Genomic DNA, 138,510 nt, shown 5'->3' with positions numbered 1-138,510 from the left:
GTGCGGGGCCCTTCCCTCCGTCCGGGGCCCTGCTGCGGGAGACCCCGTCCTCAGTTTGTGTCTTCCGTGAGCGCCGGCTCCTGGAGCCCCTCCGGTCTCGGGCACTGGGGTATGTTTCCTGTTGATTCAAAGAGGGTCAGAACCCAGCAGTGTCCCCTCTTTTCTCTGTGCACTAGTAAGAACGAGCCCTTTCAGTACTTTTCCCCATTAACACCTCGAAATTGGAATTTGTTTCTGCCTCTCAAAGAGCTGACCTGCTGAATTCCTTTCTCCTTAAGCACGAGGCGGTAAAGCCTGCAGGCCCACAGGATGCATCAGGGGAGTTGCAGATTAATATAGCATTACACATTCCTTCTCCTGCCCCTGGAGTAAGCTGGCTCTAAAGCCAGGCTTTAGAAAATGGTCAGCAGGGAAAAAGCAAGCTGGAAGCAGGCTGAGGTTGCGCTTGGAGTAGAGCTGTCAGCTGCAGGAGATGGGCCCGGCCCAGGCCAAACGGCAGCAGGCGAGGAGGGGGGCGGCCGTGCCCCATACGGCGAGCTGCGGCGGGGTGCCGCGGGGTGCAGTGCGGCCGGGCGCGTGCCGGCGCGGCTGCCTCTGGGCCGCTGCGGGGGCCTGCCTGAGGAGGGGGGACCCGAATCGTGGCTGGGCTTCTTGTTGGCCCCTTCAGCCTGGGATTGTGCGGGGAGGGGGAAGGTGAGGTCCCGGGCAGCGCTGTGGGCTGGAAGATGTTGGCCGTGGTGCCTCGGGAGGGGTGTGACTGTAGGCAGTTTGGGGATAGCTGTGGCTCCACGAAACAGCAGTTCTCGTGGGGTGCAGAGCTGTGTGGGAGCTGGTCGGGCCCCTCGTGTTTGTGTTCCTCACCTTGTCGTGACGGGGTGTCCCGTGGGGAGAGCAGTGCTTCCCTTCCCCTTGGCACGGGACAGCGTCCTCTGGCAGCCCTGCAGGCACGTCCGAGCCGCAGCGGGGCTGCGGGAGGCAGGGCTGGAGGATGATCCCTGTCCGTGGAGCCCCCCTGCGCACGGCCGGGGTGAGCGCCGGCTGCCCGCTGCCACTCGCCAGGCCGCGGGGGTCCTCCTGGCACGGGGTGGCGTGTCGGGGCTTGGCCCTGGCGCAGGGCTGCGGCAGCCTGGCAGCGGGATGCGTGCACGGACGAGGCCGCTGCTCGCGCTGCGTTGGACGGCTGGCAGCGCTCGTCCTGCCCGGGGCGTCAGCAGAGCCGCAGGGAGGTTGGCAGGACGTGTCCGCGGCGTGGCTGGCAGACGGGCGCTGTGTCGCCGGTGGGAAGGGGGGTGGACGTGCTGTGCCACAGAGGGGCTGCCCAGCGCGGCTGCTGCAGCTCCAGCCCACGCGTGATGGCTGCTGGCTCCGAGCCCTCGCCATAGCGAGGTGGGAGTCCCTGCTGCACGGGGGTCCCTGCCATCCTGGCTGCGCCAGAACCTTCCCGGCGGCTGCCACAGCACAGCTAAAACAAAGCTTGTGTTTTCACCAGGGAATGATGAGACTTATTTTCCACTTTTTGGTTTTTTTTTTTTTCTTTGCTTGTTTGGAAAGCTCATAGGGTAGACGCAGAGGTGGCTTGTACGTTGTTTGCCTGGCCCGTGTGGGCTTGGGCAGTCTCCTGGCACGCACTTTGGCTGCTGAGGCACACCGAAGTGCTTTGTACACTGGAATGTGTGAAGATGAGCTCATGCGTGGCAGGTACCCCCTCTTGTTCCTGGGGTGGTCCCCAGCACAGTCACTGACTCCTGGCACCGCAGCAGAGAGACCGCTGGGGCTGTTACGCTCCTGCCAGCATCCCCTTTCCCTCATTGTGAGCTCATCAAATGTGCAGCCTGGATGGAAATATTCTGGCTGCTGATTTTAAAAATAAAGCACTGGGGACACCATCACAGGCTGGCTTCTGCCTGTGTCAAAGCTAAGATGGTAAAAGTGGCAATTGCACGTGAGGATTTTGAAAGAGGAAGTTACCCAGGTGGTGGGCAGCTCTCACAGGTACCGCGGTACCAGGGGTGGGACTGTAAAGCCAGCTGTTGGGCGCTGCAAAGGCTGCCTTGTGACTTGCACATCAGGGTGATTGGAGGGCCAGTTGATCTCCATGTGTAATTAATAAAGACATGGTGCATGACCCCAGGAATTAGCATTTGGTGCAGAACACATTTGGGGGGCCAAGAGGGGAAGAACAAGCCACAGAAAACAAATGTCTCGTCTGAAACCCCATGGGGCATCTGTGACTGAGGAGACTTGACTCTGGTCAGCGTGGGTCGTGGCCGTGCCTCCCTTGCCAGCCGTTCTGGCTCTACACCCTGCTTGCTGGGAGACCTCTTTTTTTCTGTCCAGCAACGCTGTGGGTTTTGCTGGCCTGGCTGAGGGCTGGAAGGGCACGAGTGCTCCATCTGCACGCAGGGACAGGCAGATGTTTTGCTGCAGCACCATTCCTGAGAATAACTCCCTTGTGTGGGAAAGAGCCCTCTGTTCTGCTGGACCAGGAACAGAAGCAGCATCTCCCAGCTCAATAAATTCATCCGCCAGTAGCACAAATCTGCGTCTGTGCTGCTGGGTGGTCTCCTGCTCTGGCTGGAGACAGGAACCTGGAAACAGATTTTTTTTCTCTGGGTGAAGTGAGCTTTCCTCCCAGGATGGATCCTGATGAAATGTCCTGGGCCAGCGTTTCCCAAGGGGAGGATGTTGGCCGCCGCCAGCAGCTGGCAAGCAGAGCCGGCTCTCCTCCGCTGGAGCCACGAGGCTGCCCCGCAGGTCTGCAGGGCAGAAAACAAAAAGGAGAAGACGTCTGCTCTTGGGGTCATGATGGAGGGTCTTCTGGAGGGGGGCGGCACGCGTGAGAGGTGTGCGGGTCCGTTACCAGCCAGTGCTGCTCTGGGGCAGGGAGGGAGGTGAGGGCCTTGCTGTACGATGCCTGGGCAGCTTGCGAGGTGGTCCCTAGCTCCGAGGGGGAACCTGGGCAGAGCTGGGCCATGCCAGTCCTGAACCCCCTGCCTGGCTCGGGGCAGCCCCTCGGTATGTGAGCTGTCCCTGGGCACCATCCTCCTGTCGTGCTGGAGTTTGGGCACTGCGCGCCCACCCTGGCATGCTGTGGGGAGGGAACGTCAGCGGGCCGTGGGCCGTGCCCCACGGCGAGCAGCTCCCCTCAGCTGAGTGCCTGGCCCTGAAAACCCCTCTCCCTGCCAGCACTGTCCTCCCGCTCTTGGCGGCTGCCTGCCCCTGCCCGTGCCTGGCCTTGGGGCTGCTGGCAGTGCTGGAGCAGGGCTGGCAGGAGGCTGCCTGCGGCCAGCACTGCCCTGTGGCTGGTGGGTGGCCCCTGAGCCCCGGCAGGGGGTTGTCCCACGGGGCTGGGAGCTGGGACCCTGGGCAGGGTGCCTGGGTGCGTGTCCCGCCTTGAGGGCAGTGATCTGACAGCACGGGCAGCCCAGCTCTGTGGTGCTTCTTGTGCTGGCTCCTCACCACCTCTTCTCTCCTCTTGCCAGGAACGACTGTGTGTCCCCCTTGTGACAACGAGATGAAGTCGGAGGCCATCGTGGAGCACCTGTGTGCCAGCGAGTTTGGTAAGGAGGAGCGCTGGGGACATGGGGGGGCTTTCCTGGGGGGCGCAGCACAGCATGGCTCCTGTGTGGGCCGGATCCTGGACCCCCGCATTTCCCTGCCTGCGCTGAGAGTGGTGTGGCCATGTCGCCGGTGGGCAGCCACGGTCCTTCCCCGAGGCTAGGCAAGCATGCCTCTAGATGTCAGTGTCGGCGCGCAGAGGCGGCGGCGGGACTGGACGGGTCCAGGAGGTGTCCGGCTCCCGCAGCCGAGCGCACCCGGGGACCAGGGCAGCAGGGTCCTGGCGGCAGCGCCCGCGCTCCTGCATCACCGTGGCTGCGGTGCCGAGCACCTCTCCTGCCCCGCCTGGCGAAGCGCCGTGCGGGACAAGGCCCCCAAGCACGGGATCACCTGCCGAAGCAGCAGTGCTGCGGGGCCCCGCGGCTGCCGTCAGCCCCAGCTGAGTGCAGAGAGCCAGATGGTGTTGGTCTGGAGTCTGGGGATGGGGCAGAAGTGGCAGTGCCTCTTCTTTGCTGAAGTCTCTGGGGTTTGTAATTTAACCCTGGTGTTCCCGTGTTCTTGTGCGCTTGCAGAAATAGTGCCTAGGATGGACCTTTATTCCTCTTGCAATCATGAAGGAATGAACCAGTTTCCTCCTTCCCCCAGACTGCTTGTACCACCGGGTTTCTTTTTAGCAAAGTTATGCTGCTCTTGTCAAGTCTAGGTATAAAAACCCAAAGCCAGTCCTTGTCTAGCTAGGGCCAAGCAGTAAGCTTAAAAAATGCAGAGCTACTTGAAAGCTGTGTCCTAAATATATTATGACTAAGTGAGTCAGACAATCATAGGTAAACAGAACTTCATTTAAAAATAAAGTATCACAGGGAAAAATATTAGCTTTCTCAGATCAAACCCAGAATTAACTGGTTTTGACATCCTTGCTGGTGTATGTAACTTTCCCGGAAGGTTATTAAAGGCATATTGAACAAGGTGTGCATTCCTTGGGGATTAGCACTTGAATGTACCCTGTGCCAGAGCGCACTATGCAAACTCAAACCTGCTCTGCGTGTTGGCGTATTACCCTTTCTGCTGGAAATGAATTCTCAACTCTCCTGCAGATTTGGTATGCCAAAAGTCCTAAGTTCAGCGCAGACTTTTTCTAATAGGGAAAAGCATCAACAAGAACACCCATGTAATAGCTTCCCAGGAATGCACGTGCTTCCAGCTGGGTTGGGTAACAGACGCGGCTGGGGAGCAGGATGTGCCCTTCACCCGACGGTTGGGCTGAGCGCTCCGAGGCGGGCGAGCCGGAGCGCTCCGAGCTCTGCCCTGGGCAGGCAGGAGATGAGAGATGAATAGGAGCTGCCCCTGCCCCACTGCATCTGTGGGGAGAGACTGGAGGCAGCTTCCCAGCAAGCGGCCTCTGGGAGCAGCACACCTGGTTTGGACAGGGCGGTGTGCCTGGGTTTGTGGTGATGCAGAGGCATCGCCCAGCGGCTCTGAGCTTGGGGACCTCTAGCCTGGAGGAGGAGCGAGGGGTGCTTCCCGGGCGGCAGCAGCAGCTCCGTTGTTGTTGAGTCGCTGCAATACCTGTCGCCTCCTGGGAGGCACGCGAGGAGCAAGCCAAGGTGGCGTCCCGCTGGTGGGCAAGCGCTGGGAAGGGAAATGCAAGTTTAGCCGCATGCTTGTCATCAGCCTCTGCTGCTAAATATCCTCCCCGTGCTCCGGGACAGTTACACAACAGGGAGCAGAGGCCAAACCAGAAGTATTCGTGGCCTCGGCGGAGCGGCTTGAGACCTTGACTTGCCCACAGAGTAAATTGGTTATTGGGAAACTCTGTGGTGACAGCGTCCAGAGGATGGAAATATTTCTTGGCAGGCGGCTCCCTGGGTAGGGCTGTGGCGAGTGGCCAGATATAGTGTTACCGCGCACCGCGAGCAGCGGCGGAGGCCTCAGCCCCCTGCCTACCCCCAATCAATGCAAAACGGCTGCGAAGGCTTTCGCAGAAACCTTCCTCCTGCTGTGGTTTGGGGTGGTGGGGAAGGGTCCCTGTTCCCAGGCCACGGAGAGAAATAGGAGCCAGCTCCGCAGGCTGGGCTCGCCGGGAAGAGCTCCACTCTCTGCCGCGTTGGGGAGCTTGGTGGTGTCACCCAGTGCCCTGTGCCCACGTCCAGGGACGGCAGCTTGTGCAGACAAACCAGCTAGATTTGAACTGGCTCATGTGAGCCCTGGGGATCGCTCTACTCGTAATGCCAGGTATCACGACTGCGTTGGCGCACGCACTGGGCTTGCCCAGATCGCCGTGTTTCTCCAGCTTTGTACGGGCATTTGTTTTCTCTGCCAAAGCAGAGTCTGATGGTTTTTCTGACCGTTGCAAGGAGTTTGGGATCATTGTTTGTTCTGTGGATCAGCACAACTCCATGTAACTTTATTTTTTAAACATGTCAGAGCTCTTGCTGATGCTGAGGTTGCTCCCATTCACATCCTCCTCCTTCCCACTCCTGCTTTCTCTTTTTGTCTCAGAAAGAGTTTGGGTTTTTTTATTTGAAGACAAGACGAGCTCCCTACTGTAGAGAAGTCCAAAGGTAGCTGAGCAGAGCACAGCTGGTGTTCGCTGCATGTGAACCATCACTCTGTCTTCACACTGGAAAGCTGGTCGCGTCTTGGCTATCCTTTTGTTCCCCTGCTCCGCCCTGTCACCAGACTCAATCACGGTGGGAAGCTCGCTTGCTCTTAGTGGTCTTTAGTGGTGTAGGTTCCATGCAGCTGCGTTTGGTGTTTTCTTCCTCCTGCCACTGTGTTTTTCCTCCCCATCCAGGAGGGTCCTGGGTGCACGCGGGGCACATCTGGAGGCAGCACTGTCTTTAGCCAGCTGGGGAGCCGGAGCAAGGGAACAGACGCGATGCGGGCCTTACCTGTGCCCTGCGAGGGAGGGCGGTGCAGGGTGCTCCTGGGGATGTCCCAGCTGTGGAGAGGAGCCAGCAGAGGAGGCACGGACTTCAGGAAGTTTTCTCAAAGCAGAGTGCGTGGCCCTTGAATCTTTGTTTAGTCTTGGAGGGGGTTACTGTCGTGGAGCAATTGCTCAAGGAGAGCTGTTTATCTGGCACTAAAATAAACTCCCAACCCTTCAGACTGAGATTTCTCATGTACATCCACCAAGGTAAACACTGGCAGCTGACAGGTTACAGATCCTCATTAAAGCCAGACATGTACAATAAATGTTTAAACTAACGTGTGCTGCATGGGGCAGCTGTTGGTGGGTCCTGCACGGGTTCCCGCAGCAGCGTTACCCTGGGTTTCGCTTACACCCCAGTGGCTCGTTACGGGCGAGAGGCGAGGTGCACTTTGCCCACCACTGCTGTGCGGCGGTGCCGGGGTGGGAGGTGGCTGCGTAGCAGCCCTGGAAGCAACGTCGGTCTCGAGGACAGTGAAGGAAGAGAGCTGCATCGAGCTGTGAGCACAGGAAGACTGTAAAGAAAAGAGACCTTTCTTCCCTGGGCCAGGAGAGGGCCTTGGACAAGATGCTGGGGCTCGGAGAGGTGCCAGGAGGCGGCCAGCCTCGTGGGCCAGCAGGGCTCTGGGTTTACATTCGGTGAGCAGCGGTGAATGTGGGCTCCTGGGTGCTGGTGTGAGGCAGCTCTGCTCCCTGCTGGGCTGCCAGAGCTTGGCAGCTCCTCCGAGAGCAGCATGGCTCTGGGGCAGCAGCGCGTCTTGCTGTCCACCCAGCTCTGGCTGGGGCTCGCCATGCGATAGCCACACCGTGGGAGCGATGTGCACGTTCCCATGTCCCCAGCAAAGTGTTCGGTGCTGTCTGCGTGCTGCTGTGGCTGTCCTGCCTGTAGGCAGAGGGGGCCTGGGTCGGCACTGCCGGAGGCGCTCGCGGATTAGCAGCTCCTTCGCTTCAGCAGCGTGCAGGAGCTGCCTCCTCTTCTCCCTAGCACTCTCCGTGGGAGCACCAGCCAAGGGCCTCCAGGAAAGGGGAGCGTCTTTGACCCAGCGTCTCCGTGTGCAGCTCCCAGCATTGCAGCTGGTTTGCTGCTCAGTTACTTGCCGTAGCAGCAGTCCCCTCTCCCTGTTGCACCTGTGTGTGAGTGCTGCTCCGTACCTCCCTGCCTGGGTGCCAGGGCTGGGAGCAGCAGCAGCAGCATAGCCCACGGCTTGGGGTACGGCGGGGGGAGCACAGAGCGGAGGGTGTCAGCGAGTGGTGCAGGGACCCTCGCCGGGGCACAGGCCAGCGCTGGGGGCTGGGCCAGGTATGCATGGGCTAGTTGTGGTTTAGATTTTGGTGCAGCTCTGGTGTGCTGGGGGCAGTGGTGGATGGATGCATGATGAGGTGTGAGATTGCCCTCCTGTGCCCCCGCAGCCACCTCCCCCAGCCTTCCTGGGCTGCAGCCAGGGTTTGTTTCTTACTCCTCGTGCAGGCTGGGCTGGCCCCGGAGTTCATTCCTCTCTCTGTTTCTCTTGGTGATTTTATTTATTGTTTCTGCCCTTTCTCTGGGGTCTGAGGGGATCCTGCTGAATGGGCTCTTGCTGCACTGGAGACTGCAGTACAATCAATACATGCTGTTTATTTTTTCCCGTGACTGACAGCTCCTTGCCTGCAGCCTTCTCCTGTTACAGCCCTAATGTGTCTTCTGGCAGGTTTCCTCCTTCTGAGTGATTTCTAAAGGAAGGAGCAATAGGGCTGAAGGAACAGCAGAGCTTTCCCTTCTCTCACGTTCCCTTCCTTGCCCCTGAGGTGCTGGAGTGGGGCCCCTGCCCGTGCAGGCAAGAGAACAGGAGAGACAGCGTCCCGGTCCCAGGTTCTGCTTGCTGAAAAAGAGGGGTGGGAGGTGCCTGTGGGGCAGAGTCATGGTGGGTGCGTGGTCCTGGACGGTGGGTGGGGAGCAGGGGCTCGTGCCTCTCAGCCTGTGGCCGCCCCTGGCGCAGCGCAGTCCTTGGAGACGTGGTGAGGGCATCCGAGCCCTGGTGCTGGTGTCGGGGAAGGAGGGTGAAGTGCTCTCTGGCAGCACTAATGCGGTGCTTCCAGTTTGCGTGGGAGATTGGGTTTCCTCTTTCCCCATGCTGGGGGTGGGACTGGAAAGCTGGAGCTGTAGGAACATGGGTAAGAATTGTTTCAGGTGATGAAATGCAAGTTGTGCTTTGTCAGGCTGGACCCCAACCAGCTCTGCAGGGCCTTTGCTGCTCTTGGAGCTGCTGTTGCCAAGAGTAATTTCATTCCGAGTGAGCAAACACTTTCATATACCCTGTTTCATATTAGTAGAAATAAAAAAAGACATTTTTATATCTCCAGCACTCCCTACTCTCTCTGCATTAGAGATAGCAGAGTTAGGCTACCATCTGATGTGGGCCGTTTGTAGTTGAGGCCAAATCCGTGGCTTGGCCTAATGGGGGTGCATCACCCCGGGGCCGGGGTCTGACCCTTTGCTAATGGGAGCTGTGGCTGGCGATGGGGCAGCTGCCGCCGTCCCTCTCGCATGCTCTCCCCAGGCGTCCCAGAGTCAGAGCCATCCAGAGCGCGGCACGGGGCGGCTCGGGCTGCGGGAGAGGAGAGCCTCGGAGGGGATGAGGCTGTCCATGCTGGCCTTCTGTTCCTGACTCCCATGGTTGCTGGTGGCAAGGTCCTGCTGGATGACACCTTGGGAGAAGGAAGGGCTGGTTGACGCTGCGGTGCGACATTGGGAGCACGGACACTGGGGGAAAGCTGGTGATAGCTGCCGGCTGGTGCAGGCAGGCTCTTTGCAGGAGTCTCCGCACTGTTCAAGTGTGGTGCAGCTATACCTAATTCTTGTGCCGGCAGCTCGCTGTGGCAGCGGACGGGGTCTGGTGAGAGGGTGCGTGCCTGTGCTGGGCTTTTGGCACTGGCTGTCCCGGCTGTGGCAAAATGCTGGTGGGCGGCTCGTGCCTGGGCAGACATCAGCTCCTCGATGCTGGGGCTGAGCAAGGGCAAGTGTGGCTTTAGCGCCCCGGCAGGATTTCTGCTGTTGTAAACACAACATGGCTGAGAGCTGTTGAGTCCCAAATTAAATCCTGAAATCTGCCTTTGTTGTGTTTTGTTTTTTCCCTCCCAGCTTGAGTAATGTTTTCACTTCTGTGTTTTCTGGGAAGAACCTTTGAAGTGGGCGACTGGACGCTGGCTTGCGCTAGAGGTCTCCTGCCATGACTTGCCCATGAGCAGACGTACCGGCAGCGCTCACAGGGAGGATGTTTTGGGACCATGTATGGCATTAAAGTAAAACCTCTCCCTGTGCTGTGCTGGGGTCCCCCCTCTGCCCTCAGCACCATCAGCTGCACGGCCCTGGGGGGCACTCGCTGCCGGAGGCGAGCGGAGCGGGGAGCGTTCCGCTTGGCCAGTCCCACGTGGCGGGCAGGGTTGTGCCTGTCCCTGTGGGCATGGATGTCCCGGAGGGGTGTGCAGCATCCCTGCGGATGCTGCTCACCTCCTGCCCCGGAACCCGGGGACCGCAGTCCTGGCACCATGCTGTGCCGGATCCAGCACTGCCTCTTGGCAGTGCTGGCAGTGTTGCAAGCAAAGCTGAGACAATGCCTGGCTGGAAAGGGCTTTCCTGGTTTTATGGGTGGTCCTGGCTGCAGCCAGCCACCAGCACTGCTGGGATGGCAGAGAACGGGGCTCCTCTTCGTGGTATGGCCGGGTGGCAGCCGCTGGTCCCATCAGTGCTCCCGTTCACAGACAGGTTCATGGCCTCTCCGCAGCCCCCGAGGCTGCTCTCTGTCTACGGGTGCTCACAGTGGAGAGCGAGGGCCTTTCCACGTGAGCGCGTCAGCCAACGTCTTCAGGAACATGGAGGACGCTTCAATTAACAGGAGCGTGGGTGAAGTGGAAGGTGCTGAGCATGTTAGGTGCGGAGATGTGAGTGAGGGAGCACGGGTTTGGTAAGAGGTTGTGCTGGAACATCGTGTAAGAGTGAGGGGGAATAGGGGCTTGTGGCTGGCGGCCGTCCTCTGCAGCGACACAGAGCCGCTGCAGCACGTGGGGTGGCGTGGGTTGATGCTGCAGCCAATGCCGTGGGCGATGCTGGGGCAGTCCCGTGGCCGTGCTGCAGGAAGGCTGCAGCTGCTGGCCTGGGAAGGCTGCACACACTCCTGTGCTACGAACAGCCCTCCAGGTCTCCTCCTGGGGTCGGCTTCCTCCTGGCAGCGACGGCTGAAGATTTAGGCTGTGCAAGCAAGCATGTCCTGGGGTCTCAGAGGCAATTTCAGCTCTTGTCGTGCTCGGCGCTGAGACGGATTTGGTGTGGCATGGTGGGAGCAGAAAGGCCAGGGCTCCCAGGGAGGAAGCTGTTTGCTTTAGCAGCTCAGTTGGATCCCAGAGCCAAGACTCAATCCGTCCCGCTGGAGCCGTTCCCGCGCTGCCTGCCTGCTGCTGGGGTGGAGGTGTTCCCGGGGCCAGGGGGATGCCGGGCGAGCTGCGGCAGCGGCGAGTCACACGATGGTCCCCCCCTGCCAAACCCTTTATGTTTTAGGAAAGCCACAAGCCAAGGGGCTGCCTCCCGCTGCGTGGTGCTGTGCTCCCAGAGCTGGGTGTGCAGCCGGGAACGAACGGGCCCTCAGGCACCGCTGTTCTGGTGTGCGTGGAAAATGCCAGAGCTGCACGTCCAGCCGCGCTGCTGTGAAACGTGCCTTTTGTGCCTGGGAGTCTCGGCTGGAAAGTGGGTCTGAGCCTAAGGAACGCAGCCCAGGTAGGGGAGCAAGGGGGGACTGGGGACCCAGGTCTCTGGCAGAGGGGTGAAAACTGAGCAGTGAGTATAAAGGCTTTTTAAATTATTTTTTCTTTGGCTTGTGTGACTGCTTAGTCCGCAGCAAGGCAGCTGAAACTTGGTAGTCCTTGAGCCAGGCTGCGTTTTACCTGCGTAGCACTGCAGACTCCCTCTGCTGATGACAAGGGGGGTGTCATTGCTGGGAAGAATGGAGCCCTGCACAAACTATTCGCATCCCAGTCAACCTCCTCGTTGGTCCTCCTTGGTGTTATCTGATCTTGGCTCCATGTGCTGCTTTGCACGAGTGGGGTTTGGATGAGTTTTTAGTCCACGTCTGGATTTATGGTTCACGTGAGCTCCCATGCTCCCTGAACCTGCATCGCTGGCTTGCCAACAGATAACTGCTGCTGTGCAGGGAAGGGAGCAGCTGTGAGCTCCCACGGCACAGGATTAGCAGACCCTCTTTGTCTTCCATAGACTATGATAGTTGGAGTAGAACAGCACCTCCAATAGCTGCCAGATTGTTTTCTTCCTCTAGCAACAAAGATCTAAACTTGCAGCGATCACAGCAAAGCAATTTGCAAACAAGCCATTTTGAAAAAGTCTCTTATTAGTGCTATTATACCATTCCTCCTGCACTGGCAACCACCGTGCTTAGTGCAAGAGTTCAAAGTCAGAACGGATAAAGAAATTGAGGTTCACATTGAGGGATGCTGCTGCTGCTGCCCAATTAATGTCACGGTGCTTAGAAGCTGCGTGAAAACTACTTGCTGCATTTTCCAGATTTATCACAAATTGATGTGGTTCGGCGTCTTTAGCTCTTTAAAGCTTGGGTCTCTTTAGCTCCTTAAACATCCTGAATTTGGAAAACAGATGGAATGAAAATTTCACTTAGGTTTCCCGTCCTGGATTACTTTCTTGTACAGTAACAGTATAACATGACAGGACTCTTGGCAAACACAGCAGGTGCTTTTGGCACACGAGCAGATAAATACCATTCCTCCTGTTGCCAGTGCAGCGGCTGGGAGCACGAGGGTAATACAGAGACTCTGCTGCCTTCTCAGGACTGTCATCACCCTGTCCTGCTGCCATTCGTGTCTGGAATGGTGAGCAGAGCTGCCGTCCAGAAAGCAACGTGCGTTCACTGCTACAAGTTCCAGCAGAGCAAGACTTCAAGGAACGATGCTGCGGGGACCCGTCTCCCTGCCAGAGCCAGCGGCTTCTGCATGCCGTCTGCTGCACATGCTCTGAGAGTCAAATGAGAAGGGACAGCAGACAATTAATCACCTATCCGAGCACTATTTATCTGCAGCTCTGAAGTAAACTCCCAAATGATGGAAATATGTTAGTAATTTTTGGCCATATGTGCTTTTCCCCAAAAAAGAGGCAGAGCCAAATGGCACAGAAGTGATACTTTAATGTACAACACATTTTAATCATTTTTCCCATGTATACTAAATTCTTTTTCATGGTCGTGACAAAGGAACATTAATTTTTTTTTTTTAATTCGGGTTGCGATTAACTTGGGAAAATGCTGAACCCAAAGAAGAAAATATTTTCCGTGGAAGTTGTATCGGATTAACTCCCCTTCTCTGGGGGAAGGTGCAGGTGTGTGGCAGCTCCGCAGGGCGCTGCCGCCTGTGTGCGGGTCCCCTGGACGCGGCTCTTTGCCAGGGCCTCGCTGCTCAAACGCAGAGATGTTCAGTGCTTGGAAACGTCTTCTGCAGGCACCCGAGGGCCGGGAGTGACTGCAAACAAATGCTTGAGAAGCTGAGTTGACCTTTTAAATGGCCCTTTCAAGAGTCTCTCCGTGTGTCTAGAGCAGGGGAATCACCGTGTTTACTCAGCTAATGTTTTGCTAGCAGAGAGCGTATCGCCGGCTGAACAAGTCTCCCTCTCAGATAGAGTGCCCGGTGTGCTTTGCTGGGGGGAAGGGGAACAGAGATGTCGGTATTTTACCTTGATGCTCCCCGGGCACGGGGATGGCTTCGCTTTCGGCGTGAGGGTTTTCGTGTCGCGGTCGGTGGGCCAAGTCACTGCTGGGGCGATGGCACAGAGAGGGGAGCAGGGGGAGGTGGGGGCAGTGCGGAGCGGGTCGCTGGGCGTCTGCAGCTGGGCAGAGCGCTGCCGCCGTCCTGGGGTGGGGGCACCGGTGCTGCCCTGCCCCCAGCCTCGCTTAGCAAAGGCTTTGTGCCAGCCAAGGCTGCTCAGGAGTCGTTTTGGTTTTCCCCTCTCTCTGGCTTGTTTTTCAGCTCTTAAGATGACCATAAAGGAAGTGAAGAAGGAGAACGGGGACAAGATGATCATCCCGCGGAAGAGGAAGGCGCTGAAGCTGGGGCCCATCCGGAAGAAGAACCTGAAGAAGCTGGTGCTGTTCCTGAAGAACGGGGCCGACTGTCCCTGCCATCAGCTGGACAACCTCGGCCACTACTTCCTCATCATGGGCCGCCAGGTGAAGACCCAGTACCTGCTGACGGCCATCTACAAGTGGGATAAGAAGAACAAAGAGTTTAAGAAGTTCATGAAGAGGATGAAGTCTCCCGACTGCCCGACGTTTCCGTCAGTCTTCAAGTGATGCGGTGGGCGGCGGGAGAGCCGCCGCCTGGACCCTGCGCAGCCCGGCACGGCAGCTCGGCCTCGCTCCTCTGCAGGGGGGACGCTGGAGCTGAGCCCTCCTGCTCCTCCCTCGTGCTCCTCGGAGCTTCCCTCGCCGACCCCAGCCCTCCCACCTCCCCACTGCCGGCATTTCCCTGATCGCCCGGGTGTGCAAGTGCGACGTGCACGCACCAAACGGTCGCTGAGGTCACACGCGATTTACATCTGCAATATCCAAAGACCTATTGCTGTACAGATATGTACGTTCATTTAAAGAGCAGCTATCCGGTAAAGAGGGCAAGCGGAGGGGTGTAAAGTTATGTCAAGAGATTACACATTTGCAGAAAGGACCCTTGTGACCGTGTTACTCCCATCTTCATGGCTGCAGGATCACCCTAAATTAATTACTGTTTGAACCAGAGCCGGCCAATTAGAAAAGCATCCCATTCTAATGATAAAAGCTAATAAACGAGTAGTGGAGAGGCCCGTTACAAACTCTGATAAGACCTCCTAATAGCTAATTGCCCTCACTGTAAAAAAAAATCCCACTGTAGTCTAAACCTGCTTAGTTTAAGCCTTAACCCTGGGGCCCTTGTGATTCCCCAATCGGCTGGATCGGCCCCCCCTTAGCAGCATCTCTTGCAACGTGTCACCGGGACGCCTGCCCTGGCCTCTGCCGAGCCGGCGGAGCCCCCCGAGCCCAGCGCCGTGCTGCTCCTTCCCCAGCCGTTGGGTCCCTCTTGGCCCTGCCCGGTTTGGTGGCGCGGCAGCCCCGCCACAGCTGTGGGGGCTGCTTCCACCCGTGCCTCCGGCAGAGCCCCGGCCGCAGCGGCGTTGGGCTGAGTGTCCCCCACCCTCACGCCTCCCGCGGCAGAGTCCCCGTGCACGCGTGGCCGGTGCTGCTTGTGCCCAGACGTGTAATTCAATTTTAGCCACATGCAAACGCGCCCCGTCTCCTGGCCGGCCCAGCAGCCTGGGACTCCCCGCTGGGGGAGAGCTCGTGGCCGGCTCCTCCAGCTCGTGTCACTCACTGACTTTACCAGTGATATTTTTATAGTTTCTTCAGGCTGCTGGCAAAATACCAGATTGCAGAAGGCTGAGAACCGGTCCCTGTGGAGTGCCAAGGGAAACGCATCGTCTCCGTCTTTCCCTCTTTGCAGTCGCTGTGGGGCCTATCGGTTTCTAGGTTTTTGTCTGTTTGATGTGTGACAGCTTGGCTTTGTATCATTCTGGGTTTTTTTTTCCTTAATCAAAATGTCATGTTAGTGTGAGGTCAAATAGTTTATGAAAGACAAAGAATATTGCATCCAAATGATTACATTTATCGACCAAGCCGAAATTCATTATTCTGTTATTCTGTTAATTGGACAAGTTCTCTTTTCCACAGACCCGTTTTGCTCCACATTAGTTATACTATCCTGCTTCCATTCGGTGTTCTCATCAATCACAGTTACTCTGAGAGAATTAATGTCTTGCGATCTGAGATAATCCTGTTGCATTGTAGTTAAGTGAAGTAACAAATCCTCATTTTTGAGGTCTAAACCAACCCCACTCAAAGCTGGTAAATTAATTATTCTTTAGCTCGGGAGTGCTGTTTATTCCCCACATGGGGACAGAGCCGTGGACTTGATTGTAGAAGAATTCCATGAAGAAGCCAAGCGCGCTGAGGAACGATGTTTCACAGCTAAGAGAGAGATGGATTTAGGACGTGAACTCTGTAGAAAGTCCCACTAGGTTGTCTTAGACCACCATTTGTAGTAGCGTTGTTTCCTTGATGCAAAATTAATCATTGTAGATAATGTGCTTTATCAGTGAATTAAAGAAATAAATAAACCATAGGTTTTAACATCACAGATGGATGAGGTGAAACGGTGGGGAAAGCTGACAAATTCAGCCTTGTCAGAAACAGGTCGTGGCCCAGAGTCGGGGCACGTTGAGCTGAAAAGGCTGGTCATCCCGGAGCACCCAGCGAGGCCCCGCGGGGACCAGGGCAGGGACCCTCCAGCCCCACCAGCTTTCCTCCCACAGCCGGGTGGCAGTGCGGAAGGGGAGTTGGTGTTGCATGAGGCAGAGATGCTTAACCATTTAACTGGGGTGCTGTTTTCATGCCGTCGCCCAGGTGTCCTGTCGGCCACCTCCAGAAACCAGCTGTTGAGTTATAATTTTGAAAACACGTGTTTTAGCAGGAGGCATCAAATCAAAGAGCAAACCAGTTCACATGTGTTTCGCCACATGAGCCACTTTCAGCCCTTGGCAGCCTTTGCTGCGCGGAAGGCCTGCTTTCCCACCAGCAGGTCCTGAGCCTGCGAGCCTGGAGCCAGGGCAGGCGAAGCGAAGAGGGCAGTGGCCTCTTCTCCTCTGCTCCAGTACAGGGCATGAAGCGCTGTGTGTGAGTGTGATACCGCTGGTGCTTTTTTCTGCACAAGGAGTTAAACAAAACTAGTGGCAAGAGAGTGTCCGGGAGCGATGCGTTTTGCTTCTGTAAGTGCTGTAAGTGCCTCAGCCCTGCCCGCCGGAGAGCCCCTGCCCGCAGAGAGCCCCTGCCCGCAGAGAGCCCCTGCCTGCTGGAGAGCCCCTGCCCGCAGAGAGCCCCTGCCCGCAGAGAGCCCCTGCCCGCCGGAGAGCCCCTGCCCGCAGAGAGCCCCTGCCCGCAGAGAGCCCCTGCCTGCTGGAGAGCCCCTGCCTGCTGGAGAGCCCCTGCCTGCCGGAGAGCCCCTGCCCGCAGAGAGCCCCTGCCCACAGAGAGCCCCTGCCCGCCGGAGAGCCCCTGCCCACGGGCATCATGCCAGTGCCGGGACATGAGCAGCGACGGCCCTGGACCGGGACGCGTGGCAACCCTTCAGATGGCGTCCGGGGCTGAAGAGACCCCACACCTCGGAGCTACCCGTGGGAAGAACAAATTATCACTGTAATTACCGACTTAAAGCAGACTATAACTATGTGCTCCATCAGTTACTTCAAACACCCCTCTGACCCCGTGTGTTTGTCCTTGGCGAGCCGATCAGAGCTGCTGAGCACTCTGGCACGTTGTATTTCAGGCAGGGAATTTTGGACATTTCCAGGTACCTGGAGTTAACTTTACCATTCTCTTGCCAAACTGCTCTGTGATCTGGCAGCCGTTCCGGCGTGGATCCAGCGGGTAGGTTGAGCGGTCGTCACTCCGCTTCCCTTGGGCTCTCTCGCTATGTGGAGGCTTTTGGTAAAAGTAACAGCAGTAAAAGAAATGCGTTTGGTCTAACATCATGTTGTAAGCAGTTAAGGTACCTTTAAATTTTGTTTTAATGTTATTTTAGATAGTTAATTTAGAAAAGTGTGGCAGGTGAGAGGGGACTGTGTTTCTGTTTGGAAGTTTTGAGAAAGAGAACACGTAAAAGACCTGTAGGGAGCGGCCTTCTCTGGGCAGCAAACAAAAGCACGAGGCTTTTCATTACTGTAGCTGGCATGATTTTTTTTTTATTTCTATGAATATTCTTTCACCTTTTAAAAGCTGACAGATATAGCGGTGTAAAGGCTAATGCAGCTCTTAACTCTAGAAAAGAAATCCAGTGTGGAAGCACGTGCTGGAAATAGGAGCCTCTTCCCTGTCCTGTCACTCCAGCGGGAGCTTGGTTGCAGTGCGAGGTTTGGTGGGTGATACCGTGGAACTGCCGCCTCGTGGAAAGGGGAATGCGGAGTCAGCAGGAGAGGGGTCCCGGCACACCGGCGCCGGCACGAGGAGACCCTGCGCGTGCTGGTGAGTTTGGAGGAAAATAAGGTCTGGCGTTCGCAGCGTGCATCACCCGGCCCTGGTGAGCGCTCCCTCTGCAGAGGCACGGATGTGCACTGCGTGCTTGGGCGGCTGCTGCGCTGGCAAAGCAGAAGCAGATCCGTTTCCAAGAGAAGAGGCTTTAAGAGAAAATGTCAGCAAGTTTCACGCTCCCCAGAATACATCCGTCTCCTTTAGGAAACATTGATTAGTTAATAGCCGTTGGTATGTGGAGAGCAACAGATAACGTGGATGCCTGCCCGCTGATGCACACTGGCATGCCTCGATGCCTCAGCTCGGGGCTTCGGCTGCCGCCCGGGACCCCTTGAGCCCCTTCCGTGGCCACACGTGCCCTGGTGCGCACCCCCGAGGGCACCGGACACCCCCAACACCAGTGGGTTTAATTCAGGCCTGCAGTGACAACTTTGACTCTGTGTAATAGGTGTCAGCTTCCACTTCTCTGGTGTGTATAAATGTTCAGACACTGTGAAAATGTCCAGTGCTCTTGTTTTTTAACCAACAAATTTCAGCAGTGTGTTCACGTCACATTATTTTAGCAGCTGTTGATGTTACGACTTACATTTATTTTCAAGTCTAATATCGGTTCTGTTTTTTTAATGCTTTTTCATGTATCAATATTCACTTAACTAAAATTGCTGAATTAATCAATTACAGTGTGATTCCCCCGCTCCCCCTTTTTATAAAGAGATGTTGTTTTCTAGCCTGCATTGGTGCTTTCGAGGGTTGCTGCGGCGTGACTGGGTTGGGGGCGTGCTGGGTGAGGCCCGGGGGGCTGTCGGGGCTCCCACAGGCGCGTGCTGCCCGCTCACAGCAGCGATGCTCTGGGCACGACTCCGGCGTTACTCGTCGCACAGGTGGTAAGGTCGACACCTTCGGACCCGTTCAGGGAAATCCCCACGCGAGCTTTTCGGCACGTTCTGCTCTTGCGTGCAGCTCGGTTGCCTTTCCAGTATAATACGATTTACGCAACCCTTTGGCCATTCAGCCTTCCCTGTCATCGCCCTGTGCTCTTCGACGCCATGCCAGTGAAGGATCCTGGGCTTTCACTCTGCCCAGCACTGAAGCTTCCGTTTATTGAAGGAAGGCTGCTGTAGCTTTTCAATAATAAGATGCTGGGGCAAAGTCTGGTGGTTACTGAATTCACCGAATCACAGAGTCGCAGACTGGTGGGGGCTGGAAGGGACCTCTGGAGATCATCTCGCCCAGCCCCCCTGCGTGAGCAGGCACACCCAGAGCAGGGGGCACAGGACCCCGTCCTGGCGGGGCTTGAAGAGATTCACAAGAGTCCGTAGACCCAGTGGTGATGGAGAGTGCCTGTGGGTACCCTCCCTGCCTGCAGGCGACAGGGGATGCTGCCAGAGCCTCCCGCAGTCCTGAGCCCAAAACAGCATCCTGCTGTACGCTGGTGTGTTCACACGGCTGTAACTTTCAGGACATGGGGAGGATGCTTTTCACGGGCCAAGCCTCAGACTCCCCAGTGATCCATCCTTGCTGCGGGAGCCAGGACTGGCAGGCTTTGCCTTGCGGTGCAGCCTGATGCTCATCAGGTCTCGGAAGAGGTCTGGGGGGTGCGAGAGCCGCATGGGACAGGTTGTGCAGGGCTGGGAATGAGGGAAGCCCCACAAGAACCCCCTTAGGAACTCTGTTAGCGTGCAGAGACTTGGCCCCTGCCAGCTTTCATCACGTTGCTGTGGCTGCTGCGTGGCTGCGCAGGGTGCGGGACCGTGGTGCGGTGGGGTTGCAGTGGCTTCGCTTCTCCGGCTGCACCCGGCGCGCTGGGTCACTTCAGTGGAGCAGCCAAGAAGGGGGGAAGGCGCTTGGGTGAGCAGGTGGGGAAGGGCTGGGGCGGCTGAGCAGCTCTGCGGGACGCAGGCTGCCGCGAGCGGGTCGAGGGGAGGCAGGTTCCCACTCCCGCCTAGGGTCCGTGCCGTGCACAGCTGAGGTGAGAGGGAGCCGCGCACCCTCGCCCGAAGGCTGTCTTCCTGCAGCAACCTGGGCAGCCTGGGTGGGAGTAAAGGACGGCCGTGTTCCCAAACGCTTTGGGGCTTCCCATTTTGCTTTACTTTTGGGGGGAGAACTGGGGTCCCAGGCTCTGCACCAGAAGGGGAGGCGCTGCCAAGCAGGACCAACATGTAGGAGGAGCTCGACAGAGGCAGGCAGAGGCAGGAGGGCAGCAAGGACGCGGGTTCCCGTGGGCCTGGGGAACAGCCCTGCCTCCCCGAACGCGTCCAGTTTATACAAATGCACTGGTGGGTATCGGGAATAAAAGGGGCAGAGGGGCTGTGATGTGCTTGGCAGAGCTCTGCTCTGATTTAAGGGCTTTTCTCACCTCATTTGTCTCAGAGATGTGAGGAGAACAGCTCAAGCTACATGCAGACTATTTCTTGAAGGACAAATACTCTAAATATAGTCGTGAGGCAGCGCGTAGAAGTGCACAGGCCCTGGTAAGGAGCGCTGATGTGTAGCCCCCCAGCGCAGGCACAAGCACATAGGCAGATCAAGAAGACCTGTCTGTGGGAACCTCGTGCGTGAGCACCACGCCTGTTGTAGCAGAGCACTGCTTGCTTTTCTCACAGTGTATTTTGATGAAGAAATCTGTGCTTGATTGTTTTACTTTGTTTTAAACTTGTGGTTGATATAAACATATTATGGCTTCTGTTTTCTCTCTTCTGTGATTGGAACAAGAAACCCCTCAATAAAATGCCTTTTTTCTTTGGAAGCTGTTTTTATTATTGCCTTTTCCGTATCAATCGCATTACTCGTTCCATGTGGTGCTGACAGTCCAGGGCCCCAACGCATTGTCTCCTTGTGAGACACAGCATCTCGCCGCTGCTGCGCAGCAAGAGATGACGTAAAACTTTAAATCTTAGTTTCACAATGTTGGAGACAGAGAAGTCTACTGTCAAATTACTAGTGCTGGATTACCATATTTTATCTGTATAGTTGTTCCCTGCTGGATATCCCTGTTGTACACCAGGGATGCAAAGAAAGGGAAGCAGCGAGTCCCTTGCAGCAAACAGCATTGTCTGAGGAACTGACGCTCTGTTACCTCCAGGAGAAGGCCTGCCGTCGCTGTGGCTGCTTGCGAGGAGTGCATGCACACTCCCTGCAGAACTCAGCTCTCAGGTTATTTTGATCGAAGTAATTTGCCACCCACCAGGTGAGGAATGGCCAAATGGATTGCATCCCCAGCCAGGTCCCAGCTGTGTGTGGGAGGTTTGAAAGCTCAGGGGAAGCAGCAGGCTCGATTCCTACAGCACGTTTGGCCAGAGACGGGGGCTGCAGCAGCGTTATCGCCGTGAGAGCAGGTACGGTCAGTGCCGTGGGTCTGTAGCTTGGGGTATCCTTCTTGTCCCAGTTTGGAGCTGGTGTCTGGGGTAGTTCAGAAACTGGGGTGAAGGCTTGTTCTTTGCTTTGTGCTTTCCTGGTGGTGGCGTTTTGCTGCTGAGTCTTCTGTAGTTGCTAAGCAAAACATGAGCATTGGGTAGGTTTGAAGGGTTGCAAGAAGCTCGTCAATGTGTTTACTGAAAAGTTACAAACTCAGTTCCTTTACTAGCTTCTAGTAACACCTGCCTGGAAAGGGAACTGGCAGTTCTTGGTCATGTAAAAAGTGAGACTCATAGTCGGCTCTTGCACGTGGGTGTATTTGCTGTCCTTATATTTGTTACTTTGCTCTCTGATGATAAAAGTGTACTGAAACCTGAGTGTAAACTCTGGGGAAAGCACCTGAGAGATGGGAGTCCTGCTTGTGCAGGGCTGGGTGGAGGAACAAGAAGACGTTTACTGAAATGTGATGGTATGAGGGGCTGCTTAATTCAGAAATAGGGTGTCTGCTGACTTAGCATTCACCAGGAGCAGAAAGACTGGTGTTTGTGCGGTTCACGGGTATATTTCCTGTTATAAAGAGTTCAAATACTGATTGTTATAATGAGTTCTAGCTTAAGTTACAAGCATTTGCGTAAATCCTCAGTCTAAACTAAGACGCGCCTCATTTTGCTGGAAGACACCCCCCATTTTGCCTCTCTGGGAGCTGTAGGGCATTCTGCGAAACGGGAACGTGCTGCCTGTGGCACGTGGTACTCGATTGCGTTGTCTTGCATATACCTGCTGCTTTTGAAGCTCTGCTGCATAATAAATGGGGGCTGAATTTAATGCATATATTACGTACCCCCGCCTGTGTGAACACTTTCAGGGATGTTAAGGCCATGCAAAGTACAGGGCGTGCTTGGATCCTGTTGAATTCTTGGGGGTGCAAAGAAACGCCTGAAGTTAGGGAAGAGCTTCAGCTCTTTGCTGATCTGCAGCTGAACCCGGAATACATTTCAGTTTAGGCTTCCGTGCTCGGCAGGAGCAAGGCCTGAGTCTGAAACAAGTTTCAGCATTCAAGGAGGCTGAGGGTGAGAGCTGGGCCTTGCTGGGCTGCTTTGCAGCTTCCTGGGACTCCCAGCAGTGCAGCTATTGTGTCTCTGGGTTGTCCCCCATGGAAAACTGCTTCTGACTTGTGTGAGGGTTGCAGCAGCTAATGTGGGAGGTCAAGGATGCTCAGGCTTGCTAGCAGCCTGGGCTTGTCTGAAGTACGAATCTTGCATAAAATAAAATATCACCCTTTTGTGATTCAATTTATCCTCCCAACAATGTTTAGCTTCTTTGCTCCAGCATTCCTTCTGTTGAGCACTGCCTGTTAATTGAGTTTCTGGCCTCCAGTTTGTAGTTAAGTTATAAACAAATACAGTTTTCTTTCATGTTACACAAAAGTCATCTTCCATCCATCAATTAATTTTTTTATGTTGCTGGCAGTCTTTGTTCTGCTTTGACCCCTGCTGGGAAATGCAAGGCTAGAAAGAACAGTTGAGCAATTAGGGAGGATTTCTTCTCCTGGAGAAGAGCGGATACCAGCCTGGTGCGTCTGATGTGGAGCTCTGTTAATATTGTGTAGGACGAGAGGGTGACGCACCCCGGCTGCTCCAGGCAGCCTGGTGACAGTGTCTGGAAGGGAAAATGACTCCCGTGTTTACCTGCTCCTCTGTGAGCAGCAGGCTGGTCCCAGAGCGGAGCTGCTGCCCCTCGGCAGGGCCGAGCAGCAATTCACATCAAAGCCCTCTTCCCCTTTGGAGATGCTCAGCCTCCGCTAGGACACGCGCTGGTGTTGCAGCCCGGTGCTGCAAAGCGCCGACCCTCCCTTGCGACAGGCAGCGAGGATCTAATGACCTCCAGGAGTGGCAGAGAGCCCTGCCGATCGCTTCCACAAACAGAAAAGATGTTTATACTCTAACACGGAGATAAACCCCTGCGAAGCAGGGGGTGTCTTTCTGCGTGTGGCCGTGCAAAGCATAGACCGGGGGAGACGTACAGAGCACAAGCGGGGAGCTTGTAATGTCCCAAGATGTTGAACAGAGCAGGAGGTGGCAGGGAAACAGTTCCTTTCCTTTCAGAGACTTTTGTGGAAAAAAGGTCCATCAAGAAGAGATGGATGCGAAGGCCCGACCTCGGGCTCCGCGAGCCCCCGGGCGCGGGAGGGCGTGTGGCTGTGGGACGTGCTGCTCTGTGCTCGCTCCCGCCCGCTGTGCCCTGCGGCAGGGCTGGGGACAGCGGGGGGACAAGGGGCCTCTGTCCCAACCCGAGCAGCCGTCCTTACCTGTGTCTTAGCCATCACTCATCCCTCTGAGAAGCCAGGAGGAAGGCGCTGCCTTGGGGGTAGCGGCTGTGCTGCAGCTACGTTACACTTGGGTAGTGGAGGATTTGCAGGTTGTGAGCGAAACCGCTGGTAACTCTGCGGGCAGCGTCAGCTGAGCCGTGACCGGGGCTGGGAGCAAGGGCACCCTGAGGTTCCAGGTGAGCCTGGGACTGGAGCTGGCTTGTCTTCGGCTCATCGGCCAGATACCCGCCGTTCTGTGCAGGGTCCCTATTTAAACGGTTTTTCTGCAAACAGATAACCTGGACCCTGCAGTAATAATAGCAGAAATAACAGAAAAATAACAGAAATAACAAGCTCCTGCCTTTTGCTGGCAGGCGGAGCTGCGTTTACAGTGACTGCTGCTCTGTGCGGGGTGCAGTGCCTGGGAGGGCAGCCGGAGGGGGGCTCCTGAGCCCCCCTCAGCTAAAGAGATGGGCCAGGCAGCAAGCGGCTGCCAGGTAAACAGGGGAGATCTCTTCTGAGGGGAGCTTTGGGTCTCTTCTGAGATGTTCTCCAAAGCCACAGTGAAACACTCCTTTCCTTCCCCCCCCCCCCCCCCCCCAACCCCAGTAGCATCGCAGGGAAAATGCTCCGCTGTGTTTCAGTGGCTGCTCCTGGTTTCTCACTGAACCATGTTGGATGGCCCCTAAAAAGGACATGCACACACATGTAATCAAAGTCAACCTCCACCCCAAGGCCAGAGCTGTGTTTGGAAACTGTTGTTCCCTGACACGGAGGCTCTTTTTTTCCATTCCAGCCAAGCCATGCGTACGCTGCGGCAGCACCGCCGCAGAGAAAGGCCTCCGTTAGATCAAGTGGGAGAAAAAAAGTCTTCCAGCATTTTTAGCAAGTGCTTTTAGAATCTCTGTTTTGCAAAGGAACAGACCTTTATTATTTCTTCTCCAGCTAATCCCATCTGAGCCTCTGAGCATGCTACCCGTTGGCTAAGCTGCTCCATTTTGATAGTCCATAGGTGTCCAAGTCATGCTCGAATGCCCTTCTTGGAAGGGGAGCAGGGCGAGCTGGCTGGCTGGCTCCTCTGCTCTTGGGAGGCTGCTTGCCCGTGCTGCAGCCAGACCCGTGCGCAGGGTCCAGGGGCTCTGCGGTGCGTGTCTTCCCTAAGCAAAGCCACATCCCGGAGAGCCGCGAGGGAGGGAGTGCAGATCAACCTGTCAGGGTGGCCGGCTGCTCCGCGGAAGCCTCCCAGCCTTTGGAAAATGAGGGCTTTGTTTCAAGACCTTCCCAGCGGAGCCTGGAATCTCCTCTGGACCGGCAGCTGGCCACAAGAATGCTGTCTGCGTGGCGGGAGCGGGGTCTGCTGCACCCCTGCCACCGGGCGCAGGACGTGCCAGGGACCGCGAGCGCCGGGGGAGGCCCGGCCCCGTCTCCTCTCGGCACATCGCCGTGATGGATCTGTCTCCGCTCACCAGCGCGGGGGCATCAGCGCTCTGCCGCACAGCGGGCTTCGCTCGCAGCCTGCCAAGATCCCGAGAGCCGCAAGCAGTCAGCAAACAGTCCCGCTTTTCTGCAGAAATGTGCTCAGCCTGGAAATTCGCTGCAGTCTGTAACATTTAGAGACAAACAGGAGGTGTTTGCCAAGCCATTGCTCTAGAAGGGAGGAGGAGGAGGAAAGCCAGGACATGGCTGGAAGGATCCAGACCTGATAGCAGCCAGTGCGAGCTGCGGCTGCTTGCAGTCTTTGGGATCCAGCTCCCCGCTCCCATCCTTGAGGTGCAGGGAATGGCTCTATCTGAGACCTTATGTGGCTGCTTTGTGCACGTTAGACCCAATTTACAGACTAAAAGTCTGTTGCAGGGCAATAGAAAGTAGCATTTGGTGATATGCTGGGTGGTGCATCGGACAGCGGTTTGTGGGTGCGCTTTGCCCTGACCCAGTGTGTACCTGGAAAAGATGTTCTGACTTGCCTGTCCCAACTGCGTTTGTGAGATCTTGTGATTGTTCAAGGATATCGCTCCCTGCAACAAGGGCAAAAAGTGAAGTGGCCGTATCATGACCTGCTTCCTAAATGATAACCTGTACCCTGAATCAGTGCTGTGGCTGAGGCAGGGAATGCAGCTCTGATTGCAGGCAGGCATCGCGTACCGAGATAATATTCCTCCCTCCGCTGTTCTCAGTGCCAGGCCTGACTTGTGCTTTGGAGGACCGAACTGCTGACCTTGGTCCGTACAAACCCAGTTCATGGATTTTTAAGGCCAGGGTGGGCTGCTCGGGGACTACAGCCCACGTTCTGGGGAGGGGTGTGTGCCGCACAGCAGATACCGAAAGGGCGCTTTGTGCTACAGCCTGGGGTGTTTCACAAGCAGTAACAGGAAGGAGATAAAACCAGAGGTGATTCCCTGGGTGCTTGTATGCATGTCTGAGTCCAGTGCTGCTGGCAAGCAGGTGCTCCCCGTGCTGCTCCGAAGCCATCGTCCCGAACCCTAAATGCAAAGGTACCTTGGTACAGTTACTAAAACTGTTTTGCTTAGTTCAGCTTGGGGCACGCCACGCTAATAGCAACGTCTGCTTTTGCAGCTCACTAGCACAATCTGACTTTCTCCAAACTCTTGAGTTATTAATATGGCTGGGAGATTAATTTGCTAGGAGGTGTAGTGTTGTGTATAAATAAATTATAGCCCCAGAAGGATGGTGGAGAATGAGTATCTCTGCTGTTACTTGAAAAGAAATTAACAGAGCAGGGCATTTGTCTGGCAGGCTAGCAAGCATGTGCACAGTCTGTCATGTACTGTACTCAGAACTACATTAAACCCCACAAATAATGAACTGCAACCCCTTTAGGCAAATGCAAACGTGATGCCTTTAAACTGGTCATCCTCAAGGGTGGGTGATCGCACCCAGCCCGGACAGTCTCCCTACTTATTGCACAGCAAGGGTAAGTAACAGATTTGGAGAAGGCTGAGCTCATCTGTAGAAGCTCCAAGGTAATTCAACATGTGGCTGTGTGCGGCCACCTGCCTTGCAAGGCTTGCGCGATGGTGATGGCCCTGCTGTCCTTGCCAAGCCGGTGGTGCTGGCTGGCAGGGGATCCTGGCCGCCTGTCAGGCTGTGAGCTGAGCACCCCGCTTCTTCCCCTCAAAGGACAGGATTTCCTCGGCCCCCCGGAGATCCCTGTGCCCTCCCGCGGCTGGGACAGGAACCGCTGACCCCGCGCGCGTGGGCTGCCGGTGCCGAGAGGGGGTTTAGGGACCGCGCTCCCAGCCCAGGACGGTGGGGAGAGGCCGGGGCCTGCGAGGGGCTGCTGGTGACCCCGCTCCGCCAAGCTGGCACGCTGCGGGAGGGCTGGGATGCCGTGTTTAAAGCTGCACGTTAAAAAGTCTTAAAATGTTAGTAGTATCAGGCTAAATGTCTATAAAATTCCCTCCCCTTGAATTAATACTTGCCAAAGAGCTGAGGCATAATTATGGGTGATACTACCTTAATTATTAAACATTGTGCTGCCCAGATGAATTAGCGTAGTCCCTAACCACTGGCTCCAGAGTGTTTACAATTTCTTCACCATTTCATATTCCTTCCTCTCAGTCACCCTAAATGTTTATTTAATAAACGTGGAAGACCTTTTAAGCTTCCTGGGTTTAATGTTTGCTAAACACCCTGTCGCTCCCACTTCTATTGGTAATTCCCAGGCTGCTGCCGAATAGCTGGGCTCTGCCCGAAGGCCTGATGCAGGATGGGGCAGCCTCCAGCCGCACACCTCCACCCCCTGGGGCCCGGGCGCCCCATCGCTCCCCGGGAACAGAACTATCGGGGAGGCTTGGAGCAGCCAGACCCAGCCGGGATTAGCGGTGGGGGCTGCGCTGCCGGCGCCCGGCAGGCTGGGCTCGGCGGGGAGCAAAGGGTCCCCAGGGCGCGCGTTGGGGCGCTGCACCCCGCGCCTGTGCTGGGCAGCGCGGGGACCCGGCGAGCGCCCCGGGGCAGGAGCAGCCTCGGCCGCGCCGTCCTCGGGGCCGTGTTGCTTTCCCCGCCCGGTTCTACACGTGCTCACGCAGCCGTCCGAAGGCCAACGCTGCCCCGGCGGCGCTGTACGTGGAGAGCTGACGTGAGGACTTGTCAGCTGGATGATCTCGCCTTCGCAGCACATTACCTCAGTCTCTGAGCTCTCCTTGGGCTCCAGCAGTATTAGTTTCAGCAAATTCATTTTCCTTCACAAAAGCTTTTGGTTACTTTGGGATTACGGACTGTTTAGAGTTCATTGTTTTCCCGAGCTGCCTTGTTTTGCTGTAATGCTTAGACGCCTGGTCTGCAGGAACTTAATCTCCCTTCGCCTCCAGCAGTCCTGTTCTGTGAAAATCTGTTCTCTGCTTTAGTGCAAATTGTTGATGGGAGATAGCAGCGGGTCTTTTCTGCTTCTATTTAATGTGTCAGCAGAGAAAGACATCTGCTTGCAATTATGGGCACGGCCTCGCTGAAGGATTGGTGTGGTAGATTTTATAAGATAATAGGAAACCTTTATCAATTCATAATTCCTTGTGTCATACAAAGGAATATATTTCATCTGAAATGTTCATCTTTTTTTATTTTACAAAATTGAAGGATAAACCATGAGATTGATATCGAGGGAAAATGCCTTGTGTGCTCTGCACAGAGCGAGTCCTGGGTTTCCCATGCAAAGAGCCTCTCTGCGGGTGAGGGCCGGTCTGGGGAGCAGGAGGGCTCTGAAGCTGTCTGCTCGCTGCCTTCCGCAGCGTGCCCGCAGATGCAAATCCTTTGGGAAATTATTTGTTGCTGGCTTTACAGCGTGCTCTAAAACATGCAAATTGTCCCCAGCACCAACATCTCTTGGATGGGGCAAGGGGCTGCGGACAAGCCACTGTGGACCGGCACCTCCCGAGCTGGTGGGGCAGATCCTGTGGCACCCCGGCATGTCCCCAGCGGCCACGGTAACAGCCGTGGGACCAAAATGCTCTATTCTCGCTTTCCCCAACCCCAGAGTAATCTGTGCTGGTGAAAGTGATGGATGCCTGCCTGGGGCAGCTGCGGGCAGTGGTGCGAGGGTCTCCCACCCTGCCCGCGCAGTGTGTGAGCTCGGGGGACTTGAGACACGCTGGGACAGGCTTGCGGTCACAGCACGGGCTACCCAGCAGGCTGGAGGGGCTCCCCCCACGCCTGTCTCCTTCCATCCTTTCCCTGGCACAGAGGGAGCCGAGTGGGAGCCTCCCGCCTGGGGCACGGGGAAGGGGCTGCTCCCCTCCCCGATCCCTCCGTCTCCCCTCGAAGGCTGCTCCTGGCGGGGCGTGCTGTCAGCGCAGCTATTCTTGGCCTTCCTCAGCCCATTCGTCAGCCCTCCGGGAGTCTGCTGTAATCTCCTCTGTGATTAAGGGTCTCAGAGCATGTTCAACATCATTAAAGAAACAAGAAAATAATAATAATAATGATCTGTGCTCAGGAATGCTCCCAAGTGGAGTCAGAATTGCATTCAGTGCCTTTCGGCTAAGAAAGCTATTCATGCTTCAGCCTTAGCAGATTAACAGGGACTGCATCCCCTGGCTCTGAGAGCTTTCTGTGCTCTCTCCTCCTGGCAGCACCAACTCCTGTTCCCCACCGTACACCCTCTGCTTGGACGTGGATCATCTCTGGGGAGAGGTGGAGGGGTGCGTCTGACCGCAGAGGGGGTGGGTCTTTTCTGTGAGTGGGAGAGAGATTTTAAGTTTGTTGGTTGTTAAGAGAGGTCGTAAGGTCCAGGTCCTGGCAGCTGGTCTCCTTGCTGATACGGAGATGCTCTCCGTGTTCACAGCGAGATAACTAACACGGTGGTGAGACCCTCCCCAGGACAACTTTTGTGCCCAAAGGATGAGACTCTTCAGTGGGAAACTTTGGGGCAAGTGCAAGAGGCAAAAGTGCACAGCAGATCTAGAGCACAGGGGATGCAGCCGTGCCATAGCGTGGGCGTGAAGTGTGCTGTGCATGGCTGCTTTTGCTCTGTGTCTAGTTGCTGGATACTTCTCCTTTCCTACCTCCTGGCTGGTACCGAAGCCTGGCTCCGCAACGCCTGGGCTGGGGTAACAAAAGGTGTGCTGCAGCGTGCAAGGATTATAGGACTGCTCTTAGCTAGAAGCAGTGGGCACTCTGTGCTGCTGTCAGGTTGTATTTTCCTATGTCCAAAACAAAAGGTCCAGTGGGAGCCTGACTGCGGAAACCTTTGAGTGCCCTGTGCAGAGAAACGCACTGCAGCTCCGCGGCACTGGGCAAAGCGTGGTACAGCTGGGTTTTAAAAGCTTGGAAAGGCTGTCTGCTCTTCTGCAGGCGGCTGTTTCTCTGAGTGTGCTGCAGAGATGTGTTGTGCCCGTCCCCTGCAGTGGGCAAGGGTGTCCCTCCTGCCGTGCTGTGCTTCTGGTCCTCTGCTTTCCTGGTCGTGGCTGCATTTGCAGCACATTCCCATGGATGGGAAGGACACCAGATGCTGCGTCTGCGGGTGTGGGCTGGAGGGAGACAACCGTCAGGCTTGGAGCCTGAGAGAGAAGGGACCACGAGGAACCGCTCGATGGCAGCGGAGGCCGCTCAGCACAGCGGCGTGTGCCTCCTGCGCGGTGTCGAGAAATGCCCTCAGAAAGCCCTCGGGGATGGGCGCAGGTTGGGGTTTCAGGGAGCTGGGTCTGGCTGAGCTAGTGGGGGTTTGGGATTGTTCTGCCAGAGCATCTGGTCTGCTCCGGGGATGTGAAACACATCCTGGACTATTCAGCTACTGGCACTAGCAGTGCACGTATGTGTGAAAGCAGGCACACGCTGCCGCTAGCTCCTGACTATTGCCCAGCTCAGGAAAAACCTGCGAAGCAGCAAATCATTCAGACTTGAGAATAAGAGAAAGAAATGAGAAGGGTGGAAAATATTGGGCCAATTTCTAAAACGCTATGAATTTCTGGGAGCTGCTGAAATGGTCAAACCTTCACTAAGGCAGGGAGAAAACGTATGGCAGGGGATGCAGCCTGAGTCGGCTGCAGGCAGAGTCCAGGGCCTTGTCCCAGCACAGAGGACAGCAGCCGGCGGCTCCCGTCTCTGGTGCACCCACTGGGCCCAGCTGAGTGTGACGGGGGCTGCCGGGCTCCCCGGGCTGAGGACGTTTGCTCCTCGCACAGGAGGAACAGTCTGGTTTCATTTTAAGCTCGCAGATGTTGGTCATGTTACCAACATTTCTTTTTACTGAATCAAATTCAAAACATCTATTTTTCTTTAAGTCCCTCAGACATGAGACACGGGGAAGTTCATTTCTGTACAGCTCCCAACCCAAAACGCAGACCGGCCCTGGCCTGGCAGGGTTGTGCCGTGGCATCCCGCTCCGGGACAGAGGGTCGCCCCCCGCTCGCGCGCAGGGTCTGCAGGTCCGGGTGCCTCCGGGCAGCCTGGGACGCACTCAGACATCTCTGCTGGGACGGGAGGCTCTGGCAGACTGGCTGGCTGTCACCTCTGCAGCCCGTTTGTGGAGGACAGGCAGACGTGTCCCCAGCAGTCCTCTCTGGCTCAGCTCTCCCGCCCCAGGCAGCTGTGAGCCAGGTTGTAAGCCTGGCCCCGCAGCGTGGAGCTTGGCTTGCAGGCGGGGGCCTGGCTGTACCTGGGGGTGTTCCTGTCCTGCGGGGTCTCCCCATTGTCCCTGCCCTCCAGCCACCCTCTCGGCAGCACCAGGAGCAGGGTGAGACGCTCTGTGTGGGGGCACTGGTGCACCGTTGATGTAGCCCGCTGCAGCCCTGCTCCGGTGGGGATTCGCCCTGGTCTCAGTTATGCAGAGAGGGAAGATGTGCCAAGAGCTCTGGGCTTTGCATCTTTTTGCAGTGCTGCGGGTGTTGCTGGCCGTACAGGCGCGGGAGAGCCCTGCCAGCGCAGCTTTTGGAGCACCCCCGCAGCGGGGCCGGGCGCCCTGGGGCTGGCAGTGGCCGCTGGGGCTGGCAGTGGCCGCTGGGGCTGGCAGTGGCCGCTGGGGCCGGCTGCCGCAGAGGACCAACGTCCTCTTAATCACTTTGGATCTGGGGGCACGAGAAGCAGCTGATACGTTATAGTGTGAGGTGTGATTTTTTCGCTAAACTAAGACTTCCTGAGCTGTTTGATCTTGATACCACCAACACAGCTCTCGATCACATTAGTTTCTTGCTGCTAAGCTGAAAAGTGCCTGAAAAGTGGAGCAGGTTTAATGTTCAAAGGGACTGTGATTCTCTCCTGCCTGCTTTACACCCAAGCGCACAGCTGGCAGGGCCTCCTTCAGGGCACAGAGTAGCCCGCTTTGGGCAGATTTTCATTTTTTATCGTTTAAAAGGCAGGAAGACTGGAAGCAGAAGCAGACAATTCCTCACATACACCAGCCCTGGTGGCTCAGCCCCCTGCCTGCTCCGCGGTGGCTTGCCGGGGCCGTGCCCCATGCCGGAGTCGGTCAGCAGCTCCCGCGGGACATGGCTGTCGGACTCGGCCCGTTTGCCCTGAAAAGGCAGCCAAGGGGGGCTGTAGGGGTGCACGGCCCCCACAGCCCTCCCGTCAGAGCGGGGCCGGGGCGCCCGCGTCTCTGGTGGGGACGAGCGCGAGGTCTGGAGGCGATGCGCCCAGGGAAGGCGCGGGCTGGCAGGCTTGCTGGCCGTCTCTTGCTGATTTGGAGCATTAGATTATGCAGGATTGAGTTTGATTTGTTCTCCCCTCCTCGGATTTTTAGTAGCTGACAGTTGTTACCAGCGTGAGGTACTAACTTTTTATTTTGAACGCATGAGTTCAGGCTCGTTAATCACTTCCAAATGCCCTCGACTAAAGGCTATATTGTTTCAGCATTCAGCCACTAATTTTTTGAAATCTCTGAAATAAGACTCTGCTCTTGAACATGTGCTGCAGAGTTGTTCCTTTCCGCTGTATTTTAAAAATATACATGTGGTTTAATTCAATGGGAGGGCTGGAGGGGACATTTTTCCACTGTTCCCCCCCCCGCTTTTTTCTTTAGAGCTGCATCTGCCAAACCGCCCGGCTGTGTGCCAGCAGCAGCCCCTTGGATGATCCAAATGCATTTGGGGGTTAAAAAGTGTGTTTCTGGGGAAGCCCAGTATCGCTGCCTTGCGACACAGACCTTGAGGTGCCCTGGGGGCTGTTCGCGCTCACCCGATGGCTGAGGACAACTGCTCTGGGGTGCAGGTACCACGGAGAAACGAGGAGGGTCTTCAGACGGGAGTAAAGCAGCTGGAGAACACGTGCCACCTTGCAGGCTGGCTGGAACAGGGACAGCTGGAGCAGACCAAGCCGTGCTCCCCTCGCACCCCCCGGTGAGGAGGGCTGTCTCTTCCCTCTGTTGCTCTGCCAGTGCCGTCGTGCAGAGACAAAGCCGATGCAAGAGAAGACTGAACTCAAGGGCTTCGTGGTGCGGGTGCACGCTGCTTGTTTGGAAAGGCAGCAGCTGCTGCTAACCTAGAGGAGAAATGGCAGTGCTGTTCTGTGAATGCTCCTGGCTCCAGCAGGCACTGGAAATCCACTGATATGTCAAAGCAATGGGTTATTATGATTCAAAAATGTGAAATGGAGGGAGGAGTCCTGCCAGACCTAAAACCCTCAAGGAACTTGGTTGTGTCTGGGCTCAGGGATCCCAAGGAAACGTTTATTTCTGTGACCAAAGTCACTCTTCCGGGCCCTAGCTTTGGAAGGACTCTTGAAAAGATCTGGCTGCTCCGTAGGGTCTGGCAGATAGAGGAGTTGCTTTAAACCCAGCCATCAGTCAGAGACCTCCGGCTCCAAGCAGAAAGACATTTTAAAATTATTACTACTTGATTTGTAAAGAAGAAAGGGGAGCAGGGAGGGAGGGGAAAGCTGTCAGTGCAGGATCCAGTGGAAACAGAGCAGGGGAGGGAGGTGGGAGTGGGGCAGCGGCTGGGCAGTGCCCCGGCGATGCAGCCCGGCTCCCTCGCTGTGGCCACTGCCCGCGGACACCTGAACTGCATCCCCGCGACGGGGCGGTGGCCTGCGCAGCACAGCGGCGGCCACCGTGGCATCGGGGCTGAGCCAGGTCTCCTGCGCCTCCGTCCGCGGCCCAAACCACAAAGCCCTCTTGCCTGTGTGTGGGAACTGCTGCTGGTGGAAACCCTCTTCTGTCTGAAGTTCTTGGAAGCTCTGGAGCGTGTCTGAGGCTGTTGTGTCCTGTGGTTTTGTTGATATTATAAATAGATGTTGTAAGTGAACATGAAAGAATTTGTGCTGACCAAGGGTTGTTCTTATTAGAGGCAATGAATGAGGAGGAGCTAATTCCTGCCAGGCCCCGTCCCTTACGTCATGTTGTCCTCCGATGGCCCTTACGCCCCGCAGCATCCCGAGCTCCCTGCAGATGTTGGGATGCTCCCTGCAGATGCGCTGCAGCAGCTGCGGTGGGACCCTCTTCCTGCCCACCCTGAGGCCCCCGAGCTTCCCCCAGCACCGCTGGCGCCGCCTGAGGTTCGGGTCCCACGGGGGGAATGTGCTCCCTGCAGAGCGAGGTGCTGCAGAAGAGGGGGGTGGGCAGAGGGCTGTCACCCTGCCAGGCACCGTGGGTGGCTCTGGAGCACAGTGAGGTCTGGGGGTGCGCGCAGCCTTTGAGCTTGTCTTGGCTGCCTGAGCCCCAACGAGCGCTGCCCTGCTGCCTTTGCTGGGCCTTGTTGGGCAGGAATGGTGATGGGAGCTGTCAGTGGAGAGCACCTGCGCTCAGATGAGCGGGAGGAAGGGGTGGGATGCAGCCGTGTGGCAGGTCTTCCCCTCGAGAGGAGGGGGCGGCTCGGCAGCACGTACGTGGCACTGCTGTATTAAGACAAAGATGGTTTGCTAAGGAAGATACTTGTGGTGGAGCCTTTCTATAAAAGCTTCTGAAGGCAAATGTTGCTCAGGGTCTGTGTGGTCTCCCTGCCTTTCCCTTATCCAGGGAAACACAACCTGTGGCCAAAACCCCTCCTTGCAGCCAGCGGGGCTGCGTGAGGCAGCCTGCTCCTGGCGTGGGCACGGCCGCCGCTGCCTGCGAGCGGGGATCAGCGTTGCCCGACCGCGCTGGCGGGTGCTCGCGAGCCTGGGGAGGGCTCTGCAGGCGGCGTCCCGCTGGCACGAGACCGACTCTGTGTATGGGAAGGGAGTTTATGCGGGCTCTGCTCTTCGCCGCCTGTCTTTGACCTTTTCAGATTGTCCAAGTCACAGACAATGTGGTAATAAGCCAGTGAGGAGACTTTCCAGCAGCAGCACTGACTGCTTGGGTCTGAGCTCCCGAAGGAATATGTTATTTTTGTTGTCAGAGTCATAAATCCCCCGGGACTCGGATGAGAGCAGAAGCATTAGGATTCTGGGCTGTCTTGTGTATAATAACTGTACTACATTGATTTGTGATTCACTGGCCATAATTATTTCTGTTCAACATCACTGACCTGTTTACAAAAAAAAAAATACTTTAATGCTTTTAAAAAAAGCAAGATACAAAGGGAGAAGATGGAGAGCATGTGTGAGTTTCAGCCAGCCAGCTTCCTACGGTGCCCAAAAGCAACAAATCTAGCTGGTTCATATTGACCTTTTGGTAATTCCACACAAAATTTTCTGCAGTAATTAGCTGGTCACTGGAAGTTCTCCTCCTGTTGCTGACTCTGAGCAACGTGTGTTCAATGTTTTCTTTCTCTATGGTTTGATCGTGCCCAATTTGGGGCCCTTAATTCAAGGATCAGTGACATAAACTGCTTTTACTCCTAGCAGGTTACAGTTAGAAACAGCTACTCTAGTGACGACATTTCCTACTGCACATGGAGCAAACAATCCTTTAGTCATTTCTAAAATGCAATAATCCTGTGCTTCAATGTTGATTTTTTTCGTATAAAATATCATCTGCAGTACTTTCTGCTCACGTGTTGAGTGTTTCTGATGACTGCCAGTTTTTGGGGAGGGAGGGTGGTGCTCCCTGTGGTCCTTGCAGTAATATCCTGGTGTTTTGGATGCCCCTGGGGAGCAGCAGAAGGACGAAGGAGCTGCACAGTCCCTGGCAGCGTCTGGGCATTGACAGAGGGGCAACTATTCTGGGGGAGCTGCAAGCTGGAGAAGGAAATGGTGCAGGACCGAGGAGCTGGAAATATGGCCAACAAGGCCTGTCTGGTCCAGGCACAGATGGGAAGATTAGGCTGAGGAGTGTCGATGAGATGGTGACAAGTCAGATGCAGAGGGGACGGGCTGAAAGCCCTGACAAACCCAAATGAGTCGCTGCAGAGCCCAGCTGGGCAGAGGGATGGGACCAGGGATGTGCTGAGTGCAGCCAGATCGGGGGCAGCACGTGCCTGCCTTCTCTCAATGAGGCTGTTCATGCCCATTAGAAATATTTCCCAGTTTTTAAGTCCCTCATTCCTCATCTGCTTGGAAACTGCCTGGCATGGGGCATCCTGCCGAACACTGGGCTCCCTGGGGGCCTCAGTGCTGGTGATGGGGCTACTGCAGAGACGTGGGGCCATGAGGGCTGTGGTGGGGAGCTTGGCAGGGTGTCTGGGGCAAAGAAAGCTGTCCTACCAGCTGCAGAAATAAGCACATCTAAGCTGAAAGCTGTCCTGACTTGTTAAATGGGGACAGCGCTGTGCTGGGACTGAAAGTGCCGATCAGCAGCAAACGTCTGCGGTAACTGAGAGGGCAGCGTACAGCACCCAGTCGCAGGCTTGCAGGGCTGGTCCTGTGGGACAGGGGCTCTGTGCCCCACGTCATGTGTAGCTGTGGACCAGGGCTCAGAGGATGGCACTGACCGAGGGATGAGATGCCAGCCTGCTCAGCCAGCACTCATTTCTGCACGGCCTCTGGCTGCCTCTCAGCTCTCGGACTGGTGTGTTTAGTACCGGGTGCCCAGGTACACGCACAAGGAAAGACCTTATTCCTCCTGAACTACAAGAGTTTTCAGTTGCATGGGGCAAAATCTGCTGAGGAGGATGGAGTGCTTCCTCTGTCTCCCTGCAGCTGTGTGGGAACATTAGGAGGAATGGGGAGGTGTTAAATGGGCAGTTGGGCCCCTAGATGCTGCTGTGAGTCTCAGGACTAGCTGAAGCTCCAGCTCTGAGCTGGGCGTGCAGCTCAGCATGGCCTTGTGTAGTACAGCAACCTGAAGACCTGTTACATGCCATTGCTGAGCCTGACATGCTGTTTGCACAGACCGTTAAACAGCCTAAGGGCTGGGACCTAGACCATGTTATCACGCTGGTGGAAATGCACGGTATCTTTCCAAAATGCCCAGCTTATGTTTCCCTGTAAATTGCCTTCTGGGCTTAAGCATCTCAGTCCCTCTGTACCGGCAAGTTTCATGCAGATTCCTACAAGCTCTCTGCCACTAGCAGAGTCAGAAAGGCTCCCCTTCTGGCACCATGCATCAAGCATGTGCTCATGAGCAGCCCTTTCCCAGTCCCTCAGGAACACACACAGGTTTGTCCAGGCTGGAAGGAAAATCAGGAGGGATTCAGGTCTAACCCAAAATACAGCCCAGCTCTTCCAATTTTTTTTGCTTTCCCAGCAGACTCTCTGGCTTTGCTTGGCTTGTAGTGGATGCAAATGTCATTGTTTATCTCGACGGGAGGTTAAGCACAAAAGAATTGGTTTAATGTATTTCCCTGTGGCTGCCTGGGCTGGCGTGTTGTGCAGACAACATGTCGTTCCCAAGTCAGCACCTCGGCCTGCAGAGCACACCTGGCTCCCCGGGCTGCTGTCCTGGCGCCTCGGCTCAGAGGCTTACTGCGGCTGGCCCGGGGAAGAGACTTCTCAAGCCCTAGGTTTTCCTTGGTAAAGGTCTGAGCTATGCTTGCTTTTCTAATGCACTGGGGATGTTAAACGGATGGGCTTGCTGCTGGTGCCAGGGCTACCAGCCGAGGTGCCTGCGTGCCCTCTGCCGACGCGCCCTCCCGCAGCCAGCCCTTGCGGGAGGCTCCGTTGCCAGCGGCTGTGCTCGGGGCAGAGATGGGCTGCAGGGGAAGATGCAGAGAGAGGTGCCGGAGGGTTGGACGTACCCTCGGCTGGGCAGCTGGTGGCACTCTGGCAGCCTTTCCCTGAGAATGTATGTGCCTGTCCTGTTGCCACCCTCCCGGTTTGGTCAGGGAACTCCCAGTGCCTCAGCTGTTGCAGGCATCTGGTGCAGAAACTCCTAATTCTCTCCAGCAGGAGGGCTAGGAAAGTCACTCAAAGGTTAAAAGGCAAAAGGATGAATTTAAAATATAGAGGATCCAGGATTTTAAGTCAGTTCTTTGAGTCTGGGTGTCCTAGTTTGTGTTCTCCAAGCCACCTGTATGCAAGATATGTGACTAAACGGGAGCAGAGATGCCTGCCAAAGACCCTGAGGTGTTTCTCGGCTCCTAGAAATGCAGTTTAATGGCGTGGGTGCCTGCGGCCAGCGGACTATGCCTGCGATATGCCTTTGTTTTTTGTTCTTTTAGTTACAGGAGATTTACATGAGGTAACTTGAGCAGAGGAGAGAGAAGCTTTTGAGCAGAGTTTTGCGCAGTTGCTCCAGTTCTGATCAGACTCAGGAGCCCGACTATGCAAATTCCCACTAGCTTTAACCAGAGGAACAATAAACAAGGGGATTAAGCGGTCCTGTGCGGGGGCAGCGTGTCGGGCCCCGCGTGTCCTGGGGTGCCGTGTAACAGGCGGCACTTGGGGCGGCTTCAGCTCTGGCAGCCACGGGGACCCGCGGAAAAGCAGCTTGTGCGGTGCCGCGGGGGGGGCGGCGGCGGTGCCGCGGGGGGGGGGCGGCGGTGGTGCCGCGGGAGGCGGCTGCCATCTCACGGCGGCGGAGGGGAAGGGGCCGGGGAGCCCGACGGACGGACAGCCCCTCCGGGGGGAGCACCTCCCATCTGCCCCCCCCCCCCCCCCGGGGGGTTGAGCACCTCCCATCTGCCCCCCCCCGCCCCACCCGGGGGGTTGAGCACCTCCCATCTGCCCCCCCCCCCCCCCCCGGGGGGTTGAGCACCTCCCGTCTGCCCCCCCCCCCCCCCCCCACCCGGGGGGTTGAGGACCTCCCGTCTGCCCCCCCCCCCCCCCCCACCCGGGGGGTTGAGCACCTCCCGTCTGCCCCCCCCCCCCCCCCACCCGGGGGGTTGAGCACCTCCCGTCTGCCCCCCCCCCCCCCCCACCCGGGGGGTTGAGCACCTCCCGTCTGCCCCGCGGGCGCATCTCCATCTGCCCGCAGGACCTTGAGCCGAGCTGCGGCTGGGCTCTGCTGCAGCTGCCCTTCTGTTTTCTCTCCCGAGCCCATCTCCCCGTTGCTTCTCGGCACAAGCCGAAGGTCCCGCCCGCCGCAGGGCCGGGGCTGCCGCCGTCGCTGTCCCCGTCCGTGTGACCCCCCCCCTCGACCCCCCCCCGACCCCCAGTCGTGACCGTGCGGGTCGAAGGGCGCTTTCTGCAGCAGAGAGAGGTGGGACGGCTGCTCCGAGCACGAGCACAGAAAGTGCCGCCCTGGGCCCGGGCGGTTGCTCTGTCCCTCGAGGATGGAGATGCACCCGGCCGAGTGCCTGGGGATGAGCAGCCGCAGCCCCCGGTGGGTCTCAGTGAGGAGAGGGCTGGGGTGGGCGGCATTGCTTGGCAGCTGAACTTCTACATGGTTCAGCAGCAACGATCTGGATTTTAACTATGCCATTTCAAGTCAACCGAAGGGTTAATATGAAAATCTCTTCCATAGCCATTCCTGCGAAATGACCTTTGCAGGGCCCTCCCAGAGATGTAGCTATCTTGTCTCCATGCTCTAGGAGACAGTACTTATCCTGAGCCTGACAGTTAGCCGCTGTCTCCAGACACTTCCTCGGCAGCTGGTTTTCATTATCATCACTATGTGGTACCTCACCTGCTCTTGTAAACTTGGCACCATCAGCTACTGAGAGATTGAAGGAGTATCACATGGTGTCCCCACCAGGCTGGACAGGAGGTATTGCACTGGGTGTCAGCCTGGGAGGTTCTTTCTCATACAGCTCCTCTGTGCATTCCTCTGGCTTATGCCAGGTCTAGATTTGGCCCAGTGAATGGGAAACATCTGCAGGAAACACACTCTTTCCCTTCCTGCAGCACTAGAAGTGCACAGGGTTGCACAGTTCATTTCTGTGGATTTCAGAGCTGGCTTGTGCAGCTCAGCTGGCAGGACTCAGCTTGCTGAAAGCAAGGAGACCGGCTGATGGACGTGCACAGCTCCTTCCCTCTGTCCTGCTCTGCTGTGTGGCTTTCAGGAGCTGGGCTCAAAATAAGCTCCAGTCTGGAGGAGGGAGCCCTTACCCAAGCAGTGCCAGGCATACCAGGTCCCCTGCTCGTGGGCCTTCCCCACGACCTGCAGACCAGCCTTTTCCAAGGTGCCAGAAGCCATTGCAATGACGGTGCGGTGCTGCAGCCGCTGCCGAGGTCGGAGCTGGCCAGGGAGGTGGGGACCACAGGGCAGTGGTCGGAAGGCAAAGCTGCCCACAGCTCATTTTGCAGACCCAGAAGCCGCTTGTTTCCCAGGCGAGGCCATGGGAGAGGCACAGTCCAGAGCCCTGCGCGTCCGCCCCGCCTGGATGCTGGAGCCGTGAGCTGCTGCCCAGGGCACGCGTCGAACGATCACCGAGATGTCTGCTGCAGAGATGAACGAGCGCTGCACGTGCAGTGCAGAGAGGCACTGCTGCCTGCTAGCGCCTTTCAAAATGTGTGGTTATACTGTCAGTTAATAACAGCCTTGAAATAAAGCAAAAGTATCCCAAGGAGGGGAAGGACCAATTCAGTGAAGTTCACATTGGTTCCACTCCCTGGAAAAGAGACAAAGCCCCAAGCCACAACAAGCACGCTTGGAGCCTCTCGGTGACAGGATCCAGACCACATTTGTTTGGGAGCAGAAAACACACTGACAGGTTAAAACAAATATTACAAGAAGGAAACTACTCATCACAGGCTCTCGGACTGCTGAAGGTTCCTTCCCACTGCAGAGAGCATCTTTCTTTCCTGGAGTCCTAGGCTGGACCAAGCACCTCTTTCCTGGAGAGCTTTTCTGTGCACTGCAGGGTCCACATGGGCCGAGTGTTTCCAAGCGGCGTGGGATCTGCCCTGCTGCGAGGATCCAGCTGAGCAGCCCCAACTGCATCCTCTGAGCTCCGTCCCAGGGCTACTCCTCTGGTCTTCCTCACTAGCAAGTCCTGCCAGTCTCGCCTCTGTCTGCAAAAGAAGGGTCACTGGTGTGTGTCTGCAGTCAAATTTGGTGTTTTAGCTGCAGAGGGCAGCAAGTGTGAAGTGGCTTTCCCTCCCCTATGCCCCAGGGCAGTAGCTGGAAAGGGCTCTGGTGTCCAAGTGAAAGCTGGATGCAAGCTGAGGGAAAAGCAGATGGTTTCAAGATCAAGCCCATCATATGAATGAGAAGCCAAACTGCTGATGGATGGGGCAGTGTTTAGCTCAGGCATGGAGCCAAAGGTAATGTTGTCCTTCCCAAACTGTAGGGCTGCTGATGACCGAGAACACAAACCTTTGTTCAGCCCAGAAGACCCTGGCTATAAGCAGAGCATGGCCTAGCTGGGGCGCGTGCTGTGTCTCTGCGTTTCAGCCCTGCCGCAGCATCGTTTCACAGTGTAGACACTTAATGTGTATTTACATTGCAGCGAAGTGGCAGCCACTGGTGCTGGCTTATTTGAGGGTGGTTTTAGCTGCACAGTTATGGCACCATGCTCTGTAGGCTGCTACACTCTGTCGTCACACCCCACCCCCACCCCCCAAAAAAAAAAAAAAGAAAAGCTGGGTTATTGGCCCCTAGTGAGCTCTCAGTAGCAGCACTGGGCAGTCTGGTGGCGGGGGAGACAGGCCCTCACTTTGTCTTCCTTTAGCCTGAGTCCTGTTGTGGCCCCAGCCACCGGCAAAGCATCCTCCTTGGCAGTCGAGCCCAGAGGTGGATGAAGGACGGTACCGCAGTTTCCCTGAGTCTCGGGATGTGCCTCCAGCACTAGAGTTACTGACTTGGCTCCTGTGGTCAGGACGAACGTGTGTCTAGAAGGAGGCCATCGACTCCTGGGCTGGGATGCATTCCTGCTGTTTAGTTTTGGAGGGCCAGCAAAACCTGAGGCAGGAGCTGAGCTGTGGCTTTCCTGAGGCAGCCCCCACCTTGGTGTCCAGATGCAGCCTCCTGTATTTACAGGTGGCAGTTCAAAGCCTCTTGTGGGCTCTGCAAAGTGAAGGGAGCAGAAGGGGTGGGGTGGTTTCAGCAGCCTGCCAAGGGGCACTGCAGGCTCTTGCCAGCCAAGAAAAAGGCTGACTGCCTCAGGTCTGTTAAAAGGGCTGAGAAAGGTGCTCAAAGGTGCAAACAGGCACTGAGACCAACCAGACCCTTTTGGCCCCAGGCTGCTGATCGCAGCTGTATTGGCCTTGGCCCTAGCTTATACTGTGGCCTTTAGGAACAGGGAAACTGGCTCTGGTTTGATAAACGCCAGACGTTGCACTTGGGATACACAGTGCAGTGATGAATCCTTTGTGCGTTGCTGCAGAAAGGCTGCTGTGAAGGCACAGAGACAGGAGAGTGATTCCAAGGAGAGAAGAGTAATGGTTTAATTCAACACAGAGCCTGGCTGTTTTCCCACTGCCCACATGCCAAAGCAATTAGTGGGCACAAGGCTGTCTTCAGCATGTCCCTGACTGTGGCAGAGCATGTGGGAGACACGTGCCATTGATTGGGAGGCAGGTGCCTGAAGGGCCAGTGTATCTCCTTTGCAAGAGCAAAGAGAATTGCAGCAGGTTGTAACGGGTCTGGCAGTTACGTTGGTGGAAGCCTTGGGCTGAAACGGAGCTGCAGGGAAGCAGAGGACAGCATGCCCCATCTGCCACACCGCTGCCCCCGGAGCACCCCTGGTCCTGTTTGCGGGCCACCGGCACCGCCAGTCCCTGGTGCGTCGCCCTGCCTCTGCCGCGCTGCAGAGGAGCAGGGTGGCTGTGTGGGTGCAGGGCTCTTGCCTTTCCCTCTGCATCGGCCAGCAGCAGAGGCTGTACCTTCCCCTGTGCCGAAAGCCTGGTGGTGGCGGCTGTCCCTGCTCTTTGCTAAAGCGCCTGACGCCAGAAAGTTCTGAGCCTGTGGGCTGTGGGAAAACAAGACCTTCCCAAGGCCCTGGGTTGGCAATGGGGTTGGGATTTTAAATGAGGGCAGAAATGCACCCCACTGCTGTGCATGACCATCCGATGTGGTGACAGACGCTTGGATTAAGTGGCGAGGCTGCAGCGTGGAGCCAAGACTTGTGCTTGCTCAGCAGTGCTCTTCACCCCCAGTCTTAGAAAAACTGTAAGAGGAAATTGGATTCAAAATTGTTCTGCCTGACTCCCAGGGGAAGGCCCAGGAGTGAGGGAGGGTCGAGGGAGGGGTCACTCATCACCAGCTCATTAAAGGCAGAAACCCAAAACGCCTGGGAGTGCCGTGCTTGGAGACAGCCCTGTGCGACTGGTCATCTGCACAAGCTCCTCTGCAGTTGTGGATGCACGTTGTGCTGTGCCCTGAAGCCGTGTCCAAAGCAGGATGTTTTTATTATTTTTAGCATAACTTACAAAGTATCTCCTCTCTTCATCCTGTAGGACCAAATCCGGGGTGGTATTTACTTTTGGAGATGTAAATGCTTTGTTTCTGTAAGGTCTCCTGATAGAGTTGTGTTGCATTTTCATTTGCATTTTTCATGTATAACTCGGTACATGAGTCATATAGACAACATGAGCTTTGTGTTTGAGAGAGTGCATGGCCTGGGGGGAGGAATGTCCCCCACCGCTATTACTGTGGCCTGGCTGGGATCAGAGCGGGACCGGCATCCCCTGGCAGAGGGCACTGACAGGGTGGCTGGGATCAGAGCGGGACCGGCAGCCCCTGGCAGAGGGCACTGACAGGGTGGCTGGGATCAGAGCGGGACCGGCAGCCCCTGGCAGAGGGCACTGACAGGGTGGCTGGGATCAGAGCGGGACCGGCAGCCCCTGGCAGAGGGCACTGACAGGGTGGCTGGGATCAGAGCGGGACCGGCAGCCCCTGGCAGAGGGCACTGACAGGGTGGCTGGGATCAGAGCGGGACCGGCAGCCCCTGGCAGAGGGCACTGACAGGGTGGCTGGGTGCAGCCCAAGCCGGCGGGGGCTGCTCAGGGCGGCAGGGATGCACAAGGGAAGAGGCAGAGCCGCACCGGCCGCTTTGCCCTAAGCATCCCCTCCCAGCAGTGCCAGCACCCTGCACCTGCCCGCACGCCGCCCTGGGGAGTCGCTCAGCTGAGGAGTTGCCTTTGGTAAAGGATTTCCCCTTTTCACCATCGGGCACCGTCCCCTTGCTCTGCCCCGTGGTGCAGCTGCTTGTTTTCCAAAAGGAAGAGGGAAGGAGCCGTTTGCACCCTCCGAGCCCCCCTGCATCCCTTCTCCCCACTGTCCCGATTTGCACATCAATGTGCTCTCCCTTGTGGGGTGAATTCAGAAGAGCCACATTTGCACTTGAATATCCGAATAACATATGGGCAAGCAGTTGATGTCTCAATCCATTTCCAAGGCTCGCTACTATAAGCACTTAACTTTACCCTTGCCCAGATGTGCGTGCATTTTATGTGCTGTGCATAAAAAGGCAGCAATTGGACGGGTTGGAATGTGTTGGAATTGGCACTTTGGAAAATGCACACTCTGCTGGAATGTGCTAACATCCAGCTCGCACAGAAGGGCAATTAACTCTATTTATGTTCATGAGACTGAATCTAAAACTGGCTTCAGAAAGCAGCTCACTCACATTAAAGGGCTTTATAATCGTTATGCTAAAGTATTTCTTTTGAAAACATTTTCAGTTTCTTAAACAGTTAGGGTATTTATAAAATATGGCATCAATTACTACATATTTCTTTATTCATACTGATTATACAACCTATAATTATACTTAAGCCTCTTATTTGTATATCATGGCAGCATTAAGAAAAGCTCTGTGATTTGTCTGCATGTTATTCTTTCCAAATAGCAGAGGGCTGCAGTCTCTCCCCTCCTTTAGAGAATTAATGTGGATGTGTTGCCCAAACAACAGCACGCCAGGTGTCTGCTCCCCACAGCCAGTTCCTCGCAGAACATGCAGGCTGAGGCTGGCAATTTATCATGACAGGTAACGTTCGGCTGCGTGTTGTTTGGACTCCAAGCGCTGTGTTTACAGCCAGCTTCTCACAATCATTTACTCACAGGAAAACATTTCCCTGGCTCCCTTTTGCTTGCTGTAAAACAGTCAGCGTTGGAATAATTAAACTCTCTCTCGTGGTCAGTCGTCACTGAAGGCGGCGCGGGCTCCCGCTGCTTTAGCCGCGCTGCTGGTGCAGTGCCAGGACCCCGCGCGCTCCCCCGGGGCTCTGCTCCCTTAGCGCCCGCCGCAGGGCTGTGGGCGCAGCTGCGAGGCAGGGATGGCGAGAGCGTGGCTGGCCATCGCTTTGCACCGCCTTGTTGTAAGTGCCTGAACGGACAGGCCCTGCTTGGAGTAGGAAAGCTGACTGTGCCCTTTGGAAAGCAGCGCTGGCCTGGTTTGAAATGCCTCGGCTGTTGTGGAGGCTCTTGTTAACTTCTGTGAGGGTTTCGATCGATGTTGAGGTCTTACCGCTTGTACATAATTCCATCCTTGAAAACTGCTTATTACAGACGAGGCAGATCCCCCGGGCTCCTCTGAGCCAGAGCAGCCGACTGCCCAAGTTCATCTCTGGCATGGCGGTGACTTGCAGGGGCCTGGGGACGCGGCGGTTAAACCCCCGGCTGAGCCTGAGGCTGACCGGAGGGAGCTCTCTGCAGTGGGAAACTGTCAAAAACCTGCTCTCCTGCACTCTGCTCTCTGAACACCAGGTGATGTTTCCTGGCAAGCATTTTCCTGGGTCTCCTGCAGACTAGGGTCCTGGCAGACTTTTCTTTTTGAGCCACCAAAGGTCCCCACGCTTTTGGGCAGCACAGGCAGGGCATGGAGCTGGACTCTGGAAGAGGAGGGTGCTCTGAATGCACAACATAAACAAGGGAGCCAAAATGACTGAGCTCGTGGTTTCTTTTTGATGAGGTAAATGGGAGAAGAAAAGGAACATTTTGAAAAGCAGAAGCAATTGGTTTTGGAGCATCTTTTGTGACAAGGTGAATGCTCTGGACAAATTTCAGATGGATTCTGTGCAAAGATAGGAGACAAATCACTCTCTGAAGGACGGTCACCTTCCGTGCACTAACAGCACCAGCTACGTTACAGCCAGTATGTTTCCACAGGAGAAAGTACTCGCTAAGCCTATTTTCAACTACTAGAAATATGGTATCTTCAGAAAGGCCTGGAAATACATTTTTGGGTTGTGGAGCTGCAATGTTTGTCATATCCTTCCATAGCCCAGTAAATGCTTTGGGCTAAGTCTAGCATCACCTCTCTGCAGACAGGTAGCCAAATCCCATCTTTTGGGTGTGGGATCCTTGCAACGAGATCTGGGTTTGGTGGGAGCCTCACTGGCTGCAGGCGAGGTCTGGGAACCCACTGTGTGTTGGAGAGGAGGTGGCTCCTAATTCTCATGGTGCAGGTGGGAGAAAAGTCAGCAGCGCTGAAATAATATTTGGAAGTTGTCAAAAAACAGAGGTACTGGGTCAGAATGTCCTGAAGCGCTGTCGGGAAATGGTGCAGTTACCAGCCTGCCATATAAAATCTTGTATGGACAAAGTGATGGAGGCATGAACTAGCCAAGGGGGAAGGATGGTCCTGTGGGACTGGGCCTTGGTTATTCTATCTTAATTTCTGATTTGTTACACGACCATGGCAAAGCACTGCACGCTGAAGGAGGGGAATGCCAAGGCTCTTTCTCTACGGCACTTTCCCCATACCACAGTGGAACGAGCCTGGTTTGCCTGCATTGACTACAAGCCCCCTGTAGATCTCAACAGGGCCCCAACACCCCTGAAAGAGAAGCATTTCTGAAGCAAACCCAGGGGCAGAGGGTCCCAAAGATACAGCACCGTCACGGAGCCCTCTTCCCAGGGAGGCTGGTCTGTGAAAGCCTTGCTGAAGCCAGGCGCTGTTGAAGCCTAAGGCTTGACAGCTCGTGCCATGTGGCCCTTCCCGGGCAGGACAGAAGGTGCAGGGCAGTGGGGAAAATACTCAGCCAGGGCTGACAGTATGTATGTTAAAGGGAAGTGCCTAGAAATAGTGACAAGCTTTTTCTGAGAGGTACAAAGGAACGATCATGTGAGAAGTCTGCCATAATGATTACATGAACAATGCCTGTAAATTATACTAATACATCTGCTGAGGTACCTACCTTGTTTCTAAAACTGTGGGAGTGAGCTTGTGTTTAATCAAATGTCAAACAAAGCTCTGGCCAGGATTAGTAAAAGGTGTGGCAAGACGCAGCAGGCGCTGTGTTCGGTGAGCTCAGACCAGAGGTCTCTGCCCGGAGGGACACCGGCGGGAGTCTGTCCCTGTAGATGCGCCGCGCTGTCACGTTGGTCTGGTTAAGCTAGCACCGTGGTGTAGGAGAACATTAATGCCTTTTAAGGGATTTTACCTTTTGAAGACTGAAAAGGAGACAAAAAAATGTCTGCTTGCTCTGCTCCAGTTCTCACCACGATTTTCCTACGCGTGGCACTGTAGGGGTTAAGGGAGCAGAGCACTGACATTTCAGTGCATAAAGAAACTTCCTTGCAGTGGATGAGGCATGTACACAGCTTTCCTTGTTACGCTTGACAGATGTGCAACAATAGACAATGAGTCAAAGTGGGGAGCCAGAAAAGAGCTCAGGAAAAAGCTGCTGAGAATTACTGGCGTGGCCGGGAGAGCAAAGCCCTCCTATAGCAGAGCATTGTTCTCCTGGATATAAATCTCAACTGAAATATGAACACCGGGCTTCCAAGGACTCCCCAAAGCTGGAATGTGCATCATCGATAACCAAACCCAGCGTGCCCTGTGCAGAATCCTATTTATCACCTTGTGCTGAGGCATGAATCCCCACCCTGCAGGGCTGGATGACCGACTGACTTCCAGCTGGTGGTAAAATCAGGGTCAAGCAACAGGAAGGGCTGGAGGAGGAGGTGGCGTGCTTTTCTTGGTAGCAGCAATGGCCGGGGTGTGTGCCTGCAGCTTTCCTGCAGCTCACAAAGGCCCTGACAAGCACATCCTACACAAAGCTGGTGCAGCAATGCTGTGAGTCAGGGCTCACAGTTCACCAGATCCTGAGCGTTTTGGGGCAGGATTGTCTCGTGCCTGGAAGCACAAGGCAGCATCACCTCTAAACCTTCAATGGTGGCTCTGCCCTTTACCTTGGATGTAAGCAGGAGCTGTGCTGAACTCCATTTCTGCTAAGTGCTTCCTTCCTGTCCAGCCAGGCCTAACCTTGCTGTGAAGGCACCCTTCTCACACCCTGAATGCATCTGTGTAACATGCAGGGTCCCCAGGACAGGGGTATTTCTGTACTTAGCCAGGATGATGAAACCGTGCCTTGTTTACTTGGATAGCAGTGCCCTGTGAGATGAGGATGGCAGAGACGAGCACACAAGGTGCCACCCCAACGCCAAGCACGCCCTCCTCGCTTCAGCTGAGGGGGGATTCCCATTTTGTCCCAGTACAGTTCCTGCAACCCGGGACATATGGCTGGAGATGACCGAATAACAAACCAAATGAAAACGGGTGCTATCTTTGCTCCTTCCCTCTCGCAGTAAGAAGCTATGCATTGTGCTTGTTCTCCCAGCCGGCTGGTGAAAGTTTTCAGCAGATAAGCCTCGCTCCGTAGCTGTTTACAGTCGGCAGCGCAGTGACCGTTCCCAGGTGGCAGTCTGGAATTTGTACTGTGGCTGGCAAGTTGTAAGCTATTGTTTCTCTCCTTGACAGAATGGCTGTGCAAGTCCCAGCACAGCATGGGCTACGGATTTTCTTGTTCTGTTTATGACTGTGAAGTTTTGCATTGTTTCTGATGACCTCTGTGCTCGAAATACTTTTCCACTCTTGTGAAACTGGTGCTCGCCTTCTCAGAAAATTTGCAGGATTGAGAAGGCTGTACGACGGGAGAACTGAAACCCAGTTTCATTTTTCCACTGTTTTTCTTCAGTGGTCCTTCTGTTCCACTGAGGGATGAAGGCAAGTCTGATAACAGATATATAGCAGGGGCAGACAGGTCGGTCTGAGAAGTTGAGTTGCTTCCAAAATCCCTGTAGTGTGTTTCCCAAGCCGCATCTGATCCTTGAAGCTCCGCATTCGCTGTGATTACGCCTTCTCCATTGCCTATAGTCATCCTGGCTTAGCCGGGGCTTCTCCTAAGCGGTCTTGTACGGCTCTTTTGGCTCCTGCTGCGCATGCTTGGTACAGGCTGAGATACTTCTGGAAAGGAGAAGGGCATCCTCTGCTTATCCAGGCAGGCACACAAGTGGCCTTCCCCATCTGAACAAGGTCGTGCAGGCAGAGCAGCTTAGCTCTAGCTGGGAACCCACAGGTCCTGCTCGTTGATAAGCATCTCTTAATACCTGAACTGTTTCCTCAAAGTAAAAGGGACTTAATGGCAGGATACTTGTATCACTTTTGTGCAAAATATCGGATTACAGTCTAGAAACCAAATTGTCTGCAATTACACGACTGAATTAAAGGGAAGACAGACAGCAGCATCTAAAATATGAACAAGGTTCATTGTGTGCCTGCAGATATTAAATTTTCTTCAGTTCAGTCTCAGAAAAGCACTGTTGTGTCTTCCAGAGCAGTGCAAAATTTGATCTGCTCCTGCTTTCAGCTTTGGGATGGAGCCCAAAATTAATTCCCTGCGGATCACCTTACTTTATGAATAAGAGGAGCCTCTGCTGCAGTACCTGTGCTGAGAAAAAACAGGTGGGAATGCAGCTGGAGCTGCGCGCTGGGACTGAGAGCCGCCCTGGGGCTCGGGGCCGCTTCTCCCCGCCTGGCAGCGGGCTGGCTGGCTGGGAGCTGGTGCTGGGTGGGGGGTGCTGGGTGCTGGGTGGGCTGCTCGGGGAACGGCAGCACGCAGCTGGTGAACTGCACCGCAGCAGAATGCCCCGCACTCCGCTTTACGCTTGACCCTCCCAAAATGCAATTTTCCCTGTTTAAGGCATGTAGGAGGAGGAATTCTTCAACAGCAGGCAAGCCCCGGCAAGCCGCAGCCCCAAGGAGGAGCGGGCGTTTGTCCGTCTGTGCATCTTCCTTTAGGCTTTGGTGCCTCCTGCTGACGGGGCTGCGCCGGGACGCCCCCTCCTCCCCCGAGGCACCGGGCTGCGCCGCGGCCGCTGCTCCGGGGGACCCGCTCCGGGGGGTGCCGCAGGAGACCCCCCCCCCCCCGCCCGGCCCCGCCGCCCGCGGCTGCTGGAAACCGGCTTTTGGCCCCAAAGCGGGCGGCGCGCGCCGCGGGGGGGCGCGTTTGCCTCGGAAACGCGCGTCGTGCTGGGGGGGGGGCGGCCCCACTCGGGTCCCCGCCAGGGTCCCGCCGGTTTTAGGGTGCTGCTGGTGCAGCTCTGCCCCCGCGCCGGGCAAAGCCCCCCGGGGCGGCGAGGGATGCTCCCCGGGGAATGGGGTGGGGGGCGCCCGCACCTCGGCCCCGCTCCCGCGTCCGTCTGTCCTCGGCCTGGGGCCTCTTTATGTGTTGTGGGGTTTTTTTGGTTTTTTTTTTTTTAATTATTTTTCGTTACAGATCTTGAGAGAATCTCGGCAGGATTAATTTGCCCTAAATATGGCATTTTAAAAAAGAGTAAGTCAAAATGCTAGAAGCAGCTCTTCGCGTGCCCTCCGCCCAGATAACAATGTGTAAAATTATTTATGCTGAGAGCATCGTGATGCTGGTGAGAAATTGCTTCTGAATTTTGCACATCTCCTGTTTTGCAGTATCAGGTGCAGCAGTCAAAAGCTTCCATTCCGGTCCAATTAGGATGGTGCCTCTTCGTGGCATAACCAATCTGGACATACAAGCTGCTGCTTTATTCGTTTCACTAATTGCTTGCGGCTGTTCAAGCTTTTCATACTTAAAAAAAAAAAAGGTAAAAGTCAATCCTCAGAAAATTCAGAAATTGATAACAGTCTCTATGCTGGGAGGAATGGAGATGAGAAGACTTTTGATTTGTAATTTGTGGTCTAATAAACTAATTAGGGAAGAACAACAACAACAAAAGCTTTGCTGGTTTTATTTAGCATCTAACAGAAAATCCAAGTTGGTTAATTTTTGCTACGTGGCTTCAGATGCTAATTGCCTGGTGAGCATTGCACCCTGGCAGAGCGGCGCTGGGCTCGGGAGAAAGGAGCGCGATGAGGAGCATCTGCCTGGCGTCGGGGGCGGCCCCACGGAGCGGGGTGCTCCGCAGGGACACCCGGTCCTTCGGGAAAAGGGGGCTACACGCGTCGCCCGGGGGTGGCTCAGGGCGGTGGCTCGGGCTGTGCCGGGACCCACGCGAAGCAGCTGCGAGCTGGTTTCTGTTTCCTTTTCCAAGGCCCGGTGCCGTCCGTTCGAGTCTGGGGTTCTGCTCCCTGCCGGTACGAAATGAGCCGCGATGGGAGCCCTGAGCTGGGAACGGGGCTGGCGTCGCTGCCGGTCGTGTCGGCGGGCGCCCGGCATGGGCAGGGGACGGACCGTGGTCCCGAGGGGTGAACAACCTCTGCTGAGCTCGCCCGCTGCCGGCGAGATGAGCAACCGGCTCCCCTGGAGTCTATTGCCTTTTTTCTGTGGCATAAGGGGAAATCACAGCCTGTGCCTGAGGCCACTGCACCACCGTGACCGTTGTCCCGCCGCGGAGTGGCCTCCAGCACCTCCCCAAAGCCAGGCAGGATCAGGCCTGCCGTCCCGTGAAGCTTGACGTGTGGCTGGGGCAACGTGCCTGAGCTTCCGTGCTCTTCCCACATCCCTGCGCAGGCCGTGAGTGCGGGCAAGAAAAAAGCTTGTCGTGGGGGTATAGTGCATCGAATGAAGACCCTGTGAAAAAGGGAGGGCAGCCCCTCAGACGTGTTGTGATCTGATCCTTATTTAGCTCTGTGTGTTGCTTCTCCTCACCCCGTCTCCGTACAAATGTGCTCTTCATCTCCTTGGTGGAGAACAGGCTATCAAACCAAAAGTCATTAAGTTATGGGGCCTGCAGCAAGTCTTAATGACAATTTAAATTAGGAACCCGAGTTGTGGCATGGTAACACTAGAGTGAGTGCTATAATTAGGAAGGCAGCAATTTCCCTGTGACCTGTTATTTTTAAAGTGTTTTAAATGGCCCAGTCTTGTCTGCAAAGCTCCCTGCCTCCCTTGGAAGTTTCTCTCTAATGTGGGCCATGCCTCTGCTGTTTGCAGGTGGTACAGAATCTGCATTTTGTTTTTTCAAAGTTAAAGTGTCTTTGAAATATGGTTTTGCATCTAACGCAGAATGTAATAAAAAGACTTTAAAGAGCTGCTGATGCCTCGTGGAAAACTGAAAAACATTCTGTTGAGAAACAATTCTGCCGGGCTGTCTTATCTGCTGTTCCCCTTGCCAATTTTTGATAGCAAGGGGCACTATAAATATACATAGTTATACATAAAAATGAGAAACCTTGGCAACCAAATAGAAGGTTAGTTGTTTTCTCGTGTTCATTCACTATGGGCAGGTGGGTGAGGGGAGACGGAGTTCATGAGCTGGCGCTTCATCTTTGCAGCTACCGGACTGATGCTGTGGCCGTTTGTCGAGTGTTGGACTGAAAGGGAGTCGTGTACCCGTGGATTATTTTTTCCTAGAGGTATTTTTTAACCCTCTAAAAATAGCGGCAGTGGTTTCTGGGGCACTCTGACAAGGTTGGCTGTGGAGCAGAAACAAAGCGACGCTGCGGAGCCGGAGGACAGGAGCTGCCATATGGTGATGGGGGCCGAGCCCCTCTCGGCGGCGGCGGGGCCGGCGGCCGCACGTTGCAGCTTCCCAGGGAAGCCACGAGAAGCGTGGTGGTGCCGGGCTGTGGGACGGCTGGCCCTCGCGCTTGCTCGCCGTGAAGCCCGGGCAGTGTCACCCGCAGGGTGCTGGCGGGGCGATGCCCCGCGGGAACCAGGCACGTGGACCGCAGGGACCGCTTCCTTGTGACAACATCCGAAACGCACCGCGGTTCCTTTACCCTGAGCTGCAGGACCCAAGGTACTGCCTTGTGGAACTGATAGGATTGTTATCGCCTTAAATTAGACCCGACAACGGGCAAGGTCTCTGCTGCAAGGAGTGACTTGTATTGTTTCCAAATGGCTGGGCAAAAGAACTTGCCTGATCCCTTCCCTCCTGGTAGCTCTTGCAAAGAAAAGCTTATTTGGCAGCCCAGCAGAGTCTGCTGAGCAGTGCTTAACCTCTAGTACAGTGGGTAGAAACTCTCGCTTTTTGGAGCCCAGGCAGCAGAGGGAAGCTGGGCTTGTCTGCCCCTGCCACATGGCTGGGGACCCGCAGACTGAACCTTCCGGTGCTGCAGTTGCTGAACGAAGCGCTCCTTGGCTGTTGAGCTTTCCAGTAATTTTCCCAGGCAAATGATGCACCTGCCACGGCCCCAGGAGAAAACATTTTTTGCCATAGCCATCAACCGTTCAGAAAACTGAGGGGTATTTTGGCACCAAAATACTACGCTCCCCTCTGAAACTGCATCTTGTTCGTGCTGTCATAAAATGGGAAAACTTAAAACGGAGAAGGTGGACTGAAACTACCATCAGGTGTTGCAAGATGTCCTTTCCTATTATCAGTGTGTTTTGAAGTAAGAGCCCTTCTGCAGAAATTCTTGTGTGCACTATTAGCAAGTCATGTGGAAAAGGAACGTTTGGGCAAAGAACAACTGGTTTTACAGCTCGGCTCTGCACGGGCTGCCACAAAGTGGTGAAACGTGAGCAGCTGTGTGGTGGTGCAGGGATCAGCCTTGCTGTGGCCTGGGTAGCGCAGGCATGTGAAAAATGCTCCTTTTCAGTAGGACAAAGTAAGCGGTTGCCTAGTAAATAAGGGAAGCCAATTTAAAATCAAGGGTTGATTGGGAAGCTGATATGAAACAGGTCTTCTGTTACTCAGAAGGGGTGCTTTGAGGCGCTACAAATCACAGATCATGTTTACATGGAAATGCAGCTCTGTGGATGCGACCCAAAACCGGCAGGCTTCCTTTTAGTAACCTGGAGGAGTTAGAGTTTCCAGATGTGTCTTATTTAATATTTAGAAATACTATTTTTTTTTGCTTTGCTGCACTCGTGACTTGATATTCCATGGAATTATGAAACGACGTACGGGTATGTTCCGCACAGAGCAATCCAGCCATGCGCTGGGTGAGTGGGCTCAGACATCTGCACAGTATCATTCCCCTGTCACCAACTGATGGCGGTAAAATTAGAAAAGTCATTAATCCTTGCTCAGCAGTGCTAGAAACTATTTATAGCAAGACAGACAAACAGTACCCTGCATATTGGGCTAGGGTGGGTATGGAAATTACTCCTGGTGCTGTATGCGTTGTGGGGCCCAAATCGGAGAAAGTAATTTGCTTCTGGGAGGGAAATTCCCTTTCTGGCCGTATGCAGACAGATGCAAACTGCCTACCTGGACCAAGGTATCACCTTCTGGACTCGCCAGAGGGGATCACTGTGGACATCCCCTGTCGGCTGTCACCATCCTAGGTGGTGAGGTCCTGGTGGGAGTCCTGTCCGGCCTGTGTCCTGGGCCCCTCTGCTCCTGGGACCCGCCAGCAGCCAGTGCAGAGCGCAGGGCTGGAGCAGGTCTCACTCAAGGAACAACAACAAATCACTCAGCTCTCCTTTTCCTCAGTGTCGCTGGGGAAAGGCATTGAAACCAATCAAAACGGCTCTTCTGACAAATTAGTAGTGACAAACAGCATCTGACAGCCTGTTAATACTTACGCCCTGGGACTGGGCTGGCTGTTTGCTGATATGTGTTCATCTCTTGTCCGTGGAGCTGGAGAGCCCTGGTCCGCTGGTTTAAATAGTGTTCGACAGCAGCAAGCACCCTTGGCAACTGATACACAGAAGGCAAACTTCGTACGTGCTTGAGCCTGCCTGGGGGAGATCACGGAGCAAGTGTTGGTGTGGCTTCTTGTGAGGCAAACTGAATGTGCCGCACCACAGCGACGGAGGTCCCGGCAAGCCTTGCTGGGTGTTGGGAAAGCACCAGTACTGGCAGTCTGGTGTCAGAAGGGGCCTTTGCAGCAGTACAGTGCAGGCAGGGCTGGTGTCAGGGTTTGCACAGAAGGAACTGTGGGCAGACGTGCTCCCCTCCTAACCAGGTCACCCCATCTCCCTGCTGAGCCAGCTCTGCCGGTCCGTTGTGGGGTGATCCTCCAGCAGCGCTGCAGCCTGTGTGGGGTAACCAGTTCCAGGGTAACTGGGATCCATTTAAGCAATTAGCGCCCAGGCTTCCCTCTCCTGTGCAGTCCTGAGCACCCAGGTGCAACCAGGATGCGCTGTCTGCTGGGCTTCGTTGGGAGGAAGGCTCATGCGGGTGCCTGCCCAGCTGTTCGGCATTGCCAATCACGGTGGCCTGTCCTGGCAGACCACCGGTAGCCGCTCGTCTGGTCTCCCCCAGCCCCAGCTGCTCCTTGTGCTGGCGGTGCTGCAGCAGCGGAGGGCAGGGGAAGGCAGGGCAGGGAGCGCGAGCTGGGAGCGCGCCTCCGCATCTGTGCCCATGCTCAGGGCTTGTAGCTTGCGCCCAGCTTCCACCCACCATCTCCTCATGCCCGCTCTCAGCCATCAGGGAGCTTTCAGGATGCTTTGGCAGGTAAGAGTTTGTTACTCACTCTCTTCCCACTCAGGGACTCCTGCGACAGCCGTATCTGTTCCACTCTGTGCGTTATCACTCTCTAACTCCAGATTAATGCTAGTGGTGTGGGCAGAGAAATTGGTCCCCGTGTCTCTAAGCCAGAGGAAAAACTGGGGCGTTAGCAACGCTTAGTGAACTACAGGCCAAGCTAGGCTGTTATTTACAAGCTTCCAAGACGCAGCTCAGCCTGGGCAAAGGTCCACGTTTTCCCTGTGCAAGAGCCGATCTTTCTGCCAGGCTTTCCGCTCGAGGGGGGTCCATCTCCGCGTGGTCTCCCAGCGCCAGACCTCGGCTGCCCACTCGATGGCTCCCTGCACCAGGGGGTGGGAGAAACGCCAAACTTCCTGAAGCAGCAAAAAGAGGGTGCAGTGAAAAGGGCTGCTGGATGTTCAATAGGGCACGAGGAGCCTGCAGAACTGGCGTGGAGGAAACGGTCGCTGGGATGCGGAGGGCCACGGGCAGCTGCGGGAGTGGGTGCTGGCGAGGGGCAGGGGGAGCCGGCGAAGTTGTGCCGGGGTCAGCCGAGGTGGCAGCGTGCGGAGGAACGCTCCCGTTGTCAAGTTAAACACTTCAGTGGGTTTTGCCTAGTGAGGCACAAATTGCATGTCTGTGTGTTGGCAGTCAGGCATCAGGGTAACCACAGGGGAAATATGTTTCTGTCTGGGCTCGCTGCATCTTCCAGGCTCTGCTGTGATTTCTCAGAAGAAAGCGTAACGCTATTTTAGCCTCTGAGATTAGTGGACCAAGCCTGGGACGGGGCTGAAATCCCTCGCAGAGTCCTGGTGGGCAGCTGGCTCCCCTCTGCCTCACGGGGTTCAGCTGCTGGGGCTCGCACCGGGGAGGTGGGAGAGACCCGCTGAAAATGCGGCGACCGCTGGTTTGTAACTGTGGGAAGTCCCCGGTGCGGGCTTTGGCTGACAAAAGCTGCGCTCGGGCTCTGTGCTGTGCCTGTGGTTTGCCTGGGTGATAAAAGGTGACCTCGGAAATTGCATTTCCAAACATCTTCCCCTATCTGTGAACGATGGCATTGTTCCCAGTGTTTCAGGCCGGGACTGCCTGGGGCTCTTTGTTTAAGCTCCCTAGGTGCTGCAGGTCTTACACACAGAGCTAAAGATGCTCTGCCAGAGTCAGAGATCCTGGAAGGCGGCTACAGTTCAGTCTTTTGTTATCCTGAGGATTAAAAACTGCAGTTGAGGATGAGCTAACGAAATCAAAGTAACCTGTCTAGGGACACCCTGCAGACACGTTTAAGAGTGAGATGGAGCCAGGGTCAGCCACTAGTTCAGGTTGTTTCAAACAGCATGAGCTGGCAGAAGGGTCCACAAACCTCAGTGAAGAAGCAAGTAGTGCTTTAAACGCGCTTAGCAAACTTTGTTTTGCAAAAAAACCCGCTGCTGCCTGCTCTAATTTCACTGCTGAATGTCAGGAAAGGAGAAGTCTAAAGGGCATCGTGCCTCAGAAGGGAATCTGAGCTGTTACCGTCCCAAAGGAGCAGGGGCTGCCCAGGTCCGAGGAGGGCCGCTTGCCGCGGCTCTCGGTGCGCGGAGGGTGGGCTCCTCGCCGTGCCGGCGGCAGCGGGGTCGGACCGCCGGCTGCAGCAGCGCTGCTCTGCCAGGCAAGAGCCAGGCAGCGGCTGCAGGCGGCTCTGGAGCGGCAGGGCAGAGCAGAAAGAGCCTTGGGGGGGACGAGTGTAAAGCATCTGGTCAAGGCACAGCCCTTTCCGATGGGAACTGCAGAGGCGTGTCTGGAGAGCCTGAGTGTGCCGGTCTGAGCCTCTCGCTGTCGTGCCAGATCGCGTTTTCCCCCAGGGCAGACCCTCTCCTGCTGAAGGAGATGGACAATAGGGGCAGCACCACGAGGGTAACATTTTGCCCCGGTTTAGCTGTGCACGCTGGCCTCGCTAAGCCTGCACGCGGCCACGGGCCTGAGAGCTGCGGTACGAAGCTTGGCTCAAGGCCGCCTCCTTTCTCCAGATACGCTGAGCAGCTGCTGCTCCCCGAGGCAGTGCTGCTTCGTGCTCTGCGCCAACCTGCGATCCCTGCTTTCGTCGGAAACGGGAATTAGATTTGGGAGAGGAGCGGCAGCCGAGCTGAGGGCTGCTCTGGCGAGCGCAGCAGCTTTCACCTGCCTGCAGCCCCCTGCGCGGGTGGCACACCAGGGAGCGCCGGCAGCTTTGTCTGGCCCGTGTCTCAGTGGAAACGAGGTCCCAGTTCAGGCAGAGTTCCTGCAAGGATGTCTCATAAACAACGCGCAGGTGACTGTGCCTTTGCTTACAGTTTCCTCTCCTCCTCGCTCCCCCATGCCTGCCAGCTCAGAAAATGGAATGTGGATAGCACAGTATGGCCCGAGGGAAGGGAAATAGCCAACGCCGAGAGGAACGCCAGATGTTGCTGCATTGCACAGTAGAGCATCATCTATCCTCTCTCCAGAGTTCACTCTGAATCCACAGGCTGACCTCTGATTAGTGGCATTTCAGGGGAAGGCCTGGAACGATGCCCTTTGCTGTCCTCTGGAAAGCGTAGCATTCACCGCGTTTTAATTGTTTTACTGGAATGAGATAGAAAGTAGATTTTTGCAGTGCAAAATGCAGCTACTTCCAGCAATCCCCCCTCTGATAAAGTGACCCATGCCCAGCTAGTGGTTATGATGTGCTTGGGCAGTGTTCGCAGTGCCCTTTGGCATGCTCCAATGTGCAGGCACTGAGCTGTGAATGCACCCAGGAGCTGGGCCTGCCTCTGCGTTCTGAGAAATCCAAGTATTCATTTAACTTTCCTTTTTTCCCACCGACCCAGTGCCTTTGCCATGCCCCTTGACCTGCGCAGTGACTGCCAGTTCAGAAAATGTCTTTGAAGACAGCGGCTTTCTTTTTTACCTCCCTTGGGGGAAGGGGGGTGAACCGAGCTTTACACCAAGGGCAGATCAATAGTCCCGCAGGGCCTGGTTCTCGTTTATCCTCTGGGCACATCATGCCACAAGTTACGCCGCCACGTTTGCCATAGTGCTGACGTGTGGTCTTAGCACCAAGGAGAACCAAAGCAACAGTATGTTCTCCCGGGCAGCAAAGCAAGATGGAGCTGTGCTTACAGCTCTGACAAAAATCTTGTTTGTTTCTGGATATTTTAATAATTATTCACTGGGCTATGTAATGCCTCAGGAACGGGATGTTGCAGCAAAGCAGTAGGTTAGCAGCAGACAGTCAGACCTGGGGTTTCACTGGGAAAATCTGGTTTCTGTTTTTGGCAGGTGACAAGTCCAGCAGCAGCGCTGGGAGCAGAGCACCCCAAGTGCCCAGCCTGCCAGCTACGCGTGCTCGGGCCGGTGTAGAAGGCGCCGTGCCTGGCAGCACTGGGCGTTGGGGTCACCCTCGCGTGACAGGGACTGTCCCGTGTCCCCGGCTCTGTGAGCGAGATCTGCCTGGAGGCCTTTGAAAGAGCAAGGGGCTCGTCTTCTCAGGCGCGGGGTTTATTCAGACACCTCGAGGCCGTTCCTCTCCCTTCTCTGGGGCTTCTGCGTGTCTGGCGTCCGCCTCTTTAGCCTGCTTCAGCACCGCAGCGATTGCTGCAGGACTCCGGGTAATTACACCAGTCTGGAAGCTTGAAATACCAGGTAAATGCCAAGTGTTCATTAAGTATGCTTTAGGCTAGACCAGCATGACCATGTTTGGCATGCCTAAAAGTGAGAACATACAAGAACCAGTTACTCAACTCTTGACTCTTGGGTGCACTGATGTGGAGGGGAACCCCCTCGGAAAGAGGCGTTCCTGTTGCCAGCGCAGAGGCGAGCGCAAGGATGCAAGCTCAAAGCCTCTGGGTGCCAGGGCAGGTGTGTTTAATTGCCCTTGCTGCTGTCCGTGCACAGCAGGGCCCTGATTCAGCGGGTGCATGGGACTGTTTGCGGCCCCGGGGCTGGAGGCTCGCCGTGCAGCTGGACCCGCGCGGTGCTGCAGCTGCCCGCTGCACAAGGGCTCTTCCTCCAGCGCCGCTGCGGGGGCTCGGCTCCCTGCACGCCCTGATGTTTATGCCAGTTAATTGCTGGCCAGACAACAGTTCTGTATTTAATTGGTGGTTGAAAAATATTTTGCTGTGGGGTGATGGTTACTGTACCATGTGCTTGCTATGGGCAGCGCTTAGCTCAGCCTTTGGGAGGAAGCAGGGCTGGTGGAAGAGGCAAATTAATCAATGTGACTGCCCACCAGAGCCAAAAGGATTTTTTTCTTTCTGGAAAGGAAAAATGTAGTGTTCCCATAAAAAAAAAACAAGGTATCTGAGATATTTCAAAGCCGTAATGTGTGTGAGAGGAAGGGTAGGCTTCCTCTGGGCGAGGAGGTTGGATGGGAAATACAATTATTCACTCAGCTGCAGGGCTGTCAGCGTCTACCTGCAAGCGAAGCAAGGTTTGTGCCTCCCTCTTGAGGCAGAGAGTAACTGATGCCCTTTGCGGGTTGGGATTTTAGCAGGAGCTGTGCCTGCTCTGGTCCCAGGCAGCGCTCAGGCAGCGAGGACGTGCGGTGATGAGGTACGAGAATAAAGAAGTCCCCCAGACAGTGCCCACCCATGGAAACGGGCTGGACCTGGCCTGACCAGGCTAATCCGGGGGAAAAATGCCCTTGCTGGCCCATGCGATGCTGTGTCCATCGGCTTAGGGTATGCAAAGAGCCGCCGAGGGCTTGCAGCCTGTGCAGGATCAGGCTGCTGGTGCCCGTGAGCCATCTCCCCGCGCAGGTGGCACCTCTGCATCTTGAGAACCCGCCCCAAGATGTCAGTCAGGCTGTTTCCTTCGCAGCCGGCGGCAGCGTGACAACTTCACTCACCTGTCTTGATCTCCTGCTTCCCAGAGCACTGGATGAGGCAGCACAACCTGTCCAGAGCCTCTCCTGGGGGGAAACGGCCCCGGTTTGTGCTCTGCTTTGTTCTGTGGCTGCAGTAACCTCTCCTTCTTTGGAGAATAAGATGTTAAGGAGCTTTTGAAAATGATCAATCCCTTCAGCTTCACTACTGTGATTAATCAATCACAGCTGCTGCTTTACAGCTCCATGTTTTGAAGTGTTTCAGGTTGTTCCAAAGTTAGCCCAGCTCAGGGCCAGTAAACACATTCCTGAGCCCTGGCAGGGTGCTGGGATGAAGCAAAAGCTGAATTTTCCAGTGCTGCACTTTGTACAAAGCCAAGGCTGCCCAGGTCTATTGGAGAGAGCCATGGGGCAGCCTGTTTCTTGGCACAAAGGAGGCCAGTAATGAATTACTCATTCTTGCCATTATTTTCTGCAGAAGAGAGTTCTGCTTGGAAGTGCTTTTGTCCAGGGAGCCTCGCGTGGGCCCTCCGGAGCTGTGCCGTGCCGGCATGCCGAGCTGGCGCTGCGGGGATGATGCCGAGCTCTCGGGGAGCGTCTGGGGCTCTGCAGCCCCAGGGAGAGGAAAGGCTCCTGCTCCCCACGTAGTAAGAGCAGCCTCTGCACGGTAGGCGTGCTTTCTCCCGGCCGGCGGGGAGCCGTAGCGCCTGCTTCTTCAGGGTTTGGTTATCTCCGTTCGTTTCTCTGCCGAGAGCGCAGAGCTCCATCTCTGCGCTGGCCTGGGGTTTCTCCGGCCGCCTGTGTTTGGGGTGACGGCGCGGTTTGGTCCCACAGCTGTATCAGCAGCACAGCTGAGTGCCCCCAAAGCTGCCGCTGGTCGCTGGCACGGGGCTGCTTCAGCAACAGTGCGCGAACACCCTTTCCAGTGGCTGGGGAGCAGGCAGCGTCCCGAAACGCTCGCCGGGTCAAGGAGCCGCAGGCAAACGTGAAGAAAGGCGCTCTGCGGCAGAGAGGGTGCTGCCAGGCGGTGAGAGCGTGCAGCTTGAAAACTTTTGAAGGACTGATTAATTTCTAAGTTACTCCCAACGTTCCTTGTGCTGATGCCGCCATTACAAGGGAGCATGGGATGCTCCTGGGAATTATGTAATCCTAAAAAAGAAACCTGAGGAAGAGATTTAAGAAATATCTCTTCCCTGGATGGCAGCTGCATCATGGCAAACATTGTCTGATCTACCCTTCTTAGCACTGAAGTATCTGAGGCTCCAGGTGGCAGCTCTAAGGAGTTTGTGTCAAATTTGGAAGCTTAGGTGCCTGGCTTAAATCCTCCTTAGCAGTTATTTTTTTTACTGCTAAAGAGCCAAGCAGGATCATGAAGCATCACAGCTCAGATAGTTTGTAAAACTGCTGTCAAGCAGATTAAGTTGGAAATGGAAAAAAATCACTGAAGTCTTTTCTTTCTAATGTTTTCGTGATAGAGGGTGGTTTAATAGACCATTTCACCACCTAGGTGAGGCTCCAAATACCCGGTAGCAAAAGTGCAGCAGCGCGGCTCAGGCAGCTACTTCGCACAAACAAAATCCCTGAGGCCGTCTGCAAAGTATATTTAATAGAAACAGATCAAACTGAACAGACTCACTTGTTAAAGGTTGTCCAGATACACCCCCTTAGTGACCCAGGGTACCAGCCAGATTTTGCTATTGCTCTGTTATATATTCAGCATACGCGTTCCAATAAGGCACACGGCTTAAGATACAGCGTTTTTACCAGGCTCTGGCAACGTGACGCCTAGACAGCAGCGTGCTTTTGTGAGAAAAGGGGGAGGCCTGTAATCACTTTGATTACCCGAACATTCAGAAGGGGAGTGAAGGATGCTCGGCTCTACCTGGCTGTGGAAGTGAAGGAGTAAAGGAGCCTCTCCACACCTTGGCATGCAGGACGAGTATCCCCCAGTTCCTCCAGGGTGCAACCCCCTGTTGCCTTGAGCTGCAAAGGCCTTTGAGGCATCTCCCCTCCCCTGCAGAGACCCGGCGCCCTTATCCCTGCTGAGAGACCTTATGGGAACAGAGGGAGGCAGGGCAGAGCCAGATAAACTGCCTTTCTTGTTTGTAAATGCATCACAGGCTGGAAATGTCACCTCGCAATGCACAACCTCTTTTTGCTCCATCGCGGCCCCATTTCTTACCTAACCTGCAAGTAGTAAGGCTCGTGTGCTCGCAAACGAGGTGCCTGCCAATTCAGCGAAGCTGGGACAGAAACCCTCTGCGGGACCAAGCCGGTCCTCGCCCTCCTTACTTATAAGCAGAAAGGAGGGCAGTGAGATGACATTGCCTCTGAAGTTTTGCGTTGGCAGAAGGCAGAGGTATGGGATTGTGCTTGACTACACTATGGTTTTCAGGACTTTCAGTGTGAAGTGGCTTTGCCTGCAGGATATCATGCACAAAAATAAGGAAAGGCCACTGCCTTTCTAGATTCAGCTGTTACTGGCTTTCAGAGCAGGGATGTCGGATTGGTTTAAGCCTGGCTGTGCATTACGGTCGCCTGGGCGTGTGTGCATGGTGTTGTATTAGGGGTTGTCTTCTCATCACGTATGGTTTGCAGGGGTCTGCATCCCCCTGATTTCTCCTTTCCGTTTATTGCCTTGCCCTCCTCGGCTCTCCCCCGGCCTTGGGTACTTGTTCATCAGCTTCTGTGTCCCGTCAGCCCTTCCTAAGGGGGACTGCGACTACCCTTTGGCTGACCATGAGCCTGTCCCATTCCCTTTGGTGTCTGCTCTCCTCTGGCCACTGCTTTGAGAAGGCCGTTCCTGCCCTTCATCCCCGCGCGGGGGCCTGCCTCCTCGGTGCTGTGCGCGGCAGGTGCCTGCAGCGCAAGGTGTGCTCGCCCGGTAAATCCAGGGTACTAAAATAGGTGCGTCATACACAAAAGTGTGAATCTGGAAGTAAATACGTTCCCCCTGGAGCCTGTGATATCCTTCCCAGCCTCTGCCCTGCAAATCAGATTTGCACATCCTTGTATTTTCACAGTGAGAAAAATCCCGCTTCGGTGCTCTGATTTAGGCTGTGTCGGGCAGCTCTGCCTTTCCCTGACCTGCCAAGCCTGCCCGAGACCGGGGCCTGTCTCCGGCCGTGGGAATCCATCCTGGGGAAGCTTTTGCTGGTAGTAGGAGCTGGATGCGGAGGGAGGCTGCTGGGACCAGTGCAGCCTTGCGGAGCGCGGCGGAGCCAATCGCTGCTGCTAGGGGTGGAGCTGGAGCGCCGGCGGAGAATCGCCCAGCGCCTTCCCAGCACAGTTGGCCTGGGCTGCTGGAAGAGCTGGTCGGGGGAGAGGAGAACCGTGCTGGCAGCTCCAGTGGGCGCCTTCCCTGGCAGCATCGCTGGAGCAGCATCGCTGTCCTCGGCGCGCCAGCCCAGCCAGCAGCACAAAGGTACCGACCCACCCCTGCGGGCGTGCGCGTTGCTTGTTGCTTGAATCTGTTGATTAGAGTTGGAGGAAAGTTTACTGTGAAATCAGAGCTGTTTGATAACAGTGTTTGTGGGAGAGCGGTGGGAGGCGATCTGTTACGCTCGCTGGGATCAGCTGCGGCGAGGCTGCCGGCGCAAGCACGGCTGCGGAGGGGCAGCCCATGCTCGGGGGTCTGACCCAGCGCCCGCTGCGGGGGAGCCGGTGCCTGCGCCAGCTGGGTCCTCCCCTGCCCCCGGCGGGAGGTCAGAGGTGACCAGTGTACGCTGTGCAGGTCGTCCAGCACCGTGCCAGGCGTTAGAATATTTTCCCAGTGGAGTTTTTGCTGAACGCTGCATCCACCTGTGAGCTGCTGGCACCAGCCAGGCCTTTCGGTGCCTGCATCCCCCGAGAGGCAGCCCCCGTGCCAGACGGTCAGTGGGAACCCGGGTGCTTTTACTGAATGGACTGTGTGCAGGTGTCCCCAGCGTGGGAGCGGGAGCCCCTAGGGCTGCGGGGTGCGAGTGTGGATGTCCGCAGACACAGGAAAACAAGCCTATTCTCTCTGTTGTTTGGGAAGTTTGGAGAACTTCCCAAGTCAGCACTGCTTAGAGAGCAAAAGCATGTTTCCAGGGAGGCAGCTGAGCGCAGGGGGCTGGGGGTGCCATCCCTGGGGGCAGCCCTGACCCGACTCACTGCAGCACCGTGGGGAAAGCAGCTGCCAGCCTGTATGGCCGCTCGTCGCCAGCGAAGTGGGGTCGGTCTGTGCATGTCTGTGGGGCTGGCTGGCCCTGTGTGTTGCACTGGAGTCATCCGCAGGTCTGAAAGCCTAAGCAAAAGCTGTCCCTTCTGCAGCAGAAGTGAGGTGACTGTGTTTTGGGCTGCATGAAAGACATCTAGTAACTGACCCTTGAGCCATCTGAATTGCTGGAGATCTGTATCCCTTGATTAGTGATGCCAGACCTGGGCAGTGCCCCCTCAGTTCCTGATGTTAAACACACTCTGATTGCTGCCCCTTGAGCAGCCGCACACTCCTTTTGCTCTCCTTTCATGTTGGAGTGACCTTAGCGTGCAGTATTGGGTGAAGAACACGGCTTGCAGAGCATTGAAGAGACAGTTAAAATCACCAGTTTGCATTTTCAGCATGAGATTGTGCTGTTGGCGCTCGCATGAGCACGTGCAATCCATCTGCAAAGCACAACCAACCGGCTCTGGAAAGCTGGAGGTGAGCGCAGGGGAGCAGGGGGGTGCTGCTGGGCAGAGGAGCTGCAGCTCTGGGGCTCTCGTCATCCCACAGGAAAGGGGCAGTGACCTGGAGTATCTCCTGCCGTTCCTCCTTGCACTGTGCTCTGGGGCAGGGAATGGCAGGGACTTGACAGACAATTTTGTAAGAGGTATTTTGATAAAGGTTGCTAGACAGTGACTCATCTACTGTAGGAAGGGACAGGAGGGAGGGGCAACACAGGAGCTTTCTAGAGTAAAAATGGGACTTTCCCCACAATTTTATCAGAAACAGGAGGGCAGGAATCCTTTATTACTCCCAGAGCAGTGTAGACCTGTCGATTATAAACCTCCTAATCCCGTGCCCCACTTATGTGCTCCAGCACCTCCTGCATCCCGTTCCCTGGGGAGGATCCTGCCTTCTGGCCACATCCTGGGATGGGACTGCTCCAAAATTTGTGTTGGTTTCCACCCCCCACCCTCCCCAAACTGATTTTATCTGATCATTCTTAGTCACTTCTGAGCCACTCCAAACAATTAATCCTTGTCCCTGCGTAGCGGTCTGTGCCGCTGTGCGTGTACCTGGCTGAGCGGGTGGGCGCCTTTCAGAGGTCACTTGGCTCTGAGTTGCGCTGTCTTAACTTTCCTCCTGCATCCAGCCTCCCTCCCTCAGGCTTTTCTGCCCTGCTCTGCCCTCTCCTGTGCTGAAAAGCCCAGAGCAGGTGGGGAGCTGCTGCGTTTCCACTCTCCCAGGTGTGCTACAGAGCGCATGCTACACCCCGACAGGCCTCCCCAGCTCTGCACAGCATTGCTGACTAACCCTTCCTGGAAAGGTGCTGTCTACGTATGGAGATGTTTTGCTGATGTTTGCTGGGATCTGGTTTATTTGCTGCTTCCAGTTTGCAAAGGAATTGGTGCAGCCGGTTGATCTTTGCTCACTTTAGTACCTTACTCCCAGTCAGCTGCCCAGATTTCTCTCCCTGGTGGCTTTATGGCTCGTGTATGGCACTGCACCACCCCGCTCCCCCCTTCGTGCCTGGAGATTCACCTGGGAACGGTGATGGTCTGTCCAGCCCAGCTATGGATTTATCACCCTGCAGGCGTGTTGCTGTTGAGGGGAGGAAAAATCCCCCAACCCACCAACAAACAGCCCTCCTCCCCCACGTCAGTGATCAAAGGTAGCCAACAATAGTAGGGATTTTTTAAGAATTATTCCTTTGCAAGAAACAACTTTTGAGCAGGAGTCGGCATCTTTTTCAGACCCGTGAGTCTCTAATCAGACCCTTTTTCTTTGCATGGTGCTCTTCAGAGTGAGGAGGGCTCCCAGAAGCCCTTCAGAAATCGCTGCAGGGTCTGAGACAGCCAGGCAGGGCTGGGGCTCCTGGGGCCGGTCCTTGCATCGGGGGGCCCGGGCTCCATCAGATCTGGGTGTCCCACTCTATCTGGGTTAAGCTCCCAAGGAAAGATGTGTGACTTGAGATCCAGAACTGGTTTGAGAGATCAGAACTGGGCCAATTTCTAGGCCAAAATGGGGCCACTGCTGTTCCCAAGGGTGGATTTGGGTATGGAAACAGATGAAGGTCAAGGCTCCCGCCTCCCTCCATTGCACAGGTGCCTTCCACACCGAACGCTGAGGGGGTGGTTTCCCTGGTGGCTGCTGGGCAGGTAGCAGGACATATGGAAGCTTTATTATTCCTTACAAAGTGTGAAAAAACCCACCCTTGCTGAAGGGTACCGGCGTTGCGTAGTGCAGACGGGGCTGCCCCCGGGAATAGCAGCAGCTTAAGGAAGCGAGGGGGAAGGCTTTCCTCCACACCATGCCGTCTTCTCCTCTGCAGAGAGCATTTTCTGTGTTTGCATCCACCGAAGGAAGGTTTAACAGAGCCAGGCTTTGCTGTATCGGTTTTGCAGCTGTGACCTTCAGGCAGCTTGTGCGTAAGACTGGAGAGGCGCTGCCTTAATGGGACGGTGCAGCTTTGCCCCTTCGTTTCAGTTCTTCTGTAATTTCTCGGGCGCTTTGCTGGCACCGTGCCCAATGTCCCGGCCCTCCAGGGAAGGACGTGCCAAATGCTCCTTCGCAGCCTTGCTGGGGTGGCGGCGAGGCGAGCCCAGGCAGCGCACGGCTCGTGGGGCACGCGTGGCACCACGGGCTGCTGGCGGCTCCTCGGGCCCTGGGCAGGGCGCAGCAGAGGCCGGTGCCCAGAGGGCATCCAGCTGCTTTCTGCAGCCTGCTTGAGCCGTTCGGTTAAGTGGGTGCTTATCTGTAGGCATACGCGTGGGTAAGTTTAAAAAGTCAAGAGGAATTAAATACATATTTTTCTGGGCCGCGGCTTTTACGGGCGCCGAGTGCAGGAAAACCAAAGGGTTTCCAGGGTCGCTCACGCTCCGCTCTCCGCCCGTGCCTGCTCAGCCTGGCTCTTGCACAAGAGCATTTGGGTCTTTGTGCTGCTGGTCACCTTGCAGCAGACACAGGCGGTGGTTTCTGTCCTCCCTGCCTTTGCGCCTCGTTCTGCTGACAGCTGCATTTCTCCTCAGCTCGGAGGTGTGAACGCTTCTACCTGCCACCACCTCCTGCTCCTGCGGAGCGGGGAGATGGCATTTTGCAGGGGCTGGGGGGAAGCTCTGCCATTCGCTGCTTCGTTTATTAATTAGAAAGAAAGTTGCAGAGAGATCAGATTTTGAGAAAGACCCAGAGTTCCAAAATGCTCCCAGAGGACAGATCCCTAATTGCTCTCTAATTGCATTAGAGTTTAATTTGTTGTTGTTTTTACTGTAATGTTCCCATTTTTCTCGACAGTTTGCTTTGTTCCATTAACTAGAAATGGCCGTGGATGAATATTCTCAATATTAAAACTTGCCTGTTGTGCAATGCTTGACAGCTTTTAGGCCTTTAATGTGCTGGCAGGGGACGCCGGCAGCTTCGCCCGCGTTGGCTGTCAGGCTCCCCGCGAAGGGGAATTCACGTGCGCGGTGCGGCCTTGGTCCTGTAACAGCACTTCGCCCGTACGTGCGAGGCTTGGCCCTGGGAGTTTTTGCAAGACTCGGCAGATCTGGTGACACCAAGTCAAGGGTCTGTTGGCGGGTCCCCCCAGGCGGCGTTAGCGCAGGCACCTGTGCGGGGGGTCACCGGCTGCGCACCCTGCGGCGCCCCGGGCAGGCGGGATGGCTCCGCAGGGCGCTGCCCTCGTGCCGAGCAGAGGGTGGCGGGCGCGGCAGGAGGGAGGAGGCTCGTGCCGGTTGCGAGAGGCTTGCTCTTGAGCTGGGCATCGCTTCCAGAGGGAGGTGCTGGCTGCAGGTGGGCGCGCGGTGGGCGGCGAGGGCGGTGGGGCAGCGCCGCGTCCCACCTGCGGGTGTGCATTAGCTGCAGCCCCGCTGCCCCTCGGCAGCCGCAGGATGAGAGGGAAGCTGGGAGGCGGGTGGTGGTTGCTCTCTCCAGGACACGACAAAAAGCGGAGCTGAGCTCAGCCCAGGGCGGCTCACGAGCAGCAGCACTTCAAAGGGCTCATTTAATCCGTTTCTCCAGAGCACGGAGGGGGAGCAGGTCTGGAAATGCAACCGGGAAGCTTCAAAAAAGGGCTTTCAGGAGCTTCATTTGGAAAGCGATAGGGGAGAAAATATCGCTCCTCTTAATTCCAAAGCAGAAATATATTTATTTTCCCTTGTTAAAGGGGAAATGGGGTAGAAGATGTAGTTAAGCTTGGACCTGCTTCTTGCCAATACACGTTTGTTGGTGAAACACATCCTCAAAGTGGGAGAATATAAATAAACCTTTTTAGTATATCAGCCTCTGCACTGGAGGCCCTAAAGGTGTCACCCGCCTCTCCCTTTGATCTGTGTGCTTATATATCACGTACATGTTGCTTGTGTGTGTCACGCAGGGTATGTGAACGAGGCCCTGGGTGCCCCTGAGCGGGGTGTGATGGAGCTGCACGTGTGGCTCTCAAAAAGCGGTATCAACGCTAGGAGATGCGGGGAACTGCACGGTGAACTTAACACTGCTCCTAAATCTGAGCCAGCCACTTAAAAACAGTGGGTGGACTTGGTGGCAAAGTGAGACATTGGTATTTAAAGCTGCCTTGAAGGGTACAGCCACAAACATGACACCCAGCAGCTAGCTGTGAGTATGAGGCATGCGCTGGTTTCAGAATTATGTAAAAATGGAAAAGCTCTGAGCGCTGGGTCTGCAGCGCCCAGAGTCGCTTGTCAGAAGCCCCAGGAACAGGATGGAATTGAGCACCCGCTGCTTTTGAAGCCGTAAATTAATCACTTAAACCCCCCGTTGTATGGGATGCTGTGCAAGCTCCTCTGCTCTTTGAAACGTAGGCAGCACATGTGAGCTGATGGTATTAGTAAGAGGCAGAACCCGGAGCTGCCGCTGTGCACGGCGTTCGCTCCGGGTCGCAGCGCGGAGGTGCTGCCCATCGCCGCCGTGCCTTGGAACGCTCTGGCGTCTGTGGTGGTGCCCGCGTGCTCTCGGCGGGGCAGCGGAGCGATTAGCGGGGTGCTGGTGTGCACGTGCGCGCCCCGGCGTGTCGGGCGGCCGAGCTGGCTCCGAGGTCGGGTCTCGCGGCAGCGGGGTGGCCGCAGAGCCGCCACGGGTCTTCGCAGCCCAGGCTCCTCCCGTGGCCGCGGCGGGTGCGTGGGTGGGGGTGGCTGGAGCCGCGCTGGGATCGCGCCAGGCTGCGCGCGGTGGTCGCGAGAGCCAGAGTTTAGCCTGGCCTAAAATGGGAACTTAACCAATTTTGTGTTTGCCGCCCTGCAACGTCACTGGAGAAAGCGCCAAGATAACTGTAGCTCCGACTGCTTGTTTGAAAATATTGAGAGATTATACAAGTTTATGACAATATTATTTCCTGCCACCAGAGATGCTTCAAGATACTACTAATTGTAGCAGTAATTAATCCATCTAATTTTCAATCACACGGCTGTAGTTCACAGGAGCCTGGCAGGAGCGGGAGCCACACAGAGTGCGGGACCTGCTACTTTCTCTCCGTCAGACGTTTTTACGGTGATTTCCGCGTGCCGCGCTGGCGTGACGAGGCGCCGGCCGCGGCCCCCGGGTCCTCGCGGCGCAGGCTGGGGTTCACGGGGGATGCCCCCGCGCGGGGATGGGGCACTGCTTGGACGGGGCGTGAAGGCAGAGGGACGTGAGGAGCTGCTTTGCAGTGCACGGCTGCAAAACCAGGCAAGAAATGTCATTGTAAAGCAGGAAGGAGCCGAGTTCCCGGTGCTGTCTCTAGTTACCTTCACAAACTCAGTTATGAAACTCTTCAGGAGTTTCACAGTCTCTTTCTGCAGCGCGGGCTGTTTCAGGCGCTTTCAAGTCACCAAGCTGTGATACGGCTTCAGCGCGAGCTCTTGCTGTTTGCGCGGAGGGCGTCGCGGGGCTGTTTCCTATCATCTCTGCCAGCTGACGCAGGTCATGGCGAACCCCATTACATTCAGGCCTCTCAGGAGCAAGTCATGCCGTAATGAGTGTTTCTTCCTCATCTGGCTCTGATTGTGCCAGGTGATGCTTTACTTTGGGATTTCGGTGTTACCTGATGGATGCTTTCCTGTTTCTGGAAACCCCATACCGCCAGGTCTTGACCTCTTTGCTTCTGGTGGGTGGTATAACTGAGACGTCTCTCCAGTCTGCTTTTTTGGAGAAGTCTGCACCTTTTTAGAAGGTTTAGATCTGTGTGCACATGATGCAAAGGTGTTTTCCTGCCCCTACCAAAGCACAGAGGTTGTTTTTCATTTGCAGAATATACGAAAAGCATTTCTCAGCCTTTTTTCCCCTCTCTGCACAGAAGGGAAGGTTGATGACCACGACCGAAGGATAACTTACAAGCCCCACTTTGGAAACTGATGTTGGATGAAACACATTAACTTGTTTTAATACTTTCCTGTTGCTTCTCAGTACCACAGGGGATGCCTAATAAATACTGTACAAATAGGACTCCACAGACCAGGCAGAGAGGGAGACCTTTGCAAATCCTGGAGTCAGAGCTGATCTCCAACAGGAGCACTGACACCAGCCTGGAGCGTGCCCGACCCCGGCCATTCTGCTACGGCAGTTTAATTTCTCACTGATGAAAATAGAATAGTTTGTGTTTCTGGAGACCCTTCCGCGTGCAGAGCTGGAGTTCTACAGTGGGCATCGATGAACCACTTCTCATAGCTCCTCTGTTGTTAAGGGAGAGAACAGTGCTGTGCTTTTCTTCCAGAGGGGAAAATGAAGCATGAATTGTCCGAGTGGCTTGCTGAAATGCTCCCGAATCCAAGGCAGGTCTGACATAAGTCCGGCATGCCTCTGCTCCATGTGGACGAGCATGGGAGATACTCCTGCTTCTCAGAGGAACACAAATGCGAACAAAAGAAGGGCTGTGTTTTTTCTTTTTTAAATCATGGGTGGGCAAAGGAAAAGAAAAGGCTGTAGGAGAGTTGTAAATATTTTATGCTCTACTTAAGATAAATCTCCTTGTTTTTTGCCGTTGCATACAAAGCTAACTGATAGATTACATGGTAATGTGAAGAAATTAAATGAAATCTGCTGATACCCTTTAGAGGATGTGGAATTTGGATGTGCAATTAAATGAGGCCGGGGGTTTAGCTGTGCCATGCTAACCAGGGGACTTAAATACCAACCATTTGCATTCCTGGTGTCTTGTTTATAAATCATTTCATTGATTACAAAAAGCTCTGCTCTAGCAGGGGAGCTGTGGCTGAAGGGAACAGAGTCCATCAGTCATTACAAGTAGGGAGGGTTCCTGGCCAGCGCTGCTTGGCCGCCTCGGGGAGACCTGGACTCCTATAAATCCTCACTGCATGCGCTCGGTGAGGCAGCTCCGGCTGGCAGATATTGGATGTGTCAGGAGGGGAGAGGAGCTCGGATGACAGCGAGGATAACCAGGAGCATTTCTGCTTCTGCTGTCGCTAACTTCGTTAACCTTCGATGGGCAGGGAGCTTTTAGTGCTGTCGGCAAGCAAGCGGTGACGTTAAACTGATTTGGGGTTAGTGTTGTTGGGGCTGAAGCTGGCTCTGGTAAGAGGCGCTTCAGCCTGGCCAGTGAGCCCAGTGCGCAGACTTTTATCAAGAAATCCAGTATTAAAATAATCCCCCATCAGCGGTGGACAGATTTGTTTTCCAAAGGCTTCTTCTAAGCTTGTTGCCACCTTACATGGCTTTGCCTCCTGGCTTTCTGAGCTGAAACTGATGGGGAATGACAAGTCCTGATTATGCAAAGTGCCAGAGGCTCCGAGCTGCAGGCACGGGATTCAGCTTGACTCGCTTCCCCCTGTTTTGTACCTTATTAGGGAGCCACGGGAAAAAGTAGGTCCTGCTTATCCAAAAATAAATGTGGCGTCCTGATTGTAATTGCAGAGAAAGGCTGCGCGGGAGCTTCTCCCCCCGCTCGGCTCCTGCTGCGGCGCAGCCCTGGCACCGACCCGCCGCGCAGGGCTGGGGCAGGGCAGCGGCAGCCCCCGACTCTTGGGGTGCCTACGCCTTGGTGGCGCGGACCACGCTCCTGGGAGGCTCGGAGACTATTTATGCCTCTTTTTGTGAGAAACCACCGTTTCCATAGCAACCACGAGCATCACATGGTAACCCTGGCTCTGCAGCATGTGAGCCTGCAAGGGCGCCTCGCTGCACCCAGCGCTCCTGGCCCCGCGACGCCCCGTGGGTCCCCAGAGGGGTGCGGGGTCCCCAGAGGGGTGCGGGGTCCCCGGGAGTGCGGGTCCTGGAGAGGCCGGGGCAGCATGGTGCTTGTGGCTGGGAGCACCACAAGAGCTGCCAAAAATGCAGCCCCGGGTTGGCGGGGGGGGAAGAAGCGCGGAGAGGGCAGCAGTGGAAGGGTTTAAAAGGGGAGGCGAGCAGGAGGGAAAGGAGTGGGCGCCAGGGCTGCGTGCCAGGCTGTGTTGGACCAGGCTTTCTTCCCAGGGTGGGGCTTGGCCAGGGCTTAGTCGAGGGGAATCTGTTCCTTCGGGGAGGTGCCAGCAGCAGAGATGTCCCAGGCCAGGGTACCTGGTTTCTTGCCCACACCAGCTCTCTGCTCATCCCAGTGCAAGCGGGTCCCTCCCCTCTGCCATCTGACTACATCCAAGCCCTCCATCTCAGAGTGAAGCCTCTGCCAAAGCCTGCGCGGGTCTGTTTTAACCCCTTCTTTCAGGAGCATTTCTGGGCTGTCCTGCTGCCAAGGGGCTGAGCTGGGGCGAGTGCCAGAGCCCTGTCCTTGAAGTGTGCGGATGCCCTGAGGCACAAAGCGTGATTGCTCTTCGTCCATTTCCCACAAACTTTATTAAAGGAGTCAAATATATCCATCTTCCTTTTAAAATACCTTTTTATTCAAGTCAGCATGTGTTTGCAGTTAAATCCTGACACATGATGCAGTGTGAATAATTAGAACAATTCATGTGTATAAGCGGATACACGTATTTGTAGGGAAGGGACGGTGCCACACTCAAAATTGCAGTGTAGCTGCCTTTAAACTTGGCAGCATCCTTCCTCTGTCACCCCCTGAGGCAATCTGCAGCACCCGGGGCTTGCTCTCTGCTTCGCTCACAGGTCTTTCCTTTGCTCTCTAAATCTCCCACCTGTAATTTCCTCGGCTCGCCCTTTGTTCCCACCTCAGACAGGCTGCAGGTCAGAAAGGCACGGCCTGGATTTTACTGCCACACGTAAGCTTGTGTCTCCGCCGTTTGCTCCGGTGCCAAGCGCGTGGCGTGGTGCTGGTTAGGGGGTGCAGAGCACTGTGCACACCCTGCGCCTTGGCTTTGCTGCCTTTCTGCCTGGAAGGTATCATCCACACCTCGTGGCTTCCCTCTGGCCAGAGGGCACTGGTTTTACTGACACGGTCATCAGTTTTTTCTTGCTTGGTTCTGCTATTTATAAACGGTACGTCGGCAGCCCCCCCGCCCGAGTCTCAGGGGAATTCAGCGAGACATCCCTGGCGAGAGCCTGCTCCAGGGCTGAGTCCCGTGCCGAGGAGCATGCAGCCGGCCCCTCTTTCCGTGGGCCTGCTCTCGTGGTCCCATGGGGTGTTTCTCACCCTCTGCAGGGAGCAGGGCAAGCAGCGCTGATGGAGGTGCTCTCCCCCGCCATGGCACGGGAGCTGCAAGGCTCCTTTCAAAGACATCACCTCCATTCGTTGAGAAGACACTGTTGGTGTCTTAGGTGTCCCTTCCCTAGTCCTGGCAAACACCACGAAGGGGCGACTGGCAGCTTACTCTGGGGGAAGCTGTGAGGGCTGGGCATTTGGGGTGCTCAGGTTGAGACTCTCGTCTGCACTGAGGCTCCGTCTCCTCCGTGTTGCTCTCTGCAGCCTCTCCTCCCTGTTTTGACACATGCAGCAGACATGTGCAGGATTTCTCCTGCTCCCCAGCTCCTGCCACACACAATCTTGTTCTGATTTTCAAGGCTCCAATAAAGCGTGTCAAAATGCATCAAAGGCTGAATGCAGAAGTGAAGCAAATTGACTGCGGAGGGGATTTCAGGAATGGAAGGGGTAGGGAGATGGCAGATAAACCCCAAACCAAAGAACTGCAGGGAAGGTGAAGCGTGGCAGAGATGGCAGATGTGCAGCACGACTGGAGGGACACGGAGCATCTCTGCTTTGGCAGTAGAACAGGAAAAACTGAAAATAGCGCGCGCGCCCTATGAGGATGTGGCTCATAGCGATCTCCTCGCAGGTAGGGACCTCGCCAGCACCACCTCTGGGACGCAGGATTATCCGGGCTCCGTCGCGTCGCTCGCTGGCGAGGGCTTTGCCTCCGCCGCGGCTGTGGAGGAGAGCCAGTGAGTTCAGCTGCAGGTACAGGCGGAGGCCACGGCTCCCTCGGCTGCGAAATCGGCCGCTTGCAGCAGGCTCGGGGTGGGCTGCACAGGGTCCCGTCGTCGCTGTGGGCTGGGGCATCCCGTCCAGTCCGCTGCTTGATGGTCTCGCCTGGGGACAGCTGGCAGTGCAGTGCTGCTCTGGGGAGCTGCCCGTCCCCTGCCCTCTTCTCTTGGTAGCTGGTGGTGCTCTCTGTGCTGGGAGCCTCCTGGGGTCTCCAGCGCCCAGAGCACTCCTTTCTCAAGATGATAAAAGCAGGAGAATTGAACTCGTGCAACAGGCTCAACCATCCATCATGCTGATGGTGCTGGGAAATAAGGCACTTCAAAAGGCAGAATTTTGCATTTCTTCAGATGCCTTGTTGTAAGTGCAGTGACAGAGTTGCTGAAAGCACATTAATTATTAGCAAAGACTTTTTCTTTTTATTGCAAGACAAATTAAACAACAGAAGAAAACAGGAAGTGTTACACGAGACGTTAATCCGTGGGAGACTGACAGCAGCAAAAGCCACAAATAATTCATAACGTGAAAATCAGGACATTTAATTTTTGGCTTGTTGTTTGCATTTGACATTCACGCACATGCTCAGTTGCCACTTCTCTAGTGCTCCAATACAGAGGTTTCGGAAGCTGTTAATTCTGGGAAAGGTGATTAAGGCTCTTGAGAGTAAATTGGATAAGGGACCACAATTTTTTTTTCTTTCCTCTTGACTGGAAGAAACCGAGTTGCTGAATTCAGCGCTTCATCGTGTAGCGCTCCTTGTCCTTGATGGTACAATGGGAAGGATGAACCTGTGCAGAAATGCCTGGTGCGTCGCCACAAGCAGGTGACCGAACGAGCACCTCGGCGGCGAGGCTCAGGACGAGGCGCTGGAACCCCCGCTCGGGGCAGCCCTGGCGCGGGGCGAAGCGCGCCGGCATCTGCCCGACACCGCGGGTGGGCCAGACCGAGGGGCCGACGCGCCCCAGGGTCTCGGATCCCTCTGGGTGAAACGGTGGGGCAAAGGCAGTTTTCTTGTATCAGCTGGTGATCTCGGTGTGGCTGCTCTGGGTCCGTGCTCGTGTGGGAGTGAATTTGCCCCGGCGCCGATGCAGGCAGGGAAGCGGGTCAGAGCTGGCTCTGGGGGAGCAGCCTTGCGCAGAGGGTAGCTCAGGGGGTGCTCCCCTAAACCTGGTAGCAGGGTTTGGGGGTGTGCTGGGGGGGGAACTTGGCACTGAGAAGCAGTGATTTTCAGAAAAGTTCAATCGGAAAGGCAGAAATGTAGCTGGAAGCGAGCAATGGGAGGCATGGCCAGCGGGGATGGGGGGAAGCAGTTTCCCTCCTGCAGGTGCCGGTGCTTTTGGCGGAGCCCGGCGAGGCAGCGCCCGGAGCGGGGCAAGCGGGGCTCCCGTCCTGCTCGCGGCTGGGCGTGTTGCACAGGTCATTGCCACCTTCTGCTCCGAGTCCTCTGGGTCCCAGGGGCCCCAGCTGGGTGAGGAAGAGGCTGGGTGTGCAGGTTAGCACCTGGGTGAGGAAGAGGCTGGGTGTGCGGGTTAGCACCTGGGTGAGGAAGAGGCTGGGTGTGCGGGTTAGCGCCTGGGTGAGGAAGAGGCTGGGTGTGCGGGTTAGCGCCTGGGTGAGGAAGAGGCTGGGTGTGCGGGTTAGCGCCTGGGTGAGGAAGAGGCTGGGTGTGCAGGTTAGCACCTGGGTGAGGAAGAGGCTGGGTGTGCGGGTTAGCACCTGGGTGAGGAAGAGGCTGGGTGTGCGGGTTAGCGCCTGGGTGAGGAAGAGGCTGGGTGTGCGGGTTAGCGCCTGGGTGAGGAAGAGGCTGGGTGTGCGGGTTAGCACCTGGGTGAGGAAGAGGCTGGGTGTGCGGGTCTGCGGTCACGAGTGAGCCACTTCTGGGCTTTAACTTTTATCCCTGTATCTGAGGCATGTGTTGTAAAGTTTAGACAACGGTTACCCAGGGACTTGGCTCTGATCTCAGATTTAGATCCTTCGTTTGCTGTCTCTATCTAACACGTCCCCCCCCGAGCCGTTGCTCTACGTGCCGTGGGCTCTGCCGGCGCAGGCGCTTGCGAGCAGCGCAGGAGGAGCGTTTGGAAAAGCTGTAAGCTGTCTGCTTCTGACAACAGGCTGCTTAGGCGAGGGATCGTGCTGCATTTTCAAACTCGCTACCCTGAAATGACGTGAAGTCATCTGCAGCTTCGCAGGGTTTTCATGGTTTTCTGCTTATTGTTTTCAAAACACAGAAATAGTTGCCGGTGAAGAATACCAAGGGTAGACTGAAGTGATATAAAAGGCAAAACTCGGAACTGGAAAACCTCTGTCATGTTGATGTTTGTCATGTGCTCTGGAACTTTTGCTACCAGTTGTGAATTTCCCATTATTAAAAGAACTTATTTTCCTATTCACTGAGCCCATTGCTCAATGAAGGGGGACGATGAACTTGATAACAAGGGGCATACAACTATAAAAATAGAAGTGGCTTGCTGAGGGAAGATTGCCGGAAAGGAGATTACAACGGTATTTATCAGAAACGTGATGGGAGGTATTTGCTAGCAGCAACTGCAGATTGTGCTTCTGCTCCTGCCTCGTGAGGGAGGAGTGCGAGGGCTGTCGCAAGAGCAAAGGGCTGCCGCAGCTCCCACCCATCCAGCTGGTGCTCTAGACCCAAACGAGGTCCTGTAGCTGCTTTACTGTCCTGGCTGGGTCTGGGCTGCAAAGGCATGTATCGCAGGGTCACTTAGACAGGTAGACATGCAGCACGTGTCCGTGGCTGGTGGGATTCAGCTGGTACAAAGCATATCCTTAAAAAGGAATTTGGCTTTGACTATGTCTCTGATGTCAATACATGGATTGGTGTCCTCTAAAATTTAATGCGACTTAGTTCGCATCTTTCTACCAGTTGCCAAAAACCGGAGGCAGCCCCATCAAACGGATTTTCATTAAGCCGTTATAGTCACTGAAACTGCTGAGAAGAATCGTAGCCATATGGCAAAAGGCATTTAAAATGAAGTCTCTTACGACACCGTTTGCCATTCCTGGAGATGCTGAGCTGACATGTGCAGGGGTTACTGATCTGAAGCGGGGAGGGGGGACGCCAACACTTGAGTGCCGGCACAGGAGGCGATAATAAACCCCACCGAAAGGAGGCGAAGTGGTCGGTGTTTGTGTTGGAGGCCCTACTGCTCACGTCCCCACCTCAGGAGGACACCAAGAGTTTGAGGTATTTAGACCTTAGTGTGCAGACTGAGGGCTTCTGCTCGGCTGAATAGTTCGAGTCCAGCTGGCAAGGCTACAGATCGCACATTAATTCTTCAACTCTCAGCAGGAAAAGCCTCTGAGAGCACGGAGGAAGCATGTCCCTCCTTGGTCAGCACCTGCATTTCTCCTCGAGCGTCTCGGAGGCGTGCGGTGCTTTGCAGCCATGACACGCTGCTGCCGCTGGTGGTGGAGAAAAGCCCCCCCTTCCACTCTGCTTTTTGACAAAGACGGGCTGCGCAGTGAGCATCAGCCAAAGGCTAGTCAGTTCTGGGGGCTGCGAGGCACTTGTAGGCAGGGAGAGGCAGAGTGGAATGAAGTGATTAGAAATAGATAAATACTAATTGCTTATGAACTCCCTTTATGACACTTGCAGGCAGGCAGAAGTTAATAAATCACTGCTAGGATTGACCCACCAAACAATAATGGAGAGTGTATCTGAGACAAGACAAAAGTGGAAGATAAAAAGGGAGCTTTTCTGGAGCAGGCGGAAGCACCATTTTTAGGTCAGGTACCCACACAACAAAGCTGTTTTCTTTTTCCCAGGGCTTCATGTCTAGAGTCTGCCTCTTGCTGCAGAGGGGAGCCCTTGCAGTTATGCACAGATGCCATCAGCCGGCCACCTGCGGTTGCCTCGCTGCGGTTACAGCATCTCTGTACCAACCCCTTTGTAGGAAGCAGGCAGGACCCTCGTTTGGTTTGTGCGTTGTAGCAGGGTCTCTGCGCAGGCCCCCAGGGAAATATTAGCCCTGGCCCTTTGCCCTGGTCTGCACGTAAGACCAGCTGGTGGCACCCTCGGGACCGTGGCAGTGAGAGACCCTGCCTGGAAACACGTGGCGTGGAGAGAAGCCCGTTCATGCATTCATCTCGCTGCATATTACTGACATGCTTTGGTGTACTGCTCTAGCATGTTATCTTAGAAAGGAAAATAGAAGAGTACGGAAAAAAATATATTTTAAGAAAGCAAAGGAACCAGCTAACAGCCAGCAAACACAAAAGCTTTATTCAGAGCCAGCAGGTTTTACCAGCTGAGTTTAAAGTGTCAGTTCTCAGGAAGGCTGTACGGGGGCTCCCCTGCAGCAGAGACCATCAGGGCGCGACTGAGAAGGGGAAGAGACTTTTGCTCTTCCATTGCATTCATGCGGGATGGGTAAAAGTCTGTTTTCTCAAGTCAATAGCTGGTACTCGAGTTTAAACTTGTTCTCAGGCTGTTCAGGTTTTAGTGGCAGCTTTGCAAGTGTGATCTGTATAAATGGGTGCTGGTAGTGGATTGCTCGTGTGCAAATCTTCCATGCTAAGGTGAATCTATTATTTTTGCCAAACTCTTCATAACAAATTTTGCCTAAAGCAGTTATTGTTACCAGAGCTTTCTAATTATTTTAAGTAGCCAAGCTTACATATGCTTGAATCCTCTCTACAGTGTAGCCTAATATATTCATGCAAAAGCATGAAGGAGGCTTTGCTTCCATTTATTCTCCTGTTCCCCCTAATCTCCATCCCTCCCTCCTCTGCCTTGCTGCCTTTTTCATCGCTATTAAAAAGCAATGCATGCAAAAACAAGCAGTGAAACGCTCTGCCAGGATTCTAAGTATGGGGAAGACACTCGGTTACATTTCAGCTCCCTGACAAGGGGACTCTGCCATCCTGCAGGCTTTAGTGGTCCTGGCCTTGCTGTGCTTCCCAGGGGCATGGAGAGCTTTCGGGGAACTATGACTTCCTCTGGCATTGCTGCTCCCTTCTGCATCCAGTGCTTGAAGCCAAGCAGAGAGACCTGGTCCCTGAACAGCACTGGGGGGGGAAGGGTCGCCCCGTCCTTCCGCCGGTGGTTCAATGAGAGCGCGGCAGCTCAGGGACAGCAGCGGGACCCGACGAGCTGCTTGAGGAGGTCAAAACCACCCGGTGCCCGCCAGAGAGCGGGGCGAAGGCGGCCGAGAGCGGCTCCTTGGGGAGATGCTCAGGGGATGGCCGGGCAGAGCGGGGGGGTCCCAGCAGCGGGGAGGATGCGCGCGGTGCTGGGAGAGGGGCAGGAGGATGGGCGTGAAGCAGCTGCCGCCCCAAGGCACAGCTGGGGGCTCGCTGCGTGGTGAGGGAAGGGACGCGGCGAGGGTCAGCTCTTCCTTCGGGAGACGTGCTGCGGGTACCGGGCACGCGCGGCCGAACGCTGGTCCCGTGTGAAAGGCGTGGATCGGGTCAGGCTCTGCGGGAAAGACAGCTGTGGTAAAAGAGCCTGAGCTGAAGCGAGCGAGGGAGCGAGTCAGCCCTTGGAGGGACCCTGCGGGCGCTGCCGTTCTGGCGAGCGGAGCCGTTGCCAGCGCTGGCCGAGAGCTGCCAAGGGCCCGGGGCAGCGGCAGGGCTCGGGTGCTGCGGCTGAAGGGCACGAGCTGTTTGCGGTGAGGATTTACCGTTCGTTAGACCTCTGCTTTCCGTGGCCTTGTAGAGCAGGGAGGGACCCGGCGGTGCTCGAGTCACCTGCAGGATGGCACGCTGGGGATGCTCCTGCCTCGTGTCGTCTGTAACTGCTGTTGATGCATTGCTTGAGGGTCTGCCATTCCAGAGAGACTTTATTAGGTAACTTGAATAGTTATACATGAATCATGCTGTGTAACACTCACGTTGTCAGCACAACAGCTGTATTCACCTGTTGCAATGCATTACCTCCTCGTGTAACAACAATGGCACATAAAACCTAACAGGCAATATTGAGGCTAACAAATCCTATACCTGTATCAGAAGTTGCTGCTTAGAAAAAACCCCTTAAATCCTGTTCCTGGATAAGCCTGTTTAGCCCCTGCTGCCATAACGGGGGGGCAGACAGCTCCATTCGTGTGCGCGTGTTAGAGGAAGGATAGACGTGGGATCTGTTACCAGAACATGAAGGGCTAAGATAATACTGAGCAGCTTTTGATTTACTCTGAGTTTTGCAAGGAGAGTTTACACTGTGAGCACTGCAGAGTGCATGCAAATGAGGGCAGTATTACCTGCCTCTGTCTGCGTTGCCGGATTGAGGTTTAATGAGATTCTTTGGTTTGTCTTGTGTCAATCTGTTGTATTTAAGGGAGATTTCTTCCCTCTGCTTTATTTTGCCTTTGACGCAATTTTGCAACACTTCTTGTATTCCTGAAAAGGTCTTTTGGTGTCTTCGAAAGTTTCTCAATGCAGCTTTTCTGTAGACAGCATAAATGATGGTTAAACCTAGGCAGATAGCAAGAGAAAACAAGCAAGTGTCGTTGCGGAGTCAGAGAGCAAGGGCAGCAGCAGAGGAGCTCTGAGAGTTGTCTTCTGTACGGTAGACCACAAACACCCAAATAAACCTTTTCCTGGAGCTGGGGGCAAGCCGGTGGCTCCGGGCTGGGAGCCTCTGGTGCGGGCTCGGCTGCTTGTCTTCATAGGATGTGGAGAGATCTTAATATTTGTGAGTCGGCCTTACGTTTGGGGGTTCGGTGCAGCCCTTGCTGCGGGCTGGCAGGCAGACGTGCACGGAAAGCCTCGTTTCCTGAGCCCAAGGGAACAGGGTTAGGCCAGGGTGGCACCCGGGGGGCCTGGGACGTCCCCAGCCCAGAGGCAGAGCTGGCGCTGCCTCAGCTCCGCTGCACAGCCCTGCAAGGACAGGCCTTTCTCAACCTGGTTGTTTTTCTGCTAATGAGATCTCATAACTTTTTCCCTTCCTTGTTGTTTTTCTTCCCAATCAGTGGAATAAACTCTATAAAAACGGTATCATCAGTCTTAATTATACCCAAGTTTGTTATGATTGTGAATTAATAGACTTTATCTTGGCATTAGTCAGAAAGCATCGGCTTCTATTTCCCTCTTGAATTGCACTGGGGTGTTTTGTTTTTAAATATCCTGCCTGTGAAGCTACTGCTGGAGTTTCTGGCTCTGCCTGGGTTCATCTTTTATAAGCCTCAACCTTCCCAATATGCACCTTGGTTACCAGTTCAGAGCTGGGTACCTGCAGTTGCTTGCATAGCGAGGCAGGTGTGAACAGAGAACTGAAGCGTTCCCGTGAGCCGGCTCACTCAGAGAGCTGGCTTTGTAAGTGCAAGCGTCCTCGCTGGACGTTGCGGGGAACGCACAAATATTTAAACAGCTGCTTGAGAGCAGCACAGCCCGGTAAATCACCCCAACAATTCTCTTCCGTTTCTAAATTGAGAAGTATAGCAGAGCACCCTTCCGGCTTAAAAACACCTTCCTCCAGGTTGCAATGATGTTTGCGTTTTATAGAAAACTCTTTATCAGCTCTTTTGTGTTTTATAACAAACGGTTAAGCATGTTTCGAGCCACGAGCGATAGATGCTACAGCTGGTTACGTACATGGTATTTCTGGATATGAAAGGTCATAGAGGAGAACAGCCATTTACAGCTGCAGCTCATACACGAAGCGTAATTGCAGAGCAGGAACCTGTGCCGTGCCTGTGGCCGAGGGCGTCCAGCGGGTCGGGTGCCCCTTGGGCGCAGGCGGGGACGTGGGGCCCGGGGAAACGCCCGGGAGCTGCTGCAGGCGAGGACCGAACGCTCGGCGCAGGCTGGTTGTGCATAAACCCGAGCTGTAGGTGCTGGGGACGTGATGGGGACCGTGTGTTTCACATCTGCAGGTTTGTAAAGTTGGTTTCGTTCCCTCACGGTGACACGAACCGCTCAGCTCGAGCGTCGCTTTGCCCGCGTCTCTGTAGGGACCCTCATCAAACACGCCCTGTTCTGTCTGCCTTTTGTAACTGATTCTGTTTGTCTCTTCTCTCTGCCGTGAACAGATGAAATCGTCCGACATCGACCAGGAATTATTCACTGAAAGTTACTGCAAAGTGTGCAGCGCTCAGCTAATATCCGAGTCCCAGCGCGTGGCCCATTACGAGGTAGGATGCTCTTCGGTAGCTCTGCTCTGTCCATCTGTATCCCCGCTGTCGCTGCCTCTCCCAGCTGCGCGTTTTACAGGGTGCCATCAGCGACTGCACTCCCAGCAAGTACCTACGCCAGCATTTCGAAGTTCCTCTCTGAAAACTTAAGATTCAAAAGACACTTTTTACTGGTGGCACCTTATTCTGTAAATGGTGTCGCTGCAACATCACCTGCTGCGTGTCTGGTTGTTTCTTCTGTCTAAAGTCGCAGAGTCAGGCTGCGATTTGAACGTGACTGAAAGCTAGTTTTCAAAGAAGCATAGTTAGCAAGGAGCTCAATTAAGAGTTCAGCAAAACGAACGTAAGTTTTTATATTAAATGTGCTGCACTGTGCTTTGCTGAGTTGGAATCACTGATTGTGCAGAGAATAGATTAATATTTGTGAATGCGCTTAAGCACTTAAGGGGTAGGCAAGCAATAAACAATTAGAAAGGATATATTATTAGAGACATGTTAGAAACGCAATTAACAGCACTGCGTATCTTCAGAACAAAATTAAATAAATTCCTATTAAACAAGGGAGGAAATTACTGAGGGATATGCTGCTGCGGAATCCTTCAAGAAAGGAAACCCGCTGCCTGTCCATGCCTTGGCACCCGCTCCCTGTGGCACGGGAAACGTGCACCGAGCGGCTCTGCGGCAGCGTGGCGTAGATCCTCGTCGCGGCGAGGGGCTGTCTCAGCGTTAACCCGACAGGAGGACAGGAACTTTCCCATTCGTGTTTAGATGAAGAGGGTGCAGGATCGCTTCATGCGAGGGTTGTGCACGGGGGATTAGAGCACAGTCGGTCACCCTTTGCAAGGTATTAATGGCGCGGGGAGCAGGGGACCGTCGTCCCCTGGTGACGCCCGGCCGGGCGGTCAGCGCCGTGCGGGGGGAGGACGTGTGACACTGTCCAGTGTCTCCTGGAGGACCCCATTCATGGGGGCTGCGTGGCTTAGTGGCGTTTTGCCCCTGCTTTTGAATACACTAAGGCTATCGGTGTCTGCAGTATTTCCACAAAATCAGAATCTGTGCTGAGAGGCGTGGAAGATGAAGTTTCCCCAAACTTTTGCTCTGGTTTGAGTGTTCGAACAATGGATATGCCGGGGAGACATTTCTGTCGGTGCGGCCAGTGGGAGACATACAAGGAGCTTAATCAATGTACAGTATCCAAGGATGCTGTGCCGCATTAACAAACAGAGCAAACAATAACGCACAGTTACTGGTAAGGCACTTTACATGTTTGTTTTGGTGAATTTCTCAAGACATCCCCTGTAAACGCTCCTCTGGCTGCCCTTGGTGTGCAGCAGAGATCCCTGGCAGCCGCTGTGGAGTCTAAGGCTGCAGTTTTAGGGACGCCTTCCAGATCTTGATAATGGTCGATGCGGATGCCAAAGCTTGACTACAGGAGGCAGAAGCAGCGCCGCAGAAACGGGAGTAGCGCCTGGCGAGCAGTGGGGTGCTCAGCCAATCTCTCCTCTTCTGTGCCTGTAATTGTAGGTATGAGCTGAATCATTAATTCATAGCAGATGTTTTTGAAATGTGGAAAACAACACGGTTTTCTGTTGTATATTTCCAGCGCGAGGTGTTGTGCTCATTTGTCATCCCCCGTGAAATCCCAGCAGACGCTGTAGACGTTCGGCACCATAATGTCATTCCGTAGCCTTGCCTGCCGGGTTGCATAATGCCATCAGAGGGACGGGGAGAGCGAGCCGGGCGGGGGGACTGGCCCAGCCCCGCCGGGGGTCTCCTCTGATGGCCCCGGAGATGGAAGGTGCCCCAGTGCCGCGGCGGCACCGTGCTTTGCCGTGTCCCCGCAGCCGCCCCTGCTCTCGACAGGGAGGCTCGGCGCTTTGGAGCGTCTGCTCTGGGTGTAACACAAGTTCTCCTCCTACCCCGCTCCCAAGAAACGCGCGGACACAGTGAGGGGGCTGAAGATCTGCCCGAGGTTTGGCGGGGAAGGCGGTGCTGGGTGACCGGCGTGCCGCCAGGAGCCCTCGCGTGGCGCAGCAGAGCCGTACCCTGGATGTTTCCCTCCGTGAGGCCAACGCACGGAGCCTTTGGGCTGCCGGCGGCTCGGTGCGGCATCGAGCCTTGCGGGGGAGGTTCCCGGGTCCATGTGCTTTGACTGCAAATGTGAGCGGAAAACCGCTCTGCAGCGCTCCCAGCTCCTTCCCGGCGCGAGCTGGACTGGGTTTTGAGAGACCCGGGCAGGTAATTTGTAGCGAGTCCCTTGTTAGGTGAACTTGGCCCCTTTTTCTAGTCAGACACCCGTCAAGCAAAGTGCGATTTCCCTGGGTGCATTAATCATGGAAAATCATTGGAGAATAATTTCTGCAAATAATTCTTGCTCTGATGCTGTTCCATAGGGAGTTTGGTCTGAGCATCTGCCCCGTGAACGGAGAGGGCTGTTCCTTCTGCCAGGCACGGGCTCGGAAGGGGTTTCTGTTCCCTGGCCAGAGGAGCAGATCAAGCCTGTGGTCAGAATATTCACTTTTATAACACCAGGATTCACAACATGACTGTTCTCGTACAGAATCGTGGTGTTGAATGTATCTGAGCTCCATCCTGCCTGAGACGGCCAGCCCTTGCTGCAAGCCGATTAGTTAATAGCAGGAATGTAAATTCACTGTTTCTTCCTAATTAAGAAGTAGCTGGTCACAATTTTCACACCTCCCCCCACCCCTTCCTTTTGAAAAGCACGGTATGGTCAAAACTGATTCTTTTCATAGGGAAAATATCAACTTCAGAAGACTAAATCTTCTGCAAATGCCTTTTCATTTAATCTTCTAAAGTTACTTTGTTTCAGCTGTTTGATTAAATAAAAAAATACTGTCAATATCAAAGCACCCAATAAAAACACAACATAAATGAATGTTTTGCACAGAGCAAAACTTTTCATTTTGAGTTGACTAGAACTTTATGGGGAGAAGTGAAACACTGCAAAATACAAGCTCCACACTGGCGTGGTGCCTGCAGCTTAATCAAAGCAGTTCAGCGTCTCTCCGCCGCTCAGCGCGCTGGCTGGCGTCGGGCGAGCCGCTCTCGGGCAGCCTGGATCCCCCCGTGCTCCTCAGCTTTGGCTTCCTTTCGTTTCCTGAAGGAGGGACCGGCTGACGGGGAGCGCCCGGGGCCAGCCCGGCTGCCCGCGGCGCTGGTGGACGCCGGCGTCGGCGCGGCCCGGGTGGCTGCGGGGCTTCGGGGGCTCTGCCTGCGCCACGGAGCCGCGCAAAGGGGCGTGCGGCGCTCGCTGAGCCTCACGCTCGGGGCTGGCGAAGGTACCTGCAGAAGGCCGGGCTGGAAACCAGCAGTCTCAAGCTCCCGGACCGTGCCGGTGATGCCTCTTCCTCCGTGGCTTGGCTGGTTTTGGTCAGCGGTGCAAGGGCACCCTTACTGAGCCAGAGCTTAGAGAGAAAGGGAATTTATCTGCTGCCTCTCTAGCGCAGCTGAATAAGATCTGCAGCCTTTGTGCCAGGCACTGGAATCTTGGCTTCTTTGTGCATGCAAAATAAGACATTTCTCTGTAAGAAAATAGAGGGAAACAGCGTATGAAAGGGGGATGTTTTTATCTTGCCAAACAGGAATCAGTCAGTTCCAATCACTGTCTCATCTCCTTCTCCAAATCGTCAACCAAGAACTCTTTTCTTCTACACTACTTTGCCAGGAATAAAATATAATTTGATATCAGTCATGCAATATTAAGCGGTATTATTTCCAAGGGCAAGTGTAGTGGAAAAATGACAGAAGAATCAGAGTATTTGCAGCATATATTTGCTTCCGGCTTGACATACAGCAAAATACTGCCCTTATTTTATGTGCTTTGTGCAATTGTGTCTATGGCTTTGTCTGATATTCTGCTGTGCCTTTGCTCTCCTTTCCATCGCTGTGAAACTGCCCGGTACTGCTCTCCTGTCCAGGGTTCTCCCTAGGGCAGAGCCGATCTGAGTAGCTGCCCTTGGGGTATCGACTCGTAATGAAGTCGCAGGTGCCCAAATGAGAAAATGCCTTATCGAGCTCTCTGCGTGCTGCGATGCTGAGAGTCGCGGGAAGCTGCTTTGAAGATACCGGTTAGCTTCCACGCAGCAGTTAACAGGTGAGACGGATCTTACTGGTTGTTGTCAATGCCCCAAAGACTGTGCATTTGAATATTTCAATTCTTAAAGCAAATTAATATCTTAATTTGTCCCCTGAAGTATCAGAAAACTCCCTTCCCATGTCTGCTACTGGAATAAAGCATCCAAATATGGATGCCTGATAAAATCCCTGCTAGGTAGCAGCTCGCTGTGCTGCTGCGATGTGCCAAGCATTCCTGATGCGCGCTGGCTCTCCCTTTCCCCCGCAGGAGGAACAAAGATGAAGCGGGATGAAGGATTAGACAACGAATCACAAAAAAGGGCAGAGGGATGCAATACGCTCCAGGCGGTTGCTGGCTGCGTCAGGCAGGTGGTGGCCAAATGCGCGGTGCTGTCTGGTGGAGGGAGGGTATTTCGAGCCTCTGCTCTCGCTCGCCCGCCTGCCGTCAGGCGTGGGGATGACTGGCAGACCCCTTCCAGACCGGACGCTTGGTCTGCACGAGGTTGGGGCCAGCCTCATCCTGATGCTCTTTACCTGTTGCCGGCGTGGGCTGGCTCCTGCGGCGCACGTGGAGCAGAGGATGCCCGGCTGTGCCGTGGCAGCTCCTTCCTTGGCTGCCACCTCCCGGGGCCGTGGGTGGCGGGGAAGGCGGGGAGGGTTGGGTGCGTCGCGAGGGTCGCGTCTGCCGGCGCCCTCCTCCTGGGGCACCTTCTGCGCCGGCCACGGAGGCGGGGAGCCTCTCGCAGACATCGACCTTTTTGCTCTGCTTTGATGGCACAGACTGTGTGTGTCTTTCGAGCACAACTTTGAAATGAAGGGTTTGATTTGTTTTTAAGTGACATTTGTGGGTGGGAAAACCAGAAGGCAACTACTGAGCGTCTGCACCTTCGCACAGAGCCCATTTTGGGGAGACGGGAGAGCCTGTCAAACGGCTGGGGTTCAGAGCACGTGGCTCGTGCTACAGCAGCTCTATCTGCCATCAGGCTCCTGTGACTTCTATCAACAAAGCACCACTATTCAAATGCCGTTGACCCCTCAAAAGTATTGCAGAGAAATAACGGAGGCTGCTGCCCGGCAGTCAGAAGCCCTTGCGGTTGTGTGGCCGCTTTACCAGCTGCTTAATACGCTCAGCAACAGCTGCTGCCCTCTGCAAGGGGAAGAGTGTAGGAGGAACCGGAGAGGGTCAGAGGGCACCAGTGATCTGGGAGGAGGCTGGTGCCACAGAGTTTGCCAAACAGGAGGAGGCGAGGAATCAGACGTACTGTACTTGCTGCAATGCAACTGAAAGTCTGCGCCCCAGAGGAGGGTTCTTCCTTTTCTCCATTTCTGCATCTCGCCTTCCTCTAGAGCGGAAAGCCTCTCTGCTGCTGGATGCTCTCTAGATCATCTGTGATTGAACACTTCTTTCCAGCTCTGTCTTTGAGAGAGGCTGTATCAGTCCCTTTGGTGAGCTGCGCCATAAATTTTAAAAGCTAAGCTTTCTTAGTTAGCTACAAGTCCTCATCTCTATATAGAAGTGTACACAGCCATTAGGAAGATGTTACCATTTATTTTCAAGTTTGTCCTTGAAAATCCTGCAGGAAAATCACCAAATATGCAAAGTTGCTCTCGGATTCCACCCTGAGCTGCATATTCATCACTGCATTTGCTCCTTAAGCTGCTGTAACACTTTTCACCATCGTAATCTTTATTGCTTTAGGTGTTCAGATGGTACTTTGCTTTTTCATTTAAAATGGAGAAATACACTGGGTCTGTAGGAAGAGAAGCCCAGGAAGGTGTCGTGTGAATGTTGGCTCACCTTGTGAGATGAAGGGTGATGCTTAAATGCTTGTGGTGGAGCCTGAGAGGCAGGGAGAGGGCAGAGGCAAAGTGTATTAAAATTAAAATGCGGAGGAAACTGGGGAGAACAAATAAAGTGCCGTGCCCTTTGGCTCGTCTCTGGAGCCGAGTGCTCTCTGGAATTTCTCACCCTGTCTCTGGAGCGAAGCGGGTGAGCAGGATCGACAGCCTCGTCAATACTCCGTGTCTGCACGGGGCTGGAGTGGTGCTCGGGTTAATCTGCTTCCAGTTGGGCCGTCCTCTGGGAAGCTGCATAAAATGATGGCTTGTCTGAAGGAATAATAAACATTGTTTACTATTGGCACATTAGTGCCTTAAGGATCAAGATGTGTGTGCTCGGAAAGGCAATCCTGTGTCTGAAATTTTAATGCAGTGGAAGAGCATATACTCTATTTAACAAACTAAATGCTGCACTGGAACACAAGGAGCTGGAATATTCTGTCTGGTGCCAGCTCCCCGGACGAGATGCTGCAGGCATTTCCAGGATGGAGGGGCGGAAAGGATGTGCTTCAGCTGGAAATAAAGACTGCACAGGGCTCTCGTGTGTCGGGGAGTCTGCTGGTGTTAGCTGTGTATTATCGAAGGGAATGCTAACGTTTGCTAGCAGTGCCCTCTCGTATCGCGGCTCCTTACCCGCCGGGTTTTGGCTTGCTTTATTGAGAGTAGCCCGTAAATACTTCAGAGGATGGCGGAGGTGGGGACGCCCTACCTGTTATTCCTCTGTCCTTCCCCAGAAATGATGAGCAATCCGCTCTGTGGTGGAGTACTCATGCTATATAGTTTTTAGTGGCTGCTCAAACATTACTGTTATTCTGGAGGTTATGCTGGTGTTTGGTAGGAGAACCTTGGCTTGGGGAGAAAAGGAAAATCAGGCTAAAGAAAGCTTTTTTTGTGGTTCAGTTGCAAAGGTGATGAAGGCACTGTTCTGTTTTTTGTACGTGCACATATAGACCTTCTGCAGATTGCCTCGGCACCCAGTTCGCGTGGTGCTGTCTAACTGCAGTAATTAAAATATGTTGAGGTAAAACATGGCCACACATGGTACATGAGAGAGATACGTGGATGTCGGTGTTTTATGGTGAGGTGCCCGTGCTGCCTCTTCCCTTCTCTGCATACAGTAAGTATTCACCCACCAGGGCAGCATTAGCTGCTGGATCACAGAGTGCTTCAGGTAACCGGCGTAGATTAAATGGTGTTTTACAAGGCTCCGCGTTACTATGCTGCTGTCAGCGCTAATGGCTAAACATTATTTTTAATGCACTCCGAGTGTCAACATCTATCGCTAAATAGCAGCAACAGCAGAGCGGGTAAAGCCCTCTCGTACAGCTCCCTTGCAAGGTACCTCTGTGCAGAGTCTCGTTCCTGGCTAAAAATAGCTGGAGTTCAAAGGTACCTTCAGAGCCGTGGTAAAATCCACCAGGGATGAGACCCCGAGGTCAGCAGTAATGGAGAGGCACAAGGGATGTCACGTTAAGCCTGCGTGGAAGAGAAGCGATGAAGGTTGCCCTGTCACCCCAGACAGGCCCACGCTGGCCTCGTCCCCAGGAGAAGTCCCTGCAGCTCTCGCTTTCCCGCGGCAGCCCCTTTCTGCTCCCGGTGCATCGGAGGGCACCTGTTTGTTCCAGGTATTCGCTCTTGCTTTTCTTTAATATTTTAAACTCGCGACCCGTGTTTGGATTTGGGTTCCAGGGGTTTGAAAGCAGAGTCTTTAATCGTTGTGCGTTGTGTCAAAACCCGCCCCCGCGCTGTGCCGGGCTCTCAGAAGTGACTGGCACCGACGCACTTTAAAAGTGATTTGCTTCAGACACGTGAAGATGGGACGGGAACCCGGCAGCGGCGCCGGTGCGTGCCGCCCTGCGGATCGCGGTGCCGGGCGCCTTGTGCGGGGGGGGCCTTACGCTTGTGTTATCTCTTCTACTGCCCACCGGAGAGCGGGATGTCAGCCCTGTACCAGCAGCCAAGTTTGTCCGCGCCTCGAGCGTCGGCACCCAGCGGCGGGGCGGCCTGAGCCGAGAAACCCGCCGCTTGGCTGCAGGCGAACAGAAGGGTTTGGCTTGCTGAGCGAGGCACGCTCCAGGGGTTGCCGTCCCACTCGCCCCGTCCCCGCATCCCCTTTCCCTTGGCACGCTCCCAGGGAGTTGCACTGCCCGGAAAAATTCCCTGAGCGCCAACGCACGAGTAAATCCACGGTTGCATTAGCTTCGGTGTCAGATCCACCTGCAGAAGTTTGAGGACGTGAAGTGAGAAGGGGCTTTCGGTGCGCTTGGGGAGGAGCAGAAGCCGCTGGGCAATCCCAGGGGGTCCTGGGCGCTGGGAGGCAGGTCCGTAGGGCACCAGCAGCCTGCGAGCCAAGTGCTGAGCCCTGCTGCTGGTGCCACGCTGCTCCAGCAACAGGCTGTAAAGAGAGTTATTTTCCTCTCCACAGGATACGCTGTGGTGTGTAGGGTAAGAGGTACTTTGACTACAGTAAAAATCAATATAGGAAGTGGTAAAATTAAAGATCACATAGCTGAAACGGTGATTCCCGAGACAGAAGATTGATGCCTTGCTGTGCCGGGGGTCTGCAGGTATCTATCAGGCGGAGAGAGCTGCAGAGCCAAGCCTGGATCCATCTGGATCAGCAGCTGTGAGAGGGCAGGGCTGGGTGCCGGGGGTGGGACTCGAGCCGTGGCAGATACCCTGTAGGCACCCGCGGTACCCACCCAGCCCGGGTACCAGTGCCGCCCGCCTGCTCTGCCTGTGTGATGGGGCTGTGCCAAGGGCAAAAACCGAACGCTGTGTTTTCGTCTCCGTTCAACAAGCGCGGTTCAGAAATCCTTTTCTCGAGGGGCCTCTCGGCTGGTGGTGTGAGACCCTCTGGCCTTCGCACCTTCGAGCGCAGCAGGAGGGAGGAGGATGGGAAAGGGTGCCTCTGGGCTCCCCTGGCGGAAACGCGTTTCGTGTGCCCACGGGAACTCTGAGCTCACGCTGGAAAGGAGGATCTAGCTGGTGAGCCTTTGCTCTTACAAAGGTGAATGAAGCAACAGCAATGTTGATTATGATTAAAGTTGTCAGGCTTGGGCTGGACGCCTCGACCCCGTGCGACTGCAGAGCGGCAGACAGGGCAGCCCCCCTTACCCCCTGCAAGTCGCCGCCTTTGGGCGCAGCTTCTTGTTTTCCTTGGAGCTTCTGAAGTCTTGTTTTTTGCATTTTTAAAATTGCAGCGATCAAGATCTGGGGGAAGCTGCTGGGGCCTGTGAACTGCTCCCAGCCGCGCGCACCCACGTCGGTGTCCCTGGTGAGGGGGTCCACGAGCAGGGTCAGCTGGGTGAGCAGGGAGAAATGATCACGGATTTAGAGAAAACGAAATGAGCTAATGGTTGCTTGGCTGAATAGATCGTCAGTAATTGCCCTTATGCGTAAGCAAATCAATGTCCAAACTGGTAACATGCCTAATTGTTGCTTTGAAGAAGGCAGCGTCACGGGGGTGAAAATTTAGCTGTGTGCAATTGGGCACGACGGGCACGTATCTGTGTGCTGAGAAAGTCACAAGCATGAGTAGATGCTTTTTAAAAAATTAACTCACAGAGGAAAAAGGGGAAGTGGCTAGAAATGACCGTAAATTATAAATGAGGCTTTGCAAAAATTACAAAGGGAGAAAAAGGACATTGGCACCCAGCAGCGTCTGGAATAACAGACGGGAGTTTGTCTCTGCAGCAAACAACGGGGATCTTGACAATAGTGTTTGCTGGTCGTGTGGGTAGAAGAGGCAAAAAAGGGAAGGCGTTTGCTGAAAATATTTCTGTCCTCTATTTAAAAAAAAGCAGAGGATGTTGTTATATCACAGAACGAGGAATAAATTGGTTCTGTTCCAGTAGAAATTTGGAAGTTTGTTAGGCAGCGATTACTAAGGCTAGCTTGTTGGTTTTTTGGGTCGGCAGGTCCAGTAATTTGCAAGCAAGTGCTTGAAAAGAGCTGGCCACGGTCTCTGCAGCGCCACTGCTGAGCCTTCACGGGACTTGGAGAGCGGAGGAAGCTCCCAGGAGGAAGGCGAGCGCGGAGCGGGGCACGGCAGCACCGGGGGACGGCTGCGGGGAGCAGAGCCCTCCCAGCTTGGCGTGGCTCCCGAGCAAACGGGCCCTGCAGGGGGGCTGGGGGACCTACCTTCAGGAGGACAGTGTGACTGGTATAGTGCGTGAGGTTTAGAGAACTGGGTGTGGCCCAAAAGGCTTCGTCTCTTCTGATGGCCCTACAAGTAGGGCCAATAAAGATGATAAAGTTGGTGTGATCATGTGACTGCATGTTTCATGGCAATTTAATTAAGAAACTGCCAGCGTACCAAAAAATCAACACAGTACACACTAAAAGGATTAAAATCCAACCACCAGGCTTCTGAAAAAGCATTTACTGCAAACTAAGAGAAGCCACAGCCATGACCGTTCCCTCCGTCTCCCACCGGTGAGTCCAGCGGGCGCTCGGCACGGCCGCGTGTCCCCCGGGGCGGGGGGTCTCTGGGCTCCGGCTGGAGAGGAGGGCACAGAGGAGGGGCAGCGAGAGAGGAAGGGCAGGCAGACTGAAGACATGATGCTGCCAGCAGAGGAGTGAACAAGCAGATGATAAAGGGAGCGATGGGGAATAGCGAAATTAGATCAGATGCAAGCGCAGCGTGAGGAGAGCCGCAGAAACGGTTGATTTGAACCTGGCGAGGTGCTTGGGGGTACGGGAAGAAGTCCCTCACAAGATGGTGACATGTTTTAGACTGTCAGGTCAGCTTAAATCAGTGGCGCAAAGTGGGAGCAGAGCCCGGGGCCACTGCAGGCTGCCAAGCTCCTGCTGACGGGGGGGCTCCCCACATCGCAGGCAGACGTGGGAAGGAGGGGTCTCTGAGTGTCTGTGCAGCCCAGCGAACCCTGGGCTAAAGCCTCCGCCACGGACTTCTGGCCTTGTAAGGGGAGACGTGCCTCAGTCCCCCCCGGGACGGTGCTGCTGTTGGTGAATCTACAGAGATGCTGTTAAGTTGTGATGGCGGCGAGCAAACCCTCCGTGAGCCGGGGCGAGCAGGGCGGCAGCGTCTGAGACCAGCTCGGCCGTGGCTCCCGGGGTCCCGCCAGCTGCCGCGGCTCCCACAGAGACGTAATTGTCTCCTCTCGCCACGCCGCCGCTCGCTCTGGGCAGAAGTGTGCTGCAAAACTTGATTTATGCAAAATCAAATTGCATTTCAGGGAACAGTTTAGCTCTGCTTTGCCCCTTTATGTTTTAGGGTTGAATTGCCAGAACTCTGCTGCCTCTGCCACAGTCCCCTGTATTAAAGTAGATTTGATATCAGTAGAAATGATCCGTTTATTTACTTTTATTGATGAGCCTTCTTGCAATAGCACATGAGCTTGCAATGCAGAAGTCTGCAGTTGCTATATGAAAACAGGCAGTTTCTAAGCTTCCCTCCCCTCCTTGAATAGAAAGGGTTGTTTTTAAAGCACATAGTGTTAAGCTTTTTCACTTACATTTTCCAGATACTAGAGACAGAGAATTTAAGTGAAAATGTCTTCGGTGTTACACTTTGTAAAGCTACAAAAGGAACATTCACAGGCACAGAACTACCCTCTTAGTGCACCCTAAGATAAAGCTGTGGTGGCTCTTGGTAAACAGGCAGGTACCTCCAGAGGCAGTGCTCTTGTTCCAGACCAGGGGCTTACAGACGTGTCAGGGTTCTGTCCTTTCTAAGGCTCGTACACGTGGTGAGACGGATCAAAATGGGAGCTGGGCGTGCCCTGGTCCCACTTTATCCCGGTTTCCTGACTCCTGTAGGTGGGTCTTCCTTTGGCCCCTTTTCCCTGTGTACCTGTACTAACTCGGATGGCGGTTGGTAGCGATGCTCAGCTGGCCGGGCCAGCCCCCGCTGCGAGCTGTCCTGCCGGGACCTGCGGCGGGTCTCGGGCCGGGGAGCCGCGGTGCTCTGGCAGTGCTGGCTGCCGTGCCTCCGCTGGTCTCGGACACCCTCCTGGTGCCGTGTCCTCCAGAGCTCCTTCAGCCCCGCGGGAGCTGCGGACGGGGTGGCGGAGCCCGGCCGGAGCTCGGCAGCACGGCGGGTCCCGCCTGCGCGGCCGCGGTGCTGCCCATGGGGCCGCGCCACCCCCTCCCTGGCACTTGCCCTTGTCGCGCCTCCGAGCTGCAGGTTTCAAGTTGGGTCGTGGAGGGGAAAAGATAACCCGCAGGGCTGTTTGCAAGTAGCACGCCAAGAATAATCACCGTGCTCTTGCCTTGGTGTTAGGATGATAAATACACATGTAAACGTAGAAAATACCAGAGATAAAGCGGGTGACGAATGGGCTGTGCTACCTGCGCTTCCCGAGAGGGAATGAGATGCTCACCGCATACTTGCAAAGGCCAGGGATGATTTTAAGCTCTGCTTTTATAACTGTAGGATAATAAGGCTGCATAAGGAGCCATGTAGTTTTAAATTATGCCAAACATAAGTTATTTCTTTATCTTAGCTTTCATAAATCCAAACAAGTGCATAAATAAGGGTGAGAGGAGTTTTACAGAAGGTTGAAGCTTCGCTGCCTTTTAATGCTGACATTTGGACATCATTTATGGCGCAGCCGACTGCCACACAAAAGAACACTAAAAATGATTACTGTTAAAATCTTGCCTTTTTATCTTACAAAAAACCAATAAAAATCCCACAAACTTTTTAACCTCTAAATTCAGCAGGCGATGCTGCTGTGCGAGCAAGCGTCACGGTGTGCTGGATTAACTCACCCGAGGGAAGAGCCTCGTGACGGTGGGAAGGATGACTTGAGGCTGGCCGGCTGCTCCGAGGGGTGTAAATGTTCAGGAACGGAATCCAGCTGAAAAGCTCCGGCCGCGTAGCCTCTCTGGTGCGTTTGACTCTCCTCCATCCAAAGCATGCGGTGCGAGGGACCGCGGCGGCTTGTCCTGGCCCCTGCCCTGTGCGAAGGGGCCGGCCGTCGCCCGCCTCCCCCGCCCTGCCCGGGGCAGGGGCTTCCCGCGTACGAACCTGCACGAGGTGAACCCAGCCGAGCGTCCCTTCGGGCCGCCAAACTCCCGAGCCTGGCTTTGCACATCCATCCTTTGCATTTCAGGCGTTTCTTTTGCCGTTTCTTAATTACGCCGTCACTGTCTGGACTGTTAATCACTGAGAGCTGAAGCTTTTGGGGTTTCCTGCGCTTAGCTCTGACTACAGCAGGTCACATTTTCTAAATGCGTGCAGGAAGGCACGTTAGGGAAAGATACTTGACATTCTTTATCTTGACTGATTTGCTCCATTAAAATGAAATTATTGCATAGTCACGTTTCTGCATACAAATACGGCTCTCCCCGAATTTAGCTCCAAGTTCACACCACAGGAAAAAAGAATGTTCCAGAACATGCTAATGATAATTTAATATTTTAAAATTGCAAATCTGTGATCTGAAATTATAATATTACGGTGCCGTTGTTCTGCGCGGCAATCAGAAATGGAGATTCAGAGGAAACATTTGCATAATAATAGCTGCCGTGCATGTCTGGGCTCGGGATGCAGGTAGCTGGTAGTTGCAGTCTTCCCCCCGCCCTCACATCTGCTGAAAGTCAAGAGCTGACTGTAAGTTAGTGTTTTGAAGGTTTGTGTCCGTGCGCCTGCTGTAGAAGCTTTAAAATCTTCCTTTATGTTTTGCAAGTCACACGGGCTGCTTCGCCCGTCGATGGTGGCATGACCGCCCCTCCTTACCCTCACCTGCCGGTAAGCTCTAGTCATGCCCGACGGCAGCGTGGAACCCGTGCTGCCCGGCGTGTCCCGCGTGGGAAGAGTCTCCTCCGGGCATCCCTCAGCTCCTCCTGATCCCTCTGCAAAAATACAGGTCCCCTGAACGCTGCCCTGCGCCATAAAGAGCGTCCCAGAAGCAGGTGCCCGCTCAGCGCCTTTGCTGGGGGAAGGACACGAAGCCCGCGGCGTGCCTTGCCGCGGGAAGCAGCCCTCTGCCTGACCGGGGTTTTGGGGCCGGGGGCACGGCCGATGCCGGGAAGCGCGGTCTGCAGCCGTCCCCCGCGGCGGCGGGGGGAGCTGCTGGGATCGGGGAAGCAGCACGACCTCGCAGCGGTGCCCAGGCTCCTGGGGCTGGCTTCTGCAGCAGCAAACATCAGGTTGGGCCTGGCTTTCCCCCGCTGGCACTGCTTAACGCAGAGCACACCCTCTCCTGTTTTCATGGCCGTCTGGAAGGTTTTACTGTTCAACTCCCCTTAGAAACGCTTGGGAGAGCAGAAGGGGCTCAGGATCCGCATAGTCCTTATCCCCTCTCTGCAGGGCCGGCGCCAGCCATGTACAAGGAAAGCATTAGATTTCCTAACACACAATTATCTGATAATTTACCTGTGGGAGAAATTTCTTTCGAACCTTTGGCAGGTATCGGTTGGCTCATTTCCTAGAGATTGAGGTTTTATATCCTTATACGTTTTATTCTTCTGTAAGTGTAGGAACTGCGGGTTTCTGTTTGTGCGCGTGCATCTGACCGCTCGTGATGCCATCCCGTCTCCGCCTGAAGCTAAATAACCCTGATCTTCTCAGTCTCTCCTGCTACAGAAATGGTCTGATAACAAACGTTGCTCTTCTCTCGCTGCCTTTCTTCCCGCCGCGTTGTCCAGGGGCTGCAGGACAGAGCGGCGAGGGTGGGCCGTTCCTCCTGCTAATGGCAGGTGTCATAATCACTCCTCAGTTCGTTTCAGCTTGGTGGAGAGCTCTGTGAAACCTCGGTGAGACGCAAGTGGTCCTCACCTGGGTCTTTCCCCCTTTCCTCCTCCCCCGTTGGACACGTGTATTAAGGGGATGTGGAGTCTGGTTGCAGACTGGTGCTGCATGCGCAGCAGTAGAGCCTCTTGCTTTTTGTAACTTCATTTCTTGCATTTTCTTTTTTTGTTGTTTTTTGTTTTTTTTCAGAGTCGGAAACACGCCAGCAAAGTTCGCCTCTATTATATGCTTCATCCCATAGACGGAGGCTGTCCAGCTAAAAAGCTCCGGTCAGAAAACGTGGGTATCATTTAAGTCCCTGTTTACTCAGCTGCTTTGTGAACCATTGACTCTGTGCTACAACATTTATTCTGTTACAGCCACAGATGATCAGGTACCCAGAGGTAACGTTTAGATTAGCTGAAATGCGAGGTAATTGGAAATAATTTTCAATAAGCTATACAAGAAATATGATGTGCACCAGCAGCAGTAATTGCATTTTTAGTTATTCGAATGTTCCTTTATGGGGAAAAAATGCATGCTGGTAGCAAACGTCCAGCACTTACTCAGTTTAGGCGCAAGGGCTGGCTGTTTGCTGGCGAGCTGCTGCGCGCAGGCGAGGCAGGGCGACGGCTGCAGGAGGGATAAGCGCGAAGGCAGCTCCGGCAGAGGCTCTGGGCTGCCCTGCTCGAGGCCGCGCCCGCGTCGCTTCGCACACATTCACCCAGCTTTCAGCAGGCGACTCCCATCCCACGGGCGAGGGTCACCGGGCAGAGGGCAGGAGGTGCGCGGGGCCAGCGTTCGGGGAGCAGCGCGGGGCGGTGGTGCGGCGTACGGAGCTGTCGGGTACCGCCGGCGCGGCGATGCCGAGTGTGGGGCCGTCGGGTACAGCCGGGGCGGCGGTGCCGAGTGTGGGGCCATCGGGTACAGCTGGGGCGGCGGTGCCATGTGTGGGGCCGTCGGGTACAGCCGGCGCGGCGGTGCCGAGTGTGGGGCTGGCAGGTACAGCTGGGGCGGCGGTGCCGTGTGTGGGGCCGTCGGGTACAGCCGGCCTGGCGGTGCCGAGTGTGGGGCTGTTGGGTACAGCCGGGGCGGCGGTGCCGAGTGTGGGGCCAGCAGGTACAGCTGGGGCGGCGGTGCCGTGTGTGGGGCCGTCGGGTACAGCTGGGGCGGCGGTGCTGTGTGTGGGGCTGTTGGGTACAGCCGGCGCGGCGGTGCCGTGTGTGGGGCCGTCGGGTACAGCTGGGGCGGCGGTGCCGTGTGTGGGGCCGTCGGGTACAGCCGGCGCGGCGGTGCCGAGTGTGGGGCTGGCAGGTACAGCTGGGGCGGTGGTGCCGTGTGTGGGGCCGTTGGGTACAGCCGGCGCGGCGGTGCCGAGTGTGGGGCTGTTGGGTACAGCTGGGGCGGTGGTGCCGAGTGTGGGGCCGTCGGGTACAGCTGGGGCCTGGCGGTGCCGTGTGTGGGGCTGTTGGGTACAGCCGGCGCGGCGGTGCCGTGTGTGGGGCTGTTGGGTACAGCCGGCGTGGCGGTGCCGTGTGTGGGGCCGTTGGGTACAGCCGGCGCGGCGGTGCTGTGTGTGGGGCCGTCGGGTACAGCCGGCGTGGCGGTGCCGTGTGTGGGGCTGTCGGGTACAGCCGGCGTGGCGGTGCCGTGTGTGGGGCTGTTGGGTACAGCCGGCGCGGCGGTGCCGAGTGTAGGCTGGTGGGTACAGCCGGCGTGGCGGTGCCGTGTGTGGGGCTGTTGGGTACAGCCGGCGCGGCGGTGCCGTGTGTGGGGCTGTCGGGTACAGCCGGCGTGGCGGTGCCGTGTGTGGGGCTGTTGGGTACAGCCGGCGCGGCGGTGCCGTGTGTGGGGCTGTTGGGTACAGCCGGCGTGGCGGTGCCGTGTGTGGGGCTGTTGGGTACAGCCGGCGCGGCGGTGCCGTGTGTGGGGCTGTTGGGTACAGCCGGCGCGGCGGTGCCGTGTGTGGGGCTGTTGGGTACAGCCGGCGTGGCGGTGCCGTGTGTGGGGCTGTTGGGTACAGCCGGCGCGGCGGTGCCGTGTGTGGGGCTGTTGGGTACAGCCGGGGCGGCGGTGCCGAGTGTGGGGCCAGCAGGTACAGCTGGGGCGGCGGTGCCGTGTGTGGGGCCGTCGGGTACAGCTGGGGCGGCGGTGCTGTGTGTGGGGCTGTTGGGTACAGCCGGCGCGGCGGTGCCGTGTGTGGGGCCGTCGGGTACAGCTGGGGCGGCGGTGCCGTGTGTGGGGCCGTCGGGTACAGCCGGCGCGGCGGTGCCGAGTGTGGGGCTGGCAGGTACAGCTGGGGCGGTGGTGCCGAGTGTGGGGCCGTTGGGTACAGCCGGCGCGGCGGTGCCGAGTGTGGGGCTGTTGGGTACAGCTGGGGCGGTGGTGCCGAGTGTGGGGCCGTCGGGTACAGCTGGGGCCTGGCGGTGCCGTGTGTGGGGCTGTTGGGTACAGCCGGCGCGGCGGTGCCGTGTGTGGGGCTGTTGGGTACAGCCGGCGTGGCGGTGCCGTGTGTGGGGCCGTTGGGTACAGCCGGCGCGGCGGTGCTGTGTGTGGGGCCGTCGGGTACAGCCGGCGTGGCGGTGCCGTGTGTGGGGCTGTCGGGTACAGCCGGCGTGGCGGTGCCGTGTGTGGGGCTGTTGGGTACAGCCGGCGCGGCGGTGCCGAGTGTAGGCTGGTGGGTACAGCCGGCGTGGCGGTGCCGTGTGTGGGGCTGTTGGGTACAGCCGGCGCGGCGGTGCCGTGTGTGGGGCTGTCGGGTACAGCCGGCGTGGCGGTGCCGTGTGTGGGGCTGTTGGGTACAGCCGGCGCGGCGGTGCCGTGTGTGGGGCTGTTGGGTACAGCCGGCGTGGCGGTGCCGTGTGTGGGGCTGTTGGGTACAGCCGGCGCGGCGGTGCCGTGTGTGGGGCTGTTGGGTACAGCCGGCGCGGCGGTGCCGTGTGTGGGGCTGTTGGGTACAGCCGGCGTGGCGGTGCCGTGTGTGGGGCTGTTGGGTACAGCCGGCGCGGCGGTGCCGTGTGTGGGGCTGTTGGGTACAGCCGGCGTGGCGGTGCCGTGTGTGGGGCTGTTGGGTACAGCCGGCGTGGCGGTGCCGTGTGTGGGGCTGTTGGGTACAGCCGGCGTGGCGGTGCCGTGCCCTCCTGCCTGCAGGAGGTCAGGGGACGCCTGCGGTGTCATCGCTGCGTCGTGGCTGAGCCCCCCGAGAGCCCCTGGGGTGAGCCGAGAGGCCACTGGGGAGCAGGGTCACCTCCGTGGTCTCTTCCACCCCATTTTTTCTGAGAGTCGATGAAAACAGAGTGCTGGGTCTGAAAGGCTCCTCGCAAAGGGTTGTGGTCAGTCTGCAGTTTTAAAAAACTGCAGTCGGGTTCCTCGGTTGCATTCAAATAAACGAAGAAGCCTGGGGAAATTGGACCAGCTTGCAGCCATTCGTCAGGCAGTAAAAGGAGACTAAATTTATAAGGGACGGCTTCACAGTGAATTATTCATTCAGCTCTTCCCCATGTTCGGGGGCCAGTGTGAGCGCTGTTGATGGGCTTCCCAGCAGATCGCATCCAAACCATTTCAGATCTATGGGAGTGTGACTGTGGCTTAACGCTATCAATATTTAGTGAGATATCTTCTAATTAAAGGGAGAAGCGCGCAAGTTTTGCCAAAGGAATCTGAAAGCTCCTTCACAGAGTAATTACATTTTCAGTGGAACTTTTATGTTGCACGCAGAACAACTGCAGATGCAATCTACCCCTTAACAAGAGAATCTCACGGTGTTTTTATCGCGTTATTAAATACAGGATGTGAAAGGCGCGGTGGACATGCACATATGGGCGTGGGGCACGGCCCTCTGGCGAGCCTCATTGCACCTAACAAGAAACCGCGTAACCGCACACACCTTAGCACAGGGACACGGCGGACAGAGAACCACAGACCTCAAATACGTTTCAAACACTATTTCTTTTGTGAAAGGCAACGGTGAGAAGTAATGGGATTCTGTGTTTGCTGATGCTCGAGTGTGCCAAGGGCAGCCCTTAGTGCGGGACGAATTAACAAGTCCTTACGCACAAGGTGAACGGTAGGCTACGCTCGGCCTAAATTCTGAACTTATGTTATGAAAATATAGCAGGGAAAATCTGCCAATGTTTCCCAGCTCCAAGCAGGGCTGTTGCTGATCAGATATTAGCCAAGCCTTTCCGTCTAAAGAGAACCCAAATAGTTAGGCCGTCGCTAACGCTGTGGTAACCGTTGCCCCGTGCAGAGCGCAGCCGCGCTCCGGGTACCCAGCAGTGCTGGCCAGTCCGAGGCACACCAGTTTTAACGAGTGTTAGAAACAGTCCGTGAGGACCAGTTACATTTCTGAGTAGAAGCATCTGCAACTGAAAAGGAAATACTAGCCTTTTTTTCATCAAACCCACACGGTTACATGACTGCGTGCCACTGGATTTGTACCCTTTTGACCACACAACCAAACCCCTCGGCTCTGCTCCTGGTGGCAAGAGGAAGGAGAAGCTGCCGCAGCTGTAGCTACTCGATGCAACGGGCTGAGAGACGGGATTCGCTGCCTGACCTGTCGGTGAGGCGAAGGGTGGTGTTTGCTGCTCCCCGAGGACTACAAACCCACCCTGCGCTCCCCAAACACCCTTAGCCTTTCCCAGCCAGAAGCACGAGGCTTGTACGATCAGTCGTGCGCTGGATAATGAATGACTCAGTTGTGCTTTTCCTTATCGTTTTCGGTTTTTTGTGGGGGAGGGGAATAACCCCGTGTCTTTGGTGTGCCGAGGGATTGTTGACCTTTCATTTTAAATTTCCCGTTAACATTTCAGCTGGAAGCAACCTGAGAAGGTTGTAGCCTGTGTCAGGGCCCCTCTGAAATTAGGAGTCGTATCCGCAAGTCCCAGGACCGGTGAATCAGTTTTAATCAGCCTTTTGCCACTACCTTTAAAAAACAGGACCCCTACTGATGATCAGGACAGGCACGATGAGAACTTCCGATGAGCTCTGAAACACATTTTTCGGGCGATGGGAGAAAAGCCTTCAAATTCTTTCTAGCCCTATTTGTACTACAAGATAGTAATTTGTTTTAACCAGCATGACCTTCCTTAAAAAAGAAAGGGGTCATAACAGCAACAATAAATTGTTTGAGGACAGATAGCAGGACGCTGGATTTTGTTGCTGAGGGTTACGCGTGTGCTGCCAGGCGGCGCTGGAGGTGGACAGGCCAAGAGCTGAGGCACAAATGGGGCCCGGAGCCTTGGCGTCAGTTCCCAATCCGCGAGGAAATCACAGTTTTTGTAGCTTCTGGTGCAGAAGTTACTGCATGCTGTAGCTTACATCTTCAGCGATTACACCGAAACCAGGATGAATGTCTGGTTTTAGAGCCAACGTCCTTATTGTGTGTTTCGTACCCGATCAGAGGTTTTCAGCCAAAAGGTCAGGTATTGGTTTCAATGAGAGACGTCAGTGACGGAAGACTTAATTTATTCTCCGACGGCAGGCTGGGGCTGGCTGAGAGCTGGTGTCGCTGTGACGGGCTCTCTGCGCCGGGCAGTGCCCGGGGGACGCCCCGTGGGGGGACGCCCCGTGGGGGGACGCCCCGTCCCGGACGCGGGGCCGAGCCCGCTGGCAGCTCCGCCGCGTGCCCCGCCGTGCGCTCTGTGCCCCAGTCCTCCCCTCTCCTCCAGGCTTCGTCCTGCACGGTTTTAAGTACCCATTGAGCCATAGCTGAGGGTGGAAGCCAGGGTCTGCGGCTGAGGAGCAGACCCCAGCCTCGCCCAGCTGCCCGTGGCTCTGTCCTGCCAGGGTGGGGACCGTGGGACGCGTGCTTGCCTTGTCAAAGGCACCCCTGAACTTAGGGCTGGCTTTTCTTTGGAGGCTATATAGGTCCTAAGATTGTCTGAGAACCAACGAGCGTTTCAGATTAAGGCAGCCGCAACACGGTGCCTGCTCTTTGCTTGTACCACAATAAAAACAGGCTCAAAATTAGAAGTGGTCTAAATTTCACCCAGAGCGTTACGGAAGATAGCTCTTTAGCAGCAACACCTTCTTCATGTGCAGAAAATTAACTGAAATTTAAAAGATACTTTGCAGTGCCTTGAATGCTATGTTTTATATTGCTGTATTTCAAGGGTTTGTATAATCTTTTCTTCTTAGTAAAATCTAGGAAATGAACATAGCAGATTTGTATCTGTGGAATAAAAATCCTTACTTTTCCTGAGGATTGCTTAAGGAACATTGAGCAAAGGACTGCAACTGCCTGGCCCTGTGTGAGGATTATGCCTTTTAGCAGCTTGTTAACAGGCATCTGAATAACTGAACTTAATTCTGTTGGACGTACGAGACTCGCTTTGAAGTCTATAATATTACAAAAAGAAGCCCTATAAATTAGGCTGGCTTGGCAGAGCTACGGAGCGGGGGGTGGATGAACGATGTCAGCACTGGGAAATGGATGCTTTATCTCTGAGGCCATGGCGGGCTTCGTCGTGCTTCAGTTTATGCGAGGCCATTCGCCCCTGTCAGTGCTGCGTCTCCGCAAAGGTTAGCGAGAGGGGATTGTCTGGAGAAGACTGCAAAAACAGATGGCACAAATATTCCTTGCACATTGGCTGGCTTTACACAGCATAGGGTTAGGGAGTTGCTTGTGTGGGTTTTATGGAAACTAAATTGAGATGTTAGTGCCGATTTACTGCTGCTGCTTTAGACCGAGCTGGGTGCGGGAGCAACAGAAGTGGTGAGGAGAGATGGACGAGGGCGCACGTGGGTGCAGAGCATCCCTGGGGAGGGACGAGGGTGCACGTGGGTGCAGAGCGTCCCTGGGGAGGGACAAGGGCACACGTGGGTGCAGAGCATCCCTGGGGAGGGATGAGGGCACACGTGGGTGCAGAGCGTCCCTGGGGAGGGACGGGGGCACACGTGGGTGCAGAGGGTGCCTGGAGAGGGGCGAGGGCGCACGTGGGTGCAGAGAATCCCTGGAGAGGGGCGAGGGCACACGTGGGTGCAGAGCATCCCTGGGGAGGGACGGGGGCACACGTGGGTGCAGAGAGTCCCTGGAGAGGGACGAGGGCGCACGTGGGTGCAGAGCATCCCTGGGGAGGGACGAGGGTGCACGTGGGTGCAGAGCGTCCCTGGGGAGGGACGAGGGCACACGTGGGTGCAGAGCGTCCCTGGAGAGGGACGAGGGCGCACGTGGGTGCAGAGCATCCCTGGGGAGGGACGAGGGTGCACGTGGGTGCAGAGCGTCCCTGGAGAGGGGCGAGGGCACACGTGGGTGCAGAGCATCCCTGGAGAGGGACGAGGGCGCACGTGGGTGCAGAGCATCCCTGGGGAGGGACGAGGGTGCACGTGGGTGCAGAGCGTCCCTGGGGAGGGACGAGGGCACACGTGGGTGCAGAGCGTCCCTGGAGAGGGGCGAGGGCGCACGTGGGTGCAGAGCATCCCTGGGGAGGGACGAGGGTGCACGTGGGTGCAGAGCGTCCCTGGAGAGGGGCGAGGGCACACGTGGGTGCAGAGCATCCCTGGGGAGGGACGAGGGTGCACGTGGGTGCAGAGCATCCCTGGGGAGGGACGAGGGTGCACGTGGGTGCAGAGCGTCCCTGGGGAGGGACGAGGGCACACGTGGGTGCAGAGCGTCCCTGGAGAGGGGCGAGGGCGCACGTGGGTGCAGAGCATCCCTGGAGAGGGACGAGGGTGCACGTGGGTGCAGAGCATCCCTGGAGAGGGACGAGGGCGCACGTGGGTGCAGAGCGTCCCTGGGGAGGGACGAGGGCACACGTGGGTGCAGAGCGTCCCTGGAGAGGGACGGGGGCACACGTGGGTGCAGAGCATCCCTGGGGAGGGACGAGGGAACACGTGGGTGCAGAGCGTCCCTGGAGAGGGACGAGGGCGCACGTGGGTGCAGAGCATCCCTGGGGAGGGACGAGGGTGCACGTGGGTGCAGAGCATCCCTGGAGAGGGACGAGGGAACACGTGGGTGCAGAGCGTCCCTGGGGAGGGACGAGGGCGCACGTGGGTGCAGAGCGTCCCTGGAGAGGGACGGGGGCACACGTGGGTGCAGAGCATCCCTGGGGAGGGACGAGGGAACACGTGGGTGCAGAGCGTCCCTGGAGAGGGACGAGGGCGCACGTGGGTGCAGAGCATCCCTGGGGAGGGACGAGGGAACACGTGGGTGCAGAGCGTCCCTGGAGAGGGACGAGGGCGCACGTGGGTGCAGAGCGTCCCTGGAGAGGGACGGGGGCACACGTGGGTGCAGAGCATCCCTGGGGAGGGACGAGGGTGCACGTGGGTGCAGAGCATCCCTGGAGAGGGACGAGGGCGCACGTGGGTGCAGAGCGTCCCTGGAGAGGGACGGGGGCACACGTGGGTGCAGAGCATCCCTGGGGAGGGACGAGGGAACACGTGGGTGCAGAGCGTCCCTGGAGAGGGGCGAGGGCACACGTGGGTGCAGAGCATCCCTGGAGAGGGACGGGGGCACACGTGGGTGCAGAGAGTCCCTGGAGAGGGACGAGGGCGCACGTGGGTGCAGAGAGTCCCTGGGGAGGGACGGGGGCACACGTGGGTGCAGAGCATCCCTGGGGAGGGACGAGGGAACATGTGGGTGCAGAGCGTCCCTGGGGAGGGACGAGGGCACATGTGGGTGCAGAGCGTCCCTGGGGAGGGACGGGGGCACACGTGGGTGCAGAGCGTCCCTGGGGAGGGACGAGGGCACACGTGGGTGCAGAGCATCCCTGGGGAGGGACGGGGGCACACGTGGGTGCAGAGCATCCCTGGGGAGGGACGAGGGCGCACATGGGTGCAGAGAGTCCCTGGAGAGGGGCGAGGGCGCACGTGGGTGCAGAGAATCCCTGGAGAGGGACGAGGGCGCACGTGGGTGCAGAGCATCCCTGGGGAGGGACGAGGGCACATGTGGGTGCAGAGCGTCCCTGGGGAGGGACGAGGGCACACGTGGGTGCAGAGAGTCCCTGGGGAGGGACGAGGGTGCACGTGGGTGCAGAGCATCCCTGGGGAGGGACGAGGGTGCACGTGGGTGCAGAGCGTCCCTGGGGAGGGACGAGGGCGCACGTGGGTGCAGAGCGTCCCTGGGGAGGGACGAGGGCGCACGTGGGTGCAGAGCCTCCCTGGGGAGGGACGAGGGCACATGTGGGTGCAGAGCGTCCCTGGGGAGGGACGGGGGCACATGTGGGTGCAGAGCGTCCCTGGGGAGGGACGAGGGTGCACACGTGGGTGCAGAGCGTCCCTGGGGAGGGACAAGGGTGCACACGTGGGTGCAGAGCGTCCCTGGGGAGGGACAAGGGCACATGTGGGTGCAGAGCATCCCTGGGGAGGGACGAGGGCACATGTGGGTGCAGAGCGTCCCTGGGGAGGGACGAGGGTGCACGTGGGTGCAGAGCATCCCTGGGGAGGGACGAGGGTGCACACGTGGGTGCAGAGCGTCCCTGGGGAGGGACGAGGGCACACGTGGGTGCAGAGCGTCCCTGGGGAGGGACAAGGGCACATGTGGGTGCAGAGCGTCCCTGGGGAGGGACAAGGGCACATGTGGGTGCAGAGCGTCCCTGGGGAGGGACGAGGGCACATGTGGGTGCAGAGCGTCCCTGGGGAGGGACGAGGGCACACGTGGGTGCAGAGCATCCCTGGGGAGGGACGAGGGTGCACACGTGGGTGCAGAGCGTCCCTGGGGAGGGACGGGGGCACACGTGGGTGCAGAGCGTCCCTGGGGAGCGAGCATCTGCCCCAAGCAGGCAGCAGGCTGGCCGAGGTTGAGCCCTGGCTCGGTCTGGGCTCACCCGACCATCTGGCCCGGGCACCCTGATAGACAAGCGATGTTATTTTACCAGCTGGCTGCACGATCCTGTCAACGTGGTGTCATTCAACGGGTGACAAAAGACACCCCGATCAGGTTCCCCCAGCCCATCTGGTTGCAGGTAAAACAGCCGCTGACAAATGAGAAGGCATAATTACCCTTCAGGGCTGGATCCAGCCTCGAGCGCCTGGGCAGCTTGGTGCTAGGAGTTTGGGTAGAGGGAAGGGAGGCAATTTGCTGGTGAATGCTACAGACTTGGGTAAATGCTTAATAACACTCCTGCCCAAACATCTCCTGCATCCTGCTGACAAAGAGCAGCATTTAGCGTATGAAGAACGACTGGCTGTTAGAGGGCGAAGGTCTGTTGTGTTTTGTGCAGAGGCCGGGACTCTCAGATGACCAGGGAATCGGGGACACCCCTCTCCCGCAGGCGAGTGCCAGCCTGGGCCAAATCCCCAGCCAGGCTTCGAGGCTCGCCCAGAGACTTGGGCGAACTTGGATAAGCTGTGCAGCCAACTGTGGATCGGCGTAAATGGGACCTTGGGCTGTAAGTGAGGTGTCTGAGGGGGGTTAAATGTGAAAAAAATATTTTTCTTTAACTGCAGTCTATCTGTGAAAGTAGGTTGCAAAGGAAAAAATGTCACTGCGGAGCAGACTAGGCAGAGGAAGGGACCCTGGTGCGTAAACACTGAAGTGTATCAGGTTTTCAAACGAGCTCCGTTGGAGGCTCTTTATATGTTACCACCGCTGATGATCAATAGAGTCTGGGAATTTTTTACTCCACTCTTAACTTTCAAGTGATTTCCCTTTGAAGACATAAAATATCTTGAGAGAAACGTATTTAAAAGAAGTGCAAATTACACTCAGAACAGTGCTTCTCACCTCTTGAGATTTCTCCCTAAGGTTTAAGTTGATTTATAGTTAACAACAACAGAAAAAAGTGACGAAAATCTGTCCTTTTTCTAACTGTGCTTATTTTGGGGGAGAAAATGACCTTAAATAGTGGGTTGGGTGCCAGCTGTGTGGTCGCTTAGCTCTCCCAAGGACTGCAGAGCCCCTCTCCTGCCCCACAGCTGCCGGGAGGCTCGGGAGCCGCAGCGCTGCTGGCTCAGCCCCCGCGCCGGCCGCTGGTGCTGGCGTGCCCGGGGCTCCGGGGCTCCGCCGCCGAGGGCACCGCGCCGCTGCCGGAGCCCGCCGCTGGTGCCGCGGCTGCGTTAGCCGGGGCTCGGGCCGGGCTCCCGTGGGAGGACAGGCGCGGGTGCTCGCGCTGGAGCCGTCTCACCCATTTGCGCGGGGCAACTGGAGAGCCGGGCCCTTCGTTCTGGGTATGAGCCCAAGTGTGACATTTGGAAAAGGGGAACTGGCCTTTGGACAGCCTCTGGCTTTCCCTTGGCCTCCGCTGTCCCTTCAGCAGCGTCCCCGTTTCCAGCTGTGGAACGTGTTTTGGGTGCGCGGGGGCAGCCAGCACGAGCCCAGCCCTGTGCCCCCGCGAGTGCCTGAAGCTTTGCGCGGGGATGAATTGCAGAACGCATTTACGGCTTCTTGTGAAGTTGTTGTGAAATGAAGGTTGCAGCTTCTAAAGCAGACTATCTTGTTTTGACGGCATACCAGCAATTGGAACACTTGCTTTAAAAAAGAAAAAAATAACAACAAAAAAAAAACCCCAAAGGAAGAAGTGCACGGCTGGCTCCAGATGGCTTGTCACTGGAGGGGGTTTCAGCCTGGCACAGGGCCCAGCTCTGACCATCTTGCCCAGGGAACGGACCAGGATGCTAACTACCTGCACGCAGCAGGTCATTTCCTGGCTTTGGAAAGGTCTTGCTCGACACAGAGGAGTATTTTCCAGAGAGATCATTTATACATTGTGCTCAGTGGCCGACACAACAGACCGGGATCTTTGGAAAAGCGAGGCCACATAAATATAGCCCTAAATGCGATTCCAATTTCCTTTGCAGAACGGATTGAATAATTAATTGTGACTAATGGCGCAAGCGCGCTTTTCCCCCTGCTCGTTCGACGTTTGTACACTTACCCCTGTATCTGTGGAAGCCGCTTGTTCGTAAACACTTGCCGGCAGCAGCGGTCGTGCTTTGCCGACAGACGTTCAGCCCAGGGGCTGTTTGTGAGCTCTTCTCCCAAACCGTCCCCGGCTGCCCAGCTCCTCCCTGCGGGCAGGGGTGCCCCCGTGCCTCTGCTCAGCCGCCGCCTCCCCCAGGGCAGGGGGCTGAACCCCCCGTCGGAGCGGGCAGGGATCCCGGCAGGCGCGTCCGTGCCTGGGAAGTGGTGGTGCCTCTGCACCGAGTGCTGGGAGGCGGCGGGGCAGTGCTGGGGTGCTCGGTGCCCCCCGGGGTAAGGGGTGCCTGGGCGGGACGCGGGGCAGTGCCGGGAGCTGCTGCGGGACCCGGGACGTGCGGTGAGGAGGGAGCAAGGCGGCTCCTGCGGGAGCGGGCAGCCTTCAGCGGCAGCCACTCCTCCTCGTGGGCTTTGCTTAGAGTAGAAGGTCTAAGCTCAGTTACACAGCTGGGCAGAGGTGCGCTGGCTTTAATTCCTACAAGAATAACCATAGTGAAGGTTGGCGACAATATTCTCATGAAATCGGGATTTCCTTGTAAAAATTAAGATGCAGTGATGAGTAACTGCAAAGGATGGCCCCTACTTGTACCACTGCAGCCGTGAGAGCCTCTTGCTGGTACTGAAATACTGCATGGTGACGTTCATCACTTCTTAAAATTTGCAGTCGCCTGTTAGCTGACACCTAGGATCTCGTGAGGGAGTGTCACCTTTGCACCAGGGTGTTTCGTTGCGCGGGTCCTCAGAGAGGGCTCCAGGCCACAGCTCCGAGTTTTTAGGCAGCGTTGGTTTCTGGGATGTGTTTTTCACCATTATCTGCGAAGCGTCCTGGACGTTTTATGATGGCCTTTTTCCATCTGGCGGTGTTCGAGAGCTCAAAACCCACCCCTAGGGAAGGAGCAGACCATAGATGTGTTATTTAGGTGTTCTGCTCTTTTTTCCTTTTACACAAACCCTGCAGCAAGAATTCCTGTCTTCAGCGCTGGCCATGAGGTGGCTCTTGCCTTCAGGCCTCTCTTGTCCGCAGCTGGTGGTAGGTTACTGCCGGAGGTACGAGGCCGGTCGCTCCGCAGACGGGCAGCCCAGGACGGCCAGGCGCCTGCTGGAGCAGACACCCAGGCTGCAGAGGGGTGCAGCCGGGGCTCCCCACCCCTCCGGCCCATCTCCCACCTCTGTCTTGGCCTCAGCACGAGGTGGGGAGTCAGGGGGGTCTCCTCCAAGGGCTCGAGAACAGCAGAACAAAGGTAGAGGGGCAGGAGGTGTCCAGGGCTGGTGTGCGATCCTTCTTGGGGACCGGCACGAGTCCCCTGGTTTGTTTGCTTTTCCCACCTGCAGAGAGGGACCCCCCCATCTCCCCCCATCCCATCTCCCCCCATCCCATCCCATCCCATCCCACCCCACCCCATCCCATCCCATCCCATCCCATCCCCCCCGGCGGCTTTGGGGTCTCTTGTGGAAGCGTGGCAGGAGGAAGCACCGGTGGCTGGTGGCAGCGAAAGCACCAGATTCGTACGACTCCCTCAGCCAGGGAACAGGAACAGAGGCTGAAGGAAGGCAGGCTGGCGGGTGTGAAGGATGAGCCTCTCGGCCACGGGGAACACAAAGCAACACGACGAGCTCCCAGTGTGCGAATGGAAGTGGAGGCACTGGGGGCTCGGGAGCACCTGGGGGTCGGTGGCATCCCCAGGCTGAGCAGGGCTGGGACCAGGCAGGAGCGAGTCTGGGGGAGAGAAGGAAGGGATACCCCTTGGAAACCATGGCCTTGGCATAACAACCTGGATTCCTCTCTCTCTTTCTCCGTGACTGTGCTTGGTGGGCTTATACGCCTCTTTTTTTGTCTGTGTTTTTGTCTCCACCCAGGGCAGTGACGGTGACTCAGTGGATAAGAACAAATGCTGCACACTATGTAACATGTCCTTTACCTCAGCAGTGGTGGCCGAATCGCATTACCAAGGGAAAATCCATGCCAAAAGGTTAAAACTGTTGCTAGGTGAACAACCAGCATTAAAGGCCACAGGTAGGTCGGGAGGCAGCGAGCCGGAGCAGGAGGGTCCGGCGCGGGGCGGAGCGGGCTCGCTGTGCTCAGGAGGCGCAGCCACGGTGCCGGCTCGGTGCCTGCGCGGCAGAAAATGGATGGCTGAGCGATGAAGGCCGGCAGAAGCAGCTATTCATTTGTGTTGCTGTCGTAACAGCCCTTAAAAATTGCTGATGCTCATTATAGTCTGCTTTGTTCACATACATCAGTGGTTTATCAGCCAGGGCTGGCCTTGGTACAAGAGCCCTATCTCTGGCTCCACGCTTCTGAAATGTTGTGTTCGGTGGAAAACAATCTCTCCTCTGGGCACGCACAGCCAAGCCTCGCTTTAATTATCAGAAGTTATTCGACAGCTCAGCTAATACGTTTAATAAACCTTTCATGTAGCTGTATGGAACAGAAATATCATTTGCTTTTACCTTAGAGCGAAATCTAGTCTTTAAAAACTGTTGGATCGATTGCCTTTTGATTTTTGCCCAGATGTGTATTCCTGCTTTCCTCCATGGCGATTCTGATAACGCAAGCCTATTAACTTCCACATTTAAAAAGTCAAATGTTGGAACTGGATAATTTAACCACCTTATTGTTTGCTTAACCATAAAGTCCCTGCAAACCACTAATATACTGTGAAACAAAACCTAGGCTGTGCTCGTCGGGCCAGAGGATGCTCCAACAAGCTCCTCTTCATGCGAACAGGCGGAGTGGGCTGCGGCCCTGCAGACAGACGTCTGTCAGTGCTGCCACCCGTGGCGCCTCTGTCACAGCAGAGCATCAGTTTAGCGTTTTACCCCCTGCTGACACGGTGTGCATAAGTCCCAGATGTGATTATCCGGGGGGAGGGGGCTGGCTCTCTGCGTGTGTTTTTGTTGCTTTTTTAACTTTACAGAGCGTAGGTGCTGATGCGTAGGATATCGCTTGTCCTTTACCAGGGTTGGCCTGGGAAACGTTACCGCCTTTGCCTGAGGGCACGTGGGGAATCACTTTAGGTGGTGTTTCAGCTAAGGAGCGTGCTCTCTGCAGGCTGGTTAAGCGAAGGTACAGCCATGTTCGTGAGTCGCTGAGCTGCGTCTGGAAACTGCCCGGTGCTTTGGGTACCGGGTGTGAACCCCGTGGGAGCAGCCGCAGGTGGCCGGGGGTGCCGGCAGCTCCTGACCGTCCCCGCAGCGAGCCCGCAGCACAGATCTAACAGGAATTAACGTGGTAATTTGCAGCTGACTCACTTCAAGGCTCCTCAGGCTCTCCTCTGCAGCTGGCAAATAATTACAAGGGCACGGAGAGGAGTAGTGCTCTCACGGTCTTTAATTGTCCGGCGCTTGCACTCGTGCTCAGAACCCCATCCCTTGTGTCAGCCTTCCAGCGACTCATCCTCCAGCACCAAAGGACCTGCCGCAAACCCTAGTATTTCTGGTCACGTCCAGGTGAGTTTCTGAGGGTCACGGGGGTGCTGGATTTCAGGGAATGGTGCATGGACCGATTCTCACGTAAGTCGACAACTCGGATTCCCCCGCCAGCGGGGCAAGAGTCGCTGGTTCCACCCCGCGGGTCCGCTGCCGTTCGGCAGCTCGGGGGCTGCCCGCGGAGCTGGAGCCACGCCGAGGCGGACGGACAAACTGCGGGCGGCGGTTCTCAGCCGAGGGCAGGAGGGACTGATCTCGGCGCAGCGGCTGCCGCCGATCGCGGACTCTGGCGACCCAGCGTTTCTGTGGATGACATCGGAGATGTGCGTGGGCTGGCAATAGGTAGATGAGAACCACTTGTACCCTCTCCTTTGCTGGAGACCCCTCTGAAGCGGTGCCGAGGCGGCCTCACTGCGGGGTCTGCGCTAGCCCCAGCAGCCGTGCCATGCTGCTCGTGGATACGGAGGCTGTAGGGCCCGGTCGAGGAAGGGCTTTCCAAGATCTGCAACTTTGCACTGTGTTTTTGTCTAATTTTCAGTCATCTGGATCGGCCTCACGGAGGCTCTAGGTGAGCTGCACCGTGTCCTCCGAGAGTTATGGGCTCTTCAGCTGTGCTAATCACTAGGAAAGAGTAACTCAAGGTCTCATCACCTCTTCCAAACACTTGTTCTGATGAAGCTGAGCTGCAGGAATACATTAATAAGCACCTCTTTGCTCTCCAGTAGTTCTCAGAAACGTGCCCTTTGGACACAGCTTTTTTCTGGGCTTCCTACAGAGCTGCCCAGCATTTTCCCACTGGATTTTTCTCCCAGTCCTTCGTGGCTGGTGCTGGAGACTAAAAGCTCCCTCGGGCAGAGCTTCAGAGGCTCGTGAGTGCCGCGAGCCGCCCGCACAGAGCCCGCAGCGTGCTGGGTGCTCTGGGGAGGAGCGCCCCGTCCCGGGGGCTCCACGTGAGTCTGTGACCGCGGCGTGGCCCGGCTGCGGTGCGGCCGGTGCCTGTGCAGGATTTGAGTGGTGGCTCTGCTGTTTTTGGTGGGAATTCGTCACTGAGATTAAGCCGTTTTCCTTCCCCGGCGCCGTGGAAGGGCGCTCCGGAGGCTCTTGGACGTTGTCCTTAAAGCCCCGATTGCCAGAAGGCCTGTGAACGTTGCAGCATCCGCTTCGAGACCCCCGTGACGGAGGCGGGGAGTGCTGGTGGTGGAGCTCTCCTGCTGTGGTTCCCGTACCTACCCGGCTGGTGGTGCGCTCAGTCCGAGCCCCCCCGACAGCGCCGCAGCCGCGGGACGGGCTGTGCCCGTGGTGGGGCGCCTCACGGTTTGTTTTCCCTTTGATTTTCTTAGAGAAGATAAATATCGGCTAATACAGGATTAACCTGCTCAGAAGTAAGCTGCTACCCTGCAGCAGTGAAGAGGCATCGATAATCACCGATGGGTGCTGCTGAGGGATCCGACCCCTTCTGATCCGGGGACGCGGGGGCTGAGCCTGAGGCCGAGGAGCGGGTGCTGGCGGTTCGGGGGCACGAGCCTACGCTTGCAGTGTGGTTGGTTAGCGGCTTTAAAAGAGCCCGGGCTGCTGCTCTGATCATAACACGGTAATCCTTCAGGTGGTTAAATGGGTTGAATGTTTTATTTGGTGTTTCCCTAAGCTCCTAAGAGTAAAGTATTTTTTACCTTCCACGTGTGATCAAAAAAAAGTGAGAAAAACTCTACACAAATATTTGAACTCTCACAATCTTTTAATTAAAAAAGAAAGCTTAAAATGTTTTCAGAGTTCCCCAAGTGCTCTTATTATGCCTGAGATTAAACATATACAGTTAATCTGAAAAGGTAGTTTAGTGCCAATAGGCAAGTAAAAATAGGCAGTAACCTCCAGATTGCAATGTCTGATTTTCAGCCTTGCACGAAAATTTATTCTCCTGCCCTAAATTGTTGTGAAACTCTGTGTTGACCATTTGCTTAATTAGTGGGCCCGTGTGTAAAGGGAGGAAAGAATTGGTGAAATTCTTTGCACAACTGTCTTGGCAGGGGTCATTTCGTTCACACAGACATACAGTTGCCTCTGCGGAGCATAGCATCTCTTTAAATTGCACAGTAACAGAATTTAGGGGACAAAATGAAGACTAATGAATGCAGTTGAAACTGCAGGGGAAATTTAGGAAGAATTCTCGAGCTGTTTCAGGAGCAGTGTTTTCCAGTTTAAAAAAAAATACTTTGAAAAATATGTAATGCTCTCAGCGAAGGCAAAAATTTGAAATATGTCTGCAACTGGAACTCTGCTCCTGGAGGCATCGGCTCTGGAACACGCTGTGCTGCGAGGCCGCTGCGGGGCCTGGAGCCGCTGCCAGCGGCCAGACGTGCCCTGGGGGCCCCACCTCTGCAGAGCAGCTCCCCTCCAAATACAGCGCCCACCCGCTTCACCCTGGGCTCGCGCCTCTTCCAGCGGGAAGTGGCAGAGGGAAGGATTTCTGCGGATTCCTCCTGTGCTGCTGGCATCCAGCGTGTGCCTGAGTGCTGAGCATTCTCCCCTGCCGGCAGTGTAGTGCCAGGGCACTGCTTTACCTTCCGGAGAGCAGCTCAGGGGCTTCCCCGTGGGTTTCGTGCCGCAAGGTGAAACGTGTGTCTCTGCCGAAATGGTAAGGAACAGGCTTCCCTCTCATCGCCACGGAGGCTACATCAGTCCTAAACCCCGAGCAACCCGTGCTCTGCGTAGTACATAAAGCAGCGCGAGACATAAAAGCGCATCCTTCCCTGTGCCCTGACAGCTCTGGTCCCTCCCCGTTCCCACCAGAGACTCCAGATGCGCTTTCTGGTCGCCTTAAGGCGCGGCACCCGTCACCCGCCTTGGGAGGGCGCGGGGCTCTGTTGCGGGTGCACATGGACGCGCTGGCGCCCGCGCTCTGCCTCCGGACAGGCCGCTGCTTGGTATCTGGGCTTTTCTGTCTCACCACAGAAAGTTACTTCTCTTCTCCGTGCCCTTACGGAGTTACACCTTCCCTTTCAATTTGATCATCTTAATGAATTACACATCTCTCATTTCTCTGCCGGTGCTCCCGGGAGAGGGAGGACGTGCCTCAACAGTTGGGTTTTTCACAATAGGCAAGCGACGTTTCATCACAACAGTGAAATATTTGTGATCTTTTCTGTCGCTCCTGCTGTACAAGGTTGGAGCCCTCGGAGGCTTTATGTCACCCCTATTGCTGATGAATTTCTCTAGTCGTTGCCAACATCTGTCAGCTTGCATCCAGTCATCGCTATGAGTTATAAAACAAAGGCTTGTGGGGGGAAGTAGCTGCTGCCTTCACCGATCAAAGCGCAGGTACCTGCAGGCATCGTTTCAGGAAGGTGGCGATAAGCCCTCCGGCACCGGCAGAGCCGCGCAGCCGCCGGGAGCCGCGGCTTCGGGAGGTGCTGGGGCCGGCGTGCGGCTCCCGCCAGGGCAGGTGCCGGCACCGGCGCCCCTGCGTTGGGGGTGAGGAATAAGGGCGTGATTTTGCCAGCAGGAAAAGTTACCTTGGCTTTCTCACCTCCTTGTTCTCTAGCTCCTAGCGTGGGCTTGCGGTTCAGGCGTGCTGAAGGGGACGGAGTAAATGCCTTTCAGGTGTGGGTGCGAGGATCCGTCCCGCAGCAGCTGGGTCTGCCTTAGTCCCACATTTGTCATCTGAAGAGAACTGAATTCCCCCAGTGCCCCGTTGTCGTGGCTCAGTTACTTTCCCGTCCTCATGCTCGGTCCCTGGAGAGTGGCGATGATAAAAAATTGGGTGCCATTTAAATACAGCTATGAATAAAAAGCTTTGCATGCGAGAAATAAGTCAAACATTAGTTCATTGCCAGAGTGTTAAAGTGTTTCTAACTTTGTATTTTGCTTCTTGCAGCAAAGTAAGACTTTCTCACTTCCCTCCCACAGCAAAAGGGAACGTAAGGCAGACTGTCATGAGCTATTTAGCATTTTGAAATACTTGAAATAGTCGAACTAGCAGCTTTTATGTTTGTGTTTTAGATGGAGAAACATTTTTAACGTTTGACGTTTTGTGAGTGTTTATTATTAATTTTCGTGTCACTGCTCAGGGAATGATGATATTTTCTGTTCTGTAGCAGTTATGTAGCGCGTATCGAAATGATAAAGCCACATTTGCGGAGAAGTCAACTTTCATCTGTTTCTCTTCAGGAGGACTTGGAAGACATGGGATGTTTTCATTAATTGTCGCGCTGGGTTCAGCACGCCTCAGGACTAGTGGTGGTTGTAAACGGAACCTGAGGAACGCGGCTTTACAAGAAAATATTCTGTGCTGTGTGTGCTAAGAGGAAATCCCAGCCACGTGGGAGCAGCCGTGCAACGTGGGCAGAGGGTCCGGCGCTGGGTCTGTGCGGGGTCTCTGCCGTGGGGGCCGCAGCCCACGGGGCCGGGGGGAGCCAGGCGTTGCGGAGGGCTCGGGGCAGGGCCGGCGTGGGCACGGGGGGCTCTGGTGCAACCCCCCGAAGCAGGAGTGCCGTCCCCGCTGACAGCCTCCCTCCTGCTCTGCCTGTGGATGAGCACAAGCCACCCCTCGCACGAGGGGCTCGGACGTGCAGCCGCGGGCCGCCGGCCAGGCTGATGGCGGAGCAGCAGAGGATGCCTCAGTCATATTTCTTTAGTGAGCAGGAGATATAACTCCTGCAGACACCACCAGCTCTGTGAACTTCAGCCTCCCTGGTTCCCCTGTGGCGGCAGCTAACATATAAACAAGGAGAAAGCCGACCAAAATATCTGAGATTTAACTTTATAGCCTGGGGCCTGGAGAGCAGCAAGTCAAATATATCGCAGAGCTCCTGGACTGACTTAATAGCTGATTATTTATGCTGGTCTGGATGCCCGAACATCCCTGCAGCCCCGTGCCCTGGAGCTGCGCGGGCTGGTCCCCGCAGCATCCCCGGGGGTCTGCACGGCCCCCGCGCCGGGCAGCCCTTGGCACCGACTCTTTCCTGCAGGGTAGTCACAAAAATGCACGAGGAATGGGCACGCTTGGTTTTCATGAGTCAAGGATATGCAAAGCCTGCTTAATCTTAGCTTGGACAGGCAATATTGTAATTTCCTAATTTTCTTCTTAATCACTGTGTGTTGGCCCTGGCTCTGCTCTTTGGTGTAGCTGCACTTTTGTTTATGTCGTGGGCACTCAGAGGGGCTGGGGGTGCGTGTTGTGCTGGAACCGTAGGTGTTAGAGAAAAGATGACGGTTTTAGGAGCAAAATACAGCCTTAGGAGCAGAACACAGGTCCTTCGTGAGCCCTGCCGGCCGCCCGGCAGCTCTGCCGGGAGCAGCTGCTCAGGAGGCAGCACAGCAGCCGCCGGCCTTGGCTGCCGCGGCAGAGCCCAGACGTGCCCGAGCGCGGCCCCTGGCCCCGGTGCCCTGCGAGGGGCCAAGGAAACAGGATTTCTTCGTTGGCGCTGGTTTCTAACTAGGCTGGTTAAGGGGACGGTGGGCAGAGAGGAGGCACTGGGGGGGCGAGATGAATCCAAACGAGCGGGCGGGCGGTTCGCGAGGGCGGAACGAGGACGGGAGAGCTCTAGCGCAGGAGCCGGTTGCGCGGTCGCGTTATTAACTAGTCCCCGGCGGAGCTGGCTGGGCTCGTGCTGTGCCGGGCGCCGGCGGCGGCAGCAGGGGCGAGGGGGCCCTGCCCGGGCTTCCCCGAGGCAGCCTGGCGGGGAGGGCGGCGGTGCCGCATCCAGCCGGCCGGGCCCTGGCACGCGGACGCCTTGGCAGTTGTCGTGAAAAACAATAGAAGCTTATAAACCCCTGGAAATTGATAAGGTTGTAAGTAACGTTATACGTAAGATACAATTTCCCTGAGGAAAGTTAATAGGCGCCCCTTCCCGAGCAGGTCAGCGGAAGATTTATAACAATATTAACTTTCTTGAGCCGTGGCGTCAATCGCAGTGGGCTTCAGTCGTAATTACACGTCTAAATATATCCCTGTTCTGCTCGCTGCTGCCGCTCCCGGTACCAGGCACCGAGGCGGGCTCGTCACGTGCCAGCCCCTGCTCTCGTCTGGGCTCAGCCGGAACAGCACAGAGCCCTTTGATCAAAGGAGAGCGATCGAGCTCCCCTTCACCTCCCTGAAATTTGCCTATTCTTGTGTCATGGAGTGGTTTAATTATTGAGATGGCAGGCATTTCATCTGGAAAAGAAAAGGAAAACCACATAAAAGGGAATTTTTGAATGAGGTGTGATAATTAAGTGTTAGTCATTGTGTATTTTTGTATCCCAAAGTTGTCTGAACTTTATTTTACTTTAAACTGCTTTTTCTTGGCTTTGTGGCTTACATTGTACGAAGAAGGAAAACTGTGGCAAAGAAGGTGCAGCTCCATAATGTAAAGACTAATCACCCCATTTTCTTTGAAATTATTTGGGGATCACGTTTGTGTTCCCAGACGGTGAATCTTGGTGAATCTGAAGGGAAAGGGGATTAAATTAAGGCCGTGGGTTGCTGGTACCTGTCAATTCACAATGTGAAGAAACTGGAATGAGGGGACAGACTATGGAATATTGTTTTGTCGGTGACAATTTACAGTTACTACAGCTTTCCCTATTCTTTCCAAGACCAAATAAACTGAAAAATAAGAATCCTGAGATAATGATAAATCTGTCTCTATCTTGAGAAGTAGATGGCTTTGCGTCTGTTTATTCTCCACTGGCAGTTTTTCCTGGAAGTAGCGATTTAAACAGGATAAGTTTAGCACGTATAATCACAACAGGGATAAGACGTGTAACTGCAATGAGACCATCCTCCTTTCCCAGCTAGTGAAATGCAGATAGTTGAGGAACAGTCCTGTGCTGCCCTTTCGTGCTGCTTTTTTGATGAGAAATGGTAGATTTCCGAGCAGTACCATCCAAAATATCCGGTGGGACCCTGTAACTGCTGCTAATTATTCCCCGCGTCTAATGTGGGATCTGCCTCGGGGTCCGGGGTTACTCAGACGGCAGCGCTCGCCCGGGAGAGCTCACGCCCGAACGTTTCCTTTTACAGAAACCGCCCTGAGCTCCCTAAAGCAGCCGCACACGGCGAGTGCCCCGGTGGTACCGTCACCGCACCAGCGGAGAGACTCGGACAGATACTGCCAGCTCTGCGCAGCCTGGTTCAACAACCCCATGATGGCACAGCAGCACTACGATGGCAAAAAGCACAAGAAGAACGCGGCCAGGGCCGACCTCCTGGAGCAGCTGGGGAAGACCCTGGACCTGGGAGAGCTGAGAGGTGAGAGCACCGGCATGCGGGGAGCAGGGACCTGCTCCCCGCGGGGACCCAGCGCCCACAGCGGCTCTGCCCTCGCCTGCTGCGGTCACTGTTCCCTGGTCAAGTGGTGCAGAGGAGACCGTGGTGCTCTTACTGCTGTGTGAGGTTCCTGCTACCCTAAAAACCAAAATCCCCTCCTCTGACAGCCTGCACTCCTAGCAGCATCCCTTAGAAGTTGTTTCCTGGGTATTTCTTTTGCCTCTTCCTGAAATAGTCCCTTCCATTAGCACACACTTCTGTCCTCGAGCAAATGTGGCCTGTCCCCATGAGCTGAGGGAGGAGAACGCCTTGGAGCGCTCAGCCCCGCAGGGCAGCGGGGCAGGGATGCTTCTTGCTGGAGGCAGAGCACTCCCTGCGTCTCCCTGACGGAGAGCGGGGCATTAGCTGTCCTCTGTGATTTAATTAGTGCTTGTAAAACACCGCAGTGCCCTGGGTCAGCAGCAGAAAAGAGGAACCGAGCATTTGCTGTGGGTATGTTAAACACAAGTTTTCTGTGTTCTTGCCGGAGGGTGAGCTGCCGTCCCTCTGCCTGTCTGTCCGTCCATCCCAGCCCCGCCAGGAGGGGCTCTGGCGCCTGCAGGGTCCCTGCGGGGGCTGCGCCCCGGGGTCACCGGCTCTGGGCCTTGCACCCCTCCGGGACCCCCGTCGGCTGGAGCCCCCGGTCCCCTCCGGGCACTGATGAAGGGCTGGCTCCCTCAGACCGCGCCTGCTGATGGGGATGTGCTGGTTTATCCGGCGGAGGCTGCGGCTAAGACTGAATTCTGAACAAAGCGCCTTTTTAATAGAGAGGTGTAATTACAGGAGGAGAGGTATGAGCCTCCTGCTGGAAGTTTTCTCTGTGGTCTTGATTATAATCCTGTATGCACACACCGTATTTGACTGCATAGGCTGAGGAAAGAGTGCAGGTTTGATTTTGAAACCACACGGGAGAGGAGGTCTGGTTTGCCAGCAAGACGTTGCATTAACGTTTTAAAATACCTTTTTTCCCCTTGCTAAATGAAATAATTTTCCTTCAAATACTAATGACTATGCAGTATGTTGTGCACTTCTTGATCTCACATAAACCTTGTAATGGTTATCCAGATGCTTCGTGTGCTACCTAGTGTGACTCACAATGCCATAAATGATTCATGTGGCTGAGTCATGTTGCTGTTGAAAATATGCGGGGAAATAAAACCTGGGATGATAACATGAAGGGCTTGGTACTTTGAACCATGCCAAGCTCAAGAGTGGCTGAGGATGTCATTAACTGTAAATAAATCAGTCGCGAAGTGCTTTATTCATTTAGCTTGTGTTGGGAGAGTTGAAATGGGAGGGCTTTACACACTCGTCAGCCCGTGTCAGTTTTTAGCTTTACGGTGGTTCTCTGCAGGGTTGGGATTTGCGGCTGAATCTAGTGTGGTCCTGCCAGCGTCCATGGACGGCAGGAGAGGGGGACTGCAGAGCTGTGCCGTGGCTGTACGCGTCCCCAGGCGCGGGGGAAGCCAGCGTTGCTCCTCGGGTCGGACACTTCCAGGCTGTTGTTTCGGCGGCTGCCGTTCATGGGCGTCCAGTGCTTTCTAGCGCCGATGAGCTGCGCAGCCAGACTCGGTGAGCCAAGAAAGTTGTCCTTGAGCCTGCTGATGGAGTCCCGCGAAGCTTGCCTCTGCTGCTGGAGTAGCAGTACGGCTGGAAAACCCTCTTTTCGGCAGTTTTGCTTAACTAGGGGGTGTGATGTGCTCTCCCGTATGCGTTTAGCTGTGAGGTGAGAGCAGATCTCTACAGATGTAGAAGGCAGATCTCTGCAATAGCCAACGCAGAATGAGATCTGCCTTCTGTCTGAGAAAGTAGCCTTTCCTTGGCAGATAAAGGCATATCTGACTTCAAGAGCAGTGATAACAGCGGCAGTTCAGAGATACCCAGTGGCAGCCTGTCCCAGGTTGTCAGCGAACTCTTGTCTGACCGTTGCTTTCGATGTCCAGCGGGTTTGGTGTTTGCCAGTCCGTGGCAGGGATTGCGGCCGTGGGCTCTCCTTGCTCTGCGCTTGTTTTGCTGCCTCGGTATTCACTAGAATACAAACTCATTTCTTTTCCACGCTACCCCCGGTGGCTTCTCCCATCACAACTTAAATATTAATTCTGTTTTGACTACTGTGGGAGACAAACATTTGATGCGTTGTGTGAGCCTGGAACGTGCACTGTCGGTCGAAGTAAAACATTCCAGCAGCCTTTGATGTTTTGATAATGGCTATAATAAAATATTTATTGATAAATATGAATGTGTATTTGGAAAAATAAGAATAGAGATATATTTTTGGGCAACGGATATATATAGGAAACAAAAGCGTTGATTCTTCTTGCCAAGTGCTCATCCTGCAATTTTGGAGTCTTGTTTTCTTCCCCGAAACGAGAAAGAGGAGGGGGAAAAAAGAGGGAAAAGCCGCCTCTCCAGCAGCACCATTTCCCCAGCCTGTATCGCGTTAAAGCTGCGACACGTGCGATGCACAGTCGCACAGTCCCCATGCTTTGGCCAAGTGGAGGGTGCCTCGCGGGCTTTTCGGCCGGGCGCTCCGCTGCTCTGGGCACGGTCCAGCCCGGTCCCTGCGAGCGGCTTCGTGCGGCTCCCAGCCTCGCCAGCACAGCCGGTCCGGCGCCAGCTCTGAGGGCTGGCCTGGAAACCCCTCTGCTCTTACTCGTTAGGAGAGCGCGTGGACATACCCTGAAAGAGGAAGAAATGAAGAGTTTTCCCCCTGCGGCGCTGTCTCCAGCTGCCGCTGCGCCCCAGCCGACCCGGGAGCAGATCATAAAAAGGCAAAACCCGGCCGGTACGTAACAAACCCTGAATTCTGGGCTCTTCCCCCGAGACCTTGCGCCTGTTCAGCAGCACGGAGCAGAAGCTGCTCCGTCGGAGGCGCCGGCGCGGCTCCGTCTGGCAGCCCCCGCCTTCCCACCGCCCGCGCCAGGCAAAAAGCGATTGCGTTTTTTGCTCCATCGGGTCACGTTTCACCAGTTTTACTTCGTGCCTGGCATGATCCATCGCCGAGTTCTCTGTCGTTCCTCCTCTAACGCCGGTGGGCTCTGCAGGGGCAGAGGCCTCGCAACAGAGACTGGCAGATCTCATTCACGGGGAATTTAATTAATAGCGGACTCTGCTTATTGCTGGTGCTGAGCCTAAACCCCACAGCGAAATGCTCTCTCTTTGAAAGCTGGTGCGGTGCTTGAAAGTCTGGGCTTCATTAAGAGGATTCGGTGTGCCCTTTCCTTTCCTGTGTGCCACCTTTGAATCAACAGGATGAGCAGAAGACGTAACGTACAGGCAGACCCTCCTTCGTCTCATCGCTGTTCATAACCTGCGCTTCGGCGCCTTTTGCGTGACAACAATCGGCTTGCCAAGGCTCCTTGGGCTCCTTCTGATGCCTGCCAGTAAAACCTGTATTTTACCTAGCGATGGAGACAGACTCAGGGCCAGCCTTGTGTACCTGGGGCTGGTGAGATGGGATCATGTAAACTGCAGGAGCGTGGGTCTGCATCCCAGGGCGCTCGGCCCCCGGCGAGCAGGAAAAGCACCAGGCGCTGGAGCAGAAGCTGGTGCCTCTCCAGGGGATTGCACTGTGAATCCCTAAGATAAAATACAGCAGCCTCTGCAGTGAAGCAGAGCTGGGACAGCTGCGCAGGGATGTCCCCTGAAGCCTTTGTATTTTCAGGTAAATTGCCATAGTTGCACGTGCTACCCTGAAAAACCAGGCAAAGAGCTGAGTTTCATTTTCCTTCTCAGCTCCTAATTTCTTTGTATGCCTTATAAATACTTTTCGTTCGGTGCTGTCACTTTCGGTTAGTAAAAAGTGATTTAACAAGAACTCCCCTGGAATGTGTTTTAATGCATTTTATGCAGAATGACATTAATGACTTCACTTGTTAATATTTTATTTAGGAGGTATAGGAGCACCGGTCCAGCCCCGCCGACGTTTCCATCCATCTAAAGCGTGCCCGTGTGCTCGAGTAGGCGTGTGATCCTGCCGAGCGCGAGCGAGCTCACGGAGCCCGTTCCGCAGCCGGTGGGAAGAGCCGCTGCGGCGGGGCGGCGCCGAGCCCCACCGTGCTGGACGCGGGAGGAGGGACAGGATTCCCCCTTGTTCGTCATCGTGAGCAGCCTCGGCGTGCTGGTGGAAAAAAATCAGTGCCCCCGGTTAGGAACTGTAATCGCTGACGGCGTTTCCACCTCCACAAGTAATTAGGATTCAATAAGGCTGCTGTTAATGTATGCTGTTAAATTAGCTGAGCATTAGAACCGTGTTACCTTAATTGAAAGCATTACCCGTTTCTGACGTGCTCGGTCCCGGTCTGCGCCGTGCGGCCGTCGCGGCAGGGTCCGAGGGCCCGGTCTGCAGCGAGGTGCTAACGCACCGCCCGCGTCAGCCCTGCGCCGCCTTCTCCATCCTTTTCCCTGCGTTGTGGCACGAACGCGCATGGTTTCTGACTCCTCTTGGCTCAATAAAGGAAACAGGAGCTGCCAGCTCTTGAGAGAGGGTTTGGCTATAAAACTATTGCTGCTGCATCGAGAATAAATTCAGCCAGGAGAACGTCCGTAAGCGTATTTGCAATTTGATTTTTGATCCGTGCCACAACACGACACGTAAAAATATAAGTGACTCTTTAAATACTTCCGTATTATTGCTTACGTGCTATTTTCAAGTGGTCCTCTGAATATTTTTGAAATATTTTTTTAAAGAAGATGTTTAACTTCATGTTGGACGAAATTCCTAGGTGAGAGATGTGTGAGGTGTTTGAGAAACGTGCGACTGTTAGTGTGGCTGGTGCCTGAAGTTCAAAAAAGGAAAAATGACTTTTTGGGCGTCTGTAGATACAGCTGGGGAATGGTAAGTGTGTGTATGGCCTGTGCCGGTAATTATGGTTAGCATAAACTGATCAAATTTGAGAATGCCATACGATACTTGTTCTAAATGAATTGTTTTAACAATTTCTGCAAAGAAATAATGCTGTGGAAAGTCAGAAGAGACTATTACATGGTACATTAAAACTGTTCCTCAAGAGCACAGTCAGCCCATGGGTGAGAATTCCACAGCTCTGGTATTTTTAAGCTGAGCCCTTCAATGAAGCTTGAAACGCTCTGTTCGGATCTTCGTGGAAGTGAATCAGTGCAAAGCAGAAACCCGACCGCAGAGACTCTAAAACTCGCAATTCCCTTTTTTTCTAGGACAGGACAGAAATTACTGTAGCATCGCTGGTTTACTCTAGTGCCAGCGTACGTGCAGGTCGGTGATGCTAACGCAGGCTGTGATGCCAAGGGAATTATTAGGATGTTAAAGTACAAAAGGGAGGAGGAGCGAAGAAACCGCTCTCTGACACCCAGCACAGTAAGGGTGACAGAATCAGGGCTTGGAAACACTTGAGTCTGCATTTATATGCTTAATTGGTGTCAGGTTTTGCCCCACACACCAGGAGCAAGAGCCCTCAGGTCGCTGCCCCTCACAGGGGTATCCAGAAGGGGAACAGGTGCTTAACGTACCTTCGGCCGCTCTGTCTTTTCAGTGAAAACGTGTTAGATGAGGCAGAGAAGCGACTGTTGTTGTAAATCTGCTCTGAAACGCCGCACTCCTTCCCCGAGGTAGAAGAATAACGGAGTCCGACTGTCGTTTCGCCGCAGGGAGAAGAGGAGAGAGCCCCGACCTGCGCCGGGGGCTCTGCCACGCGCGGGTAGTACCGACCCTCCCCGACTTGTTGCCGGGTTTGCTCCGTTTGTAGAAACCAGAAAGTGCTTTGTTTTCCCACCCTTCGCCCTCGCAAAGCGCGCGGGCGCCGCGGGGACGCGGCCCGTCCCTTCCCCTGCGCCGTCGCGGTGGGGCGGCCGGCACGGGGCGGGCGGCTCCTCCGGCCCCGGGATGCTGCCGGCTCGGCGTGTCTGGGGTCTGGGTTTTGACCCGTCGGGGCTGCGATGCCGCCCGGCGAGGGGCCCGCTGGGGGCCCGCCGGCGGGATGCGGCCCCGCGCAGGGGCTGGCAACGTCGCGTGTTGCGGAAGGGCAAGGAGCTGGTTTTGTGGTTGTCGTAGTTCCTAAAAGAACTCATTTCTCCCACAAAAAATAGATTTTGAACCCAGCCGGTGGCCGTCTCTTGGCCCAGGTCACTTCCTTATGGAAGGAGAAAGAAATTAAAAAAAGAGAAACGAATCAAATCTGCTTTTGCAGCTTGTGCAGGCGTGGAGGAACTTCCCCGGCAGCATCGTGATGTTCTGTGACTGCAAAAGTCATTGCGGAACGTTTCGGGTGAGAACCCATCCAGAAGGGCAAAACAGAACTTTACCGTGTAAATAATTACTTGACCTATCGTGTGCTAAGCGGGTTAATGTCCTCTCCAGAGGGAGGGAGGAGGGCACCAGGGCACTGAGAATAAATGCCTCAGAATTGGACCAAACGCTGCATTTTCCCAGGAAATCTAAACTGACATGAATCAGAAATAATATCAGCGATTTTCAGCAGCCGCTGGGCAGCTCACTGTCTTGGGAAAAAGCCTTTTCTCCTTCACCTCTAATTCCGATTGCTGCCTGTCTGCTGGGTTCCTATTTTTAGATTTTCAGCTTTCCAGAGGCGGCAAAGTCTCAATTCCCTCATCCTGCTGAGAACTGAAAATACTTTCAGCCTTAAGTCATTAAATTATAATTCTGAGATGCAAACTGTTAAATGAGGAAGAAATAATTTTCCTATTTAGTACAATAAATAGTGTTGAGAATAGCTTTTTTTTGTGTCTCTCTGGGCACCTCAGGCGTCTGTTTTTCTCAGGCTGTGCCGTACAGAGAGCGCATCCGTAACCCTGGATTTCTTCCTTAACCCTGACCTTCTTCCCCCTTCCCTGAGTCCCAGCCGGGGCAATTCACATTATTAGAAGGTCTGAAGTAACATGGGGTGGAAAGGATGGTGTCAGAAGAAAAGCCACAATTACTGTCCCAGTCTGAGAATCAACCTCCAGTAAAAAACTGAACTTTGAATGCAACGTAAAGTAATTACAATTTCTAAACGAGCCATTTTTGTTATATCCGTAAATCATCTCCCGTCTCTTGCTTTTTCTGCCTTACACGGCAATCGGCGGAATACAGTTTGGAGCCCTTTCTGAGCCGCGTACAGAGGAAGGCGGCGCTTTTGCTACCGTCCTCTCGTCGGTCGCGCCTGCCGTGAGAGTCCTACAGTTTCACGTTCTGGGCAGGCAAACTCTTCAGGTGTCTGCAGTGGGTGTCTCGGAGATGTGGAGTTTGAGCGTGGCTGGGTAGGCGAAGCACAGGCTGATTTTGCCGGGTTTAGTTCTTCAGCTCGGATGTTTTCCAGTGAATGTGCCGAGAGACTGTTCCGTGACTTTGCTTATAAATCGCTTCGCAGCTTCTGTTTGAGATGTGCGCCGATCTGCTTAATTGCCTGGTTTTTTGCTTCCCTGCAATCTGTGCCCAGAGGCAGAGCAGTGAATTAGGAGAGAAACGCTGCTTAAACCAAGTGCTTTTCCTGCGTGGGGAGCCGCGGGCGCTGCTCCTTGGGGTGCGTGGGTGCGTGTGTGTGCTTTTCCGTGGGTCCAGCGGCCCCTTCTGAGGGTGCAGCTTCTGCCTTTTGGTGACCCAGAGAGTGGGACGGGCCACAGTCCCCATTTCTGTTGCTCTGGGGGTGTTTGCGTGGTTCGGTTCGGTGCTGCTGACAGCTTTCGTCTCCTTTTTCCTAGCAGGAGGGAAACCTTGCATGCGTATGAGCTGTGCGCTTCCCTGGAGTCCGCAGAGTCCCCTGCGCTGCCCGCTCTCGCCTTGCCTGGCTCAGCCAGCGGCGCTGCTGCCCTCGCGGTCGCGTTCTCTGCAACTTACGTAGCAATAAAATAAAATGCAGTATGTTCACTGGGAAAATAGCTGGTAACTGTGGCGTTGTAGCCAATGAAATGGAAAACAGCAAAGGCAGCTGGGAGTTTTGTTAGAAGGTTAACACCCCCCACCCCCCCCAACCCCCCAAAAACCAAAACCAACAACAAAAGTTCCTAATAACTTTTCTACTGTGACCCCACTGAGATGTTATTTCTAGTTCAGTGGTACTCCGTTGGCCGGCAGCAAGAGCAACAGCTTTATAAATAGATGTTTGTTATCGTATCCGTGAAGGGCTAAAATTAGCAAAGCACGGGCTGCTTTGCGGCCAGGGGCTGCGGCCAGGTGCTGCGGCCAAGAGCAAAGCTGTCGGGCAAACGAGCTCCTGGCTTCCAGCTCGTGGGTGGCCACCTGGTACCCGCACTAGGCTTCCAGCTTTGACCTTCAGACGAAGGCTGCCGAGTCGCTGGCTCTCGGAGAGCAGGGCTGCGTTCAGCAAACATGGCCATTCTCTTCGGAGGATAAATCAGAGTAGATCCCTCTGGAGGAAAAAGAAAAAGGTTCCTAAGAGATCCGGCTCCTTAAATACGCTGACGAGGAATTGCCCTGAATTGTGCTGGCTACCAAAAAACCAGAGGAATAAATGGGGCCTCGTGTGCTCGTTAGTCTGAGCGCAGTGATGCTTTGTGAGAAAGCACAGGAGAGGGACGGCGGTGCTGGCGAGCTGCGGGACCCTGGGCTCCAGGAGGGATTTGCCTCGGAACCCTGCTTGGCTCTGCTCAGGCTGTGCATCTTAAAAATATTCCTTGGGGCTTCACTAATGCTTGGATGCCCTGGCCTGGAAAAGTAAATAGATGGGTTACTGTAAAGACAAGTGTCTAGGAAACTGGAAATGAAATCTGAGATCCGAGTCCCTTCTAATTAATTAGAAGTTTGCTGGGGGCAAGGGTTAATGCTTTTATTTTTTTACCTTTCTTCTTTTTTCCTCTCCTTTCTTCAGCCATTTTCACTCATTTTTACTTTCCAGCTGCCATTTGGATTCTGGACAGCCTGCAGCCCTGGCACGGAGGTGTTTTCCCTCCCGCTGCAGCCCTGAGCGTGCCCTCCGCCGACGCGCCGCCGGTGCTGGGGGCGGTGCACCACTGACGACTCTGGGTTTTCTTTGCAGGCCTGAAGCGCAGCTACACGTGCAGCACCTGCAACGTCACCCTGAACTCGATAGAGCAGTACCACGCGCACCTGAAGGGCTCCAAACATCAGACCAAGTGGGTATCTTTGTGCTTTTCCCGGTGGCCTCCTGTCTGTCCGTGTCTGCCTACGTGAATATATATATTATAATGCTTTGGGCTCCGATAACGCTGTCATCTGAGGAGCTCTGGGTGTTTTGCAAACACAGATCCTGGAGGCACCTCCAGCTTGAGAGAGGCACGGCTGAGCCCAGATGGGCTTCCCGGAGCCCCACCGAAGCGGAGAGGGCTGTTTGCTCTTAATTCGCTGCCACCCGCAGCATGTGCCAGTGAAATCCTGCTGTCAGCTCATCACGCTTTCCACGCAGCCTGCTGCGCTTCGCTGCTGGAGGTTTGTCCTGGTTTCCTGGGTTTTGCCTGCAGGCTCTGGGATAATCCTGCAGGCTCAGCTGGGGCTGGGCAGTCGTGAGCCTGCAGATGTCCTGAGGACGGGGGCTGCTGCCTGGAGAGGTGAAGTGTGTGAAGGGGATGTCCAGCTTTCCTGAGCATCTTCCTTCTCTCCGGCAGACCCCTCCTCTAGCCCCCCTTCTCAGGACCCCCCCACGGCTGTCGTTCCACACGTCCTCAGGGCTGCCCCTCGTCCCCAGCTCGTCCTTCACAGGTCAGGGGCTTTTGGGCAGGAGCACCCCTTGCTTCCGCTTGCGCCAGCGCCGTGTGCCTTTACAGCACAGAGCACCTCGCCGCCTTGCCCATCCCTTCCCCGCGTCCTCAGCCAGGCTATAGCTTTGCGGTCCCTCCCCGCTGGAACACGGCAGAGGACGCTGGGGAAGGCAGATACCTGCCCATCCTCTCCCCAGAACGAGCAGTGCCTGCTGGCCGGTGGTGCATCGAGAAGAAATGGGCAGCGGTGACCCAAGACGTTAATGATGCCTGGCCCTGAGGCCGCAAGCACTCGTGCTTAACGATACCGAGTGGGCAGCTTCTTGCGTGTGCTAAACCTCGGGAGAGGCGCTGGGAGCGTCATGGGACTGGGTGTTTCCAGGTGACAAAGTTTGTGCTGGGATTCAGAGCCATGATGTATTTCCCAGCTTTGAGACGCGGGGGGAGCCTGCTCTGTCAATTAGCACAAATTATTAAAATGAAGTGATGAAGATACGTGGTACCAGAGAGTAGATTAACGAACTAATCTCTCTTAACACACTCACATGTGAGCTCTGGGAGCCGTTTCAGGCTGAAGCACTCAGGACCGCCCAGATTAGGAGGGGGTATAAAAGGTGTCATTAGTTACTGGAATACTTCGGGTAGCTTTACGGGCAGTCTGGAAGATGAGGCAGGATGATCAGAACCAGCAATAAGTACGAATGTCTAATTTTGCTAAGCTACCAAAGGATAAATGCAGACTTTCCCCAGCTGATGTTAGACCTTCAAAGATTCCCGGTATTATTCACCTTAGCTCTATCCTATTTATTCATGGTGCATTTGAATGTCTTCCAAATGCCACCCTTTCTGGACCTGCACGTGTAGGGCAAGCGAGACGTGGTTTTAGGCTGGGCCACGAGCAGCCTGGGACCTTCGCTAAGCCCTTTACTGCCTCCACCTCTCCCTTTTTGTACGTCAGCTGATGGCGCGCCCCTGCTCCGCAGGTCACAGGCGCAGCGTGTGGGGCACACGGGGCAGGGCACACGGGGTCCCCGTCCGCACCCAGTGCAACAAACTCCCACTGCTGGGAAACAGCGGGCAGCCCTTCCCGTCAGAACCCTGGGACGGGAGCGGCGGCCATGTGCTGCCCGGGCACAGAGCTGTGATTTATCCTTCCCCTGCCAGTCCTTCTGAGTTTGTATTATTGTCGCTGTTGTTGCTGCTGGTATTATTGCAAAGGGTACAGGAGTTCACTTCAAATCAGAGCAGCCTTATGGACGGGAAATACAGAAGCGCAGAAAAGATGCGCTGCTGCTTTTCAGTGCCGGGAGGGTGCCTCACGGCCTCTGTTTTATACCCCCACCTTCTGCTTTTGTTTCTAAATCACCTGCAATTAGCAGAGTGTCGTCTCCACGCTTAGACAATTCTGCAGAAAAATAATTCCTTCTGTATCTGTTGCATCCCAAATGTTTTCTTCTGACGTATTCTGACAAAAAATTGCGAAGACTAAGGATCTTTCTGCTTCATCTCTTTCTGTAGCTGGAGCAGGAACCTCACAGGGAGCGCATTCAGTGCAGAGCTCGGATTGAAGGGACTATCTGGGCAAAGAATCAGCAGGATCCGAGACAAATAATTCACATCCCTTTATTGCTGCCCCTCACCCCCCGACTGGGCGTGCATGGCAGGCGGCCGGGCTGCCGGCTGGGGAAGCGGAGGATTCCTCACCCCGCGGCGGGGCGGTCGCTGCTGTTCGGCAGAACCACCTCCCGCAGCTGCTCAGGCGTGCAAGAGCGGCTCCTCCAGAACAGAAACGCCGGGGAACCAGGGGGGGCGACGATAAAGCAGCAGGGTACGGACAAATACCGCCCTGAACCCACGGGGCGGTCGGGAAGTAGGCAGCGGGCAGGGCGGGGAGGGCTGGGTTTGGGTTACGGGGGCTCCCGGTGTCCCAGCCCGTCTCGCTGGCACGCCAGAACAGCATTGCGCTGTTTCAGTGTCAAGGCTCGGTGGCGCTCGCAGGTGTTCCCAGAGCTTTCTGGAGCTCTGAAAACACATGAATTATTGATAGGAAGGCCCATTTCTCTTTCATCTGGGTGAGGATCAAGCCAGCCTGTGCAGGGAACACCAGGGCGGCGCAGAAGCCTGCAGGACTCCCACTTTTTTTTGAAGGACCTTCCTCTTTTGCAAATTAATATTCTTATCAGTCTTTCCAAATTTAGTTTCTTATCATTTATGCATAATGACTTAAATCTGGTCCCAAGTGATTTCATGGGCATTCAGTGCAAGAGGAAAGAAAGTAATAAATTGAAAGGAAAGTACGTTACAAATGTAATAATAGAATGCCAATTAGAGGCATTCGTCTGCCCAATTTCTATGGGAAATTGCTCTGATTATTCTATTTCCTCCATCCGTTGTTCATTCTTACACAGTTTTCTTTGAGGCTAAGCACCCGAGCACAGCACCGATCTCCCCGGCGCCTATGGGAAGGCGCAGAAGCATGGCAGACAATAGATTGGCAGCTTGAGTTTGTGCACAACAAAAGCTCTTCCCACCCTGTAATCAGTATGTAACCAGATTTTACTCTCCTTGTTTAAAGCTGTTTTTGCAGCTTCATTTTCCTCTGTATGGGTCCGAGGGAATGAGTTACCCATCTCTTACCTTGAATCAGTTATTCCCCCACAGTCTAAGGGGTCTGTAACAGCCCCGTGCCCTGCTCAGTGTGGCTGGACCCAGAGATTCAGCTCCAGAATGAGTCGGGGGCATCTCAGGACTGTAGTTCTTCTATTTGCCGCATACACAGAGCTGACCTTGTGCACGGTGTTTGTACAGAGCCGACTGCACAGGCCGGGCATTTGTGATAATAGCAGGTAGCAAAAGGATGCAGGAAGGTAAAGCAGTTCATACAGCTCATGTTCCTGACTACAGGAATCGTCTATAGCGCAGACAAAGATGAAGAAATCTTCGTTTCTAGTGCTGTAAATGAACGCATTGGGAAAAGCTATTTTCCGTCGCGTGTTGCCTACCGTACGAGTGACTGGAGGGACGCGTGGCCCCAGCTCAGCCCTGTTTCCAGCACAAAGGGATGTGCAGGGCAGCAGAAACACCACAGATCTCGACAGGGCTGCATCTGTGTTTTTGTAGCGTTCTACGAGCGATTACCTCTTCTGTACAAAGAAAGTGAATTTTGAAATCCGGACCTGGTACTTCTGGCGAGTTCCCGCTGCCGCTTGTCCCAGAGCAAGGCTGGGTCATCGCAGCGCCGTGGCTCTCGAGTGCAGGGAGGAGCGACGTGCCTGCGCTGGGGTGCCTGCGCTGGGGTGCCTGCGCTGGGGTGCCTGCGCTGGGGTGCCTGCGCTGGGGTGCCTGCGCTGGGGTGCCTGTGCTGGGGTGCCTGCACTGGGGTGCCTGCGCTGGGGTGCCTGCGCTGGGGTGCCTGCCCTGGGGTGCCTGTGCTGGGGTGCCTGCGCTGGGGTGCCTGCGCTGGGGTGCCTGTGCTGGGGTGCCTGCGCTGGGGTGCCTGCGCTGGGGTGCCTGTGCTGGGGTGCCTGTGCTGGGGTGCCTCCGCTGGGGTGCCTGTGCTGGGGTGCCTCCGCTGGGGTGCCTGCACTGGGGTGCCTGTGCTGGGGTGCCTGTGCTGGGGTGCCTCCGCTGGGGTGCCTGTGCTGGGGTGCCTGCGCTGGGGTGCCTGCGCTGGGGTGCCTGTGCTGGGGTGCCTGTGCTGGGGTGCCTCCGCTGGGGTGCCTGTGCTGGGGTGCCTGTGCTGGGGTGCCTGCGCTGGGGTGCCTGTGCTGGGGTGCCTGCGCTGGGGTGCCTGCGCTGGGGTGCCTGTGCTGGGGTGCCTGTGCTGGGGTGCCTGCGCCCTGCAGCCCTCCTGCACATTGGCCAGTGCTTTGCCCGCTGGTTTTTGCTGTTCTCATTACGGTTAGTTAGTGTCAGGACTGTCCTCTTCCTCTGAAGCCAGGGGATTGCAGTTGCCAAGGCAACAAAACATTTTCTGTAGCTGTCATACTTCATATAATTAAAAAAAAAAAAAAAGAGGGGAGGGAGCAGTTTGTAAAGGAGAGTGGTTCTGCTCCGGGGCAGGTTAGCAGGGAAGGTGACTGCAGGCTGGAAGCTGGTGGCACCCAAAAAATACAGGGCAGATGAGTCTTCTGAAAAGCTGCTTTAGGAGAGAAGAACTTTTACGAGGAATGAGTCAAGTTGTGGGTATTTATTATAGTTCTTGAGAGCTCTCCAGGGAGCAACACACAACCGAGCCGCTGCTAGGGTTGCTTTTAATAACCCACCATGTAGCAGCCCTTGAGCTGCTGCTTCGCAGGCCACGTCACGCGGACCTCCGCCGCCTCTCGGCGCGGGCGCTGGTGGTGCTGGAGCTCCATTGGCAAAGCAGGAGCTGAAGCCTGCGCACCCGCAGCTGACCCGCTCTGCCCCGGGGGTGTCCGGTGCGGAGAGCTTTGCTGGTGTTCACGGGGCTTCAGGGGCTCGCCTGAATGCTTCTGACTGGCTCTGCTTGACCGAGAACGGGGGGGTTGTGGGGTGGAAGCTGAAAGAGTCTTGGCTGGTATTTTGGTGTTGAATAAAAGATGCAGGAGGAGGTAGCTAATATTGAGCTAGTCTTTATCCCTCTGGCCAGTGAATATGCAAAGCAAGATAATGTCTACTAGCTCCCGTTTTGTTTCTCCCGGGTGCAGGTACTTTAAGCTGTGTGTTTGGAAACAAAGGAAAAATGCATCCTTTTTTAATCCTATCATAAAGTTAGGAACTGGGGCTAGAGTCAGATGCAGGAGAATATTTCTTTTAAGACATCGCAAATCTGGCATCCAGTCCGTTTACGTCAGGGGTCAGGCAGCGTTCGCCCCTCTGATGGGAACGCGCATTCACGTGGAGCAGCTGAGCAAGGGCTGCTTTTGAAATGCCTTAGGAAAGTAGGGCTCCACCTCGGGGCTCTGATCGGCCACGCTGGCGGCTGCGTGCGCGCGCGCCCGCACACAGGCAGGTTTTGAAATGTGGCTGGACTCTGGAACATCTGCAGCAGGGAGGAGCGCTAAACCTTTAATTAGGGATTTATGAACTGTGTAGAGATGATTGAGCCATTGTTTGACTTGCTTTCCAGAAATAGAAGTGGTGTTTTTTAGTCTCCCCTTCTCCCTTCCTCCCCCCGCCGCGAGCAGAAGAGCCGCAGAAGGACGAGCGCGGCGCGAGGCCGGCAGCGGTGCCGGTGCCCGGTCGGCTGGACCACGCTCAGCACCAGCAGCTCCGTTTCTACGGGGACCGACGGCAGCCGAAACGCTGCCTCGTGAGGAGCTGCGGAACGAGGGCACGTTATCTCCGAAATACTGGGGGAGAATCACGTGCCAGCCTTGCTCCTTACTGCAGGCTGAAAGAAAACTTCCCTCTTTTCTGGTTTGTGTAAACTGGAAAGATGGAGAATCAAACCGCTAGAAGTGATTTGCAGCAAACAGCAGAGAATTAAAGTCCCAGGTAGCTGTGAAAGAAGCCAGAGGAGATTCAGATTCTGGGTCAAAGGGATGCTCGTGTGGAATATTAACTCAGGGCCTTGGAAAAAAGTGCTTCCCTGCTTTAATTAGCACGTGCGGGCAGCGGGATCGGGGACAGGGTGCCGAGATCGTCACCGTGTACAGGAGAAAATAGCTGTGTTTGGGGAAGATGCGCCGGAGGGCCTGGTTCCAGGCCTGAATTAGCTCCTCAGGGGCTTGTGGATGAAAGGACCAAAGATGCTGCTGGCACAGTACCAGAGCCCAGACCCACGTTTGATGTAAGTGCCATCTCTGGGCCGGTTGCAAATATATCAAACGCTATAATAATGTTCCGGATAGTGAGAGCTGTGAGCTGTGCTCTGCCGTTCTGGCTGTCAGCGATCGGAGGCTGAGATCCAGCCCTGGTAATTAAGAGTCTGACTATACAGGGATAATGATTCCCACTTCCATAAAGAAGAATTTTATCTTCTTGCCTTTATTTTGTCTCTTTGATCAGCCAGATCTCTCTGCCACATCTAGAGCTCACAATGTATTCTGGGCTTTTATAACCACTCATTTACACATTCATAGATGCTAATACATGTCTCGGGTTCCCTTTCAAACTCATGCTTTCTGATTAATTTTCGTATTTTTGCAGCGAGGGGACCCAATCCTGCAGCTAACGTTGGGGTAAAATGGATTCTGTAGGGATCCCAGCGTCCCGAAGGAGCGCGGTACTCGGTCAAACTGAGTGCCTGGGGTTCGGAATGGCCATTTCTCGTTTGGAAGGTGCGCTCTGAAGATCTTCCTGCAGAGCCCTTCACCTAGTCGTTGGCTTGCTCCCTCTGAAAGCCCAGATGATTAATGACCTGCTGAGGAGCAAAAGGCAGCTGGCTTGGTGCCTGCGAGGTTTTTTTTGTTTTTTTTTTTTTTTTTCTGATGGAGAACACAGATGTCTAATTGGAATAGGGTATTTATTAACATAAGCTGCTTGGCTATTCAGAAATCAACACTAATCAAAGTATGGCAAATATCGTGCCTGGAGAAATGTCACCCTTCATGGTGACTTTTTTCAATCTATTTTTAAAACCAAATATTTACAGCCTGTTGTGGGCGAAAGGTGTTCCTGGCTGCGGTACCTGCCGGAGCAAAGGCGCGCGTGGCGGGGCGGCGAAGGCAGGCCCGGGGCGTTCGCCGGGTACCGGCGGCTCGGCCCGTCCTCCGCGGGCACCGTGCGCGGCTGTCCCGGCTCTGGGGGCTCTGCAAGGTCATGACGTGGCAAAAAGCAGGAGGCAGGACTGGCGGAAGGCTCTGGCAGCTCCCGGCCTGGCTTCGGTTGTGGCAGGTTTTATGCAAAATGTTATTTCTGCTTCCTCTGGATTTTTCCAGCCCCCGTCCCCGGCACTGGGAGGTTGAGCTCCCGCCTGTGCGCCCTCACCCGGAATGGATGAACTCTTTGGTATAAGATTTCCAACACGATTCAGGAAATTCTATTAAATACTTGAGTCGTACCTTATACTTCACCACAAAGCCAAATAATTTTGTTCTTACCTTGATGACTGCAACTTTTATTGGTAGCAGTAACGATTTCCATGTGCTTTCTGTAACGTGTAGTGGCTGATGCCTAAAATATAAAGAAGCCTTTAGAGTGATAATAACTCTGGAAGATTAATAGTTTATAAGAGGTAGATGGAATTGAAAGGCATTTTAATTTGTCATTATTTCAGTTCCAGAGAGCAGCTGAATAATTATACTGCCTATGAGTGTAATACTTTCTCTCATTATAGGATTAAATTGTCTCCCTTCCCTTTTAATGTAAGAGAAAATAACGATATCTCTGATATCTTCTGTTTTGATCGTAATTCGAAAGCCCCAGAATGGCTGGTGCAGCTTTGTTTTGTGGTGTCAGGCGTACGGACCCGTGGTTTTAACGTCAGGCATAAACTCTGGGCTGATTTCTCAAAGTGTAAACCTGAGATCGCCAACGCTTGCCGAACGAGAAATTCCTCGTCGGCCAAAAATGCGCTGGCTTGGAAACAAGGCAAGTTTTGCAGGGTTTGCTAGGCTCTTAGACACACGTAAATTGGAGACCTAAGGAAAGCACGCTTTTTTCAAATCGTTACATCGGTTTTCTTTCATGGAATACAAAACTGTCCTCAAAATCGCAAGTACGCTCTGGGCAGAAGGAGGTTGTTTATCTATTTTTTAGAATTGACCTTTCCTCATGGCTCACCTGAAAACTTTCGTTGGCCATTACAAGGCAGGGCGCGGGTTTGCCGCAGAGCCGGTTCGCCAAGGACCTGCTGTCAGTGCTGGATCTCTGGAGCTTCGCCCGGCCAGAGGCGGCGGGGGCTGGGGAGCGCCGCTGGGCAGGGGAGCGAGACGCCCCCGAGGCTGCGGGGCCCCCAGGAGGTGCCAGCTCCGAACCGGGCAGGGCGGGCAGTGACTGGTGCTTCCTTTTGTCTTGCAGCCTGAAGAACCAGTAGCTCGTCAGCCGAGGCGAGGAAAACCACCCAGGCTCCCTCTGTGGAGAGGAACTGGTCAGCAAGGAGAGGAGGCTTCCTGGGACAATGATCCTGTGTGGATTCAATAATTAACCTGTAACTAACCTTCGCTTTGGACAAATACATGGATTTTTTTTTTTTTTTTTAATTTTGTGGTGAGTTAAAATATTTCAATGGATTTTTTTACCCTTTCAAGATAATATTTATTCAGCACAGAGTCTAGAGTATGATAACTGTCCTGTAAATACAGCACTTATTCATCGCTCGTCTTCAGAGACAGTGGAAACAGAATATTTTACTTTTTCATATTTATTCTTAGATTTCTCCCAAGAGTATAAAATCATTCTATTACATTATCCATGATAGTGATGTAATCAGTCTTCAACCAGAAATAAACATACTTTCTTCACCTTCTCCAGCATGGTTTGTGTCAGCGCATAAAGAGCAGCAAAAAAAAAATGAGCCATGGGGATTGTATGACAGATGAATTTTTTCCCGTCCTCTCTGTCTTTGGAGAAACAAGTGGTTCACTGAGCAAAGAAAACTAAAATGGAAGTGTGAAACGCTGCTGCCGCTGGTAGGATTCCTGCAGGCTGGACGGACGCCGTTCGCGTTATCGACGTCGCCGATGCAAGCCCGGAGGCAGCCGCGCCGTGCCCGGGCGCCGCAGGAGGGGCGGCTCCGCGTGGGTCGCACCGGCTGCCCGCTCGCTGCCCGCACGCTGCCCGCTCGCTGCCTGCACACTGCCCGCTCGCTGCCCGCACGCTGCCCGCTCGCTGCCCGCTCGCTGCCCACACGCTGCCCGCTCGCTGCCCACACGCTGCCCGCTCGCTGCCCGCACGCTGCCCGCTCGCTGCCCACACGCTGCCCGCACGCTGCCCGCACGCTGCCCGCTCGCTGCCCGCTCGCTGCCCGCTCGCTGCCCACACGCTGCCCGCTCGCTGCCCGCTCGCTGCCCGCTCGCTGCCCGCACGCTGCCCGCTCGCTGCCCGCTCGCTGCCCGCTCGCTGCCCACACGCTGCCCGCTCGCTGCCCGCTCGCTGCCCGCTCACTGCCCGCTCACTGCCCGCACGCTGCCCGCTCGCTGCCCGCTCGCTGCCCGCACGCTGCCCGCACGCTGCCCGCGCGCTGCCCGCACGCTGCCCGCGCGCTGCCCGCTCGCTGCCCGCACGCTGCCCGCACGCTGCCCGCTCGCTGCCCGCTCACTGCCCACACGCTGCCCGCTCGCTGCCCGCTCGCTGCCCGCGCGCTGCCCGCTCGCTGCCCGCACGCTGCCCGCACGCTGCCCGCTCGCTGCCCACACGCTGCCCGCTCACTGCCCACACGCTGCCCGCACGCTGCCCGCTCGCTGCCCGCACGCTGCCCACACGCTGCCCGCTCGCTGCCCGCTCGCTGCCCGCTCACTGCCCTCACGCTGCCCGCTCGCTGCCCGCAC

General features: G+C 55.4%; 2 protein-coding genes and 1 long non-coding RNA gene across 5 annotated transcripts in view; 2 read left to right on the top strand and 1 right to left on the bottom strand.

The window, feature by feature from the left end:
- SFRP1 (secreted frizzled related protein 1) overlaps positions 1-15,698 on the top strand; it is a 19,165-nt gene extending 3,467 nt beyond the window's left edge. The window contains exons 2-3 of the mRNA XM_064472796.1: positions 3,483-3,560; positions 13,505-15,698. Of these exons, the coding sequence (XP_064328866.1) occupies positions 3,483-3,560; positions 13,505-13,827 (401 nt within the window). The 3' untranslated portion in view covers positions 13,828-15,698. The remainder of the gene's footprint in view (positions 1-3,482; positions 3,561-13,504) is intronic.
- A 47,241-nt stretch (positions 15,699-62,939) lies between these two features.
- ZMAT4 (zinc finger matrin-type 4) lies at positions 62,940-137,552 on the top strand. 2 transcript variants are annotated; one of them, XM_064472681.1, is made up of 7 exons: positions 62,942-63,112; positions 82,154-82,255; positions 97,104-97,193; positions 110,608-110,764; positions 119,180-119,407; positions 128,437-128,533; positions 137,042-137,547. In XM_064472681.1, the coding sequence occupies exons 2-7, from the start codon at positions 82,154-82,156 to the stop codon at positions 137,055-137,057; spliced, it is 690 nt and encodes a 229-aa protein (XP_064328751.1). In that variant the 5' UTR covers positions 62,942-63,112; the 3' UTR covers positions 137,058-137,547. The 2 variants fall into 2 exon arrangements, with proteins under 2 accessions (XP_064328752.1, XP_064328751.1); XM_064472682.1 differs by lacking the exon at positions 97,104-97,193 and having other exon boundaries at positions 62,940-63,112; positions 137,042-137,552.
- Positions 123,332-125,681, bottom strand: LOC135317088 (uncharacterized). Of its 2 annotated transcripts, none has more exons than XR_010376199.1 (3): positions 124,952-125,681; positions 123,740-124,242; positions 123,332-123,584 (listed from the first exon to the last, which is right to left on the bottom strand). It is a non-coding gene; the product is annotated as an uncharacterized LOC135317088 (long non-coding RNA). The 2 variants fall into 2 exon arrangements; XR_010376200.1 differs by having other exon boundaries at positions 123,751-124,242.
- Positions 137,553-138,510: the final 958 nt, after the last annotated feature.

Source organism: Phalacrocorax carbo, chromosome 24, assembly GCF_963921805.1.
Source record: "Phalacrocorax carbo chromosome 24, bPhaCar2.1, whole genome shotgun sequence".
NCBI lineage: Eukaryota > Metazoa > Chordata > Aves > Suliformes > Phalacrocoracidae > Phalacrocorax > Phalacrocorax carbo.
This window is presented reverse-complemented; position numbering and strand designations above follow the sequence as displayed.

Coding starts and splice junctions, on each gene's coding strand:
- ZMAT4 (XM_064472681.1), top strand. CDS start 82,154: ATGAAATCGTCCGACATCGACCAGGAATTATTCACTGAAAGTTACTGC. Junction 82,256..97,103: donor AGCGCGTGGCCCATTACGAG/GTAGGATGCTCT, acceptor GTTTTTTTTCAG/AGTCGGAAACACGCCAGCAA. Junction 97,194..110,607: donor AAAAGCTCCGGTCAGAAAAC/GTGGGTATCATT, acceptor GTCTCCACCCAG/GGCAGTGACGGTGACTCAGT.